At 35.5% G+C, this 144179-nt stretch overlaps 4 protein-coding genes across 4 annotated transcripts; 3 read left to right on the top strand and 1 right to left on the bottom strand.

Moving 5' to 3' along the window:
- The first annotated feature begins 7056 nt into the window (after positions 1–7056).
- LOC116168680 (protein O-mannosyl-transferase TMTC3-like) lies at positions 7057–75512 on the top strand. Its single transcript, XM_031484625.1, has 10 exons — positions 7057–7449; positions 7506–7738; positions 8171–8307; positions 65410–65491; positions 65733–65832; positions 66017–66132; positions 66182–66613; positions 70245–70997; positions 71099–71566; positions 71616–75512. The coding sequence occupies exons 2-10, from the start codon at positions 7553–7555 to the stop codon at positions 72150–72152; spliced, it is 2811 nt and encodes a 936-aa protein (XP_031340485.1). The 5' UTR covers positions 7057–7449; positions 7506–7552; the 3' UTR covers positions 72153–75512.
- Positions 75513–83052: 7540 nt separating this feature from the next.
- Positions 83053–84366, top strand: LOC116168835. The gene is made up of 2 exons (XM_031484822.1): positions 83053–83774; positions 83854–84366. The coding sequence occupies exons 1-2, from the start codon at positions 83372–83374 to the stop codon at positions 84270–84272; spliced, it is 822 nt and encodes a 273-aa protein (XP_031340682.1). The 5' UTR covers positions 83053–83371; the 3' UTR covers positions 84273–84366.
- A 57-nt stretch (positions 84367–84423) lies between these two features.
- On the bottom strand, positions 84424–85691 carry LOC116168001 (putative nuclease HARBI1). Its single transcript, XM_031483638.1, has 4 exons — positions 85272–85691; positions 84866–85152; positions 84582–84779; positions 84424–84530 (listed from the first exon to the last, which is right to left on the bottom strand). Exons 1-4 carry the CDS (start codon positions 85478–85480, stop codon positions 84424–84426), a joined length of 801 nt encoding a protein of 266 aa, XP_031339498.1. The 5' UTR covers positions 85481–85691.
- A 23902-nt stretch (positions 85692–109593) lies between these two features.
- On the top strand, positions 109594–110700 carry LOC116168002. Its single transcript, XM_031483639.1, has one exon. The coding sequence runs from the start codon at positions 109594–109596 to the stop codon at positions 110698–110700; it is 1107 nt and encodes a 368-aa protein (XP_031339499.1).
- The last annotated feature ends 33479 nt before the right edge of the window (positions 110701–144179 follow it).

Here is a 144179-nt window from a genome sequence, read left to right on the forward strand (position 1 = left end):
ACAAAATGAATAAAAAAAACAAAAGGTAAAGCCTGGTGCAAGAACGCCGCATTATTTGAAATGATTGTTAAAGAGCTACTTTAAATCTCAAACACGTGATGATGAGATGAGTTTCTGCGAATAAATGCAGGCAATCTAAAATATTTTAGATGCACTGCTAATTTCCTGGAACTGATGAAACAAAATACAGAGAATGCAAGCAACAATTCTATTATCCCGGATAGCATCAATAAAGGAACTTCAGGATTAATTGCAATATGAGACGACATTGTGAGTTCTTTCATTCTTTACTCCCTACATTGGCATATTCGCTCACAAGATAAATATAAAAATGTACTGCTCGGGGTAATAGAATAGATGAACCCCATTTCAATGCAGATTCCCGATTTTCCAGGAAATGTACTTCTAAAAATCCTTAATACTTAACGGTAATGCATTATATAACATAAGAGGGCGATGAAAAGGGCTGTTTGAGAATAAAGAGCAGCTTAAAGGTGGTGATTTAACTTAATGGTATTGTAGTTGCATGTGAGTGCACATCTAAGTGTTTAGCATACTTATCGATATGGCTACGTACGAAGTACGTAAAAAGGGAAGACCGATATTGTTAATCACTTCAAAATCGAAAAAAATAAGGAGGGGGCGATAAAGCTTTACGGTTAATGTACAATAAATGAGTTTAGTTTGAGCTGGAGACGGAAATGGCTTCTGACTATTGTATGCACTTACGAGTAACACAAAAGCGTACTAACTCGATATCGAATAGTCAATCTAATTTAATTCAATGTTCCAGTTAGGACAATCTCCTTTAAATAACTTCGCAAACATTTTCCGTTAATGAAAACACCTACACTCTAATAAAAGGACCTCGTGACATATCATTTCATTCGTTAGACGTACGTAACAAATTCCATTAGAAAATTTAATCTTCAAAATGGAATTCAGCAACCCTGAAATTGATCAAAATGTATTTGAAAATGTGACCCTATCCACATCCACTGTTGTTTTTTGTAAGAGCGACTACTATCATGTCCTTTATATCATATTGTAATTCTAACGGATTAATTATTTTTTTCCCTGGAATCGTTAGCTGATTAGGATATTCCATCATAATTTTGAGACGTTTACATGGCAGAAGCAGAAAAAACGTAAAAAGGAGTAATTTCATTTCATGTAGTATTGATTTTTTATGGTTGAGATAAGACATCTATTTGTTTAATAAAAAACTTGTTAACAATAAACTTGTGTAGTTGTAGAAGTAATCAAGCGAAAAGATAGACATATTATTTATAGGTAGTTATTAATGATATACCGATCAAAGCCCGCATTTTTCACAGAAACGTTAAATTCGCGTTAAATTTTATAAAATTTACTAAATTACGGTTATAATCCAAAGTATCCACTTTTGTGTGCAGTTGGAATTCTAAAGGATCTATTCTTCCTTCCAGTGCACCCAGCTTCATGAGGAAACGGTCACATTTTTTTACTGGCTAATTACACATTAATCGTCGCGTGGATGACAATGGTCATCTAGACATTTTTAATACCGCTACAACTCGTACAAAATTGGTTGAGCGTTTAAGTAAGGGTGGGGAAAAATAGGTTATTACGGTGTCGTTACTCGTTAGTAGTGTCTATAGCAATAAAAGTGATTTGGATGACTCTTGTCGTCCAGGCGACCATGTAACAATCTTTCATTGTTGAATTGAAATTGTAGTGGTAAGATTTAGATCATTTCTATAGTCCATTTACCGTGTGTTCATTTAGCCCCAACCCCAACAAAATTAAGCCCCTAAGTTAAGTCGAACTTAAAATCTATGGCAACGATTATTAAGCCAATCGTTGCTATGGTATTTAACTTATGCTTAACTAAAACAGTTCCGAGCCCAATGTGCGGAAAAAATGATTTGGAAAATCGGATTCAGACGATAAACGTTCGCGAAAAATTAAGTGATATGGATAAGAGTGGCAAAAATGAAGAAGATATGTTTGTTAGTGATCACAATTCTGGTACCACCTTCTGATACCTATCGAGTTATATATTTCATTTTCCATAAAATCTGTCCAATAGATATCCTCGCACGATTAACAGCTTGTTGAAACCAAACAGTTTCCAACTTTTGTTTTTTTGTATACCGCACATCGTTGTATTCGGCATAAACGCTACTCAGTACAGTATGTATTTTTTTGCGGGCCATGTAAACATATAAAGTTCTGTTCAAATAACATGAGATAAAAATAAAAGCAAAATCGGCATATTTCGGTTTTTCTTAGATCTCTTTGGAAGTAATCGGAATTTTCTGGTTTTTCTTTATAGCATGATAAAACAAACGTTTAATTGTGCAATTTTTCCCTAACTTGACCATCGTCGTATCTTCTATGATTTCGGAGATCCCCACGAAGACATTCTTATCTTGGACACGCGTATGAATTCAATAATTCCTCTTCTCGAAGTACAAATAATAAAGAATTTGGTATGGGAGATGATAAAACCGTAAATTGGGAAAAGATATGATAATGTGGATATTCGTAGAGAAATACAGCGAAGAACATCACTTCTGCTAGGGGTAAATCGAACCACAATAACGATGACTGACCCTCATACTTCGTTGTGTTACGGTAAAAATTCTAGATTCATTCGGTTCTGGGCAAGCAGAGCGACACTGTGTTGTTGGGAGTTCGCAAAATGAGTCCGGTAATTAATCCCAGAAAAGTTCTTGAATAGGTTTTCGATCGGAAAAATATATACCAAAGTATAATGACGTAGGTTCATGTACGAATAAATTAAAACCGTGCGGGGTTCGTCGACGCAGTTTTTTCTTAAATACACCCATCAAACGTCCATAAAAAATACATGCGTCGCAATCTTGTATGAAGCATATTATTATGGCTCTACTTCATAAAATACGAAGGTTATATGAGGGACGCAGAACATGTCTTTAAAGAATTAAACGTAACTTAGGTTTAAATTAACCGATTTCCACAAAATTGGTCTTATTATCGTAGACTAGAAACCAATGTCGAAAAAAAATTCAAAGGGCTGTAACTTTTGAACTAGTAGCCCAATATTGGAACTGTTTGAAATTATGGAATCTACAGGCCACGTTCTATAAGAAAAATTTTTTTCCGGGTCGATCTGAGAAAATTTTTTTTCGGGACTCAAAAAAAGGCAGTGTGTAACCTTCCTTTTTTACCAAAAATCGACTGCAACAAAATTTCTCGGGAAAACACTTTTTCTTATTAATTTTGGTGCTTAGAACCCAAAACAATCCGTACTTTTTACATCAGACTTCTGAATCAAAAGTTATGGGCTAGAAACCAATGTCCAAAAAAAATTCAAAGGGCTGTAACTTTTGAACCAGTAGCCCAATCTTGGAACTGATTGAAATTATGGATTCTACAGGCCACATTCTATAAGAAAAATTTTTTTCCGGGTCGATCCGAGACAATTTTTTCTTCGGGCCTCAAAAAAAGGCGTTCCTTTTTTACCAAAAATCGACTGCACCAAAATTTCTCGGGAAAACACTTTTTTTAATTAATTTTGGTGCGTAGAATCCAAAACAATCCGTACTTTTTCGATCAGACTTCCCAATCAAAAGTTATGGACTAGAAACCAATGTCCAAAAAAAATTCAAAGGGCTGTAACTTTTGAACTAGTAGCCCAATCTTGGAACCGTTTGAAATTATGGATTCTACAGGCCACATTTTATAAGAAAATTTTTTTCCAGGTCGATCTGACACAATTTTTTTTTCGAGCCTCAAAAAAAGGCAGTGTGTATGTAACCTTCCTTTTTTACCAAAAATCGACTGCAACAAGATTTCTCGGAAAAACACTTTTTCTTATTAATTTTGGTGCGTAGAATCCAAAACAATTCGTACTTTTTCGATCAGACTTCTCAATAAAAAGTTATACTCGTATAAAGAGTATAATGAGATTTTGCAAGACTACTTTTTAGTAAATGTGATAGTGGTAGAAAAACGCGGTTTGACATTAACACAAACCTTGCAGGATTTTTAGAAATTTTTAAATGGAACAATATCATTATTATTTAATATTATCAAATAAGATGAAGAAGGAGGAATATCAGTGAAAACCGCATTTTAGAGTCTGTTCTGGAAGGAGAGGTATGGCGAAAATACGCACATTCACAAATTTGGATTGCAATAATCATCCAAGTCGAAAACAACAGAAACACAATGCCACGCCTCAGCAGAGGATTCTTCTTTGTATCGAAAATAATGGCAGACAGTTTGCACAATTACGTTCTTACATTGAGTGGATAATTTTAATTATTATTTCAATTATCGCTTGTTATGTGTTCTTTTGTTTTCAAATCCAACTTGGATGAGTATAAATATTGCATATTTAAATTTGTAAATGTGCGTATTTTCGCCATATCAAAATGCGGTTTTCCCCAGAAAAAAATTCATATCAATACACCCAAATTATACCCTCCAGACCGAAAAACAAAGTGCCTAAGCTCGTTTCCAAGTTATATCGAGACTATATGTACCACAAAATGGCCATACTCCAGAAACAATGTTCAAAATTTGAAATTAGACGCACGATGATTATTAATACTACATTTCACTTTAACGTGGCGAACCAAACCTGCTCGTCCAAAAAAATGCGGAAAATGATGTTTCGGAGGAACCCAACAATAAAGGTCGTCACAAACGAAAGGACAGATAGTTTAAATGTTACAGCGACTCTCAAACAAAAATTACAGTCTCAGTCAACAAATAATAATTAATACGGCCTTGCAAAAATAAAACTGTTCGCTTTCTCTACCTTATAAATCAATGTACCTATTATTTAATTGACAACAGTATGACGAGTCAGTCGTCTTTGAATACTATTCGTTTAAGAATTTCGTTTGTACTTTTTTTAACAAGAGTTTGTCAATTTTATTTCACACACTGCAGTTTGCACATTCAACAATCTGGATATATTCTCTCGACGTCCTTGGTTCACTTATTTTCCGGGAGCAATTTGTAAAAGATGTGAATGCAAAGATGTCTGACCATCTACCTTAGGGTAAGTATATTGTTTCTCCGCAACTGGAGCGCTTTGCGGAGTATCTACAGTGTCTGGTTTATTTCACAGGGTCGATACCATCATTTCAGGAGCATTAGCTTGCTAAATGATCCAACGCTTTACATAAAAAACAACGGGGTAAGGGGTTCAATCGAAGACACGAAAATCCGGTAGTAACTGATGATTCAATGTCATTGTATCTTGAATAAAATTGAGGACGATAAAAGTAACCTATTTAAATCTTCCTTCTTTTTATATTAATCCCTTTGAATTCATTAACTATCACACTAAATGATAAGGAAGAGAAAGGACTCGAAAGTACAAGTGTCTTTTGTAGATCCTAATTAGGTACTTACTAAAATTGACAATTTGCCGATATTCCTCGCTGGTTCACAGCAACAATCTGGTCAACCACTTTTTTACATATCAAGTATAAGAAAGTAGGCTCACCTGTAATTGGAGTAGATACAAATATTAAATTTTGAAAACGATTTATTTATCCGAGTGCTAATAATATATCCCTTAAGTATCATTTTTCTTATAGCAGTAATAACTAGTGCTTAATCTAGCCCGGGAAATGCGATTTTAACCATAGAAGCAGAAGACTATGGCTTTGTTGCTCAGATCAAATTAATCCCTTATTCACAATGTTGCTGGACGTTTCAATATGTTCAAAGACATATGAACCACCCCCGAAAGGCAAACATGAGCACCTAAGCGTGTTTTGCACGGGACAAGATTCCCATACTGAGAATATAGTAAACCAAAAACAAGATAATGTGAACTACTAATGGGCCTTCGGTAAAAGGAGAAATGTATCAATCGTAGGTACTAGGTATAGTGCCATTAATTTCATTTTCAGTCTTAAACATTATTTCTGAAGATAGTCGATACCAGGCGAAATGTAACAAAAATTTGCCCGAACATATATTTCAATCAAATTTGTGCAGTAAGTCAATAACTGCTTTCGTAATTTTTTAAAAGCCCTGCATTAATATTTTCATTAGTATCGTAATGAAATTAGCAAAGTAACGCAATGCGAGGGAAATCAATAGGAGGCACGAGTGCCAGTATTTATATATTAAGCTCATACATCAAAAAGAAGATTTACCGTTCGTTTATTCAGTAAGGGTAGTCAATGTGGTCACCGGAGGGATTTCACCCTATTGCTGAACGCTGTGATGGGCTTTTTAACTCGAATCACAATTGTAGCTACCTGCAATATATCTCTGTTATTTTATTTTGATCTCGCCATCGCGGCATCATCAGTAATGAAAAAATAATCTCTATGCACGTCATAAAGTTAAATTATTTTCTACGGGTAAATCTGCCTCAAATAATGTGTTGTATGCTGAAGCGTTTTAACTAACAATTCGAGCTCTGTAATGCGATGTAGGTACGATAAAACTGTGTAAGGACTTGCTCTTGGCGTTATGTTATGGAAGGATTGATAAGACAGTTACACTACTTGGCGAAACTTGGAGTTTTAGATGTGCCACTCTTGAACCCGTTGATTGTCTCTGTAGTGGAAGCCGAGGGAGTTTAGTAAGTTATCCAAGATAAATAGACGCGTAATTATAAGGGAGGTAACACTTGCGCTTCTTGTGGATAACTATAACAAGCTCTATTATTTATAGCTACGATATAATTACTAACCGAAATTTATATCTTGATCATGCATGGTAAACCTTACGACACCCTCAGGGAGCGGATGTTCTCAACTAAGTCCCGTTATGAAACAATGTAAAGCACATTAACTCGGTTTCTATACAAATGCGACCAGGCCTGCAAATGAATCATTTAATTTGTACGTAAATTAATGAAAAAAATTTATTAAAATCGATGCAAATACATAGGAAAGATCATCTCATACAGTGCAAGTTTTATTTGATACCCACGCTGAGTGGAATCGGGAGTAGAAATATTAGTGTTATATTTCTGGGGATGAACGTGGGGGTGATAGACCTGCGCCGAAGCGTTCGGCCAGCAGAAGAACAAAACTACGGGTCACGTGATACACCGACGCAGTATGGCAGCAAACGGTAAACGAGAATTTCACGTTTTAGAGATCAGTCCTCGAGATAATGCGAAGTTGTGCACATCTACAAGTACTTTCAACATGTGTGCTCTGTTATACGAAAAGTAACACTGATCTGTACGGATTCGTTACGGTTCATTTATAAGTTACGTTACGGTGACTAGAACTAAATACGACGAAAGTCTAAACCGACCTGTTTATTTTCTCCTTGCCCATGTTCGCGCTCTGCTCGCCCTGCAGGCCTCAGAAAGGAGGGCAAGCCCGGTTAATACATCAATTTATTTGCTTTGTTTTTTTAAGGGCACTAGTGTTATTAACACTTTCGATGCTCTACGTGTAACGTGTGAAAATATAATTAAATCTCCGAAATGAGGTTTTTCATTTAAATGGGAGTGTCGGCAATTCAGTTACAAGATGCTCGTTTTATAGATACAACATGGTGCAAAAAACTTAATTTAGCTCTTTAACACTATAAAATGGCTCTTAAACATGCACTTGGGGCTGTTGTGGTTTTCACGTCCATCGTAGTGTACCACAACAGCTGTTACTGCGGATTTGTCTTTGACGACATCAGTGCAATTAAGGATAATAGAGATTTAAGACCGCACACGCCGTTAATAAATATTCTCTTTAACGACTTTTGGGGAACCCCAATGCACAAGGTAAGAACCCCCCTCCCGAATAATAGCATGAAAGCTTCACTCACGGCACCACCATGGACATTCAACTTAGATCAGGCCAAATTAAAAATCAAGGATCAAACGCAATCTCCACCCCCTCATCATTATTCACGCGGTCTTTGTCATGGAATACAATCTACTTAAAAGTTTAATATGACTATAGATTAATGGTAATTTTGGAATAGGGACACACTTAACGGCCTAACTTTAATTACTCCAACGTAATTGCATGCAATTTCACATGTTAATCAAGACGGGTGGGATTTCAAATCGAAAAGTTCACCGTACCATGTAATTTAAGTATAACAAGCATTTAATCGCGGTTGACGTTCGAATGTCGGATGCCTAAATCAATTTTGCAATGAGCCTAGTAAATGCAATTAACACTTATTCCGCAAACTTTTGTATTACCAGGAGCAAAGTCACAAGTCCTATCGACCCCTGACAGTCTTAACGTTTCGATGGAATTATATGTTTCAACAACTCGAGCCCATGGGATATCATCTTGTCAACATGCTGCTGCATTCGGTTGTGTGCTTGATGTATTTTAGGTGAGTAAAATTAGTTAGTTCCCCATTCCATAGTTACATACAGAGGATGTGAGCTTTATGGAAATTGAATTCACAGCTCGCTCTTTGGTTAAAGGATTTTAAGTGAGAGCCACAAAGCAGATGAATTTGTAAACTTGTAGGAATCTTTTTAAATTAACTGTTGTTTTTCTAAAATATGATGGAAAACGAACTTACGACGTGAAGCTACGAATCTTTCATATCACATTCTGCCATAGCCAGACATTATACTTCCGTAAATTACTTACGAAACTATCAAATTATCTCGTCTTGTTTCGTAACCAATGGATGAATTTGGGAAATTCATTATCAAACGAAGACCGAATTGGACATTGAAATCGCAGTCTCTACTCCCTTGGCTTGTGTCGAAGCGCGCGTTGGGAATCATACGTATCTAACCCAATCAGTGTGTTACAGTCCAAAAAAGATATAATTGCGAAGCATAAGCGGGAATACTGATATTAGTGGAATGCAGTTAGTTTAAATTGCTGTGCTGCAAGTTATCATTTCCTTGTCAGGTACCACTTTAATGTCAGTGCCTGTGTTTTCGCAAATAACTTAAAAAAAGCTTTCACACACATTAAAGACGAGTTATTGCGTGAAAAACCTGCCTTTGTAGTTCCATTTCGCATTTGCTTTCGAGATTTTTACATCTGAGACGAATACCAATTATTTAGTGGAATGCTTCCATTCGTATTGGTACACATTTACGATCTGATGTGTAAGCAGTATATAGTGACAATTTTCTTTCGTACCCATCTTGAAAGTTTAATAGGTTTACTTTTGCGATGTTCGCTAAATTTTGAAAAGTGTTTAAAGTTTCCCACTTCGTAAGTGAAGGTAGTCGTTAGTCCTGTTGTGAATTTTGAGTGCAATATGGAAGACTTGGTTTATTGTATTGTGTACTTTTATACTGTAATATTCATAATAATGCTTGCCGATTTATTTGTTTTGTTTCATACAGAGAATCATCCCCATTAGCAATTAAGGTCGATTCGACTTCAAATATGTAACGGCGCGAGCCTATAGAGCCTAGAGTAGACATTGCTGAACGCGTTACTGTAGCAATATGATGCGAAAATGTAAATTTGGAATCAAAGTAAACGCATAGGTCTTTAAAATATATATCGGGTGATCAAAAAGAACTGCAGACAGTTTAAATTGGGCGCTTTATAAGCTTTTAATATTTTTTACTTAAGGAATTGGCAAACATGTTTAGAAGGTAGTTTATTTATGCATTAGTGATTAAATTCATCCACCACTGCTTTTACATAAATGACATTTGGTATGTTACCAACGTTATAAATGTTTAGTTTTACGGAAAATTCAAATTGTCCGCACTACTTTTCGATCACCCGGTATACTAACACGAGTACTAACACATACTAATTACTAGTGAAACAAACAGGCATTTTCACGCCACTATTTTAGTCTATTTTTCATTGAATTTTATGGTGTCGAAAAAATAAGCGACACAACCGCACAGAAACAGCACAAGTGAGAGATGACCACAAGCATTAATATTCGAAACTATTTACTTATTTTGGTGAAATGCTACCAAATAGGCGATGTATCGTTTCGACCAATAGGTCGAAAAAACTTAATGGTATTCAAGTCATTTCAACCTGTTGGTCGAAATGTTATTAAGTTACTGTATTCTCTTATTACGTGTCTATGAAATTTTCTTCTATTCCTATTTAGTCATTTTGTCGACTTTCCTTGTCCCTTTAGTTAGGCTACAAATTGGCACAAATAATGCCCTCCTACCTACTGCTCCTATTAGGTGATAAAAGTTAGGTAGGTATATATTCCACTCTCTTAATTGGTATTCTTGACGTAGGTACTTCACCTATTAGATGACCATTTACCACAGTCCACAACGAGGTCCACAATCATAGTTTATTGCATCCTAATAAGGGTTTATTTCACCAATATATATCACCAGTACCTATAATAGGGAACATATTCACCTTCATCGATTCAACATAAACATTACGTAATTTCCACCTACTTTGGTCGAATTTCTTTTGCCCCAGGTTGCCGACACCTAAATTGCTGTCTGGATGAAACCCGAGGATAAACCTTACAAAAAAAGGTGTAAACAATAACAACTAAATATAACGAAACCAAAAAAATCTCTAGGCTATATTTAGTTTTTTTCAAAAATTTTACAATTAATCCCCCCCCCCTGCCGTTATACCGCTAGTACAAGCTGTAATCCACATGCCAAATAACTCCCAATAAGATCTACTGAGCCTAGGTACATACATCAAACCCGATATAGTCTAGTATTACAAGGGATGTGAAATAGTGTTAAAAGTAGTAAAACCTCTAGCACGAGATGTTTTCCTGCATCAGTAACAGAGAGTATTTCATCAGTGGTGCAGCTATGACCATCTCTAAACCCAGACGGAGTATATTAGGGGGCAATATATTATTAATCGTAAGATCCTTAATTTGACCATTGAGTTTCTTTGAGAAAGCCGGTAGAATGCTTATTGGTCGTAGATCACTAAAGGTGGTTGGATTATTTTTCTCTCGATTTTTCTTCGAAATAGGAGTGACAATGGCGGTCTTTCAGCTCGTTGGAAAGGTGTTATTTAAAATTATCTCGTTTATAAGCTACAAAAACTTCGATAGACTGTTCCTGATCATCGGGAAAATTCTGATACCAATTCTGATGTTAGAAAACAAAGGGTGGTTGTATTCGTTAGAAGCAAACAAGCTAAAAACAGTAAAAACTAGAAGGAGCCTATAACCCATTTCTTATTATTATGATGAGTAAATAAAGAGAAAGGGAGGAAAAGGGTATGTACCACTCAATTGCTAATGAAATATGACTGTATAGTATATCATACGAAGTCCGAACATATGTAGATAACAGATTTCATTTTAGTCCCAAAAACTTTTTTGGCTACAAAAAGTGGTAAATTTTTTACGTGAACGACAAGCGGTGGATATCCTTTCTTCTTCCTGATATGATTATTGGAACAAACATATTTAAGCTCTGTCCAACTGTGATAATCCCAAACTGCAACTTTGGTTTATAATTTAACTCTAGTCATTATGAAAACATATGGATTTGAAAGTCCTCAAATCCTCAAAGATTTTAAATTTGCACAGCTACGGGCTCTTTCCACATGTAAGGTATTGAGTTTCACAAAAGAATTTTAGTTCATTTTCAAAGCCATCTTAGTTTGCGATTCCAATAAAAATTCGGTATTCCATTGAATTTAAGTGCGCAATTCAATTTGAAAAGGCTGCAATTCCAAGTGAGATGGTCTGACAATAAAAGCATGTGAGGATGCCTATATCGTCGGCCGTTTGTTAAGACTAGATTTTCATCCATGGCATATACCGAGGCATATACATTGGTATAAAATCCAGGGTAAAATCCAAGGTAAAATCTTAACTCAGTAATTTGGCATACGTCCAACCATTCCTTAAAGTTTCATCGCAGTCGGATGAACAGTTTAGGCAGGCATAGGAGACATACAAGTAATCATACAAAAAAAATTTTTGAGCGGCAGAGAAAAGCACTGCGAGCTTTGTAGAAGAGTCGATGGTGTCCGTCTGTCTGTCTGTTCCTGAACACGATAACTGCCAAACGCTTTGACCGATTCGGTTCAAACTTTTCACAGTTGACCCTACATGCCACATGTAACAGGCCTAAAAGTGGGTCAACCTCAATGATCCAGTAGGGTCAAACCCTCAAACCGAGGGGCTTTGCCGTTTTATTATATATCCGCTTTAAAAGTTTGTTATTTATGCACTAACAGACCCGGCGAACTTCGTACTGCCTTCGGGAATTCTCGTTTTCTTGGATGGGACATACGTTCGGTAGCCGCCTCACCTCACACACCCTGTGAACTACATACCGCCTATCAGATAAGGTTTTCTTGGATGAGACATACGCTCGGTTTCGGTGGCTGCGCCGCTTCACCTCGCACACCCGATTTATTTATAGATATAAGAACTTTCGCGAGCAAATCGTTGGTCATTTCTCGAAGTTTCATCGCAATCGGATAGGCGATTTAGAGAGGCGTAAAAGAGAGACATACAAGCAAATAATTGTAGGGGCTAACTGTTGGCCAGAACTCATTATTAAGATGCGACAAATCTCCTGTAAACTCATTAGAAACGTCCTTCTGTAATCAGCTCGTACGATCATAAGGGGTGACGTAGCACTTAGCAACATTCAGTCTGACTGGTCGTCTTTCCCGGTCGAGGGTCATGTAAACAAACATCGCGACTGCTTAACTGTGATCATCACCAATTAATTTAGGTAACTAGCCAGAGAAGCTTCCGGCCCGAGCTGACCCTGAGTTCTCCTGGGTCTCCGAACCCACCGATTGGCGATTGGGGTTAAATGCGTCGTTGGACATGACATCCTCAGCTCATACCAATTTGAAAAAGGGACATACGTTGGGTTCCGCCTCACCTTCCGCTCCCCGTGAACTACATACCACCTATCAGTTAATGCTTCCTTCCATGGGACATACACTTAGTTTTAGCCCTACCTCTCACACCCGCCAAACTGCGTACCGATTTATAACTCTCCATTTGAGTAGGGATATGGCGTGGAACAGTTAATTGCGTAAATACACCTCTCCAGGGACACTATTTAACAACAGCATATTTATAGAACCACATCCAAAGAATGAAGATGGGGTACCCGCACTTCTATACTACAAATTAGTTTTCGGCGAACGAATGTTAATATTCCCGCACGTTATCATCCTGATATTAATCAATTTTAAATTTCTGTTAATTGAATATCTGTTTTTAATGAGGCTTAGAATAAAATTAATTTTGCCTTCCAAACGAATAGGTAGCTCGTTCTTTCCAAAGGACGGAGTTCATTTGTAAAATTACGAAATTAATTACAAAAACAGACCGGGATTAGTTCGTAGATCTAATTAGATTTTCAAATTAAAATTAATTGTTTATTGGTTCGTGCGGAGAATTATTATTAGTACCGATCGTTAAGTTTTTCGCGTGTGCCACTATTTTGATCGTGATGTGTGAGTGGCGCGGTTGTTGGCCGCGGTCAAGGTAAAGAGAACAAAAACTGTTGGTATTCGCCGTTGACATAATCGCGAGACACTTTATTTCTCTCAAATACTGGAACTTTATAAAAAACCGGAAAAATGGTTGCTTCCATTGTGTAACGCTTTAAAGTTATTTTTGTATAGTTAGGATGGTGGGCAATAATATCACTTTTGTCGTAGGATGGGTAAGGCTCTAATAAATGTGTTTTGCTTCTAGATGGAATGATTTATCACCAAAATTACCCGCTTCCAAACAATCATTTTAATGCTAGTACGGCAATGTGATACGCAACACTTTTACTTCTAGGATAAAGTATAGATACCTACACTTCATGGCAACGTTTTCGCCTTTATGCGTTAATTACTTACTTAGTATAGAGGTTTCAGAAGTATATCCAATAATTACGGCGTACAAACAAACTTTCGCATAGATAGCCGCTGTGATTTGCACTCGAAAAACTATTCTTATATTATTATATATGAATAATCTGCCTATAAATGGGGGAAAATTTGTTTCGGCGTTTGAACCTTCACACCTGTTCCAATGCTTCTGCAATAAACCTTCAAGAAAGAATTCTTTGGGTAGCTCTTCAAAATAGTCACTAACAGCAACTTTCAAGTCATCATCAGCAGCAAATGTTTGGCCTGGTAAACCAACAACCACATCATCAATACTTGCTGAAGATATGTAAAAATATGACCTCAACAAATGACCTTTAGCACTTCTGCTTGTAGGCGGTAGATCTTCCATGTCTACATTCTTTGCAGGATCTTGAGATATCTATAGTGCCCCTACCCTGCCTTTGCACTCAGGCTTTTTTCGTGATAGTGTGTGGCAAATGTCAGAAACAATCGATTCTTACACAGTTCTTTGTGATTCCCCCAAAGCAGAAACTGCTCCACCATAGGTTTTCTTCTCATCTGTCATATTTTCGTAGGGAATTCATGACGTCCACTATAAAACAGGTCTTCTCAAAACTCCTGAACAATTTGTCGTCGCTGGTGTTGCGATGAGATGCTTTTCTGAGGCTTTGCCGATAACCCTTGTTCATTATACAGTCAGCAGTTTTCAGATAGATCATACTGGAAGAGTTCTTGCATGTCATAGTACTATCTTGAGCTATTTCTGTCGTGTGGTGAGATAAAACGTTGGTTTTCTTTCTGGTAACTTTCCCGGCACTACCTGTACTGCTATAAAAGGGTGGCGGTATGACTTTGCGGATGGTAATTAATATAAAAAGTGCAAGTGTTATAAAATCGGTCAAATGTTAACATAGTTAGGAACCGTTCTGTGATCGGGCGGTCGCCACCTCATAGCCAGAAAATGAACCAGGTGGCGGATGTTCACTCAAGCTCAAAATACCTACCTACTAAACGTCGCCGTCCTAAAATTCTCCATACTCAAACTTTCCCACAGAAATGCTATAAGGTCCTGCACTAATAAAGCTTTCTGGAGCCGTAGGATACCCTAATCTTATCAATCGGTCTATATTGGCTTCGAGTTCTTGCAAAGTTTCGTCTGATTTTTGTGTTCAGCTGTCTTCATTGTCTACTTACTTGACCACGGTGATTTTCCATCGAATTCTGGTCGTATCAACACTTTCACAAGGTAGGGGGGCTTCTTTGGAAGAAGGTTTTTGATCGGCAAGTAGTATCTTGTGTTATCATAGATGACACATCACTTTTTTCACGTTGTTCAGTCAGTAACATAAATCGTGTTCGTAGTATACCGATTTGGTTGACGCCCTGTGTACCTAGTCTTTAATCATACCTCTCACTTCTTTATGATCTGCTTCTATTGTAGCTCGTATTGCTCATTGACCAGCTTCAATTTTAGCTTTTATTGATTGTTGACCGGCTTCGAATTTAGCTTCCATGGTCTGTTGACCGTCTTTCCTTTATTGCATTATTTGTAGCAGTTGGTCCATTTATCTGGTCACTACTGGCATAAACTTCTGCTAACCGTTCACTTGAAAAACAAACCGACACTTGACACCAGTGTAACGTAAATTATTTATTTACAATTATCATATCATATCATATCATTTTTATTTCTAAATAACAATTGTATACACAACAAATTTACACGTCAACAAACAAACATAGAAATGTATATATAATTTAAACACATATTGGTGAGGTACTTCATCTATCTATTGAAATATTCTTTTTCATTATAAAAAACTCCTAATGACAAAAACTCTTTAACTTTTCTTTTAAATTGTGGTTTTGTCAAGTTTTTGAAGGCACTAGGCAACAAGTTATAATATAAAGCGCTCTTATACTCAGGCGACTTCTTAAAAAAAGAATGTCGTGGTTTTACTTAGCCGGAGATTATCTTTGTGTCTAGTATCGTAAGTGTGCACATCTTTATTGAGCAAATAGGTATTCTTGTGCATATGTATGTGAGTCACACAGTGGAGTACATATATGGAAAACAAGGTGAGAATTCGATGGCTGCGGAAAACCCCTCGGCACGAATGGTTGTATTATTTTAATATTGAAAATTAATCGGAGTAGTTGAAAGGGGTGGAAAGTGGTGTTTTGTAAATTGTGGCAAAACTATTAATTTCAGTGATCTGCTAGCTAACGAGACCGACCAATATTTTTTTTAACAGTCCAGGCTATATAATATTCTTTGACAAAAAAATTAAGTTACCGGTTCAAACCGGTTTTTTCATTCAGGTGAAATGATTAGAAATTGGAGAAAAATAATTAAAATAGCTGAATTTTTCCGCGGGTGACATCCCGATGGCCGAAAATTTTGCTATCTGGAGCAGCTGTGTGCGATGAAAAGAAATAGATTTTTCATCACCTTGAAAAAGAGATGGTTTTTTTTTCAGAAATCGCGTGAGATCTGGGAAACGGTTCAACTTTACGGGCCCAAAAAATTATCTCCTTTTTTATCATAAAACAAGCTATGTTTCCTCCAAATTTCGAACCCCTACGACTTTTTTTCGCAAAAAGAAGAATAAAAACAAAAAAAACACTTTTTCGGCTTTTCTAGGAAAATTCGAGGTTATGTGAAAATAGGGCAGATACAAAAGTTGTTCATTTTTTTATTCTTTAAAAGTTTAAATTAAACATTTTCTCCTAATCATCGCACAAAATGCCAGCGGTTTCCTAGGCGGCCGATATACAATTAAATAAAATATCGTTCTAAGATTACAAAAGTACTCGAAGAAACGCTAAAATCAATGGATGAAGGAACCAATACAATACTTAAACCATCTGCTACAGGCATTTAAAATTCCCGGTGTAATTCAGTCTCCCGCCAAGGTTGAACTGCGTAGCGTCGTTTCCTAAAGTCAAAGCGCAGCTGAAATTCATTGAAGAATGGGTCGAATATATGGACAAAACTGTATAAGGGAGGAAAGCGATTAAAAACAAAATGAGACTACTGACTTTGGGAATTATATTGATTCAAGACAACGCCCATCCGCATCCTGCTGTTGGCAACCCAACTCCTTGAGCAGTTTCAATGGGATATTTTTGATCATCCACCATATAGACCCGATTTTGTCCCTAGTGACTTTTACCTCTTTCCAAAACTGAAGAAATGGCTAGGAACAAAATGATTTCAAACAAAAGAGGAGCCACCAAACTTATTTAATCTGGGCGGCGGGCCCCTTCTGCAAGGAAGTTTGATTTATAGGTACGACAAATGCCTCAATCGCCAAGGTAATTTTGTTGAGAAATAAGCATATTATATGTGTGCAATATGTTGGTAATAAAATACCATTTTTATATGCACTTGACTCTTACTTGTGGACAATCGGAGGTTAAATAAAAAATTACCCTCGCATATTATTTTCAGCATATCGTTGTAGATAAAGAACTAGGAATTCCCATTTCCGAAGTAAAATGCAGGGTACTTCGAGGGGTTCTCTAAATCATAGTATACAGGGAGTTTTCCTTAATTGTATACATATGGGCTATGTTTCCTACCACCCATTCTTGCCCATATGTATACATTTAAAAAAATTTACTGTGTGTTACCATTTACCATGTAAAAACTATTGCAGTCAATAATTATAAATAACTTATTTAAATCTTCCGGTTTTGTATAACGTACGCTCGTTATCCTGTAACAGCAACTGATTTGGTCCCGAGGGTCTACCTCATTGTTGTCCTAGGCGCCTAGGCGAGTGGAAGAAGACGAACCTTCGAAAAAGATTGGTTGGGTATAAGAAATTACAAAGTTTATTATTGTAAAATAATAAGCAGATAGTTACCTAGTTTTTTTTTATTTCGGTTGTATGAAACTCGGCAGAGAAACGTGGAAATTGACTGCTCAAATTACTCACTGAGATACCACGTAGCTCAAAGAAGGCTCTAAAATAATTTAAGTTTATTTACTAAATGACCGTGATTATCACAATGATACAGTTGTGTACGTGGCCGTATATTTTCAATTTGTATTGTTCTGTTTCACAATAAGTAATTAGGCAGTAATGGGAATTAATTAATTTGTATTGGCTAAAAATAACATTGGACGAAGTACAATGTCTTGCGAAACACCTTTGCAAACTTTGGGCTTACACCCTTGTAGCTTCACGGACCAAAATACAGCACTCATTTAGAATTTATTCATTGTGATGCCTTCCTGTTTTCCGCAAAATAATCCTCAACTAGTTATAAAAGTTTAATTACCAGATTTCGATTCTCCATGAGAGTACTTTTATGTGGAGCACTAATTACTTACTATTGCAAACTTCGTTATTGACCAATCCTTTGTCCCCGTGGGAATATCTCACATAATAAAATCCACTCAAAGTGTATCCGCGTTGACTCAAAGTTTAATTTGTACCTACTCACCGCTGCATTGTAATGAGATCACGTTATATATTAACTAGGGGTTTTTCCCCCTTGGCATTATTGGATTCCTTTAACAATTACTAATGCATTTTTTCGTTAATTGGGTTTTGGTTGCGTTAATAATTTGTTAGGGGGTGTTCTCTCTCTGTCCACTAGGCAAGGAAAGCAAGGAAATTTCTCAATAGGTGTCACCTAGGGTGTCACTTAAAATTTAACGCCGAAAACCTTTTTTTTTCCTGTGGTTATACGCGCACTTTCAAACTTCGTCGGGAATATGAAGTGCTCATTCAGATGTTTTGCATAAAATGTAAATTTCGTGTGAATTTGAGTAAGCCTTTCACATCTTGCTGTGCGTGTTGTATATTGATTTATATATGATTATTTTATATGATTGGTCAAATACGTCTAAATGACCTATTTCTTTGTTGCCAACAGGTGGATATAATTTCACGGGAAAATAAATTATTCATTTATTAACGTGAACATTACCTACATGCCGCATTGGAGGCGTCGGTACCTGCGTAATAAAGAATCCTTAATTTCCTTCAATAATAATCTATTACAATGATACACTGTAGGAATTATCTCTGATGGGGAATTAATGTCCCAGCTGCGTACAGCAGAATAATCTAAATCTTATGTCCAACAATTTTTGAGAAGCTTTTAATTTCAAAAATGCGAACGACTGAAGAGTGGGTTTTAATTTTTTCGTTGATTCTAAAAAGTGTAGATGAAAGCGTCTGCAGGAGATTAATTTTTTTCATGGCAGGTCTTATTTGTTATCGTTTTGGAATAAAAAGGTTACGCATTTGTCACTCTCTAAGTATACTTGACACACCATAATTGCTTTTGACCTCCGTAATGAGCGCATTTGTTAGTAGGACGTACGGTTTTATTAACTGCCTTAATTTCTTATGGAAATAAAGTGAAGTATGTTTTTGGAAAATAAATTTCTTATCCTTACAATTTAGCGACGATCAATGTTGTTATATGCTACAATAACACTAAATTGTTCGGCGTTATACAGCAAAATCATTAAAGAGGAGTAACTGTGACGTAAATTGTCCTTTAGCCGAATTAGGAACTCGAGTAAGAACTACAATAAAGTTTCATAACGCTGTAAATACCGCATCTTCGATTGTAAATGAAGTTTAATGAAAACTTAAAACAGCGCAATTTTCTGCTGTTCATTAAATTTAGTTTCTTCGAGCGATTCATTAAACAAATTAAAGTGGAGGCTCGCTTGTTGTGTCGGGGAATTAAGAAAGTGAAAAGTTTTAAGCACCGCGTTTTAAGAGTCCATTAACCAAACTTCATTTTTTATCGAAAAATCAATATTCTTATTCTCGTGTATGTCATGAATATAACAACCTTAATACCTTTAAGTCCAATCTGATTGGACGAAAAGTTTGATTACTAATAAGTACTTTGTAAATGGTTTATTAAAACATTACACCCGTGTTGTTTCATGTAGAAGTATACGTACTAATCAATGTTGTACATCAGGTAGATACTCGTAGCATTGATCAACTCCCTGGTTTTGATCGGAAAATGGCAATTTTGAATTAGAATTTCAGGTGTATTGATCTTCAACAATTTTTAAAGTAATATGAGATGCCAACCCTAAAAATTTAATGGAAAAGGGAATTTTGAAAGTTATCCTTGTGTAACAACGTGACGTATAACTTTCTCGTAGTCCTCCATGTGTAACAGATTTATGTTTCAAATAAAATTAATTCCCCCAATATATCAAGCATATTACATCCTTTTAACAGCTTTAAACATTTAATCCTTTGTATATTATTTATGTGTTAGTTCAGAGTGTAGACGTTTATAAATTTGTACAGTCTGCGAGTCTTTTTTTTCGGTTACAATAACATCCTAATGCAAAAAATTTTTTGGAAGAAAATTGCCTCGGAAATCGCGATGGTTTTTTTTTAATAGATATTACCGAGGATATTATACCTACTCCTTTTTCTTAAAATCAGTTGCTATCTAACTTCCAATTTGCCAAATTCAGCAAATTTATAAAATGACTGAAATATGAAATTTGGTCTTTACCAGCAACCGACCCCCTGAAGATCATCAATTGCGGCTTAAATTATATGACTAGCTTGTAATTACAAAAGAGGAGCGGTACTGAATTACTTTCTGTCCCTATTGATTTTTGTATAATTTAATTTTAGCGAGTAATTCGCTTTGAAAATTAATCAAACTTAATCAAATTACTTCTTACGAATGTATTTCTAACTTAGTGCTGAAGCTCAGTTTTATGAAACGTAAACTTTTACAACCACAACTAATTTCTTAGTCGAAATTGGATATAATTAATTTTAGTCCACTTGATATAGTATTATACGGTGGTGGATTGTACAAATTATTGCAAAGCAGTCACTTTCTTTGCAAGAGAGGGCATTTCAGCTTTCCGATCGTCAAATAAACTATTGGGTTATGTTCATTCTGTCTCTATTTTTGCAATAAAATAATAAAATAGGAATAACTTTTTGGCATTCCTGTCATTGATTTCGAGATCAGATTTTTACGATTATATCCTACTGCGGATTAAATATTTCTATAACTGACCGAGTGTAATTATATTCGAGGCTTATCTAAATCTGATATAGGTAGATACAGTGACACGCAAATGTAAAGTTGTATTACAAAATAGGTATTCCGATTGCATCTATTCTCATACCTAAATTTCATTGGAACACCATTTTTGGGAATTGAAACACAGCGTGTGAACCGTTATAGTATAACCTACTTTACAAAAAAAAAGGTAACAAGGATAAAACAAAGGTCAAATACGAAAAATTCCACTAGCTTACGCTTCTAATAAATAAATAGCGTTACCCTCGGCGTTACCGGAATATGCTGATTTGTGCTTTGCCTTGGGGAATAATGCAATCTAATAATAAATAATGAAATACGGGTCACAGGTCTACTAAAAGCATCGGTATCAATTTTCGTTAAATGTGGTTCTTGGTGAGATTTCCAATCCTCAGACGGACGGCTGGGTCGACGGACGGAATTACGCATTTTTCTTCAAAATGTGCTGAAATTGATTAACGAAATCATTTTCTGTTTTTACAACGGACACATGTTTCTGTTCTTAAAAGTAACACAAAGGAAAATAATTATCGAAAATAAATAAACTTTTCGAAAGTATGGTAATACTTTATTGAATAAGTAAGTAATTATTAGGAATGATTTATTTGTAAAAATTAAGAATTGATATCGATAATTGGTCAATTCGATATACGTTGTCATGCTTATCGGCTATATTTCATATGAGGAGCTTCTTTTCAAAATGCAACAAGTCCATTTAGATATGAACAATTTGAGTTCATTTTTCAAAAATAAAAAAATGTCTTGACGACATCTAAAAACACAAGTGTGGGTTCTGTAAGTTTTGTTAATATTTTGACCTGATACAATGGCAATTATGTACTCATAGTTACCCAACTAGTAACTAGAAGCTACACTACTTATTTTCTATTGTTTCATTGTTCAGGGTGAAAAAGTCATTTTTACACCTGCATTGCACCATTAATCTATTATACGAGTCGACAAGCCATAACAGTGTACATATTTGGGGTAGCGTCCCATCCCTAGATATAGTTGTTAGTTCATAATATTTGGGCAGTATATATATAAACCCCTATATGTACTTTACTGTGTAGTCACTTAACGAGCCCTTAGATTTGTAATGTTGGATGGATTGTAGTAGCTCCCAGCCAGGTATGTATGGGGCAGCGGTTGGTCCATTCTCATGAGAAAGGGATTGCCTCGCCCTTTATTAACTTCGACTAGTATTAGTAAGATAATATCGCTATTATAGGACGGACTGTACAAAATAATCACCTTTCAGATTCACGGAATGTTTTATGTATCAAATGGCCCGACACGACGTGCGTTTTAGATTAGGTTTAGGATTAAACAGAGAAACGGTAATTGAACACGTCCAATATAAAAACGTTATCAGCTAAATATATTTTGCAGCAATTGCCAGCAGTAAGAGTATTACTAGTTCGTCGTGTATCGCACATGAAAGATTCACTAAATTATATAGATCTTTAATTAACTGACGCCTTCATGGAGATCCCCAGGGAAACGGGTTTACAAGTGGGCGGGTTCAGGGTGTATATTTTGAATGCTAAGCAAGTGTAAGGTAAGGTTAGAATCATTTATCACTGTAACGTAATTATTAAAGTAATTGGTAAAAAAGAGGATATACAGACAGAAAATCACAATCCTCAAAATTCAGGGGCGCTTTCACTATGAATGTCGACATTGGCAATTCTAATAGGGAAATTCAGTTAGCAGCAAAACTAGACACTGGATACTAAAAGAAGAAATAGTTATTATGCTCGCCAGGAGATAATGCCGATCACAGTACGCCTGATTCGATTCCGGTCTACAATCGTATGTTTTTTATATGAAACCAACGTTTGTAGATCGGCCTCAGGTGTTCTGTGACCAGCATTATCTCCTGGCGAACATAATATTTACGTATGAGTATGGTAAATCAAGGGATTTTTCGAAACGAGTAACATAAACTGAGTAAACATACAAAATAATGTAAAACATTTTATTTCATACCACTCTTCTACTCTTCTTTCTATTAAAATTTGGAAATAACGTTTGATTAGCATGTTTATTATTATTTATATAAATAAATATTTATTTAAATTAAAAAAAAGACGATCACTTGATTTGTTTAATCTGACAGTAGTTGGACACATTAATATACAGGCTGTTCCACGCAAACCGTTACATAAAAGTTATCAGGATACTCTCATTGATAGGGGGAAAAATTGAAGTACGAGTACCCCAGTTGTCGAGTCAAGTAGTGTAATTCTAAGGACCAGTATTGTATTACATCTTTTCCGAAATTGTTTTTTTTTTAATTTCAATTTTCGTATAGAACTTTTTGTCAATATTAATGTGTCAGTTTTGACAGGAGTCTGGTAAATGAAAAGTAGTCAGGAAAACTGCCACTATCATAAAAACTAACATTTCCAAATATAAAGTGAAAAATGAAGGTTTTATGGCGATTTCGGGAAACATTAATTTTTTCTTCAAACGTCAATAAAACATGACATTTCCGAACTCATTTCTAAGATGAAAGTGTGAAATTTTAGATGTCTGTGCGCTGGCGTTGGCAAAATATAAAAAAGTACTTATTGTCATTGGCTTGGCAGCGTCAGACAAAGTACTTTTTTCCGAAATCACTCGGGAATACCTACTTTCTTGAAGCAAATTCAGAGCAGATTGAGTACTTTAGCCTGTTGCTAAGTAACGAAATTCCCTGGAAATTTTTTGCCAGCATACGCCATCGAACTAAGTCAAACAGTGTTGTCAAAGAAACGATTTCATAGGCAAGGTAACCAAAGATTGTTATGCATTTATAAAAATTTGTTAATTTATGATAATGTTGATTGCGATTTAAGGAAAAATAGTATGTGTACCTCGTAATAAAAGCACATTCACTGGACTCCAAAACTGGTTGGCCTCGGCCGCGTTCAACAGTTTTACTACTAGATAATGTACAATCTAAGTACTAATTCTTCCAACGCAATAGAACATGACATTTCTCACTCATTTCATGGTTTAAAAGTTTGACATTGTAGACGTCATGTGGGTTAGCATTAACAGCGTATAAAAAAGTCCTCGTTGCCATTGACAGCGTCAGAGAGAGATTTTTTTTTCTACGTACGTCAAATGTGACATTTCGCTGATCTATTCAAACAGCGAAGTATCGTTTCATTGCTATGGGCAGAGAAGCGGAAAACAGGCAGAGAAATTCTACTTCTCTGCCTCACTTTTTTGTGATTTATATACCTGTATTGACTAGCCGTTTACATACAAGAAATTCTAGCATACTAATTAAAAAAATTTAGTATTTACCACGAACGAATATTTCCTTTTCTGTTAATTTGGCTATGATTTAAAAACCTTGAAATTAGGAGAATTTTAAGATCCCACGTCAAGTTCTGTTTGCGTGCGATAATTAACTACGGTTTGCTAGCTCATAGAAAAATCTGGGCTACTTGTTGAAAAAATGCAAGGCGAGTAACTTCGACGCATTTCCCATGAATTGATCAGTATTTCCAGAAAAGCTTGTCTTTACTAGCAGCATCTGTGGTTAAAATTGCGAAGAAATATTTACATAAATAAAAAAGTTGATATTGCGCAGATCGCGCATGCGCACATTAATCGGCAAGATTTTTCTTGGTTGAGGTGTCAGAGCTATTAGCTACCGAATGCAAAAAGAACGAACGACATATCTTGAAAAATGTAAGAGTAGTTAAGACCCCGGAAGGACGGGCTGACGGAGAAAATGGCCATAATAGCGCCTTCCAACATTTGGAAAATGCGCTAAAAAGGTCCAAATTATAGATTCCTTTCCGAAAACATCGAAAAACCTACGCATTTTCAATGACCACGCCCATTTTGACAGATCGTTATCTGTGGAACAACTTTTTTTAATCCGCTGTTTGTTCTGCAAGAAATGCACCCAGAAATGCAACATTTATCAGTGATGTTTTTTTGAAATTGTACAAGACATCTTTGTATGACTGCAGATAATTTCTAAGTAGATCCCACTGCATGTTAATCCCGGTTGGCCATAGGTCATAAAACCGTCCGGTTCTGCCTATGCCTTTATACTGGATGAGAGCTTTGTCTGTACGCATTATTGCAAAATGAGTGGTTCGGAAGAGGAACAGTACAACTCAATATTCAAATGTGTTCATTTTATATTAAACTGGCATCACTTTAACCGCAAGGGTAGATAAAGTGAAAGAGATGATTCTGCATTCTAATGACACCTGTCATTTTTATTTCAATTGGGATGCGGAGCAGACGTTCAGAACATATAATAATACTGTTTCTATGGAAACGACCGCGACGCCAGAACCAAAGATTGCTATTTTTGACGTCTACAATTTAATTTAGAATTAATATCAGAAGTTTTACAATGATTTATATGGATTCTGCTATAAGACAAAAACTTGTATTATACACGACGATGAAGAGAAAGTTAATGCACTCAAAGGTTAATAATCCCTTTATCATCTTATATAATAAATAACTATTAATTTTCAAAATTAAATGTACAACTGCGGCGATGAATTCCCCGTGATAGAGTCAAATACTTCTACATACAGCGATTTTATTATAATGTTGACCCTTTTCGAAGGATCCGTAATTAGCAGATCCACAAATTGTGAAATGAACTTTGTATTCATACATAAATGAGAGAATCACCGTCGCGTCGTGTCGTATACACATTGTATTTTTGTAATTAGTTGTCGTTCTTCGTTTGATTGAGATTAGAGTCCAGCAGCTGCCTTTTTGTCTCTTTTCGTAACAAAATAGGTAAATGAAAGTAACTACGAATTCTCTAGCTGTACAGACTTCGGCATTTCTGGAAATTTAAATGCATACCTACCTTGTACTAAAAACAACTTTTGTACATTGAGTGTGAACCCTATCTTAGGGTGTTTTAGTTTTTTTTTTGAAATGTTGCTACTAGTATTTACAGATATTCTAACAGTGCAGTATCTTAGCGAGGTTTTGAGAGGATTACTTTTCACCCTGTTATTGACCGTGCTTGTATAAGCAGGTACCTACTCCGAATAGTTAGAATGTTTTATAAGTAAAATGTTCCATCGTATTTATCTGTCATGGCAAATCCACAAAAAGCATTTGTTATTTACGGTACCTATAAATAGTTATGACCGTTTGTTTTTTGCCCGTGCAGCTCTAATTTTGGGCTGCCCGGAAGCTATAATCAATGTGTATTGCAACGTATGTTTTATTCGTTTAGTCCGACATGCGGGGCGTGATTAATGCAATCCATGAATCTGCATTGTACGAAAAAATCCACTTAAATAATCTGCATCGTCGAAATTGGAACGCTGCCGAGCTTTCTTGTATTGATCCAAAAATTTCCCCTTTAAATTAAATCTATTACAGCGAAATTTTCAATTTCATACGCAAATTTTACATTACCTTTTTTCGTGTTTCAGTCTACTGCATGTCACAAGTACGCCAGTTCGCCTTTTACATGTTTATATAATAAAATATGTTAACTATCCGACCGTTTAATACATGTAAATCTTGACTTTATGGCTAAAGGTACGGAATTAAAAAAAATGTAATTTTGCGGCTTTATAACACGAATCCTAAAGTACTTTTCTTTCGTGTCTAACAGGTTGCGTGAATTCTTTTGTCCCCAGGGAGGCACGAAGGTTACAGTTAGACATTTTTCCTTTTGCAGGACCAACGCACAAATTTAATTAAAAAGTTCCTAGCGGAACAGGTAAATAAAATGTAAAGTTATACACTTTATTTAAACATTCTGGTTCATTTGAATGGCTCGCCCGCCCGAACTGTAAATTTACGATATTTTGTTTACCTCCGCCTTGAAGGCAATGTATTTATTAATGGTATGCAAATACTGAACTTTGCGAAACCGATAGAGTGGAGTTACTTGAAGAGGTACGTTAGTATTTCCGATTTTTTGTCTGTTTTTGGAGCGAAATAAGCTATAGGGGGAGGTTTACTACTTACCTACTGTTCTCCCTTGAGAGAATTTGTTGTGGGTTGTAGCGGATCTTCTTCTTTCGGAACTAATTTATTTTACAAAAATATACACAAGTACTTTAATTAAACATTTATAAAATGAAAATTCCAAAATACTCCCAAAACATTCAATGAACTCAAAAAACTTTTCTATCCTCACAAGTGGATATCACCCATCCTTTTTGTTTTGAAGTAAGAAACTAAAACTACAGAAAGATGCAATTACGTAATCCCAACTTTATTATTTTGAAACGTAAAAATCGATAAAGAGGTTCGCTCTTTGGTCATTTAACCATTGAATAAGTATGATTACTTATTTAACAAAATCTTAGAATTACTTACAGTTTTTTTCTTAATAATAAAAATAATCTGATCGTATAAGATTTGCGGTACTAGGCGCACTCAACTCACACACAAACGGTGACAGCCTTCTGCACTTTGCTTTATAACACTGAACTTGATGACAAACAAAACCAAATGGACGAATAAGAGACAAATTTTCAGTGGCTGTTCGGATGTCAAATGGCTTCGCTGTACTGCAACTGCTTGGTTTTTCAACTCGACAAAACTTTTTTCTGTAATTTTGTTTCTGCACAAAATTGTTATAAAAATGACGAACTGCGTTTTCGCGTCCAAACGCCAGTTTCGAAACACCTGCGTCTTCGTTATCAGCACCAGAACATGTGCGTTAATTAACTTTCGCCCGAAAAAACTCTGTAACTCAAACGACCAAATAAAGCCTTTTTTTACAACGCAAAATGGGATATGTCTACTTCTAGCACGTTATCTAAATTGAATAATTATGAAGCCATAAAACTTATACAAGAATTCAAACGAAAGCTACGCAATTATAAACAATTCTAAAAGAAACGCTAAAATACAAATTCAAATGAAATAAACCAATTTTTTTGTTTATTCGAAATCATCCACCAGATTTACTTAGTAAAATGAGGTAGTCTCATGTACAGGGTGTCGCGTCATTATTTTTGGTGTTTAGACCCAAGGATACTATATAATAGGGGTTTTCTCGATTACAGAATTTTTTCGCTGCTTGTAGTGACGTCTCTTGCGGAGCCAGACCGCACCGCATGCTTTGATTAGTGTTCCGTAGATCTGTGCGCCACTTTAAATCCAGTCATTGTATGCCAAAAAATGGCAAACAGAAAAAATAATTCGTGTACAGCCTATTTTTTGGGGAATGTGTGGTTAAACGTCCCCCGATGATTGTGTACGTGATTTTTTTACCTAGTAATATATTAGAAATGAATAATTAATTAATTTCAAAACACATGCGTGCAATATCAATTTGTGTCTGGCACTGAGTGTGTGTAGCGAACTTCTGTAAACTAATTTTCTTTTTCTAATGTTAATTTTGCAATAAATCCGAGTACATTAAAAAATTTCAGAATTTTCATTTTTCAGGAATGATTATGTGTTGTGCGCGGGTGCACCATCCTGTTGAAGCTAACAGTTTCCAATGGTTGTTTTTTGTGTGCCGTACATCGTTGATTTCGTAATAAAAAATGCTATACTCATACAGTATGTACTTTTTTACCGGCCATATAAATAGAGTTGTATTGAAAATGTCTCAAGGTGTCTTGTAGAGCTCACAAAGTGGCAATGAGAAAGTGTTTTTTTATTTTTATTGCATGATAATAATCACTCTTTTTTCTATAATTTGACCATACCGTTGTATCTTCTATGGTTTCGGAGATCCCGATGACAGACCTTATTTTTGACGGAGTGTAGACCCCGTAAGACCCATACCACAAGACGAGGAGACGAGGTACTTCATGTATTTAATTAGTAATGACTTTCGCTTCGACTACCGCTACTACAAATGATCAATCCATCCATCCATCCTTTCATGAACAGTGCGAGCTAGCGATATACCTGAGCACCGAAACCAAGCCTATGAGGTATCAATAATTCATTTTATTAGAGCAACTTTCTTTCAAATTTCGATTGCAAATTTGCATGAAATTAATCTATTGTTTATATCCACCACATTTATCTGCTCAGACACCACTTAATGCGAAAGTAAGATACCTATAGTGCATAAAAAATAATCCAATCTCCAAATAAATAGCTCACGTCCCATTATGGCAGCATGTTTCATCACGTTCCGATATTGTTACTTTTGGGAAACTGTAATCGAGGATTCCCTTTCATAACGCTGTACGCCAGAAATAACGAAATTAATTGGATGATGATTTTTCATTTGTAGCACTACTTTCGAAATTGATTATATTTTGTGTAATTGCATAGATTGGAGGAAAGTCAACAGCGTAATAGGTCAATTTCCCTTCCATTACGATAAAATTTCCATTTACATAGACATCCCGGCCTCAATTAAATTGCGGACCAATTAGAGTTTTTCACTCGCTGCATGCAGTCTACTTTCTAGGTAAATCATATCCGCACGTGGAAAAAGAAATCGTTACGTTTGGATATCAAGATAATTGAAAGAATTGGTTGCGCTGTTTCTCGAATTGGAATGTTTGCGTTTTGGCTGAGAAATGGACGAAATATATTTTGTGTGGATAAGCTTCCGTTGATTCTAGGCTGTAGTATCTGAGTATATTTGTTCTGCTTCTCTAGTCCTGATAAAAATGTTTGTTATACTTAGACAGCCGTGAAACGTCGATACTTATAGTGTCTTAAAACCAGTGGAAAACAAAAAAGTTCTCTCATCCGAATTTTAATAGACACAATCAACTATACATTGTCTATCCAGGATTTATACCCTGAAGGATTTTGTTAGCGCGCCGTTGTCGCTTTATTGATTATCATCATTCGAGGACAATAAACATGATTTGTCACAAATAATAAAAAGGCATTTCAGCGCGTCAGGCAGATATCTAGAAATTCAATTCGTCGATGTTGTCCAAAATACGCCACTGGTGTGGCATTCGGTTAGGTGATATTTGAAGGGTTTTAGAAAACGTGGACGGTAACCCCGGATACAGAGAATTAATCACAATATAGAATACGATTGACGTGATCAAATTTCTACATATTATAGTTTGTAACGAGGGATTACCTATCATGTATTTTTATCTCTACCCTGTGTGATTTCTGTAAGTTTTACATATACCTGTATACAATGGCAGAAAGGCGAGGTCGCCGTTTTATTGTACCTTCTTTTCATTTCATTTATCCGACGTAGAATTTTCCAAACCTTAATAGCCCAGTTCTATAGGGAGGTATCTGCATCATTTCAAGAAAAGGTTAAGCTTTGTTTCTAAATGTAATCGTATAAAATTCAAAATGCTGTTTGCAATACCTGCGAGTATAACATCCTTTAACAGCATGTATATCGAACCTACGGACAATGCAATTTAATCCTCTATCATTGATGTCGCTTATACTATTACCCTCTGTGGCGAGCCCGCAATTAAGTTACAATTTAAGTGTATGTAATGCGAATATAAAACCGTGCATGTTTCGATTAATCGCACCAAGATCGAGCTTTGGGAATGGCGGGTTTACATCTCTGTCTCATTTTCCGTTAAAACATGGAAACCGATTAGATTTAAATGGATCGCATTTTTCGCCTTGTCCACATTCATATAGTGAGTACATTCTTTAATCACTTTCATTTTGTCAAAAAGTGCTCGCTGTAGAATTCCTTCCTTTGAAATACACAAATTTAAACCCGACCCGCTGAAATTATAAAGCGCGAGCAAATATAGACAAATTGAACTTTTGGAGCATTGGTAAATGGCATCGTATTACTTTATTTAGTTTAGTTCACGGTACTTAAAATGAAATTAATGATCTTGACTAATGTGGTATATTGGGTTAATAACTGAACAGTTAGGAGAGTTAGGAACACATTATTACTTTTAATTATCAGTTCCCGTCGAGATTCCTTTTTAAGTTGATTCTTCATTAATACTGAGTAGAAGTTCAACATATTAAGTGTAACCATACCGCATAATTTGGCACGGGGTGTAATTTCGCATAATAGTCATTAATAATTAAATAAGGTAAAAACCACAGCCTTTGTAAAATCAGCACCCAGTCTTCTGGTGCATAAATGTCAAAAGCATCCGTACCTCCGCAGGAGGACGTTATTTTAGTTGAAATACAGTAAAAGTACAAAAGCGGCTAATGTAGCAGTTATACGGTATCCACCAGTAGTTAACTATGAATGGTAGAAGAAAATTTTCCAACGCCAGATTACATAATAACTTTGATAGCTGAATGTTCTAGAGCTACACACACCACTGTACCTAATTAATTTGACCGACACAATGCATCAAACTCTAATTCATTCTGCAAAGTTAGTATACTAATGTGAATACCAGAAATAAGAGTACAGATAAGCCGATAGACTGACTGAGAGATCGACGGCGAGACTTTGTTTGATTCGAATTTCGGGTGCTTTACAAAGTATATTTCCGTCAAAAAAGAGGAGGGTCATTACATCAATCAGTCAATTCACTTAGATGTTGTCTAAGGGAGGCGACGCCCACCTTCCAACTGCTAAAAAAATCATGTAATACGCCCACTAAACAGGTTTCAAGTTATAATTCCATCTTGCGATTAATATCTACACTAAATAATACCGAAAAAAAGTGTATTTCGTTCGCTGTTGTTTATAGGGACCCCATCAATCCTGGAAGTTTGAATGAATTCATTGAACACGCCCGCAAAATTGGTTTCAAGATCCAAATCCCTGATTATTGCGATTTCTATTAATATCTATCATTACCGAAAAAATTGGTATTCACTGACAAATTGTCTCAATTGGTTAAATTCGAGGTTAAGTACAACAAGTTAAAAAGTAATCGTAAACGATTTACATAAAGCGCATTTCCACTTGCATTCATTTCCCATTTGTAAGATGCAACTTCTGTTAAAATCGTAAAAATCCGGCCACAAATATGAAAGATAGCGTTGCACATGGGCAATCCATTTTTGACGTGCTACTTCAATTTCAGTTTATGAGAAGAATTTCATTTCAATGCTTTTCTAAATAAGAAAGTTGGAACTGCGCATGCGCAAACCTAAATTTTAAAACTAATGTTAGATTTTCCTTTGTTCCAAGCGCCTAAGTATCAAATTTCACTTAAATGTTCCATAGATAAAAAAGTTGGCACTCGCATGCGCAAAATAAAATTTTGAAACTGGCGCTAGATTTTCCTTTATTCCAAGTGCCTATGTATCACATTTCATTTAAATTCTTCCATAAATAAAAAAGTTGGCACTGCGCATGCGCAAAACCAAATTTTGAAATTGGCGTTTGATTTTCCTTTATCCCAAGTGCCTTATGTATCAAATTTCGTTTAAATTCTTCCATAAATAAAAAAGTTGGCACTGCGCATGCGCAAAACCAAATTTTGAAATTGGCGTTTGATTTTCCTTTATTCCAAGTGCCTATGTATCAAATTTCATTCAAATACTTTTATAAGTAAAAAAGTTTGCAATTCGGTTATAAATGGTCGAGATGCGAAAAGGGCACTGTGAATTTTGAATCGATTCGATTCAACTTTTGGCATTGCGTATTATATGGCTAAAGCTATGCCCATATTGAATTTCATGCAATTCAGTTCATAACTAACGGAGATGTAAAAGCGATCGAACATTTCTAAACAAAGTTATCGTTCACACGGACAGATAGATGGACAGACAGACAAAGGAACAGACGGAGAGACCAACCGGCAGGCGACAGATAGCAATGCAAAATTATAAACGATCTCTAGGATCGTTAATAAACGGCAAAAGTGTAAAATTATGGAACATGTAAAAAACGGTTTTTTGTTTTTTTTACAATAACTTTTTTTGTAAGCGGTACAGAAAAAATTCCTTCCTTGGTACAAGACTCGACACCATAACGAACCAAATAGCGAAAAAAGTAGAACAATAGCTCTTAAGATAAAAAAACTAGTAGCGTCGCAAAGTTAGCGGACGGACGGACGGACGGACGGACAAAGTGGCCACAATAGCGCATTTTTTTTTTATTTTTGTGGAAATGCGCTAAAAAGATTCATTTAACATCTGTACAAGATGGTTCGAGTTCTAATTCATATTGGAAAGTGAGTATACAAACAAAATTGGTATTGACTTAGCTATTGTTTAAAGGGCGAAACTATGTGAAGCTTCAATGAACAGCCCCACAAAACAGGTACCAATTACCTTTATACCATTGCATATTAACATGTACTGATTGGCATTCACTGATCGATCGTCTAATCTAAAGGATTCATCTTTCCTTGAGATACAAGAAAATTCATTTAGTAGTTGAAAATATATATATGAATCTGAATCAAAATTTAAACTCAAAAGTACTTTACTAAAAGAGACTAACTCATTAGCCAGAAAATAATTATGGAAATATACTTCCTGGTATACTTCCGTAGGACCACCGAACCTAAAATTGTTTAAAAAGAACAAACAAAATATGTTACCTAATTACAATTCGATTGTATCGAAAGCGTCTGTGAGCAAAAATCTTACGGAGTACGACGAAAACAAAATATTACATTTGAATCCTGGCCACTGCCGTCTGAATTCAGAAGGCCGCACTCTGCCAATAGTCTGCAATCAGATAAAAACACAAAACAAAACACAGGAAGTGCGATAGCACAGCATATAAAGCGCGAGTTTAGTAAATCGGGCCTCTCTATCTATCTATTCACAGCGGAGCCCGACCAGGCAGCATTAGGCACATCAAAGGATCATTGTTCCTACACCTTTTCTTTCGCAACTAGGTTCAGAGCCCGCTCCTCTCAATAAAGGATAGGACCCTGTTTAGCCTAAGTTGCTTCACCCTTTGTTTTTCTGGCATATCTGGTAGAAATCGGAATTTTCTGAATTTCATTACAGATGATAATGACTCTTTAATTGGGCAACTGTTCTCTGTTTAGACCATCTTCGTATATTCTATGGTTCTAGATCACCATGATTAGACTTCTTTATCTTGGACACAGTGTATATTATAAGTAATGAAATTGGTATAACCGCGAGAGAATTTACGAAAGCTGAAATATGGTACAGAAGGTTTACTATTTAAAAAGCTATTATATTTCTATTTGGACGGTTTCTCTGTAAAAGATCAGAAATTTATAGTATAGACACGAAAATAGGCTCATTAACAGTTCACTGGCAATTCAACAAACGTGTAAGAATATATTTTCATGGCGACAATATTCCCCTAGTAAAGTTATGAGAAGCTTTAGGGACTTCTTAAGGAGTATACAATCGATGGTATATGTGTAAGACTTGCAAAGATTTTTTCATTAGTCAAAAGACCGACCCTCAAAACCATCGCGTTCAGACTCAGTAATTATTGCTGATCAGCTAATGTATTCTGAAAAGAGCTAAATCCAATTGTATGAAAAACTCCAAAGACAAAGGGAAAGTTGAACACCCAGAAGCTTAAGCAAATTTCCGTATTTACGTTTGAAATGAAATTATATTTTAAATTACTTAGTTTTGAATGATCCCAATTTCCTGCTTTCCGCACATACCAGAACCGCGAATAAAAGCATGTTCCTTTATCGGCGTGATCGAATTATATAATTCCTTCACTGAGAACAATTATCGCACATTCGATATCACACTGAATTGACTTTTATTTTCTAAAGTTACAAATCCGACAATCCCCACATAAATGTTTAAGACAAAGCGCTGGATTTGAGGCAAAAGGAAATGAAAGCGGAAAAATAACGTTTCTAATTGCAAAGCAAACACGAAAAAAGCTGATTCCAAATCAAATTAGCCAAACCAATTACTTCTGCTTCCCCTGTGATGGATTTTTGGCTACAACAAATGGTTTAAAATATTAGGTTTATGAATTGGAAATTACAATGCCGCATTACAAGTGCAAGTTAAAAATTAAAGCCACCTCGAACAACGCTAACAAATTAATTATAGTCCAGGAATGCTGTTTCGTTAATTAGTGTAGGTACAAGACCAAGCAATACGGCATATATTGTTGGCGACTGAATAATCTGTCTCAGTTACCTACCTAAAAGTTAGCGGAATTCAATTAAATCAAGAATTGTTGGTGATTAATTACGAAAGGTTTTAGTTCCGGCAGCATTCCGATTTTGCAGCAATTAAACGACGGTGGCAAATTCAACCTTTTCTAATACTACAAAAATGCGAATATTGAATTCGTTTGTAATTCATTATCGGAATCAATCTAAGAAATGTGTCTAACACGGGATGGAATTAAATTTCGCTCAGAAAAGTTAAAGGAAGTTACCACAGCGTGCAGCGCGCAATTTTCGTACGTGAACAATGACAAGTTTGCCAGGCCAATTTGTTCCGGAGTCCTCGTAATTTAGGTTTCTAGCAAACACTCGGAGGGAAACAATTCTTAGGGGCACAATTCGATCACACCTTTACATTAGGTTTCAAAGTGGCAAAGTTTTCTTAACAATTCGAAATCTAAAACTTAAGCTTCTAGTTTCATTTCCGCGAGAGCTTACGTCATACGTCCAACTTTAACTTTGATTTTTGGGCACGGCGGCGTCAGAAAAATGAGGTCGTCCTGCTAGGTTTTCTCTAAAACATTCTCGAATGCAGAGAAGTTCCAACTGTATGCATTAAATATCAAGTATGTAAACTCTGAAAGCCTATATATACACTTATTCCCATACAATTTTAGACCCTCGTTTGGTTCTAACATTCAATAATTCAACTATTCTACTGCTTTATTAATTCCATACTAGATTCAAAGACTGTTACAACTTCAGATGGTAATATGCAAACACTTTTAGGCAATCCTAAAGGCCCCGTAGATGTGAAGGAAAAATCGGAGACATACAAAATGTCTTGTAAAGATTGTAGTTAAGTATACATTGGGCAAAGAAAAAGAACATTAAAAATTTCTTTCAAAGAGCACATGGCTCACTTCAAAAATAATCGTTGGAATAAATCTAGCGTTTCCGCATATATGCTTCAAAACAGTCATATTGCTCACGATATTTGCCTAGTCAAGCAAGTAAGTTCCTTAGTTCCTAATGAATAGTAATTCAGGAGGTGCTTGAAGCCAATCAGAACTCGTAAACTTCCACTTCCATTTGTAACTCGCACCTTTTAAATTTGCGATGGTATCATGTTGCCTTGTGAATAGTAATATTGGTAATAACGCACTAGGTAGCCTGGCTGCGGCAGCCAGCCGAAACACGACGGTCGCTGAATCGTCAGTAGTCGCGTTGGAGGACGCGTACAATCGATTAATATACACGTGGACGAAGCTGTCCCTGATTACTTTTAGTCTCGTAAGAAACGTAGAACGAAACAAAGAACAATATTAAAAGTTGTTTTTCAAATATTTCATTTCCTTTTCATCTCTTTACCGTCAACAATATTTTTTCATAAAATCGTACGACACAGACATGCAAAAAAAGATTATACATAGGATGGTCTAAAGTAATGGCCTGCAACCTTAAAACAAATGAAATTTGGTTGGTTTCCATAGACGTAATGTGTTGGACCGTTTCCTCAATAAAATTCTGATGTAGGTTAAAAGTATTGGTTCCTTCGATCGAAACTGTACTCTTACACCAAACAAATTCAAATACAGTGCCTGTTCGAAAAGTAGTGCCACCGATTTCGCTAAAAAAATGATTGGGCAATTCTTCTCCAACATTAAATCAAAACACTCCTCCCGGATTGATACAGCGCCTCCAGCGAGACTTTCAGCCTCGAAGGCATCATGGAATGCCTCTTTCTGAATCTCCTTTAGAGCCTTGGTGCAAACACGAACTTATAAATTAAGATGGACCGCTGATCAAACAGTTGCATAGAGGTAGAAATGGCCCTAAAGCCCCATTCACATAGGTGGTAGTGCGGTACCGTTGCCTTGTTGTGCGGTGCGAGTCGGTGCTGTCAAGTTGACATTTGCTTTCACAATCACCGCAAAATTGGCCCGCCTACACAAGTATGACCAATCAACGACAACAGCAACAAATATGTTGCACTTCTATTGGTGCTTGCTAACGGTAGGGCAGAAAGTTTGAAGTTTACATACTTTCGGCACGCGGCTGCAATTCGTCTGCACTGCACATGTCATTGTGAATTGTCATATGGATATGCGTATTTCAAACTTTTATACAAAGGCACCGCACCGCAACAGCACTGCACTACCACCTATGTGAATGGGGCTTTACATGGGCGCCGCCATGATGTGCACGTTTTAGTTATTTTCTAGGGAATTTTTCCTAATGCTCAAGTTTTGAGACTATTGCTGCCTTGGAAAATGACATGTGTCACAGTAATTTATTTAGAAAACGTGAGGTTAATGCTTGTTTATTAGTTGATTTGAATTTCGCGCCAAGTGCACATCATGGCTGCCCCCATATAGGTGTCATTTGTCGATTGAGCATTACCAGTCCATCTTAATTTATAAGTTCGTGGGTGCAAACCTCTTTGACCTCCTCAATTGTTCCGAAACGATCACCTTTCAAAGGATTTTTCAAGCGAGGGAACAGAAAAAAAGTCCGGGAGAGCCAGGTCTGCACTGTAGGGTGGTTTGGGAACGTCTCTGTACTTTTGAATCAGCCGGAAAATCGCCGTGGCTGGCCCGATATTATGGTGGAGTTTCCAATTGGTTGCGATGTCAGGCCGGACGCGATGAACCCTTCGTTTGGTCTTTTGAGCACTTTCAAGTAGAATTTGGGATTTGGCAGAAACACTTTCCCTAATTTCTGAGAACACAATGAGCATCGTCTTGACCAACAGTACTATTGGTAACAGGATATAATCGAATGTTATTTAAATACTCCTACAGTACCAGTGAATCTAGCAGCTTGTGCTGCCCATTTTTTTGAATAAAAAAAATGTTCTATTGTTTGCGTTTTGTCCGTCCGTCTGTCCGTCCGGACCCGCTCCTGACTACTTTTAGAGGAATTGTCTTTAGAGTCCTGGAATTTTTTGCAATAAGTACCCTATACCTTAAAAGTGTGCCATACGCCATCAAATTTCTCTGAGATGCGGTTTTTGAAAGTAAAACGTGCATAACTTTTACATACGACAACCAATTGGTTGTATTGTTGTTATAGAGAACATAATATCAGAGATTATGAAAATAAGTTGAGAAAATCGAATTAATTGTTTGTAATGACAAATTAAATAGCATTGACGATGGTATAGCTATACATAAAGATTCATTGAACAATAATTGATTTCAAAGTTTAAGTGAACAAATTGAAATATTGTTTTACTAAGAAACTTGAGAATTGTTATTAGTGGGAAAGAAAATTTGCTATTGCTATTTCTGTACAAAACTCTTGAGAGAAGTCAATGCGTTTCAAGCTGATGAAGATCGTGGCATGCTGATTGCTGCGCTTATCTCGAAATGTAAAAAGTATAGTGGTCGTTGAATACTCAAATGAAGCCAAATCTGAAAGTAACGTCACTATCAGAAGTGTGACTATATCGGAATTAATTAAAGCGCATTAAGCGATTGAAAGCTCATTATGTAACACTATCAGTTCGTATACACATAAATAATTGATCAGGGTCATGTTTCTGTTTAGAGTGTACGGTTCAATTAAAGCTTGTAGGAAATGGAATATAGGATAGAAGGCAGCAAAGCTAATGCCATTCGTCATGGTTAGTACATATCTCGCGCAAAAGCATAGATGTAGAAAAAGGGTTATAAATAAAGGGCCGAAGGTCTTGTAAAATGGTGGAATATTATAAATTCATGAACCTGAGTCCGTATTCGCGAACTAAATTTATCACAGATCAGCAGCAAATTCGAATTAAATATTGAATTATTGTGACAACCTTCTGTTTTTGTGAGCAGTTTACTTTTGCTCAACAAGACGTATGCCAATCAATAATCTTCCTTTGTAACCACGCGAAATATATTCATCTTACGCTGAAAACATAACTTTATTTCACCCTGAATAGATCGAAAAACTCATGCATGAAAGATTGATGATCGGATTAGTTTTAGTTTGCAGATTATCAATAAAAAGTGTTCGGATGGAATTAAAGGACTGTCAAAACGTGCTTTATGGACGAAATAACACGGCCGTTGAACTTTCAATGATCTTGGAAAAAGGAACTTGTGTACTTTCGAGCTTTCAGTTCAATTGTGTTATGTCCTTTTCAATAGACAATTTTCCGTGAAATACAATACGTCAATGTTCCTAGTACAAAACCGTTTTATGAAACAAAGCATTAAACGGAATATGTAGTGAACTTCTCTTTCGCGATTAACGTTACTGAACCGATTGCAATCCTCTAAATGAAATCATTCGCTTGCGATTTCACCGTCTACCAATCAAGAAAATTCAGTGCAGTACAAAACAAATATGATTATGTGCGGATTATTTTGCATACCGCGGAGCTCAGTCTTTTACGTCGTAAAAATTTGCGAGGGATATTACGTCATTCGGGTACACGAAAGTGTTTCAGTTTACTGAATTATGTATGCAAAGAGCAAACTTTCTCAAGAGGATCCGCAAGCTACCGAGATTAATTTCTAAAGAGCCTGCTTGTATTACAAAATCGTACGAAACTTTTCTTATGTTTATAAACTGTTCAAATTGACAATGGCGTACTTTTAGTGTTATTTTAGACGGATTTTATGGGAATGCATAATTTTAGTTACAAATCTTGTAGGTGGCATACACCTAGACGGTAAACATTGAGGGGAATTCCTACAAAATATTAATCTGGCATTTGCATTAATTACGTGGCTAACATATCAAACAAATTACCTTTAAAAGATAATTGTCAATAATGGTTCTTTTGTTTCATAATAAAGATTATCAAATGTAATTCATTTTGTTCACAGTATCCCCGAACGGGTCTTTAACTTGAGTTCACAGAAGCTCAATCGCGACTCTAAAAAATCACTGTTATTTTGACGCGATCTCTACGATGGCTCAAGACCAATTCATATTTTCGCTCTATTAATCACTTTGACATGAGCTCTTCGGCGGCTCAAAGCGCATTGAAAAATTTTTGCGTTCTTCGACGGATCCGTCTATCCGGACCCACTTCTGTCGTTTTGAACCACGTCTAGGGGAATGGTCCTAGAGTCCTGGAATTTTTTGCAGTAGGTAGACTATACCTTGAAGGTCTGCCAGACGGCAATCAATTTCGCTGGCTTAAAGGGGGGGCCCCCCATGACCAGCCAACATTTTGATGGAATAAGTTTTTTACGTACGTGGTGTATAATTCAAAAATGACCCACACATCCTTAAATTTCATCAAAACATTATTTGGATTTTTTATCGTCATCAAAACCCAAAAAATAGTTGAAATTTGTTGACCAGTATAATGTAAGTGGGCATCAAAATTAGTGACTATAGTATTAAATCAATGATTTCAGTTTTTTTTTAATTTTACACTACTTTTGGACAGACGTTGATAGTTACCTACTGGTGTGCCTTATCCGTTGAGACAAGGCCTTGGCATGGTGTAACCATTGGATGACGCTTCACTCACTATGAAATAACGGTACCGCGAATCAGTAACATATTATTGAACGTTTAATTGGACAATGAATGTACATTTCAAATAAGTCACTTCTACAAAACGTCATCCTGTTACACATAATTTATAAATAATGACGAAAAACGTCGCCGCGCCCCTCATTTATATTAATACCCACCAGAGAAACTAAGGGTAAACTAAATATTGTTGATACTGATGACTTTAATGAGAACTAATTCTGTAAAGCGGGTACACAATTTGATAGCTGCTCGTTTAACTAATCAAACGTAGTTATCGCCCCACTCGAGTTTCATTCTATTAAAGAATCTAATTAATTCGTTCGGGTGACATTTATTATTCAGTTGGATTAATGGACTTCAACAAAATGAGTTCCTAAGGAAAGCAGCAATTTTCCAAGTTTACCCAGCCATGCTAGATATTTCCACTATTCTGTTCCGTAGAGCTGAAATTTATGCAAAAGTGGTGTTACAAATTCGCGTATTGAAATCTACGGAATAACTAAAATTGCGGTTATGTTCCAACCGTGTGACAAGCATCGTAACCAATGTTAAGAAGCGCCTTCTGAGGTTTCCGCAAAATCGTTTGTCATTACGAAAACCCAAAGCCTTCTAACCCACATCACATCTAATAATCGTTTATGAAATTTGAACAAACGAGGAGATTAATAAAAAATGATATGATTATGAATTTATGGCACGAATTTTGTATAATACAAAATAGTTCGGGTGCGCCATATATAAAAAAATACCCTTTATACATTTCTAAATGTTTCCGTCTTCTTCTATTTAATGGGAGTTAATATAAAAAACACTTTGCCACAAAGTTTTAGGATAAGCTGTTTGGAAGTTCTAAAAGTAGTTTCTGTATTTGAGCAACTTTCACAAAAAAGTGATTAGCAAAATTTTATCTGGGTTGTTAAGTCCTCAACGGAAACTTTTAGTAAAAAATTTTTAAAAGAGGTTTTCTTTATACTTAAATCAGTTACTAAAATATTAAAGGATTACATTCCTTTAGAAAAATGCAACGACTAAGATTTCGTCTCGCGATTTGTTTTAAGGGTTTCTGTATTAAGGGAGTTAAGCAAATTCCTGTGTTGTTTGTTTCGCCACCAAACTTTGCGCTGGTGGATTTATTTTAATGCATTTCGAAATTAACTTTTATGAAAAAGTTATAAGTCGTCTAAAAATGTGCGATATTCCACTTTTTCCCGGGGCTTAATATTGTAACACGATAATTTACAAATGCAATAAATTCAGATTTTGCGCAGATCTTTGCTGAACCAATCCGATTTTTTTTATAGATTTATACGAATGTTTCTATTATGCAAAATCGTTTTGATTTATACAACTTCATTTAAAATTCTGAGTATATTCCGCATTCATATTAACCACACTTGCGGGATTTACTTAGTTTGCTGAGTATGCCTTAGGCTATTGCCTTAAATTGAATGCATTACAATGTAATCAACCCGTTTCAAACTTAATTATTAAAAATTCACGCTATGGTAAATCGTTAACGATTTTTATCCTAAATGAAAATTTCATACGCGGCCATTCTTTTACTTTTGTCATACAATGGAAGTGTATATAACGGTCGGCCCAAATTGAAGTTTAAGAATTGATTAGGCCGAGAAGTGAAATTAAGGGTTTGATTTTGGTTTATATCAATCTATCACAAAAATTTAACGCCCGCAATTTCCAATACATCAATTTTTTAGGGAATGGTAGTTCCATATACGTAGTTAACAATGATTTCGTCTGCTACTGTATCGACCAGGGTGGTAAATATTATTCTGCAGGTCGTTTCTAGGTAAGATCTTTGTGACCAAAATTGATCTAAATTACCAGAACCAGATACAAAAACAGCACTAAATCACAATACAAGTGTTAATAAATCGTAGGCGTTTCGACAGCAAAGCTATCATCGTCAGCGAAAATCTTAAAAAAAAGTATAAATCAAATTGCACTAACTATAAGTGAAAGTGAAGGTTTGTAAGTTCTAATTGGCCCATTGGGTTTCCCGTATCAATTATCTACTTCATATGCTTTTTAAAACAAATTTTCAGTGTCGTCTCGTTACCCAATACCTATATTCTTGATTAAAATCTAATTAAAGATAATCCTGGGTAATACTTTCGCGCGGCTAACAAAGGTAAAGAGGTGTTCAATGATGTTCGTTGGTTGATGATATTTTGTATTATGTGACAGTTTCCGGTATACCTTTACTATTCCCTGGAATTAATGGTGGTTCTGGCATCATGTGATAATGTTTTTACGTTCCCTAGTATCCTGATAGATTCGCTACAATAGTGGCATAAAATGCTGCATCCATTTGTTGTAGAAACGTCAAAGGTACTCGAGCTTTTACTAATAGATCAAGCGGTGCCAGCCCCAATTGTTAGAATCCAATGATTTTAGTCTATTTTTATGGTCAAAAAGTTGCCATGGTATCGTTTTCCAAACGAATATACTAAAGGTGAGGTAATCGTAACGAGATGAATTGCTACCCCGTCTTGTTTGTTCAATTCAGCCAACAAATATTTATTTATAGAGGCGAAAACGTATTCTGGTCGAAATCACTGGTCTTCTCTGTTAAATGTTCAGTGTTCTGCAATAATTTCCACGAAATTCTGTGATAATCCGTGGTATTAACTGGTATTCTTTGAACATTTCTGATACTCATCGGTAACTCTATGCCTGTTTTCTAGTAGTTAACACAACCGGTATTATTTTGCCCATTTTATGCTCTTTGGATGACTCGTATTTTGAGTAATACTTTTCCAACATTCGTTCCGCTAAGAAAGGTTTTATGGATAAATTTCGTGCCATTTTGCAAATGTAAACTTAGGATTCTCTAGCATTTTGAAATTCGCTCAAATTTATGATGAAAACAGCGTGCTTGGATTCTGCTTCTACAGTTACAGCGTTTTCCAATCTTAAAACAAGTGAAATGTACATAAGGATGTAGTTTTCTATGATTTCCAAACCGATTTTTACCATTACCGTTATTGTAAGTTTGAAAGAGCATTTCCTATAGAAAATATATGCTTTGAGACGAACATTTTTAATACTTCATTCATGAAGATTGAGTGCTCAGAAATTACTTAGCCCTCCGGTTGGATAGCTTCTGAAATTTCTCCTAAGTGTACAAACAGGCGCTTTCCGTATACGGTTTTTAACTTTTCGGTTTTCTTCTACTAATAGCTAGACTGTTGTAAAGTAGATCAGTTTAATTTATTATTAGCATACTAAACACTTCAACATTGATTTACTAAGTATACATAATTCCGGATATTGACTATGCTTTCCTGAATATGTTGCCGTAGCTTTCTTTTTTTCCCTTTTTTGTTTTAGTTTCGAAACATTCGACACTAACTAAACAATATCCATCATTCGATAACTACTTATTATAAAAGTTTTACTTTGGGGTAGTGATATAATCGATTTTGTTGCACGAATGTTTATTTCCGAAATTATACCAACAGAAATTGATTCGTAAATTTTATATAAAAATTATGTAGGTAGATGGAAAACAAGTTATTTTTTATATACCTAAAGCATTTCGTTAAATTTTATATTTTCCAGTAGTTAATAGAAATAATTCGTTTCGTAACATCAGTCGATTTTGTTGCCGCATCGGACATACTAAACCGAAATTGAAACAAATTGTGCAACGTTAAAGTACAATGCTATTAGTGCATTAAGTTGTCTAAATGTAGTTTTAACAGACAGTTCTACATCTAAATGAGAAATGTTGGGACGTTCTTTGAAATACGTGCATTAAGTTGTCCCCCAAATTACAAGAACCGAATCACTATTACGATCTTTTTTGTACTAGGTTTTTAGCCGATTTGTAATGCTTATGTATCAACAATTCCAATGGAGTTCAGTTTTAAATGGTAACTTGCTCGTTGTGTTCTGATTTCCGCGAGCACGAGCAGTATAGAGATGCGAAGTTTAATTTTGATCAGCAACGTTGTAAAATTAAATTCCATTGGAGATATTGGTGTATGACAAAAAATGTATGCTGTGTTTAACGATATGACAGCTGTCAATAGTCCGCTTTTTAACTTCCTGTATAGATACTATTCGAATCCGTCCTTTTTTACAAATTAAAATCAATCATGGCGTGTTTTCGTTGTGTTTTTGTTGGTACGTGAAATAAGATGATTTTTTTGACAGTTTACATCATATCATGCGAAGTATCAGCCGCTTTACGTTCATGCTAGAAAGGGAAAGATATAGCCAGCCAGAATTATTATTTGAACGCTCGTCATTAAAAATTAATGTGTTATTCTGGTCTTGAATTTAGGGACACATGTTGGTGCAAGACGGCTTACCCATTCTACTTATTTTGCAGATTAGTAGGTGGGTACATTCAGCCAGAGTTGGTAAAAGAGAATAAATTAATTGTCGTTTATAAGGGATACTTGTGCACGTTTACAATGTTGTGTTCTTTATAACCCTTTCCTGTAAATCAACGGTAAAATATTTTGACAATTTGAGGGTAAACCTCAGAAACAATTTCCTCGTTAAATAAACGAAAATAATGTTCGTATGTTCGTACGTTATAAAAGCAATAACTAACAAACCTCAATTTTATCCTACATTAAATTTCATGCAAAAGGGTGAAATTACTAAATATATATATATTTATATCTTTAGACGTGTATTGCGACTTCAATGAATGAAAACCGTAAAGCATGTCGGGAAATAATACAGTAGAATGTAGGTGCCTAAACAATAGAAGTGTACCTTTGATGAACAACGATCTATTTAGGTAGACATTGCTGTCGACAATTCTAGTTAACGAAAAGTCAAGTCGCATCCGTTTAATTAGGTACGACCGGAAAAATGTTCATTCTTATGACCGTATGCGAGATCCCTCATGTATTGTGATTCTTGAGTAATATTTAAATAACCAGCACAAACGCTCCCGGTTTTTATCTTCGTGGTGTAGCGACTCAGTTACCTGATTGGGTGGAGAAATTTCCAGTCCAGTGAAATAAGGTTAAATTATGGTACAACAGGGGCAAAATATTTCATTTCATTGTACTAACTTTAATCTCTTAATCAGCAATGTTTATTTAGGTCTCTGGTTTCAGGTTTGGCATCCAAATTTCGTCTTTCTGTAAGGCTTTTCTCAGAACTCTAAAGCTTTTGTTAATAGCATACATGTGTTAAAGTATTGCGTAAATATCGTGATTGATTAGTATTGGCGCACTCGAAGTTACAATCATCCAGAAACAAAGTCGCCATACCTTTTTGTGTTGTTGAACGACATTTTCACATTACACCATATTATGCTTATGAAGCGCAGATTACCAAAAGCAAAATCGCTATTTCTTCACTAATTTGGTAGAGAAAACAACCAAACGAAACTGAAAAGCTATTTTCGGGTACCTAGTTAATAATGTTCGAACCCGAATTTTAGCGCTGTTGCCACAACACGTCAAACTTGAAATAGAATGATCCCTTCTCCTGCTTGACTGAATTTCTAATATTTGACAATTTCCAAAATAGTGGAACTGCAGGTCCAAGTTCTCTGTATTGGCCTGTTAAATGTTCAGATGACAATTAATTTTGTATAATATAATAATAAATAATTTTGAATGAATTCGGGCTCAAATGCACAAAATCCCCCTAAACTGCTCAAGAACGATTAAAAGAAATTTTAACATTAACCTCGTTGGTGAACGATAATTCTCTTTCCGAAACAGTATTTGTTAATACCTTAATCAATGTCCCTTCTAGTTGACTTAAATTTTACAAAGGATGGTTAATGTTAAATGAACTTTCCTGAAGTTCAATCGGAATTATGAGGCACCCCGTCCGTTTTTCAAAATTTTCCAATTCTTGATCTTGGGTCTTTCCGGTGCTTTTCTGGTTAAATTCTTGGGATTATTTACACTTGTAATAGTCTTCACATTGGTTTCCATTTACTCTTCTAGATTAGATGTTAGATGTCCAATTTGCTTCAGATTCTTCAGTTGGGATGAATCAAAATTTATTTCATCGAATCCTTCCCATCCTATACCCTCAAATCCTTGGAATTCTTTAATTTTTTCTTCATTTTTCTTTTTCTAGTTTCTTTAAGGCCGTATGACACTGTACTAAATTTAGTACTAAATTTTTATGACAAAAATTTTTACAAAATTTTGTGTAGTGACATACGCATTTTGTAAGAAAACTTGCAACAAAATTTGTGGGCAAAAATTATTTAGAACGTGTTCTAAACACTGCATAAATTATATACAAAAACTGCGCAGAAAGTTGCCACGCATCATATCTGTTTATTTGTAATGACATTACGGCCGTTGTTTGAAAAGCAATAACACTTTTGCTATTAAAATGATAGAAGTAGATAGGTAGTAACTACACCAAATTCCATAATAACTCGTTTATAGCTTTGTTAATAAACAAAGTTTATAGGTTATGTTGCAAAGAAACCTATTAGTGAAAACCACTGACATTGAACCAAACTAAAACCACAGAATATAGTGCTGGAAAATAAAGACATTTCCCTACATACTAATCCAAACAGCACAGGCGCAAGTACAATTTTCCTTGCAAAATTTAGTAATAGTGTCAGACAGAAGTAAATTTTTTTATTCAAAATTTTGTATCAAATTTTGATTCAAATTATGTTTATAAATCTGGTACTAAATTTAGTACAGTGTCATACGGCCTTTAAATCCTTCGAACTGAAGATGCTCCTGATCGAGGGGTAAACCGCTAGCAAAAATTTGTACACCAAATACCTTTTCCTGAAAAAATTCCCTTTAATTCTCTTTAATTCCTTTTAATTCCTTAATTCCTCCTAATTTTTTTATTTCCCATTAATACCTTTATTATAGCCATGAACTCTTCAAAACGTTTTTATTTCCTATTAATACCTTAATAATGCTCTCAATTCTCCACAATTTTTTTATTTCCTATTAATACCTACCTACATTATTGCTCTGAATTCCCCACAATTCTTACAACAGCTCTATTCTCTATAATTGGGCTACAAAGCCGGAGGACGGGTGTTCGCACTTGGTCTGAGGTAAGAATTTTTCATTTCTATCAGAGATAGGAATTTTTTTAGATCAGTTTTGAGCATTCTGCCGGCTACTCTGAATTAGGTTTTCCTGCAGTTTCCCTAATTCGTAAGGTAAATATACAGGAGTAGTATAGAACAACTTGAAAGTATTATACGAGTCACCATGTAACTGTGCGCAAGCCTGTTGAGGGCCCGGAACAAGAGAGCGGCAATAAATAAACAAAGTAGATAGAAAATAGACTAATATCTACCTTTATAACTTTACTAAAATTATTTATTGAACTTATTGATTTCTTCTTATTCTTATTGAAGCAAGTGGTGAAGTTTAAAAAATATGAATTCCATAAAAAAATATTAATTTATTCAGTACATAATGTTATTACCAAAACAAACAAAAAATACTTAATCCAAGACAGAGTAATAAAAAAATGTAAATACAAACAAGCATCTTTAATAAAATCTTATACCAAATATTATACCGGCACGTCACAGTTTACAGCTAGTATGCACCGAGGTATGCACTATACGAGTCACTGACGTAAAACGATGCGTCATTTAAATTCTGAAGTATATTAGCGCATGCGCAAACCTATTTATTTCTCCCTTTTCCTTTTAATTCCCTACTAATACCTCATAATACCTTTAATTTCCTGGGTAATTCTCAAAATACCTATTAATTCCTTTTAATACCTTCGAAGTACCATAATTCCCTCTTAATTCCCCTCAACTTGTACACTATTTCCTCCAGCGGTTTACCCCTCGCTCCTGATTATTCAGATTCTTCGAACTTGTTCACATTTTTAATATTCAGATTTTTCCTCCAATACATACATAATGGCAAAATGGTTTTTTTAAATCCTTAAGATTCTTTAAATTTTTTCGATTTTGGGGATTCTTGTGAACTTTCCGGTGTTGAAGTTTTTGCGATTTTCCGGTTTACGTTTAAAGTTTTCAATTATACTGAGGATTGATCGGCTTCTTGGAGATTTTCAAAATCTTGCCATTTCTTTTCCTTGGGCCACTCGGACCCATCAGATCTATGTGGTCCTAAAGTTGATAATTTGGGAGAACACTGCTCTGGAATCTAGACTAAAAACCTTAAACAACGTTTTTGACGAACTTTAGACGGGCTCCGGCTTAAGAACCTTTTTTTTAATTTAACGGAACACCTCGTGTTATTATTTAGACGCAACATCAGTTGACCTCGTAACAAGCAAATCGATTAGACTTCATCAACGTGAATGCTTCGTATGTTGAAATTAGGATCATCAAGCTTTGATGTTGTGAAACGTGATTGAACTCGAAAAGAAAGAAACCACTGCGTAAATATAATTTCCAGGATAATTTCTAATCATTTTAATCCATAAAACAAGAACGAAAATAATTATTCTTTCATGGGCCATTACACTTAATGGAGGGGAGAGTATTCATGCGGTATTGTGAGCTGCCATAAACTATAAAATAACCTTTGTCCTATTGTTACGGTTAAGAAATAGAAGCAATAAGTAGATGTGTTAATAAAATTATAATAATAATAATAATAACCATTTATTTACATTCTTGTTGTAACAGAAACCTATAACCTATGTATAAATGTAAATGTAAAAAAATGTCCAAAATGAAAATAACTATAAAATATCATTTGTAGCGTCCTTAGGTGTAACGACTAAGTTAAAAACTTGTTGTCACTACACCCCAAGGTGTACGTAGAAAACGCTTTTTGAACCGATCACAAGTTGAGAGTGATAAAAAACAAAGAGTTAGGGTAGAGTATCCGTTAAAATAAATAAATCTGTCATTCAAGATGGGAGAAATTATTGTGGAGAAGTTCTTTAATAAATTTGATAAACGCATGATATGAAATTGTTAAAGGGAAAGACAAATTTGTGTAGATTAATAGGTAATTATATAGCTTTTGGGTATAATACAAGAAGTAAGATTGACCAGTCTGTAAAAAAACACGATTTCAATTTTGGAAGTTTTAGCCAGCCATATTAAAAGCACGAAGGCAACATCGGACTTTGCCACTTTCGTTTTAATAATTAGAATTAAAAAAATCACTAACCTGGAGTAATTTATTACAGGAAAATACTCTTGGTTGATCCATATCTCTAAATGGGGTGATGAACCATACAGGAAAATAAACAACTCCATTCCTCAAAACCTTCCCCATGGATATTGGTTGGTTTCAATAGCTTTCGAGTCAACGGTTTAACTTTAAATATCTTAGTTTGCTACCTGAAGATGATTAACAATCGAAACATGTAACATTTCACAATGATATCTGTTCGTCAATACTTAAATATCCATGGGGAAGGTTTTGAAGAATTGAGTTGTTTATTTTCCTCTATCATTTATTATAGCCGATTTTGTCTAATGGTGTGCAGGAATCCTGTCAAAGTGGTACTTTAATTCCCACAGTGCAACGTTTGATCCAATTTTATCGCTTGGCCGTCGGACTACACATTATGTATTATTAGTATACCCTTCAATTCCTTTCAGTGCTAATCACAGCAATTTATGACAATACAAGTATTCATTTTGCGTCTACTGCCAAAAAACACAGATTTACAAGTATTTTTCCGCCATGTAAATAAAATGCGGAAAAGTTAGAATTGAAAGTGAAAAAATAATATGTAAGTTTGTAACAACAACAACCAACAACCCTTATAACTGATAACAGAAACACAATCTCCAGCATGACTTTAATCAGTTGGTGGCTGATGGGATGTGACGGTCGAGTCAACTGGAAAAAGTCACGTCGCTTTTTCAAAATTTGCATTTTCAAGGAATACAATGCATTTGTTATACAAATTTATGCAATAAAGGAGTTAACGTAACGCCGATAATACTACCATTGTACCATTTGTTTCCGAGAAAACGAAATATTGAACAATATATACGTTGCTAACCTAATTTTAATTACCGCCCGACTACTACTTTGTAATCAGTGTCATTGTTGGGCTTCGTTGGGAACCCTGCAAAGTTTATTTCAACTGAAACATTGCCGTTATTACATTTGCCGTAAGATAATATTATTGTTTGGCTTTGATAAACGTTCAAAGTAATTTAACATTCGCGTGCGTTACGCAAGAATACTTTCCGAATTGTCCCATCTTCACCTACGCTCTAAAAATTTATACACTCCGAAGAGATTTAATCAATTTATTTCAGACCGATGGTTACAGGCTTTCCTTTATTTATTTTGTACACCAAATTACAAGTTTTAATTGACGTTAACGTTCACCTTTGTATTTAGTTTTCAACCTTTGAAAGCAATTTCGCACATGGATGTAAGTGTTTTTGTATTCGGTGCTTTTCTCGATTAAATTTGGCGAGGGTTTCCTCGGAATTGCGGCTTATGATTTAAGTCTTTTCAAAACTGGAACTAAATCGTTTTGGGCAGCCCTTCATTATCGACGATAAAACGTGATAGATTTGAAGAAATTTTATTGGGCGTTTAACATATTTAAAAAAAAGTCATTTATTACTTCGGGAATTGACGCCCCGCGCTTTCGATTTTCTTCGTTAGACTACCAATTAACTTTCGGGAGAGGAAGATTCCATTTCGAAAGTGTCCTTTAATAATAAAATGGGTGGCGTTGCGGATTTAATACATTTAGTCACTTTTAACTACATTTCCATTAAAAAGGTGCTAAATGATTAACTTCGTTGAAATAAAAATATTTTGCTGTCCGATTGCACCTTAGTTAACATCAAAGTAAGCATGCAGAGCATATTCGAGCAGCTCTTTCAGTGCCTAATTAATTACCTCTTTACCTTTCGGAGCTTTAGACTGAACCGAATTAATGACACTAATGAAATTTTCGGTATGCTTGAACGCTTTTCATTAATTTTTTTATCTGATTTTAAAGTTTAGTGTTTACATGTCAAAGCTCAATGGACACTGAAGATGTAATTACTTTCCAAAATTAAGGTAAAATTATAACAAGTTTCAGTGAATAAATGATTACGCGCGTTGGCACATTTGTACAAACTACTGAAAGTTTGACAAAAATAAGGCAACAGCAGCGAAAATAGCGGCCGTAATACTGCTACAAGCTTGGTAGAAGTTCGTTAGGAATTCTTGGGAAGTAGCAAATTATGTAAAAAGAAAAACCAAATTAACTTGGGTCTGTTTTCCTTTTTCTTTCTTGCACTAGCAGCTTTGTGACGTTAAATTGTTTTGTTACACTGGGAAAATAGTGCTGAGCTAAAATGCAGGGAAAGGTATAAACTATTAAGCTACTTTCGATACTTTCAAAGGGCGATTTCTATACAAAATCAATTCTGTAAAACATTTATTTTTAAAGTTGCATGATTTACCGCATACCTAATACTTAACTGCAGATCAATATTTAATGGATATCATTTATTCTTTAATTTGCGTTGCAAATATAAACAAGTTAAAAAGTAATCGTAAACGATTTACATAAAGCGCATTTCCACTTGCATTCATTTCCCATTTGTAAGATGCAACTTCTGTTAAAATCATAAAATCCGGCCACAAATATGAAAGATAGCGTTGCACATGGGCAATCCATTGTTGACGTGCTACTTCAATTTCAGTTTATGAGAAGAATTTCATTTCAATTCTTTTCTAAATAAGAAAGTTGGAACTGCGCATGCGCAAACCTAAATTTTAAAACTAATTTACTATAACTAACTAATAAACTAAGATTTTCCTTTGTTCCAAGCGCCTAAGTATCAAATTTCACTTAAATAGTTCCATAGATAAAAAAGTTGGCACTGCGCATTCGCAAAATAAAATATTGAAACTAGCGCTAGATTTTCCTTTATTGTGCCTATGTATCACATTTCATTTAAATTCTTCCATAAATAAAAAAGTTGGCACTGCGCATGCGCAAAGCCAAATTTTGAAACTGGCGTTTGATTTTCATTTATCGCAAGTGCCTATGTATCAAATTTCGTTTAAATTCTTCCATAAATAAAAAAGTTGGCACTGCGCATGCGCAAAACCAAATTTTGAAATTGGCGTTTGATTTTCATTTATTCGAAGTGCTTATGTATCAAATTTCGTTTAAATTCTTCCATAAATAAAAAAGTTGGCACTGCGCATGCGCAAAACCAAATTTTGAAATTGGCGTTTGATTTTCCTTTATCCCAAGTGCCCATGTATCAAATTTCGTTTAAATTCTTCCATAAATAAAAAAGTTGGCACTGCGCATGCGCAAAACCAAATTTTGAAATTGGCGTTTGATTTTCCTTTATCCCAAGTGCCTATGTATCAAATTTTGTTTAAATTCTTCCATAAATAAAAAAGTTGGCACTGCGCATGCGCAAAACCAAATTTTGAAATTGGCGTTTGATTTTCCTTTATTCCAAATGCCTATGTATCAAATTTCATTCAAATACTTTTATAAGTAAAAAAGTTTGCAATTCGGTTTATAAATGGTCGAGATGCGAAAAGGGCACTGTGAATGTTGAATCGATTCAATTCAACTTTTGGCATTGCGTATTATATGGCTAAATCTATGCCCATATTGAATTTCATGCAATTCAGTTCATAACTAACGGAGATGTAAAAGCGATCGAACATTTCTAAACAAAAGTTATCGTTCACACGGACAGATAGATGGACAGACAGACAAAGGAACAGACGGAGAGACCAACCGGCAGGCGACAGATAGCAATGCAAAATTATAAACGATCTCTAGGATCGTTAATAAACGGCATAAGTGTAAAATTATGGAACATGTAAAGAACGGTTTTTTGTTTTTTTTACAATAACTTTTTTTGTAAGCGGCACAGAAAAAATTCCTTCCTTGGTACAAGACTCGACACCATAACGAACCAAATAGCGAAAAAAGTAGAACAATAGCTCTTAAGATAAAGGACTAGTAGCGTCGCAAAACGAGCGGACGGACGGATGGACGGACGGACGGACGGACGGACAAAGTGGCCACAATAGCGCATTTTTTTTTATTTTTGTGGAAATGCGCTAAAAACTCTATTTACATTTATAACACCATTTGGAATTGCCAAGTAAATGTATAGGCATTATCGATACGTGGGAAATTTCGTAATACCCTTATTTGGATCTACGACACTTTTACATTTTGAGATGTATTTTAATAAAAGTTCGGTCTATTTACATTTTTTTAAATTTTATTGCATATTTACAATCTGTTCCAGATAAACAATAGGTAAACGTTGTAATAAATAGTACACTAAACTAACTACGACATGCCGAGGGTAATCCACTGAACACTCGCTGTATTTACATAAAAGAAATTAGACAAATATAGCAAACAGCTTGGCATTGATTATTATATGGATAAAGCTATGCTCATTATGAATTTGAAACAATTCGTCTCATAACTAACGGAGATGTCAAAAGGGCCTTCGTAATTTTTTGTCCTATATTGCCAATTTAGAACTCCGATCTAGAAATTTGATAAAGAATCCACCTGCAAAATTTCATCGTTTCCGAGATATTGTGCTAACGGACAGACGAAGAGACTCGCAAAATTATGAACTCGCTAGGAGCTCGTTAATAATCCCAGTAAACGTAATGAGGTCCCAACCGCAAATGACACCTCATTTTTTGCGAACTAAATTTGTATTGTTGGTTCTAGTTGCACTCGAAATAGTTCTCTAGATTTTTAGTTTTAAAAAAATTTTGCCAAAGTATTACCCCTGCGACTCGGGTTTTAGCCGCATCAACCCTTAGTTCTACATACATTTCAGAAATGTATTTCATTTAGACATTGAGTAAAGAGTTATAGCACAAGGTGGCAACTTTGAATTGCGCCCCTCATTTCCAAAAACTCTTGACGAATTCAGTTAGTACTTATAGTTCTGTATGGTCTTCCAGACAAGACCAAATATCCTGCCAAGTTCTCACATCGCCTAAATGTTTGAATACTTTGAATAGGAAAATTAGAATTCTACGTGCAAGAACTAAGTTTATAGCTCTATAATACTATTATATTATTTTGGGTGAAACAAAATTTAAAAGCACGTGGGGCGCACAGTAGATTTTGCTATGGTTACAATAGTGTGGTCACAAGTCCAGCAAGATAAATTTATCACCTTGGTTTCCAGGTTAATTTCCACTAATCCAGTGTATTTGGACAAGCATGGCGGATTTCCCAACTACTAATGGAAAATAACTCCACCGTATAACCACACCGTCTATACTCACTGTGTAGTAGTGAATGCTCCTATCACACTAGGCGACTAAGCAGCGATGTTGGAGGCATCTCGCGGCTGTTGCAATACCTTTAAGCAGTGTCCGTCTACCGATTTCCCTACATTTCTACCGAAATGGCCGTTATATTTTGTTACTTTAACTTTGAGTAAATGTAACAAAATTACCTCGAAATAAGCACACGGTAATCTCAGGCAAAGTAGAAGTGGGTCGGGGTGAATAACGGGGTTTTAGTTCACTAGCAAAAGGGAAATGTAGTAATGGTAAACCGGATGGGCGCAACTTAGCCTTTAGTAAATTTCAAAAGAGAAAAGGGAATACTCACTTAAATGGGGAAACAAGGCAGAGTAAGAGTTCCTTGTTCTGGTCTTGGTAAGCTAAAGAAATATAATAATTAACTGAGATAGAACATAAATAAGAATTGATGTCACAAACGAGAGTGAGTGAGTCAACTATCTAAATCATTTGGCGCAAAAGGAGGATCAATAGTCAAGGCCTTTTGAGCTAAAGCTGAATTTATAGTTCCGTACCCGCAACACCGTACCGTAACATTTAGAATTAAACCCTACTTGTTGGGTGTGAACATTTATAATTCGCTTTAACGTTGCGTTAGAACGGTTACGGTACGTATTTCTTATCGTTACCTCTTACCGCTTACCGTTACGGAACTCTGAATCGGCCTTAATACCTTATCTCTTACGGAATCATGTTTTGTTTATTAAGATGAGAAGGTATTCCATTTGTGTTGAAGGTGTATTAACACTAGAAGCGGTGTGATTATGATGACACTATTCATATTCGTTTACCTACGTCTATGAAAAGCAAAATAACCTTGATCGGTACTACAATCTCAAACGTCAGTTTGACAACATATGACGCAAACGGTCTTCCCTTACCTCTTACGGATTTACGTTACCGGTTATTTCTTATTTCGTACCTCATACCGTTACGGAACTCTGAATGGGCCTTAAGAAATGCACAAATCTTATTTCTTACGGTAAATCGTGCTAACGCGCTTGTCTTCGGTAGTATTCGGATAATTCAAACAGTTGAGTTTATCCTGACGTTCGTTTCGTTTATTTACAATAATTATTGACACTTTGTTGGTTATTATTATTTTGAAATGCACGTTACTCTTACTGACAGATGACATACAATGGCAGAATTCGTTTCGCACTAATACGCAAGCTCATCTCTTACCACTACGGTAACTATAAATCGTGTAATTTCCGTTAACGTAAGATTTTACGGTTCCGTTCTTACGGCTACGGAACTATAAATCCGCCTTAAGACGGGCGCTCATTTCTGCCTTACCTGTGACAGATAACAACACAAATAAACAAATAAAGGGGATTGTGAACGGCGCGCCATATAAATATTGCGGTATAACAATGTCTAACGTCTGACACTAATCAGGTAAATCGTATACTAAAACCGTAATTAATACTCAATAAGAATGAATAATTCAAATGACTTTACGGTCGCGACCGCAGAAACACAACCCTAGAAATTAAATCAATTGCCTTTAGGTTATAATCCTCAAATCCTAAATACTTTTGGAGCGACGATTCTTAATACCGGGTGTTCATCTACACTCTAAAGAGTGATCACTATAATTGGTAAGTGCCAGGCGGAGAACCGGTGCTTGATTACAATACACACTAGGTTCGTTGTAGTTACTGATCTAAAATTGGCTCTTTGATGATGAAAAAGTTCCCTTTAACGGGTGCTGAGTAAGGCCCGACTTAAATATTTACTATGAACCACGTATTAGATAAAATCTCTTAGACCAGACCAAAACTGAACGTTTGGCAACAACTACCGCTGACTGCGGTACAAAAGCCACCAGCGCCAAAAAAGCTTGGTTTCACGTCCATCTTTGCTATTTAAAACAATTTCCCTTTCTTTTTAATTTTCCGAACCACTTCTGAATAAAATGACCGGAGATAACACTTCTACAAAAGAATAAACTTAATCTGTCAACATGTAATGTCTTTTCAATTAAATACACAAAATAGAAACGATTCTTTAAACAAAATTAACAACATACAAACGCACATCGAAATTGTGCTCATTGTGGATTAGCGACTAACATTTAACGTCAAAGGAAATTGAAATTCGCACATACAGGGTGACCTAACATTAGGTACTGTAGTAATGCGGACACTACACAAAACGTCCGCATGACGTAGTTTTGGTCAAAATCGGTGCTAAAAGTCATAAATGGTAGGTATAAAATCCCTCTTACGTATTCAAAATCAACCCATCAGCTTAAGCATCAGACCAACCAGTCTAAATGTCCCTACTTCCTATACAGTTATTGTTTAATCCTCAACGAAAAAATTAAGTTGATTTATACGATTTCAAAAGATGTATAAACTTGCCAGTAAGACGGAAGATTTTGAACAGATCGCAATTTATTTTTGTTATTTTCCTTTCTGCGAGCCGTGCAGTAGGTAATAAGGAAGATAAATGATGTACAATTGCTTAATATCACACGCTCTGGCATAATTAAAGAGTTTCCTTTTTACCAGCATCGATCAATGAAATATGCAGGAGGATAAATGTTTTCCTAACTTGAAAACCAACAAACTCAGACGTTAATGTTTGGAAAATATCCTCGATTTTGTACTACAGGCAATACTGAATGGCCCGTAATTAAATTTCCATTAACATTTCCTTTTGTAATAAATTTACGGTTGTTTCCAACGACTATTAGAAAAATAAACGATGTCCTCAGCTTGTAGCAATTTATCACCTCATTAGGTTGCTCGCAACGAAAATGCATAACCTACATGAAAAATCACAAAACGGTTGCTTTCGATTCTTTTCTTATATACTCACCTCGCCCCAGAAACGACAAATGTTTGAGTATCGTCACAAATGTGGGATTTAAGCTAATTTGAAACTTGGCGTTCAAAGGTTGTAAAAAAGGAAATAAAACACTGTGTCAAGTATAACATTTTTAACTTTTTAGAATAAAAATTTTAATTTTATGTATCCAGTTGAGGATTATTTCACGCCAGTTTCGTCAAATTACCTAATTTCATTTCGAGCGGTTTATGTTCCCATCAACCTCGTTCCAAGCAAACAAGTTCTAAAGTATTAAGTTTTTCGACCCCCGGTTTAGTGTTCTCCCCTAAGCTCAACTAGTTATTTGGGGTGCGAAGAAAAACTCATTATTTGAAGCTTGTATAATGGGGGTTGTGTTTTAGTTTTTCCGTACGGTCATCCAAATGGATGAGGTGTACATAATGAAACTGTGGGGCGCGCGATCAAACATAGGAGCCTTGGTGGTTTGCGGGTTAAAACATTCGGAAGAGTTACGAACATATTTATTTTATTTACACCAACGGAAACACATACCACTCCCACAAGGTACATTTAAAGCTACGGAGAAAGAATTTGCGTTTGCAATAAAAGTCAATAGATGTGTTTCGAAGTTTAAAGAAACTTTATGCGCGTGTAATACACTTCTGGCGATTGGCCGCAACGCCATTATCTGATTTTATGTAATTCTGTTTATATAAAAACTTAATAACGACTGGGAATTCTCCTTTCTCAAGGAATCGCATCGTCTGCCAATCCACGAAATGTTGCCGGACGCTTATTGATCTTTTTATATGACCTCTCCCGCAAATTTACAAGTGAACTGAGAAAAACAGTCTCGATGGATTTGTTTGTTTCAGAATAGTGAGATGTTCACTGCACGTCCGACGAAGCAATAACTTACAACTTTTTGCAATAGTAGCGTGAAGTTAGGATACGATGTTGTATTTATTGTTGCAGTTATTTCTTGTTGAGAATTTTGCCCTAAAATTGTATTATTGCGGTACCTTCATTGATGATGCTTGTTTTAAGGCGTGGTAATGGCGTTTAGTGGCAGTGTGTCCCTAAGATTTCCAACGATAAGTTTGGAAAATTAATCGATCGTTACCTATATACATACTATTTTTTACCCAAAATCGCCCTGAAACCTTCATTTTCATGCCTACTTTCTGTCACGAAATTTTAGTTTCCATGACAGAGGAAAAACAGGCTGCGTTTCCTGCCGCTTGTCACTTTACTGGCCGCACCTGTCACATCACCGGTCGCGCCGTCACTTTACCGGCCGCATTTTTGACATTACTAAACGTCTATAATGACTCCTGTCATCACTGACAGATTGACATTAATCAAAAGTTCTATATGACAATTGAAATTTTATATTAAAATGCGATTTCGGGTAAAATTTAATATAGAACTCGTCAGTAAAATGCCATTACCTGACTCGGAAATTAAAATTATTTTATTTCCTCGCCAGCAATGTGTCATTTTCCTGACTTTTATATAAATAACTATTGCTGTGGTGCTTCCCAGGTGTATTTGACAGTGTACTTAAGTAATTATTAATTAATTGGAACACCATTTATAGTTGTACCATGCACTCTCATAGTCTCATTCACTACTGAAGCTACACCATCTTTAGTAAGTGCATCCAGATATTTTACTTCTATTTGACCTGATCTCAGCCTTCACGTCGCGTCGATCAGATCGTGGAATCAGTATCCAAACGTTAAAGCTTCCTCGTAACTAGCAACGGTAGTAGCTAAGTAAAGCTTACTCTGGCAAGTACCTTCTTCGAGAGGGTGATTGATTTGATTTTCCAAATAACGTCGGTTATGATATGTCTCCAGATGTTTTCGATTGGAACATCACACAGTCCCTTTGTGGCAGGTTTTTCAATATACCTGGAACCCAACAAATATCTATACAAATTCTATAGTACTTGGCGTTTAAAAAAATTAGAAACCAGCAAAAAATATCGTATTAAATTTCCATCGCCTTTCGCTCTGACATAAAAATGGAGACAGGCAGATAATTTGTACGGATGTAAAAGTCATCACATTATTTCTACCGTTACACAATTTTGATTTCCACGAAAACTACTTGAATTTTCATAAGTCATATTTATCCGAACCCAATATTTTATATATAATAATTACGTCTCACTACCAATAGAAGCAAGATCGGGAGTACCTCAGGGTCTATATTTTTTATTTCTGTTATTTACAAATAGACATTATATATTTTCAGTCAATATTTTTATATAGAACATTTGTTTAGGTTGTTCGTGAGCACGAAAAGATTTATTTTTCTTTGTCTTATTATTGGAAATTTTGTTATTTTGGACAAATAAATACATTATTATTATCATTATGATTAAGGACCTCTCCTGTAAGTTCTGCTTTTTATTAATGATTTATCGGGTATGTGTAACTGTAACAAACTTTTATTTGCGGATAATTTCAAACTTTATTCTAGTAAATAAGAATCTCATTTGTCTTTCCCATATGCTGTATTGTAACATATACAAGTAAGATTCGAACATTTAAATTTAATTACACTGTTGATTCATTGCAACTGACAAAATATTTATCTATCAAAGATCTGAAGGTTTATTTCACCCATAGTTTAGATTTTTCCCAACATATTGACGTCGTTTCGAAGTCTGCTATATACAGATTAGGTTTAATTATACGCAGTTGTAGAACTTTTCACAATATAACAGCTGTCAAACCCTTATTGTATAGCTTGATACGAACAAAGCTTGAATGTTGCTCGATAATATTTTTTAGCAGGTTTACAGCTACCAAATGCACAAGATTTAGAAGTAACGTAAATTTTTTAAATGTTTACCTTTCTAAGTTGAGGGAGGTTGTGTATAACATCCTAGATCCTAGATTGCTATCTGTATCAATAAGGACTTTTTTTTATCTATAGCAATATTAACAAACAGTTTTTACAGTCTCGAGACTCAAAGAGACTTCAAGACATGGGCTGTTTTCACTGATTTTAAACGATTAGTGCAATTTCATAAAATGGCACAATATTCTACTTGTTTTTAAATGTTCCACTTGAAATTTATGTACTGTATATGAAAAATCGACAACACATAATGCACATATTGCTAAACGAATTGAGCCATTTTCTTTAAATTACAGTGTTGTCAACAGTTTTGCCTTGCATTGATCAGTAGTTCCCAAAAAGTCACAGAACGGATATAATGCGCATTAGCAGTCTAATTGTCAAGATTTTTCTTGGTTCAGGTGGCCGATGTTATCTTTCCTAGAAGCATTGTTGTGTTAAAATTAAAAAAAATATCTCTATTAATAAGAAATTTGATAGTTGCGCAGTTTGCGCATGCGCACATCTGATGATTTACAATACGCGATATGCATATCTTTACTAAACACATCTATGGTTAAAATTTCAAAAAAATATCTTTATAACTAGGAAAATTGACATTGCGCAGTTTAATCGTCAAGATTTTCCCTGCCTCAGGTGCCAGAGCTATACGCTATACCGAATGCAAAAAGAACAAACTGAATATCTTAAAAACTGTGGGAGTAGTTAAGGCATTGGACAGACGTTGGAAAATGTGCTAAAAACTAATAGCGGTATTTTCGAAATTGAATACTGCAAAGGAAGAGAACAAAATAACAACCGCAATCTTCTTTTGGAAAATCTACAATATATTTACAATCACCATTATTATTATTCCGCTAAAGTGTGTCAACAATTTCGATAAGTGGAGAGAAATTACCCTTCATTAGGGTTGATGTACCAAAACTAGAGTCCATTTAGATAACTCGATTTTCCCGTCTCTCTCGAAAATTACAGGTACATGTATAAACACGGAGCTTACATAATTATCACGCGAAGGATATATGTATACTTAATTATAATATATTGTGGAAAATGTTAGACTCGAATCTTTTAGTGTCGATGAATACATTCGTGAATGGGCATCTTGATGTATTTCTAATTAAAACGGGTCAATTAACGAGTACTTAGGTCATATAAAAAAATAATGCAAAATGAAAAAATGAAAGCTATCAGATCTTTCTTATTTTAACTTCACCAATAAAAAATTGGGAGCTTATTGAAATGATTCCAAATTTCGATTTTGAGATTTTTACATTTCAAGGTTCCAGAAGTTAAAAAAAACGTTTTAAAAAATGTCTGTATGTTCGTATTTGTGTACGATATGTGTGCACGTGTGGCAGGATTCTTTGGTTGAAATTTGTAACAGATGTTTCCTTAAATGGTCTCGACAGCTGAAGCTGCTGGAAGCTATGGAAACATGGAAATTTTAGGATGTTTCTCTTATAGGAGCGTATATAAAATTCTAATCGTGCGATTTGAGTCTTCACTTTTCCAACTTTGGCAAATCACAGCACACTTAAAAGGAAATAGACTTTTCTACGTATTTTCAATAAAAATCCTTTGAGACTCTTTAGGATTGAAACTTTTCAATTTTTATCTCTAAATCTCGTACACCTCCGGCATTTGCTACAAAACAAATGACTCAAAATTAAGAATTTAGGGAGACTTATGGTGGGTTTATGCAACGATATTTTAATTTAATTTAAACTTACTTAATTTTGATTTCAATTTAATTTATTTTTTAATCTATGGGTTTATGCAAGTTATTTAATTCCATAAATATCTAGTAACTTTTTAGTAACATTACAGTTTGCAACGTTGATAAATTCCAGAATTTCACACGTTCGACGTTACTAGTACTAGTCATAAAAATGATTCATAGAAGAGAACTATCCCAACTTAGACAAGGAAGGTATCCCAATGTGAAAACGGCGAAAGAAAAAACAACAAAAATATGGCAAATTTTTTAGCGGGAATACTACACGATCCTATTAGTGTCGTATTTATTCGCACTTCCGAAGATAAGCGCGCTTCGCTTGAATTTTCACGTAATAATTTATCTTTATCTTTAAAAGATAAAAGTTGATCTCTTAAATTAAATTAAATTCTTAAGTTAAATTAAATGCTTGCATAAACATCTTGGTAAAATCCTTATGTTGCAACTCATAAATTAAATTAAGTTAAATTAAATTAAATTAAATAGCCTTGCATAAACCCACCATTAGTAGCCTAGATCAACTTCCGAGAATTCCAAAGAATGATTTCCACAAAATTTGTGTAATACCTAAGATAAATCTTGGGCATACATAGCAAAATATGAACATGAGAACTCTATCTGGGTCGTACAATGGATGTAAATAAACACTCAATTAATTGAATGGTAATGACAAAAAACATATTCCGAAACACATACGCAATAAACGGTAATAAATCATCAAGAAAAAACCTGAAATAAAAAGGGACGCAAGTCCGTTACATTTAGCCCACGCGTACTTACAGTATTTTCTTTCGAATCCATTTAATGTGGTTAAAACAACGGTTTTGCGATATTCAGGCGCATGTAGCACTAACACAAAAGCACTCGTTGGCAGCATCAGGAAACTTCTTTTCTTTTCCATTACACTGAACTCAATCACTGGAACTGGTTTCTTATTGCTATTCGACTGGAAACACTCAGACTCTTACTTCCGCCAATCTCAAATGCAATACCAGAAAGGAGACCTTGTGGTATAACAAAATTACGCACAAAAGAAATCGTGTACATATGCATCAATTGTTATCAAAACCAAACACACGTGCGTCTTGAAATCGTCCGATAACAACACCCTTATCGCAGATAGCCCTTAAATGCATTCGACAAGATGTTCCTTAATTTTAGTAACGCAATTTTCACACCTTTATTTGTGAGGAAGCCCTTCAGATTTAAATTAAATTAAAACATCCGCATATACAGAGTGGCCCGTTATTATCTCCAGTATTAAAGCAAATAACCTGCAAAAGATTTGAAGCGCTTTGCAGGACATTTAGCAGTTCCGTTCATTAAACCATCGGCGAGTCTTTGAGAGCTTTTAGGCGTCTTCCCCTCAAGTGTATAGGACATTTACGTGGGGATTTTAGAACCTCTAATAGACAATTAAGTTTCATAGTCATAGAGTGGTTGATAGCGGGTCTATTAGGAGCCTTTAACACTTTTAAGGAGGTACTATAAAGTTTTTTTGAGCCTATTAGGACTCTCAGTAAATCCCAAAGTTTCATTGCCCGGCTTTTAGTGCTTGTAGGGGACTTTAACCATTTTCGGTACTTACAAAACATAGCTACGACGATGCAAAAATAAAAAGATCCAAGTTCAAAGTACGTTTTCTATTTATCTAAACGGCCATTTGAGGAAGGACAAACTGGAATTCGTACATTTATACCTTCGATACGTTCAAACAAATTAAACTGTTTTCAATTAATTACTCCTTTCCCCGACATCCGAAAAATATGGGACCGATGTCAACCTTCACGTTTTTAGCGCATTTTTGAAAAAAATACGCTATTATATTCGGTATGGCTAGCTGACCGGCTGTCCGGGTGAGATTTCAGCAACTACAATAGCTAGAGACTAAATTTTCACTAAAAGCTTTCTGATGTACTGTAGATGTGCAGGCTCTAGTCTATTTTGAGTTAGATTACTTGTGAGATCGATAATTTGAGAAAATAATTTCGATATGGTTTTCGGAGGTGCCATAATTTTACCGTTAGATTGCGCTACCAGTATAAAAACTTAATTATTTACTTTATGATTTGATTTACAAAATAAAGACGTACCCTCAATTGAAATTAAATAAAATTAATGATTCAACGCAGCCAAAATTACTCGTGAGATCGATAATTTTAAACTTCGCTAATAAAATATATAAATATTATAAAATAACCTGTATTACCAAAAATGCGCTCTATCATGCATACGCTGATTTACAACTTGTTTAAAAACGCTTCTTTTGAGACAAGGCCCAGCTCAATCAAACAGGTATACATTAGAAAACTAAAATCGATTAATCGATAATTAACAGACCCAAAATTTAATAAAATAGATTCTCTCTCTTCGTTCCTGGCAAGAGAGCTTTCGGCGGCTGTAACAACGATTTGAACAGGAACGGTTGCAAAAATGGATAACTTCGCTATTTACTCCACTTACGTGCGTTATACCTAGGCGGTAAGACACACAATTAAACAAAATGAACACACAAAGCTCACTCGTCGTCTCCTAGAGCAAATAAGTAACTTCAGAAGCTACGCTTCTAGATACCGGTTATTCAGCAAAGCTGGTTGAGTTTTTCTGCTATGCGGTATAGTTACTGAAAAAATTAAGGAATAATCGCAATTCTCGTTCTAATGGAAAGGAAAACGTTTGTTTGCCTATACGTAGTCCGAGACCTAGTCTAAACTTGTAACTGGTAAAGTGCGAGTATCGGACCTTCCTATGTGCTGCTATTTACGTTGCAAAAAGCAGTGTAGTAAGCGCCTTGTCATGTATGGCTTTTTAATCTACACCAACCCTCTACCAACGAAAGTATCTGATTACTAACACATATTTAATACGGACTTTCCTGTCCGATCTGTAAAGCTCAACCCAATCGACAAGAGTGCTTTTTCGTGAATGCTTATTGGCAGGAGAACGTACCTATATAACGCGCACAAAATGACAAGTATTTATCCCCCTCCCTAGGGTACCGATAAACCATAATGACTCCCTTCGAGATGTGTACCGCGTTGGTAACCTGTTGAATAGATACCTCCGTATAATGCTTCCAACATTGATACCTACTAGACTAAAGCTGAAAGGTATAATTAAAGAGAAACAAAAGAGAAATGCAACACGAAAACTACTTTGAAAGTATAACCCAGTTGCATCTCCATTAATTACTGCCGGACATCAAAGCTGGACGCACTTGAATCGGGGTTAATCTTTGTACAAAGCGCATTGTACATAGTTTTTTTTGTAGTTATACTCTTTCTTCGTAATTAGCAGACTTAGGTATGTATTTCTTCGTTTTGAATTCGTATTTTCAATTCGTTGTCCGTAAAAAGCTTCAGTTATTCAACACATCAAAGTTTCCAAGCAGAGTTCAGATTTTATTAGCCTAGAGTAGAATATCATTCTTTCAATCAATAAAGACATCTGCTTTTTAGCCTCACGTTTTATAATATTCATGTGAATGTAGACTGCTTGATATAAATGAGCACATGATAAATCTAATAAGTGTTTGCTACTTTCAGGATGTGTTCCATGTTCGTTCCGGAGTTATCAAGCTTTGCGGCAGCGATGCTATTTGCAGTGCACCCTATACATACGGAAGCGGTGAGTTATTTAATTACGTTATACGTTTTTATTCTTGGCAATTTTCTAGAATAAACCCTCACCTAATTCATTTTGTAATGCTCCCAGTTAGCGAGAAACTCTTACAATATCCCTTAAACTTGAAAATTATAGCGACTTTTATTAAGGGGAGCTTATTAATGATATTTCACCTTATTAGCAATTTAAACTTGATTAAGCTAAATTAGTGCAGGAGAATTAAAAATGTGCGGAATTTTCGTAGGTAACCGGTGTTGTTGGCAGAGCCGAAACTCTTTCGTCGATTTTCTTCTTAGCTGCGTTCACCCTTTACTGCAAGTCGGGAAAAAGTAAAAAGGCTACAGGTAATATGAGTAGTATTTTCTTTTGACAAATTGCATGCCTCAACTTTTCCGGCTCGGCTCGTTCCAAAAGCTTTGCCAATTCTCAAATTGGACTCTAATAGCTTTACATCAAAAATCATTAGGTACCTTCTTTATGTTTCTCTAGGAAAAATTGTAGCAATCTTACAGGCCATTTCCTTTTCAGATTGGAAATGTTTGTCGATATCCATGCTGTGCGTAGCGACTGCAATGTTGTGCAAAGAACAAGGGATCACAATTACGGGCGTGTGCGCAGTTTACGAGATATTTGTGCAACAGAAGGTATGCCTAAGCGATGTGTGACTGTTTTTAATAAGCTTTTCGTTGTCAGGTGCGACTGCCTGAAATAAAACACATGGTAAAAACTGCAATTACCGGAAAAACAGCCTACCACCTTCCGTGGTCGAATGAAGCTACAAAAAGGATTTTTGTTCTTGCCGTTACAACAATTTGTTTACTTCTAGTGAGACTACAAATAATGGGATCCCAACTGCCAGTCTTCACGCGTTTCGACAATCCAGCATCAGTCACTCATACTCCGATTAGGCAACTTACTTATCACTACCTAATAAGCTTAAATTTATGGTTACTTCTCTTTCCCTGTGATTTATGTTGTGATTGGACGATGGGGACTGTTCCTTTAGTTGAGTCCATCACCGACCCTAGAAATTTAGCGACGATTACCGCCTACGCATTTCTGCTAACATTTTTATTCATTGCCTTCAATAGCGACAACCGGCAGCAAAGTGCAGTTATTTTAATGGTAAGATCAATGTTTTTCATTTACCCTGCGCATAGTGTGTCACAAGAACTAGAATTTAGTTCGTATATGAATTGTACGATAGCTAATTCTACTCTCATCCTGGAGGTTTGCGTACGTGCACGAATTTCTAGCGCAAATATTTCCATAATTTTTATTCTTTTATTTGCAATGTAAATGTCTATGCACCGCGTGGATGGGAGTGCGTCGGTATTCAAGGGAGATATTTGCGAATAAGGAATGCCATATATGATTTCTAAAGGGAACTATTATTCTTAAAATAAAATGGTTTATATTTCCTACTTGATTATATTAAGTGGAGTAGGAAATTATTTCAATTTTCGGAAAATCTAAGCGTGGTTTGAAAAAGAGAGCTTGAGAAAATGTTAGTTAATTTTGAAGATATCAAAATTGTACAGGATATGTGTATGGTTTCGAATTTTCAAATTGAAAATGATATTTGTGTATACTACAAACCGACGTGTACTGTACATTGCAAGACAACAAAATTTACGTGTACTTCCGTAATGGAGGAATTTCAGAAACGAGAATTATATAAATTATAACTTAAGAAGAAGAAGAATAAGAAGCCGCATTAAAAACGCTATGTTAAAATAAAACTTATGAATTTAAGGACTATTCACTATGTAGTCAATTGCATTCCGTGGTAAAGTTATTTGATTGTTGTTTGTTATAAAAATGAATGGTTTATAATAACTGGATAATATTATTTGTTTTTTACTATGTGCGATGTGTCTTCCGTTGCTATAATGACTTGCAATTTTCGACTTTTCCTACATGTGATATGTTTCTCTTTACCAGAAGCATCTATGGTTCAAATTTTAAAGAAATACCTCCATAATAATAACAAAGTTGGCATTGCGTACTCTGCGCATGCGCGCATTTGGTTTTTACTATATGTGATACCTTTGCCTTTGCTAAAGGTATTTTTCTTGGCTCAGGTGCCAGAGCTGTACGCTGTCAAATTCAAAAAGAACGAACTAAATATATTGAAAACTGCAGGAGTGGTTAAGGCCTGGGGAGACGGGCGGACGGACGGATAGAGAAAGTGCTTGCAATAGCGCACATATAACTGCGTTGGAAAATGCGCTAAAAAGAACGGACAGACGGCGGTAGTCTGCGGCTTAGAGAAGGAAATCATAGTCTGAGGTCTGCGGTCGCTTTGGAGCGGTAGAGTAGTACGGTATCTGCAATAATACGCACACCAAATCAATAAGCGTTGCAACGTCTAAAAAAAAACTACGATTAACCAAAAGCCAAAAAGGCCACGAATCACGTCTGCCGCTGCGATTTAAAACTTTCTCCCCTCTTTTAGTTTTCGCCCCTTCTCTGCTTAAATTTGCACGTGTGATTTCCTTCGGTGATAACACGTGCTTATCTCAAATTTAATTAGCCTAAACAGCGATAACGTAATCTTATCACACTGACCGGAGATAACATTTTTACAAATAAATAAGCTTAATCTTTTAACACGTTCTTTACAATTAAATCAAACTTCAAATTCATAAGTTCTTCTGAGATTCATCAGATTTACACTTTGTGAGATGAATCTGTTTCATCGAATATTAATGGCTCATTGGTTGATATTTATTAACGAGAGACCCAGCTCGTTCATGATTTTGGACTTCCTGCCCGTCTGTCCGTCCATCTGTGTACATGGTAACTCGCGCATGGTTTCGAATTTTGCACTTCTGTTCGCAGTAATAGGCAGACAGTGGTCAAGGGACTAACGGATTAAATTTTGGTCATTTGGACTTTCTGCCCGTCCGTCTACGCATATGATAACTCGCGAACGATTTCGAATTTTCCAAATTCTGTTTTCCATAATAGGTAGACAATAGTCAAGGGTCTAATTGATTAAATGTTGGTCATTTGGACGTGTTGTCCGTTCGTCTGTGTTTGTTCCTCGTTGTCTATATTGGTTTGAAACAGTTTATACCAATTTTAAGCTTTTAGTTCAAATTGGTACCCATTCTAGATTCAGATTTTATTGCTCGATCACTGAGTGTTACAATATTATACAAATTATCAATTATTCTTTACATACTTTTAAATGCTCACAAGTCCGCAATCTATTTATGAATGGTAACTTAAGAAAATATTAAATAAGGTCTTTATAATTAAATTACCTACTAACTTTCTTTAATTACAACTGCTTGTATGGTTAAATGCAACTAGAATTGCAGTTACGCGGCTGCAGCTTTTGTTCAAAAACAGTCCACCAAATTTCCAATTAGAAAGATACTATACAGCTACAAGAAGGGTTGGCTTTTCCCTCCGAAGCGAAATCGACATGAAACAGAAGTATAGGTATAGTAATAATGTACAAAGCATAGAAGCTAGGCATTTTCAGGTAAAAGAAGATTGGATTGTCAAATTGCTATGCTCTGTGTTAATACTGGTTCGAAATAAATTGAGAAACAATGATGATGATTATCATACATCCATCATGGGGATATCCGAAACCATAGAAGATATGACATAACGATTAAAAAGGTATTATCATGCCTTAAAGAAAACGCAGAAAATTTCGATTTCTTTTAAAGATATGCCAGAAAAACCGAAATTTCGTTTTTATTTTTTGCAATGTTATTTTGAACAGATCCAAAAAATAGAAAAACATTTTCTCATTGCCACTTTTTGAGCTCTACAAGACACTGTTGAGAGATTTTCATTTTTAGAGAAATCATCATCAACTTAAATTTTTATATGACCCGTAAAAAAAGTACATACTGTATTGAGTAGCATTTGTTATTACAAATTCGACGATTTATGGCACAAAAAAAAGTTGGAAACTTTGTTGGTTTCAACAGGATGGTGCACACTGCCCACATCTAAGTACACATATCTATTTCCTATGTATCTGTAAGAGATGTGTAAAGCTAACCGAATTAGAGAGTTTGCATTGACTAACAATAAACAGCTACTAGGTTTTGTAAAACGTGGTAGCACATCTTTTAATGTGTATGTTACATGTATCGATTCTACACTCTGTACAATTAAATTCTAAAAATATTTAGCATCATTAATCACAGTTAATAGGTGGAATGAATTGAAAATATTGTAATTAGCGTAAAGGTACAATGAACAACTCGAACAACTCTTCCTCTAAACCTGTACCCTGCATGTGTGCAGATATAGAAATAAGTGGGTTACCGTTACAAAAGTACTTAATGTAACTCAAATCTTCTCATTATTCTTCTAGATCTGTTTTTCTACCGGATCAATTTGTGAATTGTCGTAAACGAAGTATATAAGACATGTAAAATGTAATTAAATCCATGTTATACCTGTATCACACTACTGATAAATTGTAACAAGAAAATATACAAAAATGTCTTATATAAGTAGTGATTGATTATGATTAAAAATTCAGTTAAAAAGGCTCATTAGAATTAAACTATATTACCCCGCTTGCAAAGTGTATTCCAGTTAACTTGTGGCACACTATAATTATGATATCGCGTGTGATATTTGACGTAAAACTATTACCTTTAATTACTGGATCGTATAGTCTAGTCGCGGAACCAGACACCAAAATGTAATAGTTTACACGACTCAAAACCTGAGCTAATATATATTCACAGAACGTACATTACTGATTTCTTTTCAGGGACTGGCATTCTTAATTCTACCCTTTTTGCCGGCTTCAAATTTATTCTTCCCCGTAGGATTTGTAGTAGCCGAAAGAGTGTTGTATATGCCTTCGATGGGTTTCTGCATGTTAATAGCGTATGGCTGGAACATTCTCGCCGATAAAAAGGGGAAGAAATTAACAACCCTTGGCCTCGCGGCATTAATTTTGGCGCACGGCTCTAAAACGTACGTCAGGAATTGGGATTGGGAAACGGAGTACTCGATATTTATGTCGGGCCTTCGTGTAAATCAACGCAATGCAAAGTTATTTAATAACGTGGGGCACGCTCTCGAAGGGCAGGGAAAGTACACGGAAGCTTTGAGATATTTTCATACGGCTGTAAGCGTGCAGGAAGACGACGTAGGTGCGCATATTAATGTCGGGCGGACGTATAATCACCTGAAAATGTTTAAAGAAGCCGAGGATGCCTACCTGAAAGCTAAATCATTGCTACCGAAAGCGAAACCTGGCGAATCCTATCAGGCACGAATTGCTCCCAACCATCTGAATGTGTTTTTAAATTTGGCCAATTTGATTTCTAAGAACTCCACTCGCTTAGAAGAGGCCGATATGCTTTATCGACAGGCCATTAGTATGCGAGCGGATTATACACAAGCCTATATAAATAGAGGGGATATTTTAATTAAACTGAATCGAACTAAGGAAGCCCAAGAAGTGTACGAAAGGGCTTTATTGTACGACAGCAACAACCCGGATATTTACTACAACGTAAGTATTGAACGTGTATCCCTGTCACTTTGCTTAACGAACTTTAATTGCGATTTAATAACGCCGCTTGAAACGGTTTTTATATTAAGTGCTTGTTTTAGCTCGGTGTCGTTTTTCTCGAGCAAGGCAAGGCATCTCAGGCGTTGGCATATCTTGATAAAGCTTTGGATATCGACCCCGAACATGAACAGGCATTATTAAATTCAGCTATACTCCTTCAAGAGCTTGGACGACCTGAATTAAGGAAAATTGCTCGAGAACGCTTACTTAAATTGCTCCATAAAGAATCTACCAACGAAAGAGTACATTTTAATTTAGGAATGCTTGCAATGGACGACAAAAATATAGAAGAAGCGGAACATTGGTTTAGACGGGCTGTTCATTTAAAAGTTGATTTTCGAAGTGCTTTATTTAATCTCGCTCTACTTCTGGCTGACGATCACAGACCTTTGGAAGCCGCTCCGTTTCTCAATCAACTTGTTAAATATCATCCCGATCACATCAAAGGCCTTATCCTACTCGGTGACATTTATATAAATAACATAAAGGATTTGGACGCCGCTGAAAATGTGAGTAGAATTTCCTTCTATTTATCAAAGTTCACCTTTCACCTTTTAGTGCTACAAAAGGATTTTAGAGCTCGATCCTGTAAATATTCAAGGTTTACACAACCTGTGCGTTGTGTACGTGGAGAGGGGGAAGTTGTTGCAGGCCCAAACTTGCTTGGAGCAGGCCCACAAGCTCGCACCGGGGGAGGACTACGTCCTGCGACATTTACAAATCGTGAAGAACCGAATCGCCAAACATAAAATAAATATAAACGATAAACAGGGCGACGAGGAAGTGAATTTTAACGACAATAGGGTTATATCCAATGGGTCCAGCAAAAGCGTGGACGGAACTGAGAAGACGACGCAGCCCGTAGTGTCGAAGGCTTCTGATAAACAGAGGTATAGTAGTCATGTGGTTAATACGGAGCCTGTGTTCGTGAAAAACGTCGAATCGTACGTGAACGAGGAGGACTTTGAGGATGAGACTGCGGACATTGTTAGACATACGAAAGAGGTAGTTAGCGAAAAAGTGATTAAAGACAGACATAAATCAAACTATGACGTAGGAACGGACGGGGATGATCCCTCGTCAGGTATGTCTTAGCGTTATAAGGATTTAGACCTTTAAGACTAAAGTTTTCTGTACATTTTATAATTGACACTCTACTCTTTAACGTATTGAATCGCCTTTTAAGTGCTTATTGTGCATGTGCACAAACGATTCACTAACTTCAATCTCTATTTGTGTATTAGCGCAACAGCAAGAAAGTGCAATCACTTTTTAAATGAATTTTGAATTTATCATGGCACTAATTTCTTCAGTAGCTCTCAAAATTGTAATTTCGCCATTTATTTATTGACATTTTGTCTGACATCTGAACAGGTTTACCAGTTTTAGTTAAAAACATATTCTTTCTTAAAACGCTTACGCCTTCCCTGGCATCCTTGCCAAACTTTTTTATAGAAATCTGTATAAATGGCAATCGTTTTTGTTAAAGAAAATAAACTGATAAGGTAAGTACGTGAATGACATTGTGGATTAGTTACTAGGAGGACAAGGTGCCGCGGTTTCATTGATAACTACACAAATATCCCTTGGCGTATTCTTTTTATAAGAAACTATATTTTTGTAAAATGGCACCCTTGAGCTAACTGGCGATTACAACTTATACGCTCGATTTACGCTGAGTACTGAACGGAACACCCATTCGCGTTTTAAACCACTCAAATGGTGACACTTGAATTTTTTCACTTTTCCGTAAGATACTCTCTAGGCACCGTACTTTTTTCCCTTTGGATTTTCAGAAAAACTTTCTAACTGGGACTACGAGGTCGCCCTGAATTTATGTAAACTGTTTTTCTAAGCTCGGTTAACCGAACCAGAATAGTAATGGCGACGGTATTTTATTAATTTTCATTGGTTTATCAGCTTGCAGAGCTGTATACTGAATTTTGGATTCTGCAATGTGTGCGTATTTTTAACCAAGCTGTGTTTAATTTGCAAAGTTGCAGATGCAACTTAACACGACCGATTTCGAGCGTGTAATTCAAAACCAAAGCCGGACAATGAGGCGACAAACACACTTTAGAACAAATAATTTACAAACGTCGGAGAATCTTGCTGCCATTACAATCGGCAAAATAAAAACTTGAACTGAACACGAGTAATATTTGTTTGGTCGAATGTTCTTGCAACCTTGACCAATTCAACGGGAAAATTTGTAAACAATTTAACGCAGATAAATGCTCTGGTTACGTAATAAAATGGAGAGAAAAAAAAACAATGGGAAAGTATTTCTTAGAAACCTACCTCCCAAACAGATGAAGTTGGCAGATCTAAACTTATTTGAAGCCTTTTAAAGTAACACAACGTGTAGCACCCAATAATACAGTATACAATGGGTAAATCGTGAAATGATTTTGCTTTAAAAATGTGGAACGAAATGACGAACTGCAGCAGAAGAGCTGCAGAGTAACTTGATCTCGCAGGACCAAATTACGTGCACGACAGAATTGACGTATGCCGATTCCGTATGAGCTAAAATAATGCTCCACCAGAAACACTTTCTCCTCCATGCTCAACATTAATTTTAACATTTAGCCCGAGCTAATTATAGTTCTTCACAGGTCTACAGGGGTGCTAACGTGCGTAGGAGGGCGCGCGCATAGAGAAAGCTGTTTATTTTGAGAAAATCTGTATTTTGAAAATCATATATTTTGCTCGTACAAAAACGGGCTACACGTGAATGCACTGAAGGTGGTTTGAACTGTATAAATTGCAGTGGAAAGGAATCACCATCTGAAGAGCAAGTTGTCCCCCACAACATCCCAGATGAAAATATATGTATGCTTAAATGGTTATTAACATATGTTAAAGAATATTTGAAATTTCGGGAATATGTACCTAATAGAATGAAAAACGATTAAAAGTGATATAATTGCTTCTTGGCAATTTTCATGTAACTTAAAGCATCAGGAATTACAAAAACAAAACAAAATGACACCGTTCTATATAATATTTTCCCAAAAGCGTCGTATTTAAATGGAAAATAATGGAGGTAACTCAAAGAACTATAAAAACCAAGAAGGAACTGTTTGTTTCTGTATAATTCATGACAAATAACGTGGGAATGGAATTATGTCACAAAATACTACTACTGGTACCATTTGAAGGTAGCTTAAAATACCTTTGGACCCGTTAATTTTACGATATTGAGGACAGCTTTTACGATAAGGACGATTCCTAATTCCTTTATTACTTATCGTAAAAAAATATAGTCAGTCACGATCGTTGAAAGGTATTTCTTTAATTATATTTAGGGCTGTAGTTTGTTGAGATCTGATCGCTTAGTTTCCAAGATATTCCGCCACAAGATCTCATGTCTTTCTTTGGTTATACTGCAAAACTGTGTAAACGTATATAGATTATGATGCCTACTATGTAATTTAGAACTTAACAACATGCCAGTCTAGCGCCAGTAGACAAACAAGTTAGTGAGCGGAATTTTACAGTAAGATGTTTCCCTTTTACTACCCCAGCGTTTTCCATAAAGTTGCCTCTAGTTAACGGAAAATTAGCGATATGTACATAAAAACACAATATTTTAATGGGAATAATCATTAAAATCATACCGAGAGTTCTCCGTAGTTTGACTTCACTTCTAGCAAAATTTGAAATCTTTAACTTAAAAAAGGCAATCGTTACTCAAAAGTTTTTTAATTGCACAAACAGATAATTCCCGATGCAAAACTCATACTTCGAACTCGAATAGATCATCGGGGGATGCATTTAAACCAAAAGTTATGCCTCACAATACTAGGAAATGCATAGAAGTAGGTAAGTATAATGAAAAGAAAGTAATGTGCGATGTACCTTGCCAAATGAAAATCGTCAATTTAAATTTAAAAAAATCATCTCTTTCACCTTTGCCTATATTCTGTACCCTTAAACCTTACAAACGCATGTACAATAAGCAACTAAAAGCGACGTAAAATTAAAATATTTCTATCTAAAGACTTTTTATACGAGCCATTAGATAATTATAGTAAGTATTTATTCTGTGATATTCAGGATTTTGTGGAATATTATTCTTATTATTTTTTGCTAAAAAAAAAGTAAGCGTAATGAGAATAAATTGTATAAGTATGTTGTAATTTGTGTTTAGCTGTGTTTAAATTAACCCAAAATGTGATGTAATTATAGATAATGTGATTGTTTTGTACTGTTTTATGTTTAAGTGGCTTAAGAATATGTTTGTCTTCGACACTTGCTTTGTTAAGTTTAATGGTGGAAATGATGCTCACTTATTTCCAGAAATGTCTGCGAAAGATTTCAATCTGTTACTTAATTTGCAAGGGCACACACTTCCATCAGCGTTTACAGCTTTTTAAAGGTCCTATTAATTTTAAGTGTGGCATATCTGTACTATGTTAATTTAGGCTTATTTGTGAGACTTACATTTTATATAATCATGAGTAAGTGTCTCGATGTTACGGCTTTTTAGCCAATAGTTTACACACATCCACGTGGCCAAATCTTAACATTATACTGTAGATTCCTAGCAACCTTTTAAACATATTCACTTTTATTATGTTGTATCGTTAGGTGCCGTGGTGTGTATCTTTTTTAGTATGATGTAAAGGTGCCTTTAACGACGTTAAATAAGGCAAATGAGTTTTTGTAACATAGTACATAAATATTTTTCTATGTTGTCAAACTGTTCATATTGTATAATGTAAATCTATACTATTACAAATCTAATCTGAGAGATATATTTATGACCCGTAGTTACGCAAACTAAATTTTACAGAAAATTTTTTAAATTTGAAAAACCTTAAAGATGTTATATGGAAAACATTTTGTATTTTGTGTACCTAGTTGTTGCTTTAGAGCAACGAAAGTATAACGCAAGTCTATAAAATCGTATTTCAATTTTTTTTCCAAACATTGTTTATTATAAGAATAAAATTCTAAATTATAACATTAACGCCTTTATGACATTTTTAATGTTTCCTTTATACCATCTATTATACTTTGATATGAGAGTAATTCTTGCTGTTATAACTTTGCCTACTGAATGGAAATTGATTGGACAATCTGAAATAAAAACTCAAATGTGTTTTATTATTCCACTGTTAAAATACGATTTAAAAGACAGATATGGCAAAATTGTCGATATTAGATGATATAAAAATATTACAGTTGTTGTAATAAACTGTGTATTTGTAATAAAACTAAAAAAATACGTTATTTCATTTCGCTTTATAAAGCGTTCCTCATTATTCGCTTCTTCCCCGAATTTTGTGACGTTATAATCGAGACTTTGACAGTTTTTATTTTTGAAGTAATCAAAAACTTTCTGCGCTAAAAGTTTGCTTTGATTACAAAGAAAAAAAAGATTAACGTCTTTTGTCTTCCTTCTCTTCAAGTTCTTGTTTTCATTAAAATGTAAATGTCTAGAGTCAACAGAGATTAAGCTCAGCTTTTGTTAGTTGTAAATAATTGTTTTTAAATCTGTTGTAAATTTTGATACTGGACAAATATTTGTATGTAAATAACTTGGCGTTATCCAACGTAGCAGCAGCAGTCGACTAGCTTAATATCCCTATGCCTTAATTAAATTGTTTATAATAGGGTAATGGTATTCACTTTAAATTGCGCTATACTACTGTGAGACAATTAATTGAGAGAGATTGCTAACTTGTTTAAATTAGAGTTCTGCTCCGAATTTTTAAAAACGTTAAATATCTAAGTACATAGCTGTTGGCCCTGCATGATATTATTAAAAAAACTTAATATATGCATTAATAAAATTCCTTCTAACATTATATTATAAAAAGAAACAAATTGTGTATAAAGGAATACGGTAAGCACAATATTTACTTTGCAAGAATCTTATCGTCGATCAATTGCATGACATTCATGTCGTGTGGGACCGCCGTATTTCCGGATATACTTGACCCGTTCTTTTTCTGATAACCTTATTGCAATAACAACATTGAAGAAAACGTCATTTTCCAAATAAAAGGCCTATTTATAAATAAAAAACGTATTTTCTGGCGTCTCCTATGCCTGCAAGGAATTATTAAGCAAATTTACATAAGCGAAACAACTTAATATAAAATCCGACAAATATTAAGAGAACTTTATCAAATGGGCGCGCACATAATATCAAAAGGGAATTACAATAAAAACTGCCAAAGTTTGAAAATATAAATTTTACATGACGTGACGTGTACTATTTTTGTCGCAACTGCATTCAATCTTTTCTAAAATGATTTGCAGAACCCATGCATTAGTTGCTTCCTACCATTTTTTTTACTAAGCTCCAGAAAAGGTAGAAAATTTTAATGGAGCAGAATTACAAGTAAGTATAGCCTTAAGCTTTTTTGCTAACAGGGCGAAAATAATGCTTATGACATGTTTCAACCTACATCTCTGTATCTGATTGAAAATAAATATTATTATTAATACATTTGCCTTGCCTTTCATAAGAAAACCGCAGTTATTATGTCACATGGAAAGATAAGATGCATTAAATTAACTTTTTTCGGCGAGTTCACAAAGATATTTGTGCATAATGACGATGACATCTAGTGGTTATCAAAAATGCCTCAAATTAAGTTCTTGGGGATCAAACGAATGCGTTTGGTAAATGTTTACAACGGAATGGGTGTATACGAGTATAAATAAGGATTTGTATTTATTTATTTATTTATTTATTTACATTTATTTAATTCCTTCAACGAATAACATTTGTATGGACCAAGTCAATATACCTAACATTCAGGCAAACAAACAATTAGATATTGGAGGATATAAAAAAATTATTGAATGCTGTAGAAACACCCATTGACTATAGATACTTGTACAAATTGTTTTGAAATTTAACCCATGTAGTAAGGCAGCTTCTTTTTTCCGAGGTAGATTGTTATAAACTTTAATTCCCAAAACAAGTGGAGAATTTTGTTTTATTTTAATTTTAGATCTCGATAATTGTCCTAAACTGAACATTGTTGCGTAAATTATAAAAGTGCACAACTCTATTCGTTTTTAATTGGGTCCGACTATTAAAAATAAGTTCTCTAAAGATATCCCTTTACGTATGAAACTTTCATACATTCGTAATTGTTCTCAAAATTTGTGTCTGAGATACAAATACGTTTTTTTACTTTATGGATGTTCCCCATAGACATATACCATACCATAGAGTAATATAAATTATTTACTCTATGATCATACTATAGAGTAAATAATTTAAATCTATGACCATAGGTACCTAATTACAGACACAACTAGTGCATGGTATATGTTTATTCACTGTGGTAACATCATAACCGTCCGTAAGTTGCTGAACATAAAGTTTAGTTAGGACAGTTTATCAGTGACCTTAGTACAGTGCAGTTTCATGGATTAATACATTTAAATAGTTTGAGGTAGCTACACTTTTGATATTATGAAATTTAATGTAACTTGTTTTGTTTCCATTTAGAGTTTATGAACTCGTGTTGAACCAGTTATGGAGTTTATGTAAACTTACTTCGGATATTTCTTGAAGAATGAAAAGAATTATTGTGTTTCTGAGATCTGAGATTAATAATGAGATGTCATCTGCGTACAGTGCACAACCAATTTGTTCATTTAGATGTTAAATCCTTAACATAGAGCCCACTCTCACAGTTGTAGAATTTGATATGTGTCTGTTTCCTGTCTAGCAAAAAATGGACTAACCAAAGAATGCGCAATGTACTTACTAAAAAAAGTAATTTTCTACTTTATCAAAGTTTTACTGTTATATTTTTAGGTGCCTTAGCATAAGAATTTGAAAGACCAGACCGAATTAGAGATGTAACTAGCTTTGGATATATTTTTTTAGTAGCCTTTTGGTATCTTTGAATAGCTTAAAATGATTGTTTTCCCTTTTGGAATATAATTCTGAAAGCTAACTGCTTTTTACAATAATTAGGTCATCTAATTTCTGCGATGTGATTTTTACTTCTCTGTTGACCCAATTAGATGCATGGGAAAATTCAATTCAGATTTGATAATTGAGGATGTTGTAGAACTAAAGGAACGCTTCATCGATATTAGAGTACCTACTGATGAAGTGCGGACCAGCCTATCATTTCTAGAGATTGCAGGGAGAGAGATCGTGTCTATTAGCCTGATTTGCCATTGTCGCGGTAAGAAGAGGTCATACAATGCCAAAGATTCAAATCGGAGCAATTTTATAAGTGCCAAAAGAAAGGACATTTAGCAATTGCGTGCAAAAGTAGGTGGATAATGAATAAGAAGAAGTCATCTCTAAACCAAGGTTTGTAGAAACATCGTAAAGTATCCGCGCCCGATGGGTGCCTAACCACACGGGAAAGTAAAGAAGTTAATGAACAAGAATAGGTTTGTCTCAAATCGTGTCTCATAGTATTTAAGGGAACAACAATCATAATTAAATTGATCACGCCGGCTGCGAAGGAACGCGTCCCCAGTTACGCCGAAAATAGTACGCACATCGTTGATCACCTGCATCTCTGGCTATCAGCACCAGAATACGTGCGTTAATTAAATTACTACTGATAACATTCCTTATCGCATCAGAACAATCGGATATAATCTTTTATAACGCATGCAAACTTAATCAGACCTCCCTACACTTTAATTTAGCACATACAATTTTATATTTTACCATCACAAACCATGGCAAAATGTATGGTACCAACATACACCCGGTGTGGCGTTATTGATCAAGTTTCGTTTGGGACCTCCGACCTCATTGTCCATACTGGTTCCGACAGCTTCGACTCGAACTAGATGGATAGCTACTTGGGATCAATTGTGGCTATGGCACGAGCGAAGGCGCATTTTGTGGCGCCAGACATTTTATTAATAAAGAAATATTTTCACCGCCACCAAAGTCATTTTAATATTCTGTGTCGAAATTTGACCTCTTTAAAAACTTTGTTTTGTTTCATCGTAACCCCTACACATATTGAAACGTTACAGACATCCCAATTCTTAAAAAAAAAATAATTCCACTACATTTACACCAGGCATGTTCAAATTTATTAAATAAATCCTCAATCTGACTTGCCCTGGTCGCACGATAATTAATAATAAATTACGTTAATGTTACCCCGAAAACAAGTTCAAGTACGCTTCTTGGTGACGTTACGCCGGAAAACATTCAATAGCCAGACTTTATCTTGTCTATTGATGGTTCTGATGATGATCTTCAGTGCAGTTAATTGGAAAAGTTAGTTAGTTTACATTGGTCGCAGACTCCGAAGAGGAATATTAAAATTTGAAGAGAGTTCTGAGACATTAAGAAGGCCCCGCCACCCCACCCAATATTTCATTGTGTAGAAAAGAATGGCATTAGCAGAATTAGTGACATCAGCACTATTAAAATCCCAGCGTCTGGTATTCTTGTGATATTAGCCTATGCAGCGGCCAGAGTGTTGTTAAACAAAAGCAAGGAGGCAACGACGGTAGTAAAAGAAAAATACAACGGTTTCCAGTTTTGTTGCAATAAAAGGCATCTTGATATAACCTTCCCTATGCAGAGCCTAAATTCAAAGCGAAGGTTCTTCTATGTCATGAGTTCGGAGGAGGTACCTAGCTGAAATTGGAGTTAAAATAATTTTCTAAGCGATTTTCTGGAGAAAACTGAAGGTTTTAGAACATACCTTATTTTGCGAATTACGCCATCATTGAGCTTATGTGACTGACAGCTACCCGACTAGATTAAGGCGATATACTATAAAGTAGATATATAAATTAATAATTAGCTCTAAAATGGGAAAGCGAATTTATCATGGCGCCCCTAGTTACGTAATTATTGATCCATCTCCAAGCCAAATACTTTGGCACGAAGCAGAGCCATCTGCCCACGTATACTTGAATGTTCTAGAACCTCCATGAAAGTTTTTCGGTATTCCTGTATGGAATCTGAAAAACATCTACGCGGGACTATGTCCAACTGCTGAACTGCCGCCGAGTGTCCATAGACGGAGTTACAAGTATATTATAACGTTCGCATATTGGAAAGCATCTCTCACGGCGAAGAAACCCTTGAAATTTCCCAGTGATCAAGTAATTTGATTTAAGAGAATGCAATGTCAGGTAGAGGATGATTTAGTGGTATAAAAATTTGAAATCTAATTAAGTTAGGTAAAAAGTTCGCTGATGACGCAAACCCAACGCAGAAGCCTTAATTAAAACGTTATTTTTTAGTTTCGTATTTTTGGTGCATTTCACAGCCCTATAATTAATGAGGGACATTTTTTAGTTTAAATAATTGTGTCGTCAAGAGCGCAATTCCTTGTGGGCGTGGAAGTGCGATAGGTACAAATTCCGTTCCCTTTAATTGAATACGTTAGACGAGTAGGTAGTCATCAATAAGAATTGTAGGTGCGATTTCGTAAAAGCTAACTTATACATCAAATAGATAGATAGATACTGTGTAATGTAATTGAAATCAGAAGACAAATTTATCACTATTTTTGTGTGACATTTTACACCTTCTGTACCTGTTTGTTTGTACATCTCCTGCATTCTTCCTAAAGGTTCGACAATGTTACATACTTCCAATTAGATACAGTAAAGCCCGGATTATCCGATCTTCCGTGTTAACCGAACCTCATAAATCTAAAACAAAATTCCGTATTATCCGAGGTGGCAATGGAAGCGTCCGCTTATCCGTGACAAACGAGTTGCGCATTTTCGATTTACATATGCATGTAGAACTGTGGCTAATGCTTCCGCTTTATCCGAGTTTTCGGTTATCCGACGTCTCCCCCACGTTAGCACGAATAATCGAGGTTCTACTTTAAATTATCGAATACATCCATTAAGGGCCTAATTAAGCAAACCTAAATTTACCTCCATTTTCGGGATGAAAATACGTTACCACAGCAAAGCTGGTAGACAATTTATTATTTATATACCAGTTACAAGAGAAAGTGGAAATTTCGTGTATTGTAGTGCCACTTAGGACAATTTAGTTCTGCTTTATTTTGGTTTCGTTATTTTCTTTATTCAACTTGAATCGGCTATCTGAAGACAAGTTTAAGATGTAGCATAAACCTTCATCTACACGCGAGAATTTGCTTCTTCTTTAACGTTTTTAGTGAGTGCTACTCTACTCTTCATCAAATGTTATTTCGCTCAGGATACGTGTGATGCTAATATTTAATTTGAGTTACCAAAATCAACACAACCTTAAAATTTTATTAATTAAGATTTTAATTACTGAATTCTCTACTAGGCACGTAATACTCGTTAAATGTCTAATTGTAAGGTATAAACGTAAGCAAACCTATAAGGCCTAGCCATACTATCTTGGAAAAATTATATTTTATTTTGAATTAAAACTTGAAATGTGGACGATAGACGACAAATATTTAGGATTACTTTTCTGATTATCTACAGATCATCACCTTAAAATTAAACATAACGAACCCATGAATTTGGATCACTTCTTCACTAAAAGACGTACCACTATCTTAAAATTATAAAAAAGCTTCTAATATTCAAATAGTTAATTTCCCCAGGTTCGCAAAGATACGAAATATGCCTAACTTGAACGTTTTAAAATGTCCTCAATTTAATCAAATTATTTTGCGTAAAAAGGTAACCTGCTGAATGGAAAAAGGGCTCTTATAATTGATAAAATGGAAAGTAACAAAAATAAAAGCTTACCTTGTAATTAACAGAGCGGTAGCCATTACTGTGCATGAAAAGGCAAAAACGGTGCGATAAACTTCATGTAAAAGCAAAGATTACACGGTCTGAATGCAAAATAAATTTACGGAACACCTCAAAAGTTAACGTACTTAAGACATGTAAAAATGGAAAAAAATGCAAAACGCAAAAAATTCCCTCTAAACAACGGTTTTACCATTTATAAAATTCGCCATGGAGAAACTGTAATTCCCGCTCCGTCCGGGTATAGGTACCTTTGATAGTCCAAACAAATTAAAACTGTTTTTAAGTAATTAATGCCCGGTTTCTCCAACAAAATATAAGCTGTACCTTAGGCAAGGCGGTCTTAATTGTAAGGCGTCCTTAAAATTAAATTACGTTGCACCAAAATTTTAAGTTCGCATCTTAGCTAAGCATCAGAATTTGTCTGAAACGATCTGGCAACACAGAATTTTATCAAATGAATGCCAATTTTACTAATGAATCGCGTTACCGAAGGTAGGTACCTAATAATTGCAAACTGTCAAACTTGATAGTTACTCCACAGAATAAGGCCTTATTCTGTGAGTTACTCGTCATTGCCCCACCGAACCGTGCACCGAACTTGTTAGACATCGGCCAACATGCATTCTAATAAAAAAAGAGTGAATTACACTCAAGAAGAAAAAAAACTATTAATTCATTTGGTTGATTCAAATAAAAATATCATCGAAAATAAAGATACAAACGCCGTTTCAAACCATCAAAAAGATGACGTTTGGAAAATTATTGAGCAAAATTTTAATAAAAAGTGTTTCAACGTCTTTCGTGACGCCAATTCTTTACGGAAGCAGTGGAGCAATATGAAGCAGGACTCAAGAAAAAAGGCGGCACTAGAAAGGCAGGAGCTTTACAAAACTGGTGGAGGAGTTGCTCCTGCACTTTCTTCGAAAAATTGTGAAGCAAATGAACAATTGGTTTTGGATATAATAAATAAGAAGACAGTCCTTGGTCTAAGAAATGAATTTGATTCTGATGTAATGAAAGGTAAAATTTACACTCGAATTTCCATTAATTATATTTTTAGTGAGGCACACATAGATACAAGTATTTTTATATTTTGTAGAACCTATATTAGATCATCCAGCAGAGGATATTCTTGGAATGCCGATTTTGATATCTTCCAAGCCCAATCAAGAAGAAATTAACATAGAAATACCGTGTACATCCAGTACACCTTCGATTACACCTTTAGAACAAACACATGATGAAACTGAACTGTGCAATCAAAACGTTCTGCTTACTTACGAAGAGCCCACGCCCACACTTTTACGAGGCACTCGTTGGTCTGCTCGAAGGAGACCTAAAATTAACGCAGACCTGGGACCTACAGAAAGAGCTAAAATTGAAGTACTACAAATTCAAAAAGAAATTCTTTTGCAAGAAAAGGAGCACAAGAAAATGTTACATGCCATGGAAGTTGAGCACAAGAAAAAAATTTACTTAATGGAAGAGGAAATTGGGAAGTGCTCTTGTTCCAAGTAAATGTTGCCATAAAATAAATCTAGTATTTTTTCGAAGAATGAATTCATTTAAATAAGTATAAGTACGTATTTTCAATTTTAATAAAAAATGTTTATTGTAGTAGGTATGTTAATATAATATATATAATATAATATATATAATATAATATATGTTAATATCTACTTTGAACGTGACTTCTGTTGTAGTTTCTTTCACCATCGTTCTGAACATTCAGAAAAGGTGTAAATAGATATGAAAGATTCATATAACCGCTATCTCCTAAAAAGTAAGTAGCGATTGTAAATTAATATTGAAAAAAGTGCTATTTACCCAACAAGATACTATTTCCAAAGTCTCCATTATTGAATCTATGCATTAATCGTGAATTTCTAAAAATGGTGGTATCGTGCGTCGAACCTGGCCAACGTGCGACGATATCTTGGAATAACAGGTCAGCACTTGTAACGGCTTGCACATTTACAGAGAAATATCCCTTTCTGTTTCGATATATTTCAGCATCAGCTCCACCTTTAAATTAAATTCTTATTTGTAGAAATGAGCGAATGTAAAGTATAATACTAAAAATAATGTGAAAAAAATAGTGTAGTAAGTACCTTGTGATTGAATTTTTATATGACATCCATCTATTGCCCCAATGACTCTAGGGAAACCAGCAATGTCGTAAAATTTATTCTGAGCACTTGCAATTTCAACTTCATTTCGAGGCATGTATATAAATTCCCTTGCAATTGATGCTATGAGCCTTGAAACTTTTGAAACAATTTTACATACTGTTGACTTGTCTGCATGCACAAAGTCTCCAACAGCAACAAAATGCCCTGCACTGGCATAAGCTCTTAACGTTAGCAAAAGTTGATTCATGGGACTGATGGAATTATTCCTGAATTTCAAAAAACATTATTGTACACCTTGAATTCGCACTATACAATAGTCACAAAAAGCATTATATGTAGGTAAGTATACAAACGTGAAACAAACCTATGAATGATGTGTACTTACCTGTTATGGAAGTACTCTAGTCTATGTTCTATTTTCTCCAATAAATATAAAGCAGTCCCTTTTTCGAGTCGAAATCGTCGAAAAAATTCAACATTAGAATAAATATTAAATAAATTTCTCCTAATGTGAATTTGCCGTGGTATTCGAATATTTTCTACTATGTCTACCATATCAACCACATCGACATCATCGACATCGATCAATTCCATTTTGAAAAGTGACGTTTGAAAGACAAAATGCCACTCATTTTCAACTTCACTAACAATAATGCCGACTTAAGTCGCAGATTTTCACGACTTAAATGTAAGGCTGCCTTTGTGAATATAAGATGCAGATTTGCGTTGGTGCAACGTTTTAAGATAGACTTAAGATTTAAGGCGATCTTAAGATTCAAGTAGAGCTTAAGATACATTGGAGAAACTGGGCATAAGTCCTTCCTAGGCATCTTAAAAATACCAGCGATCCGTGTCAAAAGCCAGGTTAATTAAGAGCGCTTCTTTTGAAAATAGGCCCCATTCAATCGGACGGTTTTGCTGTAACTCATTTTAATGACAATCGTTAATTATGGTTACCTAATTCAGGGGATCCCAAATCCAATATTCGTTAATCCAATTAACACCTTTTTAATTGGAATTTAAGGGCAATCGTCAAGGCCAGGACTTCTTGTCAATAACTTAATTGTGCATCATTATCATTTGATAATTTTTGAATACGCGACTTCACTGTTTCGTTTTAAAGTGGTATTTCATGAATTTTCTTTCGAGCTTTAAAAGTTTTTGAGCAGCCTTAAACATATAAGGCTTTATTAGAGATTCACCAATTTGTGTGTGCTTTTTTGGATTTCGGAATCAATTTTGAATTTTAAAACGATTTTAAATAACGTTCCAACTTTATTTAATACTTTTCCGATTGATTCGTGGACCACTTCAAAAGCTTCCAGGGACCACCGGTTAAAAATCACTGCTCTAAACCCAATACGCCTCATTCAAATCATGAAATACTCGAGCTTACTTACAGTTAATGCGTCTCCTAGGAACCCATAAAATAAAAAAGAGCTACTGAAATTGAAATTCAACAAAGACGAACTTTACACGGTTTAAAATTTTATTACAATTCCACCAAAATGACCATCTAGTTTTGGGAGTCAAATTAACTAGCTAAAGTTTGATATTCTGTGAACGTCCAAATGACCTAATTTCTCAAATTCTCCAGAATTCTAGTTATTTCTATAAAAAACAATCGAAAAAAAAAAATTAAATCTAAATTTAAAAACTCCTTACATCCTATGCGATGACAGATAGCCCTCTTCTATCGTTCCTAAACCACGTTCATTATTGCCATAAAATTCTTTGAATTTTATTATTGAATTATTATTACCTATATTACCATTTAGGCAAAATGCTTTCTCTGTGGTTTCTAATATTCATCTGTAAAAGAAATTCTCAATCTCTGAAAGAACCATTAACTACCAGAGTCTATAATAGAGCTTTGGTGTCTGCAGTTGTGCAGAAATTTAAAATAATTTAGGTACATTTTCATATATTATCCCATTTCATCCCACCAGCTTCGCATTTAAATTTATACTCAGAAAATTTTGTTTTCTACTCTGCATGTAGAATTTTGCAATATATAGTTAAATGCAGGCTATTACACCATCCTTGTAGTTAAGCCGTTAATAGGATGTCTGCTTATAGTATAAACTGTATAAGCGGGAGCATATAGCGCTGAAATTAAATTAATTCATGGTAAAGCAATTTTACACTAATGCATTACTCTGAGAAAATCATTAAAACTGCCATTATGATTACGGTAGCTCATCTGTAAATCTCCTTTGCCCATAGTTATAAATGGATTACGGTTTAAATTTAAAAAAATTAAAACTATAGAAATTTTATTACAAAGCTGTAGAACGCATACCTTGAAGCTCGTAATATGTGCTATATGTGTAATATAATTTTAGTACAGTTACTCTGGAAGCATAATTTGTGCCTTTACATTTCTAATAACTTTTCCGGAAGTACATATTAAAAAGCCTAACGAGATTATTTTGTTTGCGTTAAGTCTTTCATTCAAGTTGGTCTCAATCTAAAATCGTAGTAACAATGTGTCTAAATACATTCGTCTGCGTTAAAGAATTGAAAGAATTTTCTATAAGTTTGGAAGCAGGCCAAATAATATCTTGGGGTATTTGACCCCCTCGGTATAATCGCGCGTTCATTTGTAAAAGTCTAAATGCAATTTTCTCAAAGTGCACTTCAACCCTTATGGAAAATTTAGGTACCTACACGTGCGCGTTTATTAACATTTTCGCTGTGGTTCAAGTGCGCTGGAGGAAAGTTGCGATTAAAGAGCTGTTCTCACTGAGCATGACAAATCATTTTATTGACCGTTTTCGTAACTACGTGACATAATCTTGTCGCTCCCTGCTTGGTATTAAAAGTTATCTGAATTCCTTTTGTTTCTGTCAAATTGAAATTTTACATGGTGTAGGAAAATTATAAAATTCTTTATTGTTCGTACACTATGGAAAACAATGCAAATATTGGATCGACTAGATTAGTGGGCAGTTTTGGATCGATCGACAGATTGTGCATGTGCACTTGTGCAATGAGGCCCACTTAAGACTTCTCGCACGGACGGAGGAACGAATTCAATTTTAAAAAGGACCTGTTGGGCCATAAATAAATAGACTAAAGTTTAAGAAAACAAAACGTGCTTGCATATAATTACGTATACCGATTTATCTTATAACTTACTAGTGTTTCACATTATCTAATCTTATAGGTACTATAACTTTGGCCTAATCTAACCTTGTACTATAACTTTTACTAGGGATGAGAGGTCCCAGACGAACTGCAATTACCCTAAGTTAACCTATGTCAATTATTTGTAAATTATGGGATACCAAAGGGTCGAACTCACTATTAATCCATGCCCATGCCCGAATGACATATACGTTGTCTACAATAGATAAGAAAATAGTATTAATAACCTGCACTATTCTTAGAGAGAACTTCATGTTAGTGACTTTTAATTGCTGTGACTGATTGATTTTGCACTTTCATTAATGATACCATAGATTGAGAAGTGCAGTTAGATCTATACTCTTGGAGAAATTTGCCAGAGAGCTAACTATTCATGTATCTATTTATTGACTTTTTTCTCTAAAATGCTAAATCTAATAGGAACAGGGCTTTAAATTTGGCTCACACATCCTACACTGAGAAAAAATTCACAGATTTCGCAATCCATGCACCATCGAAAACATTAAACATTGGAAATGATAACCTTATAACGCCATTTGTAAAACACGAATAACTCTTATTCAAACGTCACCCTTATGAATCATAAGCGTCGTACGAGCATTCGTAATACCATGACAGGAAATGTGCAGGAATTTTACATTGGAATTAACAAAACAATTGAGCACTATTAAGTAGGTACCGTATGGACTTTTCCGCGATGTGACACCGTTATCTTTTCCACTTGCATTAAAAATTCAGAACTGTAATATACCTACCTGTATACGATATACCTGTGAAACCATAAACATTTCTATTGTTAAAAAACAATATTCCAAAAACAAAATCAAGATAATGTGCAGTAAACCACAACCATATAATGCAAAGCTATAGCCATACCCAGGAGCTCGTATGCTATATTTGTTTAATCTATTTCATAATCATTCATTTTCCAAAATTGACGTTTGTAAACAAAAATTTTTTTGTCTTAACAACAATAAAGATTATTATGATTATTATTAGAGAAGGAAAATTTCTCGTTTTCAAGCGACTCGCTACTGTGTAAAAATTTAGTGTTTCCTGAGTACCCCAAGTAGCACCGTATTGTATACTCTTTGGAAACATCGTGATTACCGGGTTTTTTGTACAATTTCGGATTCAACTAACAGAAAAAAGGCCAACTGTGCGCTGTTAAACAAGCCTTAAGGTGATCCGCTTTCAAACTGTTTGGTTAAGAATATCAGATTATTACGTGCGATGTCTTTTCCCACAAACAACTGGGCGGGGTAGGGTAAGTGCACGGTGCATAGGGAGACCCATGAGGAGACCTATCAGGAAAGCGAAGTAAATTAACTTCCGTCCCGTCGACGTTTGTTGTTATTTTATGTTATCTAATGCAGGTACTAATCTTTACATTTCTTTATAATGTATTTGTGTTTTGCATGCAGTAATTTGTATTTTGGGAGTTTCATTCTTATTTTTGACACCGTTAACCATTTGTTTGAAATTTTTGTTTGTTTCGATTACATGGTCTTAGACCAAGTTGAATTTATAAATTTTGATCATTCTTTTAAACATGTGGAAATTATCGAATTGTTTGAAGTTTGGTGAATGTGTGGACCTGTTTGTAAACTAACAGTTTTCGAATTGAAGAGATGGTCACGGGGTTGGTAAATAACTGTAACCACATTAGCATTACAACATTTCATACTGGTACTCGACTCAAACTTCGGCTATAGGCTGCGAATTCCCTCACGAGGGTCTATAATTACTACCTGCCTTCGGAGGGAAGTCCTGCTAAACTTGTTTTTAACGTTGACTGCGACCAACTTGGATTTGTTAATCAAAAGTCAAGATTGTTGAATATTTGCACTTGGTATCAACTTTACTACTAATATTTTACTACGCCGTGTTTTGTTTTGCTGTAATGTTATAATAAATTAACTAATGCTCCTTGCACTATTTGAACCAGGTAATAATGAATATTAATATTTAGGCAGGGCTTCTTGGTTTTGAAATCTCGACTGTATTCCACGCAAAAGTGCAATTAAGCCACCTGACATGCCAGAGATATATTTATTTGTCTGTATTTGGTTTTATGTGTCTTTATAAAGGTCCACCTTACTGTACCTTTTGCTAATCAATTCTTTTAGTCGAACCCAAATCAAACCCCACGCCGTTATTAACCTGTACCTTGATTCACATTAGAGCCAAAGATAATTTCACAATAATGATATCGTTCCATTTGAAATTTTCAAGAAAACTTGCAAAGTTTATGTTAATGTCAACCGTACCTTCTGCGTTTACTAAAAAGACTCTATTCATGTAATAGTTGTTTACATAAAAATCAGGAAAATGACACATTACTGGCGAAAAAATATTGAAGTATAAGGCCCCAGTACTTTAATATCCGAGTCAGGTAATGACATTTTACTGATGAGTTCTGTATTAAATTTTTGTCCGAAATCGTATTTTAATATAAAATTTCAATTTTCATATAGAAATTTTGATTAATGCCAATCTGTCAATAATGACAGGAGTCATTATAGACATTTAGCCATGTGACCGGTGCGGCAGGAAAAGTGACAAGTGCGGCCGGTAACAAGTGACAGGCGGCATGAAAAGTAGACTGGTCAGCCTCTGTCATGGTAACTAACATTTTCCTGACATAAAGTAGGCATGAAAATGAAGGTTTCATGACCATTTTGGGTAAAAGACCAATTATGTGAAAATGGGTTCACCCAAACCGAAGTTATAAATTCCCCTTCCCCAACCTCTCATATTTTATGAGCTAGAGCACTATGTGGTGCAAAATTCATACAAGATTGCGATGTATGTATTTTTGATGCATGGTTGTTAGGTATATTTTAGGAAAAAAATCATTTTTCTACATAACTATAAATCATACGCCGATTAGCGGCAAACCAGCGCTTTCTCTTGGCCTCTTATTCTAACAAAAATTTTTTCCAAGCTGTACAATTAACCGTTCCATTGATATGGCCTGTGACCAAATTATCTATGTATCTTCATGAATTCAAAAAATTGCGAACTTTTACAAAAAGATTGCTATCAACTTTACATCGCAACTATCTGATCTCAACTGAACACAACCTACATGATAACCCTAAGCAATTTTGGTCATATATTCGATCCAAAAAGGGCACGTCACGAATTCCCAATGAATTAGAATACCAAGATCGTACATATAATACCTAATTATCTTACCTAATATCTTACCTAATATTGCCCTAGTTTATGGAACTATTCTGTTTGGACAATAAACTATTATTATTATTAATACCCTTTACAACTATATATCGTTGGAATAAAATGATTACGTCACTATTTCATAAACCACAGTAAGGCAAACTAACACGGAAGGCACAACGAAAGCTACAACGCGATGGAACCACTGCGCTATAATGAAATTATAATTATAGTTCAGTGGATAGAACAATTATTGTTGATAGATAGTAGATACCTTTATTGTTTATGCACCACAAGTACTTGAGGAGCTTTCGTGGATGGTTCAATGTGGTCTGTGGAATGGTTTGGTTCCGCCTCCTGGACTTGGACATGGTTCGGAACGCACCAACCGATCGCACTTCTGGGCCTGGCTCTGCACGGACCGGTCACAGAATTCCCGGGTCGTTCTTTGAATATGAAGCGAAAATCTTCGTCTGCAGCATGAAGATGGGTGGATGTAGGCGACGGCTCGCTTTGGAGTTTCTTCTTTCTTTGTCATCCACTCAATGGATCGATTGGCACAAGATCAAGGTTTCACGATATGCTCCGCAAGAACGACAGGCGTAGGGTCAACACCGTGTACGATCGCCTAATCAATGCACTCTTCTCACTATTTTCGCTCACTTTTCTACGTACCGCATTTTATCTGTCGACCTCCCACCTGCTTTAACTTACAACGAAGAATGCTTTAAATACTTAATTCGCGCTAGTGTAAGATTGGAAATGAGTAGACTCTCCCCACTTTCATTTTAATTACAATGATGCGCTTTATTTACCTCATCCCGAATGTATATACGTAAAGCAGTATTTATTATCTTATTTGCTGAAATAAAATTGCATTTTTAACCGTGATTGTTACTTTACAATGCTAATTTCCTTTTATTTATTTATTTATTTCCTCAACGTAAAGTTCCGGTTCCAAAATTTCGGCATCTGAAGTTCAAGAATATGAATTTTCAGAGAAAGGGAATGTCTGCCTTTCTCCGGGACAGAACCACTGTAGTCCTCAGTGTTATCGCTATCGCTCGCTGAAATCGAAAAAAGACTACCGCAACTTTGCAACGGTATATGTCAGTACAGTGGAAGAGCGAGAAATGGCAGAAAAGAAAGGGAAAACACTATCTGAACGTTTTAATGTAATGGCCTTTGAGATATTAATGTTGGCCATTTGAACTTCCTCTAAAGTATTGCAAAATAAGTAGAGTTTAGATGCGATAGTCATCCAGGAAAAAAGTAGTAAGATAAAATTGATCCGTTGAAATGCAGAATGTTCCACTGTGCGTATTTGAGGTCTCTACCTACTTGACCGTTTCGTACCTAACCTCCAGTTTCGTTTTGTGAGTACAATTTTGAACAGTGGTTAGCTAAAACAAAAGTTAGGAACTAAGGTATAATTTTAACCACAGTGACCCTATGGGCCATACAGTGTTGTTATTTTCTATTGCTATTTAGGAGTCCGTCATGCTTTAATCAAATACGCTGGATTGGTAGAAATTCACCTGGAAACGTGTCTCCATCACGTTGCTAAAAACAATTATGGAAATAATATTGTCACTATAGCAAAATCTACCAAAAAATTAACAATTACTAGGGACCTCTAATTTCTCTGTTGATTTAAATTGCACACTTGGTTGTATATTCTTTGATTTTACTTTCTTAAATTTACTGGAACAAGCCGAACATTTGGAATACAAGTAACTGTAATGGGCTTAGAGATGAGACGTCTCGTCCTGTTTTTCAGTAAATTTTCATTAAGTTGCTCGATGGGATGTCGGAAAATGTAAAACCTCAACAGACTACGTATGAGAAAAACTAAACGTAGTTGGAAAGCGGAGGACGCTTTTTCACTTACCTTTGTCGGTTAATGTGTTGTGATTGCAACCCCTGTAATTTAGCCCTTAAACAAACGCAGATCAACAAAAAAAGGGAGCGAACATAGGACGATCGCGTTCTCGCTCACTATAAAATCGACCGTGTACAATCCAATTTAGATTTTAGATAGGTACGCAAGGAATTAATTTAGATTCTTACAACGTTTGCCGACTAAACTTAGGGATCTACCTAGATTCTAACGCATATACCTAGATGATATGTTGTTATGCCGATGCTATTATCGTGTAGGTATGCGCGGTGTAACATGAAACTCAATTAATGCGCGCAAATATTGATATTTTGTTATAGATTTTATTTTACTTTTTACTCGATAGGATTATGTTCCGCTAGTGTTGCCTGTAATCTCATGAGAAATAGCTTTATTTCGTTGGTTTTATTTTTGCTTCGGCGTATAACTTTTGATGATTATTACAACTACATTGTGGCAAAACGGATTCACATTTCATATCGTACTTCAGACCGTATTGTGCTTTCGGAATTTAATATTAACGTGCATTTGGCACTCCTCGATTCTTTTCATTAAGTGCTACATGCTGCAAAAACAAAACAATATCGTCCAGAGGAATTCCTGAGCTGCATTTATGTAACTTTGTAGAAACGTATTGGTGGTTGGTATCAGTACATACATCCCCAACTCGAATTTCACTTTTAAGATTTTAGTGATTTGCTATTTCAATCATTGGTTTACGCACTGTCACCAATCATCCATGACCACCCTATTTAAACAATAACAAAAAATATATATTCTTGCAAACGCTGACGACTCTTCTTTTCGTTCGTAACCGGAATATCAAATTTCTTGAAATAAGTACGACTTTATAGTCTTGGTTGTCTTACAAAGAGATTGTCATCTACCTTAAAAACCTTAATTGTAACTATCTAAACATAAAAATGGCTTGATTGCGGATCTACCAATTAGCGAATAAGTAAGAAATTTTACGCGACCGCGAACTTACATTTTGAGATTCAAGAAGATTAATCTTTTACGCTGACTGCGAGAAATTACTTAGAAAACTGCTTATTAAAAGAAATAAGATTCGGGGATTTGAGGTTGGTTGAAATTACCTTCATTTTAGAACGAAGTTTGAGTATCGACGTCAAGGCAATTCCCAGGAACATACACTGTTCAAATTTAATGGAAAATATTACGAATTTAAACTTCTCCACCCGAAAATTAAGAACCTGTTATTTAAATACATTTCCTGTGTTCCAGATTATACTCTTGTATTTCTCAAAAATTCTGTTTAAATTTAACCTTTTTTTCAAACGATTATAATTAAATTCCCTTATAAATCCGAACCAAAAAAGAATGTAAAGCTTGTTGCGTCATTGGCGTGTAATTATATAAATTGGTAAACATTTCCGCAGAACACAAATTTCATATCGCCAGATTAAGACTTGAGTAAATAAACGAAATGTATAATGAGAACAGGGAGTCTTCATTTTACGATTATTGCTTAAAATACGTTAACCATCCAGTTTAAATTTTTGATTCCCTGAAGTATTCACAAGAACTTCAGAAATAAAATGTACTGATGCTACAATAAATTTCAGGGTGTCAGTAAATTTGATTCGCTTCGCTCATCAACATAACAAAAATTACTCAGTATGTTTAGGCGAGAAATGGTCAATTAGAAGTTCTTTTGACTATCCTGATATCTACTAACTTATATGGCGCCGACATGTTCGATACAACGTGAAATCCCCCCTTGCATAGTTACGGAAAGGAATTAATGCCACTCACAAGAAATATACAGATTTAGTCAAATAAATATAAAATAAAGAATAAAAGAATCCAATTTGATTCGATTTACAAGTTAAGAAAAGATAATGAAACACTTGAAGTGAATTCGCCTTGTTAGGGAGTATATGAATCCAACCAAAATAACGATGTTAAAGTCAACTCAGAAAAAATAAATTGAGGGCGATTTTTTGCCAAACAGATTTTCTGCGCGTGATCGTCAAATATTTCAACAAAGTGAAAACTTCTATTTATTTGCAAGCCACCCCAATACCCATTTTGACAAAATGTAGGTCAAATAAACTTTTCAAAACTAAAGAATCTCAGCACAGTTCGCACTTCAAACGATCATTAGAAGTTTCAGTGTAAAATAAAAACTATTCGTTAAGTGGATATTGTTTTATTACAGCCGTTAAATCCTTTCCGCCTTTTATTTCTCAAAATTAGTCGTTCCTTTTGCATAGTATAATCTACAATTTGCATATTAAACATGGGGCTAACGATCTAGCTTATTATTTGCATTTATATGCTCAGTTCGCGCGAAATGTCTTACTGTAAGGGAGAGGGTAAATTTTTAGTGCCCACTTAATCTTTGTAACTGTAGCGTCATGCTTTGTGCTCATTTATCACGTAATTACGGGATTGAATAGCTGCACTGATGCAACTTGAGTTTTCTTAATACTGGACAACAATAAGACCGTTTCGCAGTTAGTAATTGTAGCGGAAGGCGGGTATAAAATAAATGGGAATATCCCTTTACAAAATGAAACGGATGTTACTAAGACTAACATCAAACAATTTTCAATGTTTAACCAATTAGCTAGTAATTTCATTCAAACGGTTATACTAAGGGCCCGCATTTCAATTTATAGGGTGCGTTTTATAACATTATAAGAATAAACTCGGTTCATGTAGCTGACCGCTGACTACGCCACCACCAACTTAAAGTGCCACAATTGTCAACTGGAATACTGTACCCGTCATTTATCTCTGACACTAAGTTTTCGCAACCTAAAACGACACAGCATGAAATTATGTTAGAAATTCAGAAAATGCGCCCTAAAGGTTCTCAAATATAGTCGAGTTTTAGCGCCGGTCAAACGGAAACCCAGTTAATTTTTAATCAAAAGTGTACAACTATGTTCGCCAGTGTCTAAAGCATTAATCTCAATGACTGTAACCAATTGGCGCCGAATATAATTAACACTGATGTATTGATTGTTGCCATGATCCGATAGCTAATGAAAGATGAATATTTCTTTACATTGTAATACGGAGATATGATCTGGTCCTTTATTGGACTGGGGATGATTCAATCAATGAAACTGGATTGGAAATGGATGTCGGTTGGCAATTCAGCTCTAAAAAGGAAGCAGTATTTACGTGTTTTGGATATTTCGCACTGTGCATAAAGGAGAGTATGAGTTTGAGCTGGTAGGGTGATAATGAAAAGGAGAAGAACAACTACGTAAGCGTTGTGGTTAGTTTGAAGAGCACCGGTAACTGATGAAGGTAAACAGGTGGGATAAATGTAAAACAAAAGTGTTACACGTGATTTTATAACTATAGTTAGGAAACCAGTTCCTTATGGGAGCGACTCAAGCAGATAAAGAGAACTGTGGCAGGCGACATATAGGTAACTTTAAAAGACACATTTGTATAACCAAAATCTATCCTGATTATCTTGCATAGTTTTCACAAGTACAAATGTGTTCCATAGAACTTGAATTGCCAATATTAATATTATCACAAGGACTTAGAAGGATCAAAGTTTCTACTCCATTAACCTGCAAGGCTTGCCCTCTAGTGCACCAACAAAGGAATAATTCCGTTTGGAATTCATCTGAATTTAACGACGCTTAATCTGAAACTAATGAACCACTTATGTACAAGACAAACTATTACCTACAATACACCTCACGCTCATTTGACCTTAGTGGTTGTAAAGGAATTACGTTTGCTTTACTTTGGAGTATTTAATTCTTACGTGAGTGTATAGTGGATGCTGAAAAGCCCTACAGGTATAGGATAGAGTGGTCATTATCGCAAGGTACAATGAACGATAGTAACTATAACCATAAACTTTCAAGAATTGAGACGGGGAATGTAAATTTAATTGCGGAAGTACAAGTGGATGGCTAACTTTATGCAACACTATTCAGTAGATATAGAGATGCGGTTCGATTGCACCGTATTGTAATCCTTTCCAAAGTCTCCGCAATGCGGCGCTTACACAGCTCGCAGTGTGCACACATATGACGCCCGAAGTCGACGAAATTCTGCTATGTGGTGTTCGCATCACGACGGTTTGAAACACAAACAAGCCTTTAAGGCTTGACAGACATCGACCAGGATTAGAAAGTTTCGTTGGTAGCGATTTACTGCCACTAGAACCACAGACCTTGTGTTCGTAATTTGTAAAAATAACGTTATCGAGCGTTCTTGGCGATTTATTCATTTTAACAATGGGAATGCCTATCTTTTTTTTGTGATTTTAAACTCTGTGTTGCGTTTGTCAGATTTGGACACGTTTATAAATGAAGCACATTACTTATGATTTGTTTTCCCATTTCCTCGTTTGCGTTCGCTGCCATTTGATGTTTTCCTTTTAAAACTGCATTACTATTTTAAAGTGCCAATATCTTGGAAGGAGCAATTTATGAGTTTGCATCCCAAACGTAAGCACCTACCTTGAATATAAACGATGCCCACGTTCCACATGTAATGTGTTTATAAAGTGTTGGTTACTACATTAATGTCACATCGGAATAAATCAATTTTATCAATATGAAGCGAATGCCACTTCTGTTTTCAAATACTTTCTAGCGTTCCCGAATTTATGTTGCCTACGTGGCAAAAAGAGAAATAAATTTTCCAAACAAATCTTTCTGGTTACACAACCCTTATCTTGTAGTTTTTTATATACTCGCTTTATAAGGATATTTGCTGGATTACTCTGTGAAATATATGAATGAACATCTTTTCTGACTTGTTTACTCAAGGTTGTTTTTTAGTAGAAGTATAGGTGAGCAAAGTCACTACTGGATTTTTTAATACGAACTAAATTGTGTACATCATGGTTTTGTTCGGCAACTCAGACATTAAAGCGAGAATTAGGTACTTACAAATTTCTTACTAATTGGTGGAAGAGTGAGTGATGAGACAGCTAACACCCACGTTTTTGTTAATGATTAATACGAGCATAAAAGTTTGTAATCCGTATTCGTCCTGAATTACATCAGGTGATGTAATCAATTTATTTACTTTGAATTAATATTAGTTTCATAGTATGTAATTCGATATTATTTTAGAAATATGCAATTCAAACGTGTTTTCTTAGTTTGTATATTATAACGTGGAGAGTTTTTTTTATTTCACATAGTTTCTTTTTTGTCGATTTAGGATTTAGACATACAGAACTTATCCTACGTATGTATAACCTATAGTGTTAAATTTTGAACCACACAAGTTTGGGGACACATTACCGGTCTCAGCAAGAGGTTCAGATCGGATTTTAATCAGTTAGCAAGATACCTATCACAACCTCTAAAATTCAATTGCGCGCTCATAGTTAGCGCATGATCATGGAAAACACTGAAAATACCTCCCCAACCAGAGAAGCTTCTGAAATAGGCGCCACGTCGTTGCTCATGAAAACGAATCATCAGCATCTACCTCGACAAGAGTAAATAATGAATTATCATCCCTATGCTAGAGGAAGCAACAAGCGTCTCAAAGTGCAAAACGATACCTCTTACGATGTCTCACATACATGCGCAAACTCGTGTTAGGATTCCCCCGATCACAGTGGACAGTCTTCCAGATTTCATGAACCGCGCCCATAACCTCCACAAAGATTCTCAAGAAATAAATAAATATCAAGGCCGTTGCTTTCGAACCCTAGAAAAACAACTAAAATATCTGTATGGAGACAATTAGGAAAATGATCAATTATTATATACGGTAACTGGTTGCCTCTTAAGGCGCCAGGCGCGGCTACTAAAACGGTGCTAGAAATTAAAGTAGGTACTATTTACTACCTTCTATTTCCAACTCCTAAAAGGAATAAATAGATCAGGAACAACACCTCTTGTCACGAAGCGCTTCTGGATACCGGATGTTCATTGAACCTGGTAGACTCAAAAATGTACGGTGCGTTCATTAATACTGGTATGAACACCGAGTGCTTCGTTACACATGAAGGGAAGACATAGACACCTGGATCATGGTTTTGCCCTTTATTTCTTCGCTCTTGCAAAGCCATTTTTAGCGCATTTCCACAAATAAAAAAAAAATGCGCTATTGTGGCCACTTTGTCCGTCCGTCCGCCCGTCCGTCCGTCCGTCCGCTCGTTTTGAGACTTTACTAGTTTTTTATCTTAAGAGCTATTGTTCTACTTTTTTCGCTATTTGGCTCGTTATGGTGTCGAGTCTTGCACCAAGGAAGGAATTTTTTCTGTACCGCTTACAAAAAAAGTTATTGTAAAAAAAACAAACAACCGTTTTTTACATGTTCCATAATTTTACACTTTTGCCGTTTATTAACGATCCTAGAGATCGTTTATAATTTTGCATTGCTGTCTGTCGTCTGCCTGTTGGTCTGTCCGTCTGTTCTTTGTCTGTCTGTCCCTCTATCTGTCCGTGTGAACGATAACTTTGTTTAGAAATGTCCGATCGCTTTTACATCTCCGTTAGTTATGAACTGAATTGCATGAAATTCAATATGGACATAGCTTTAGCCATATAATACGCAATGCCACAAGTTGAGTCGAATCGATTCAAAATTCACAGTGCCCTTTTCGCATCTCCACCATTTATAAACCGAATTGCAAACTTTTTTAATTATAAAAGTATTTAAATGAAATTTGATACATGGCCACTTGGAATAAAAGCAAATTTAACGCCAATTTCAAAATTTGGTTTTGCGTATGCGCAGTGCCAACTTCCTTATTTATGGAGGGATTTAAATGAAATTTGATACATAGCCACTTGGAATAAAAGTAAATTTAACGCCAATTTCAAAATGTGGTTTTGCGCATGCGCAGTGCCAACTTTCTTATTTATGGAGGGATTTAAATGAAATTCGATACCTACATAGCCACTTGGAACAAAGGAAAATCTAATGTTAGCTTTAAAATTTAGGTTTGCGCATGCGCAGTTCCAACTTTCTTATTTAGAAAACCATTGAAATGAAACTCTTCTTATAAACTGAAATTGAAGTAGCACGTCAAAAATGGATTGCACATGTGCAACGCTATCTTTCATATTTGTGGCCGGATTTTTACAATTTTAACAGAAGTTGCATCTTACAAATAGGAAATGAATGCAAGTGGAAATGCGCTTTATGTAAATCGTTTACGATTACTTTTTAACTTGTTTAGAAATCGTATCCCCTTTATCGGGTTCTACCACCGAATCCATAGTTATCCCACTTCTTATTTTTACCTTTCGTGTCAACTTTACGGGAGAGCCTAATCTTTTCTTTTTATGAACTGCTGATTCACCTCTTTTCTGTTTATAGTTCTGTTCTTCTGTACGTTCAGTTATTTACAAAAGAATGAGACTAGCAAGGTGCAGGTGCAGGTGCTTTATAATATTACGGATACGATAGCTTCTTCCTTCTACCCACGATATATTGTTTAAGTTCCTTCACCATACAAAAATTGTTTCTCGCTGCTTTCTCCTATTTGAATGTTTAAAAAAATTACTGAATATTCATCTCCTATATTCATGTTTTACCGCTTCCAGAAATTTTTATGATATGCCTCCTCATCTTCTCCTTCTAGATAAGTAACTTGTTTTCAATTGGTCCTTAAGTTTCTTCTTTCCGGCCTCTGGCAATTTCATCCTTTCCCTCATACAGGGCTCACTCCTCGACGATGACGTGTTTGCTCTTCCCTTGGTCCGATTTCTTATATAGGTATCCACGATTTCATAATATGCTTGTCTGCTTCGTTTATTATACTCGTTTCCTCTTCCTAAGGTTTAATTTATTTTCCTTGGGAGCGTGAGTGTTCGGATTAGTCGCCGAATTCTAGGCCTTCGGGTCTTAGAAGACTGTTTTCCAAAGACGCTGTGGTAAAGCATTCACTGCGGATCCAGATGGGCTATCTCACTCACACTATGCCAACATGATTTCAACGTTTGCATTGTATGACGTCTGGTGTAGATAGAAGAATGGTAGGGATACACTAAATAATAACCATTGCCCAATTCACCAAAGTCGATTATTAATTGCGATACCATAAGCTTTCCTTTTGAGCAAATCGGGTAATGAAAGACGTAAGAAATAGCCATAACCTTGGCACAAATTTCGACTGCGGCCGAGAGTCAGGTCTCTTCCATTTTGCTATAATTTAGAGTTTATTTTGGTGGAATTAGGTAAGGCCAGTTTTCTTTCGCGCTTTTCAGGGACTTAAATTCTGTGTGTCACAGTAAGTCTAAAGTCAAGCTAGCAAGGGGTGACGATTGCTTCCTCACGGAATCACCTACGTTACCATTACCAATGCCGGTTATACAAACCGAGTGGTTGTTCAGTAAGCAGCAAAAGTATAACAAACCCCTTTAATGGATCCAATTAACGAATACCGTAAAAACGACAGTTAGGATATCTGATCTCGACTAAACTGCGAAATACCATCGCATAAGAGAATTAAACCGTCCGATTCGAGTTTCACTGCACAAAATTAACAGTTTCGTACGAAATCTACGAGATTGTGTGCCATATTGCAAAATAACGAAACTCCAGCGTAATTGCATTACGAAAGTATATGAAAGTAATGCATGAGGGAGCTTTGATAGGAAGCCGCTTAAAATTGTATCTCATTTCCTGTAATTACGGTAGTTTGCCAGGAACGTGTTCGAATCCATAAATTTAGTGTTTTTAGTGGAACCTTTACATAATTAGTAATTTCAACAGAGGTTCTAGTAAAAACTTTCTAGTTGAAACCCTCTACTTTTTACATCCATTTATGGTTGTAATGATAAATCAACTACTTCTTCACAAAGTCCTGGCAGCAGGGTGTAAAGGAGCGTATAAGCGAATGTTAGCCTAAAAAGGAACGAAGGAAATCGAGTTATTGAAATCAAATTGTAAGTAAACAAACGCAAAGACGTATTTTCATGCTGTAAAGCTGTATATAGTAAGTTTAAGTACGCCTGTGAGGGTAACTCTGAGTCGGTTTGATCGGATTTCGAGGGTCTGCGTTATCTATAACCAATACGGGTGTAATTCAAACTATACGTTCTTAACTTGGTGATAAGTTACGCGAACCGCATTAGTTGCACAGATCCTTTAATTGATGGATCCTCGTTCTATTCAGATATCGTTAGCTGAAGCGGCGGCTAATTACGGATTATACAGTGTTGACAACGTAACGGCTGCATTTGTCAGTGAACTTCCTCGAGTACCACGCCACTAAAGTATCGCTTAGTTGACTTTACATCCCTAAGCTGGATCGATTTTCCGGAAATATATTGCGTTAGGTAAGGAGGGTTTTCGCTATCTTGTGATTATTCCACCATAACTTATTCACGTTTCTAATACTAACCTCTAGTACTTGTAGATTAATTTATGGGCTGGCAACGTCAACCAGCATTACACTTAATGAATTTACATTTATTGCTGGCAATGTTTCTCCCTTTGCTCTCAATGTTGCACATCTAGAAGGAGAAAATATAGATAGCCAAATACTAAAGCAACGTTATTTATAGGTTGCTACAAATCCTTTAGAAAAATAGAGTTTCATGAATGTTTCACGTCCTGTTAAAAATCCTGTTTTTATTACAATACCACTACAGCAAACCAAACTGCTTTATAAAGAGACATGACACACAAACAAAAGAAGGGAATCCTACCCTTGCTTGGAATTTATCGCGAGCTAGCTTTCTTTGACTCCATTACGCATTTACCTTCTCGCTGGAAGTTAATGGTATATGACTCGAAGTTTGTATGTATCTAATGGATATCATTCACGGACACCAGAAAAAATGACGGCTACAACTTTGAAAAGTCCATAATCTAAACCGTGGGATTAGTGTAACCCCATTGAGTTGCCGAGCTATTCACGTAGATACGTGGTGTTACAAAAGTACATAACTGTGACATTCTTTGTTTTACTTCAATGTTCAAAGACGGTTGCTACATATCTTCACACATTGTTTCGATTAATTTGATCAGGCAACGGAAATTTGACTTTATGGTAACTAGAAAGATGTGTCTGGGATTTCAGGATGAAGTGGTTTCATGGATTTAACCCCACACCTTCAATGGGGGCTTTACATTTTTACTGCATTATACACATTGACTGAAGGCACGACCTTGAGCAAATTCTGCATGCAAAACAACAACATATTTGCATGCCCTACCTCCTACCGAAGCGGCAGCACGGCAACATTCCTTAGGAGTTCACTTTGAATTACACCAATGGCTTGAAAATTAAAAAAAATTCTTGAGGAATGGGCTTGGAAGAGAACAAACGCTACATAAACGTTTATGTATTTTAGCCTTTGACGCTAAGGTCTGATGATGGAATTGATTTCCGAGAGAAAAAATTTTTATATTTATAATTATAATCTACGCAACCTGCCTTTTAATACGACGCTTATAATCCAATGGAGCAATACATCAATAAAATTTCTTTTAAAATTCTTTGTGACGCGCCCTCGTATAATGATCTCTCATTGTGTTGAAATTTCCAGATGATGAATTTCATGTCAACCACACTCAAAACTGGGCATGAAAATCTCGAAAATGAACTCGAGTTATTATTGATTATGCACAGGAATAAAAATCTAAATTCCACTGCACTGAAACCGCTATTTTTCGATTATCATTAAAGTTTGAACGGAAACAAAATATCCCCTTAAATGCGATATATTCATCTTTAAACATTATTGTGCAAACTACGCCATGCGGATGTTTTATTAGGCATTGGTACTTGCAGCAATAATTTAATGTGGTCGTTAATTTTCAGAGTAAACGCAAATTCGATCATATTTGTTACATTTGAGGACAATGTTGTATCAGAATTATTGAATTATTTAATGATGTGACTGTTGCATTGCTCTGATTAGTTTGTTTATTTTATTGTAAAGTTATTTTATGCTAGTGAAACAAAGAACATCTGGAAATTATTTACGTGGTCCATCTCATGTTTTTCTCCGGTCGCGGTAAGAGTTATATACATATAGATATAGGGCAAGTTGTGTACAGGTAAGTTAAATATTGTAAAACGAAATTTTAAGTTGTCACAAAGAAGTAGTTCGAGTCAAGAAGGCGTTCTGCTGTTACGCATACGGAGTTCCTGCGAAAGTGAAGTTGCCCACCACTGAACAGCCACGTTTACAATTTTAAAGTACAAGAAAGGCAGTTCGTGAAAATCAAGATTCGAGTGAAGGTAAAGAAGTAGAGTTTGTGAAGCAGCGAGTTTGTGTTGATTGTTATTTATTCTTGATAAATGAAAATTTTTTAAACTATATTCGATGAGTTCAAACATCACAAAATTAAAATTGTTTCCTCATTACTCTGCCAGCATAAAAACGACTACGTGTTCTTCTTTTAAAATCACATATCCGGATTGACTACCAGTACAAGTTAGGGCCATAGAACTCCTCAAAATAACCGGAGACAGTCCCATTTATGCTTAAGTCTTGTAATTTAAGAGAAAAACCACGTCCACTAATAAATTCAATATGGTTGTTCCCCGGTGTCACTCTAAATTCCGCACCGTCGCCTGAACTGATCAACAGCTGCGTTGCTTATCTTACAAGTGTCATTGTGTATCCAAAGCCAATTAAATGTTAGGCAAATTTGACCGAATTTATGCCGAAATCGCCTGAGAGAGAAACGAAAACCCCATGTCGTTTATAGGTACAACAATATTGATTATAAATAAACGCACTGATGACTGATGTAAAACTGCAAAGCGATCACCCGCTACAATTTGGAACTCACTTATTTTGTCATGTGTTAGGAAAGCAATGTAATTTATTGTTTCTGTCCCGTGAAAAGTATAGTTTAATCCTAGGGTGATACCAGTTATATAAATAAGGTCATAGAAATTCAAATGGATTCTTTTCATAGTGCCGGAGAGAATTTTATTCAACATACCGCTACGCTATACTAAAAATATACAAAACAGTAAATTCCGGATAGAAGAGGAAATTTTATGTAACGATGAAGGCACACAACACATAGTCATTGGTGCAATGTGCGCGAATCTAAAATACCAATAATTTTTGTGTAACTTAATACAAGATTCGTGGCTCACCGATTAAAAACTGCTTCGGATATTATTCTGGGTAGAAAAGAATCAGATGCAATGTTCTGATGTTTATGGGGGTTTCCGTGGGTTTTTTTGGGATCCTCTAAAATCGGTCCGAGGTTTAATATCTTAAAATTAACTTAAGTTATCCTACAGCGTGGTGCCCATTAGATGGTGCCGACTTGGAATGTGTCAATTCTTTCGCCTTTTTTTAAACAGTCTGTATAGGTACCTCTTTTTACTACGCCACAACAGGTAGCTTATGGTTTTAGTATGGGAGCTATTTGGTACCTAGCTATTGCTCGTTAAGTTTTTGCAGGAAATTATCGAGGAAATGAGTTTTATTCGTGCAAGAAACGGATATTTTGGAAACAAATTTACCCCAAAGATATCTAATGAATCGCATTTTCCAATACGCTTGTTTGCGTGAATGTGTACAAAATGATTCTGCGTCACACGTAAATTGAATACAAAAGCGTAACCTGACATGATTTATGGCAGCCCTTTTAAAATCAATATTAAAGTATAATTTTGTGGAACGAAGTTTGTTTGCTGTTATTTACATGCCGTGTAGGATGTTACTTTAATAACCTAAGTGATTATTGTGGTCATGCTAAATTATTTCGGTAAAGTTAATTTTGCGGGTCAGTGCGTGTCTGTATTCAATTAAGTCTTCGAGTATCGCCAAAACGCTTGTCCTACACAGGATTTCCGGATGAGACAGACATGTATAGGGCACGACGTCTTAGTTCAAATGGACCGTGCCATTTCATCTGGTCATGCTTAGTAGTTTTTATTCACAATTCCGCTTTACGATGTCGTAAATGCATGATTTACGGAATACATTAAACTATTTGAGAAATTTCTCACTGTTTTATTAATATATTTGGTCAAATTATCATAATTTTAGTCAAACATCTTCTGTTATTGAAATGAAGCCCTCGTTCCGTCTATGTATATCGTCTTAATTCCAAACGGCAGACCTAAACCGCCCCCAAACTTAAGGTGTTTGTAGTTACTAATCAAATCTAGTCTACATTCAAACCCTCATGGTTAATGAAACTTGATGCGGACTAGTTTAACAATTGTTCCCTGAACGTTTCGCTCGAGTGAAAAATGTATGTTTTCTTTGTGCACGAAGATCAAACAAATCACTTCCTCATTTTAATTACGGAAATTACACAACTCGGTTGTTTAAGTTTTGTAATTAATTTTCCTTTTGGAATATGGAATTGTGTTTTTTTGACTTTCAAAGCCGCACAACGTTTATTTACAAAGCGAATTTTGCTCCAAAAGTTAATTTAATACAGATTCAACGCGTACAATGTCAGTGTACTGATACTGTGCCATATCGTGCTCTGGATAAATTATCTTATTGCTACGTTAACTTTATTGTGTGTTGTTCCATAGTGTAAAGAATAGAATTAAGTACGCTATGATTTTTCGTACGCATCAAGTACTGTATACGTATAACCACAGATGTAAATTTACATCCGTGATATAACGTGCAACTACTAAAATTGAATCATTAAATTAAACAAAAAACCTTCCCCATACTAATTTTAATTATAAAAGGACGTAATGCGACTAGTTTCGACCAACGGTGATCTTCTGCTGGCTACGCTATCAATTACAGATTTTTAATGTTTAAAGTATTAAAGTACATACCTTATGGAGATAACAGAAGTTACACATTATATATACAAAGTATTTTTTAAAAACGCATGAAAAATGTGAGGTTAAGTTGTAACACCTGAGTTACTTTCTACTTAGGGGAAAATAATTAAAGCTGACAAGTTTAAAAATGTTCTTGACAGGCTTTCATTTAATTAGTCGTGAATAGATTTTATAAAACGTAATTATTAGGTAAAGGTACGGTGTGGGTGGGCGCCGCCATCGAAACGACACTCAGGTTAAAAACTGAAGGAAAAAGTAACTACCGGGAAATTTGAGTATTAAAAAATGACAAATTATGCATTTAAAATTTTACAAAGAAGTAAAAGCAAAGCTTTCAAACAAACAAAACAAAAAAAAAGTTCTGCATTTACATATAACGTTCTCCCTACTTCTTGTTTGAAAATCCTTTTCTTTTCAATATTCACCCGCGAAATAATATAATAATATCACTATAATCGAGTGAACTTAAGGAGATGGTGGGAGGTTGATAATAAAACGTGTTAACTCGTCTGTACACAGTCGCATACTAACAGGAATCAGAAAGTATTTCCAAATGCAATTAGGAAAGTGATTTTCAAACGCGTTGGACATATTACCTTAAGCGGTTCTTATCCTTACTAAAGTAAAATGGGTTTTTATCCTATCTTCGTGTGGTTTGTATGTCGGATAAAGTAAAATAGGCTCTTATCTTGCCTTAGCTGATGTGTCTGTAAGCACCTTTGATTCTTATTTCGATAGTTGCTCAATTAATTAGCGTGACTGCAATTCTTTATTAATTTTATTTCTAGATATCTTCGTACGACAAGCCATATGCATGCCTCGCAATAAGGAAGAGAGTTCCAAAAAGGGCCGAGTTTCCGGAACTACTGAAGAAGATGTGGCAAATTACTACAGATATGCAGCATTTCTAGGGTTTCAATCCGGTAATGCTTGATAGCCAGATATTTAATTAATTAGTTGATGATTTTTCTGCGTACCATTATTTTCAGAACTAACACCTACAAGATTGCAAATTATTACAATTCCAACGTGCGAATGTGCATAAATAATGTGAACTAAACTGTTTATTATTAAACATTTAAAATTGCAGAATAAGGACTTTTTCTAGAAAAGCTCCACCGATAACAAATTTTTTAAAAATTATTTAGGCATTTGCTACGACTATATTTAAATTATATATTAGAATTATACCTAATATTGACTCCCGTAATGTCATTTTTTATAAAGTGAGTGCAATTAAATTAAACTGTTTGAAATGCACTTACTGTTGAATACACTTTATTGAATTGCAGGATACACCGTAATGTACATTGTTAAGTCCTCTAATTGCGTTTTGTTGTTGAGCAGTAAAGTTATTATTATTATATAATTACGACAAAATAACCCAGATGCAACGCTCTACTTTTGCAAATGCAGCCAAATTGCCGTGATGATTTTGTCGTCAATGCGTCAATCGTCAAATTAACGTGCATAGGGAAGTTGTAATACAGTAAATCAAAATGTCTAAAATGTTTAGGTACTAATGCAACAAAATCACTGACTTCACGGGAATTGTGGACAAAACTTGAGGATACGTTTCAGTCAATAGGCCCTGCACGAAAAGCTTCGCTGTTAAAAAATCTGAAAATGACGAACGTCACCTCTTGCGTGAATTCTTTGATTCTGTTGACAAGCTAGCAGAAACGTTACGATTGATGATAATTCACTCGCTATTCATGATATTGTATATAGCTTGTCACAAAGCTATAAAAACACCCGAGTTGGCATCGAAAGTCGAGACAATTTGAGGATTAATCGAGGGGATGCGAGTTCGACGACGCCCATGCAATGTACGCCCGGAGAAAGCAGCACTTTCACTTCTAAGGTCCTATTGGGTCTTGATTCTAAAGAGTGGAAACATATAAAATCTCTTATTAAGGAAGAAAGATGGCAAGTGGTGGACAGACCTGATTCTCAGATTCGTTCTGCGAAACACATTTCAAGCTGATGGAGCAGACGCAAGGCTCGCGTAGTAGCGCGAGGATTTGAAATACGACTAGACTCAGAGTTCATTTATTCATAACCTAAGTTGACTTTTTTATTAACCGTGAGGACGCTAACAGAGAATTAAAAACTTTAAAAAATAGTCGGGATTAGAAATGTTAATATGTATACTGTGTCTATGTTCGGGATGAGTAAATGAAGCGGGTCATTGTAATTAAAATAAGAGCAATTTTATTGGGATTGAAAGCCATGACCAGAACGCATCTAGAACTCCTGGTGCACAACCATTAAAAGTATTTATCAACAATTGTTCTACCGCGTTGGAGTATTGCCACTCTCCGTTGTATTACACTTTGTTGTTACTAGCCTGTTTATATGTATATCGTAGTGTGTTGATTTAATTACAAACTATTGAACGGTATTTAATACACAAGCGCTATTTAATTTTATAAGGATCGACCCATACCTGTCTCAAGATCTGTTCGTTTCCTGGGTCTCATCTTTGATGATCAACTAAGATGGAGAGAACATATAGAGGGCGTAGTAGATAAATGTAGATTGGTCCTTAACATATTTAAGGTGCTTGCGGGTACCAAATGGGGGGCTGATCCAGACACCTTACTACAAATGCACCACTCCCTGTTACTATCCAAGATGGAATATGGCTGTGTAGCCTACTCTTCAGCGCGTAAGTCAACCTTAGCCAGACTGAACCATCTCCACCATGCGGGAATAAGATACTCTATTGGAGCTTTTCGCACCAGTCCCATACATATAATGCTTTCCGAGGCAGGTTTCCTCCCACTGTCTCACAGACGCGACAAAATCCTAAGTGGATATGTAGCGGGAATCCGGGCGCAACCGGATCATCCCAACTATAAACTTTTGTTTTCCGGAATACGCGGTTTTCTGGAGAGGCCCACAATTACTAGACCTGCCGGTGTTCGAGCCCACGAACTATTCGCTGCGATGGCAGTTAATATGCCGCCCGTGTTACCATTTGGACAAGGCGAAGTTCCGCCTTGGATGATCCCGAAAATGAAAATCTTCTTAAAACTGGCGGAATACGTTAAAGAAGATACCCCAGTAACAATATACAGAAGCAACTTTCTTGCCTTTCTGGAGGAGCATCGGAACTCAACCATCATCTACACTGATGGATCACGCACAGAATCAGGAGTAGGATGCGCTGTATACGTGGAATACAGGTCGCACGAGTGGACACTTCCGCCTATGACAACTGTATACGGAGCAGAACTGTATGCATTGTGGCAGGCTCTGCTGTATTGTCTAATAAATAGAGGGCACGTGTTTCTGATTGTTTGCGATAGCCTCAGTGTTATGGCCGGGATACGGGACATTTTTTCCCGTGACCCTCTTATTCAGAGAATACAAGCAATGTACACAAATGTTACGAAGTCCGGTAAGGTAGTGGAATTTGCGTGGATACCCAGTCATGTAGGAATACACGGAAATGAACTGGTTGATGCGGCAGCAAAACGTGCAACAAGAGGAACCCGAGTAGATGTCAAGGACCTAAGACCCACGGATCTTAAAGCAGCCCTGAGGCTGGCCGTGGGAAGGACGGCGAAATGGATTCCGCCACTTACGCTAACGCGAACCGAACGCGTGAAAATACAAAGGCTGCGGATAGGACATACTGGACTCACCCATGCTTATATACTTCGCGGAGAACCTCCTCCCATGTGTCAATGTGGTGAACGGATAATGGTCGTCCATATCGTATGTACGTGTCCAAATTTTGTCCAAACAAGAACAGCGCTGCAAATATCACCAGACCTACAGCAGAACTTGCGGGAGCCTACGAGAATAAGAGGAGTGCTAGATTTTCTGAAAGGAAATAACTTATTCAACATGATTTAAGTAGCATATTATACATGCCTAGAGAAGTGATGATTGGCGATGGCGGTATAAGTAATAAAAAAAAAAGGCCAATGACCAAGATGTCGACGCCTTGGAAAGAAAAAAAAAATTTTTTTATATACGTATGGGAAGACAATTTCACCACCTAGTTGCATCAAGTTGGCTAGTAGAATTTAGACTTGCACCTGAAAATTCTTAATATATTAACGTATTGCAGTTCGATTAGTTTTTATTATACGGGGTGTGTTTCACATACCCCTAGAATAAAGAGTAGTTATTTACATAAAAGTCTGGAAAATTACACATTATATAGTAGTGTCATTTTACTGGTGAGTTTTGTATTAAATATTACACGAAATCGTCCTTTTTGGTATAAAATTTCAATTTTCATATAGAACTTTGATTAATATCAATGTCAGTGATGACAGGAGTCATTAAACATTTCAAATGTGACATGCAAAGCGGCAGGATAAGTAGTCTGATCTTTACCGGATTCCTTTTCCTGCCACTTTGAGAAGTGTCACTCGTGGAAACTAAAATTTCATGCACGAAACTTATAATTTCGTGACAATTTCAGGAAAACGTATATTTCTCGTTATATGATCCAAGAATGCTACATCGTTACTGCACTTTCTTTAAATCAATTGACAATATGTCCACAATTTCGGATTAGGACTGACACCCATCATAGTATAAGATCTACACATAACCCCCCCAATATAGAAAAGATCTTTCTCTTACTTATTAACGAGCGACAAAAAGCGAGGACTTTCTCTCCGTCCATCCGTCCATCCGCCTGTGGACAGGATAACTCACAAACCGTTTCGAATTTTCCAATTCTGTTTTTAGCAGTAGGTATACAATAGTCAAGGGACAAATTGATTAAATTTGGTCAATATTAGTCAACCGGAAGTGACATTGTCGCTCATTGTCTATACTGGTGCAGTTTATTTATTTAATCAACGAATGGAGAAAGAGTGAGACCGAGATATTGTCACACAGAAGTCTTTACTATATAAGTACTCAATTTGGAGTTCAGTCAATGACTAAACATTTACTACTACCTTGAAATCATAAAAGAATAAATCAGCGCCTTCTAGTATAAAACGAAAAGGGATCACTACGTATTCTATTGGGTCAATTGGATGACCCCTAATACAGTAAACAACCCGAAAGTATATAATGAGGTTTGAAACCTTTTCTGCTGTAATGCGTGCATTAAGCGAAGTGAAAGTTTGAAGTTTTTGTTTTCTTTTTTATGTTTTCCTTTTATACGTATTATGACCAATAGCATGGAAAATACTTTTTATTTTCCATTAACAGCAACCTCTGCCGTTTTCGCGTTTGCTAGATACGATCCAATATTACGGCCGTAATGTTGACCCCTCGACTTCTATTGCAAGGGACACCGACATTACAGATACCGATGTAGCTATATTTTCGCGTCTTTCCCGCCGTCTGGCAGGTCGATTTTCTCCTCAACTCTAATTGCAAAAACTCATTACATACATTAATGGCGTTCCTAATAAGTTTGTGAACGCATAGAAGCGTAATGCGCTCGACCTCCCGATTCTCCCTTGTAACACTCGAAGCGTAAGATCCGGTGGGCGGTAATCATGTCGAGCATTCCTTAGGCGCCGAGCAAGTCGTTTCCTCATCAACACCAATGGCCTACGTAATTCCATAAGGTGCGACCCCTTCGCCCTTTTCTGTCCCCATCTGTACGTCAGCCTCGCATTGTTCAATTGTGTTTAGGTTCTTATCGTATGATGAGACACTGCGATGTGTAAGCGGAAGTAAGCAGAAAACCAAGAGGAAACATTTTATAGACGTGACGACTCCGATGAACGCACGAAAACCTCCTGTTGCCCTGAATCGACTGAAACTAGCTAACGACTTTACGGCATCCAACACAAAAATAATTCTTCGCTATAACAACATTCGCTTTAAAATCGACCGAAGTCATTAAAAATCAGTCCCCAACCATTTGCTTCAAGCCGCGAATCCTGCCTTCGTTCCGAATTGTACATAATTTGCTTTACATGGTATGATAGGTATTCATGTTGGAACTTCGTTATGGAAATTCGAATGAAATATGTATGCGTTCTAGATTTGCAATGGTTACGGGAACAAGCCAAATTTATCGCATTCGTTTACGAGTAGTTTGAAGCTTGTCGTTTGTGAAACAGTGTAGACTGAGCTGCAGCGCAATAATTTTCGAATCTTTCCGATTCTCGCGATAACAAAGCTTATAGCAACGGGGTCGACATGTATTTATGCGGCTGTTTGTCGATGGAGACATGGCCGTGCTGCCGGTAATTGGTTCCCATGCTGTTTCAAAGTTGTTGTTCCCCAAAGGCCGGGGTCCGGTTTCTTATTTCCATCTCCTCAGACACGTAGATAAAACTTTTTTATACTTTTGCTCTTTTACCTGTCTCTCCTTGTTCTTTCGCAATAGCGAATTGCGGCGTGATATATTATTGGCGCTGCCCTTTCTTTTGGATGCTCGAGATTTATTTGCATTGGAATGCCCCCATAAAATTAACTGAAACTATCAAGTTCCGCCGTGGTTTGAAACATTTTTGTTTAGTTACATGAAATGGAAAATCTCGAATTTCGTTAATCGAATTATACCTGAAACGCACATTAGGATAATTGATCGCGATTGGTGTCGAGGGGATGGAAAAGGGACTTGTCAATAGCAGTGCGTGTTAATTTTCAATTCCTCGTAATCACCGCACCAATCCAAATTGTAAACACATTAGGTACCCATTTTATCGTCAATTTTGTTCTTTTTTTCTCAGGCACCCATTTGTAATTAAAAGCAATTTTTTCCAGATTAGTAAAATTTATTAATAAACGTCCTATATGATTTGCTTTATTACTAAATTAGTTCACAATGTTTGCTTTTCAAATGTCACCTCCCCCCCCCCCCCCATAATTAATTCCAAGGCAGGAGTGACGTATGGAACAACATGTCCGCATCTATCCTATTTTTTATACAGGTGACAATTTGAAAACTTACCACCCCTCATATCTTAGTAAATAAACGAGATATTTAAAAAAATCAAAATCCGTTTCGGTAATTCGGAGGGGGAATCACAATGACATAGTTGGCGACGCACCCCCTCCAACCCCCTGCGCCCCAGCCACCCCAACTTTTAAATCTTAAATAGTGACCCCCCATGTGTGATACGTCGTTGGAAAGCTCTGAAAAAATGCTTTCCAACCATACCAAATAGCATTACATTTAGGTTAGTAATTATCGTGCAAATCAAAAAATAAACATGGAAAATCGTATTTAACTTGAACTTCCAAAGCCGACTCGACAGCAACTCATTTTTGATCGCCAGTTATAATCTATTCTCAAACTCTTGTCGAACCTTTTCAAATGTTGGTTTTGCAATATTTCGACATTCTTGAATTATTCTCTGTCTTAGTTCGTCTATGTTCGCCGGTTGCGTTTTAAATACGACAGATTTCAAATGTATCATATTAGTTTATTTTTTGATTTGCACGATAATTACTAACCTAAATGTAATGCTATTTGGTATGGTTGGAAAGCATTTTTTCAGAGCTTTCCAACGACGTATCACACATGGGGGGTCACTATTTAAGATTTAAAAGTTGGGGTGGCTGGGGCGCAGGGGGTTGGAGGGGGTGCGTCGCCAACTATGTCATTGTGATTCCCCCTCCAAATTACCGAAACGGATTTTGATTTTTTTAAATATCTCGTTTATTTACTAAGATATGGGGGGTGGTAAGTTTTCAAATTGTCACACTGTATATGTCAAATTAGAATAGGAGAGAGGATTAAATATAATATATATAAATATAAATAAAGATGGTTGTCAAAAAGCTTTTTGTCGGTTCCAAGGTAGTACGCATACGCTTGCAATAATAAATCAGTGGCATCTTAGCACCTAAAGGGTCTCATAGCAGATTCCAATGGAGATCTTCACACAACATTTTAATTTCTCAACGGTAATTACATAAGTGGTGATAAATAATTTAGACAATTTTAGATTGATGCCTCTGGAATTTTCCACTTCAGATATCATCTTTCGCAAAATAAGAACCTGTCATTTCAACGACAAAAGCAAAAGTGATATTTCCTCAATCCCAAAGGTACCCACTACTCCTAACACACTTCAAACTGAGCCACCGCGTCGCTTGGTGGGAAATACACGCTATAAATGTACTTCTTCTTCACCTGGACCCGAGTCCACAATTCTGTACGCAGACGTCTGGACCACAAGTCTTCTCGTTTATGGAATGGGTTGAAGCTCTTATCCCTTAGCGCAGCTTACAATAACAAATGTGCCCTTAGCATCTAGGTACAGCTATGGTGGTTATGGGCAGAGTATGTGTGAATTGTTTCTTAATTTCAATGGACTCGATTTCGGTGTTTGTCTGTTACTGGTAAGCGGAAATTTAACTTTCAAGAACGTGATTTGTGTACACTACCAAAGAGTATTCGTTGTATACTCTTTGACACTACTCAGTTTAAACGTCTCTCGCCACGAACTCGACGCACAGCTTCTCTCTAGGCTTTTCTTTAACGCTTAATGATGAATTCGTTGGGTCAGTACCTTTACTTTCATGTCTTTATTTATTTAGGTTTACAACCCTACACTCAAGAATTCTCCGGTTAATAACTCGACGGGAAACAACTTTATTTTTCCCCAACTGCTCTTATTGTTCAAAAATTATAATTTGGAAACTAAACAACTAATTCAAATTTTTCACACCGTAAATCTAAATTCCATTTCAATTAAAGTTACTTGGGACCTCTACTCGCTCATTGGGAGATCTAATCGGTTAAATTTTTCAAAGTGAATGACTTCCCCTTTAATTACTTAGTCAATTTTTCGCACTCACAATTATCTTCAAAATGGCACTGTCTAAATTTTTTATTGGTTAGCGTCTTTTGTGCTACCAATCACAAATGCTTTTAAAAGTCGTTTGGCAGACTGGAAGGCAACATAAGCTATTAAGGGACAAAAGCCCATACAAAATAAATACATATTTCGTTTACCGTAACCAACTAGATAAATTCTGTACATTATCAAGACCAAAATTTATCTAGGAAGACATTTCCGAAACTTGACATTTTCTACAGCCTGAAAAATTCTACTTTGCCTATTTCTGCGGAAAAAATCTAAATACAAATCTAATACGCTCGTTACATGTCTCAGAGAGGTTGGCCCACCTACGGGCAGCATGAATTTTCCTACTTTACAGCATAATATGCTTAATTATTCCCTAACCCTGTCATATATTGTTTTGATTTTCCCCACATATTCCTACAGTGCCTGCTAAAACTGCAACAGCTGCCTGATCATCTTCCAGATATATGGTTCATTCCAATAAGCTGCCAAATTTAATTAAATGTCATCACAAAATGAATTGAAGCAAAACTCCAAAAAAATGATGTACCAAAATGGTAGCGTTTTTTTTAAATTATTGTACATTTTTTGTTTATGATACATACTCATATATTCTTCTTTACTAATAGTTTTTAGTTTTAATTAAAAATTTAGTTTCATATTGTTAAAAGATAATAATCTCATACCTACCCTATTGTATTACACTGCATTAATTTTCCATTTGACCATGGGAAAATTCTAGGGATCCTGGGAAAATTCCGAATGGCTCACCTCGTAATTTTGGCAGTTGACTAGGGCGAGAACATAATATTTAGGGAATTGGTCCGAGCTGCGAGATCATATTTTGACAGTTGTGCAATTTGTTCACAGTTCAAATTACAAACTATGATGGGTTCAAATTGAAATCCAAGGTCAACTACCAAAGCACCCCGGTCAGCCGCCGAAAGTTTGAGTCCTCCAGTGTAACTACCAAAATAACCCCGGGCCAACTGCCAAAGCACACGAACCAATTGTCAAAGCACGCCGGGCGAACTGCCAAAATATAGCACCCCCGATCAACTGTCCACGCACCCCCGGCCACTACCGAAATATAATCTCGCATCCAGGACAAACTGACGAAATATAGCAACTCCGGGTCAATTGGCGGTGGCTCCAGGGGCGGGTTTGGAGTTATTAAATTTGACCATTCGTTTTAAAACACTCTGTCGAAGACCGATCAAAATTAAAACCATTATTAAGTAACATTAAGTCAGAACTATCGATTTTAGAAGACTATTTAAATTCAAGTCAACATATGGGTACAGGACTCAAAGAAAAGCAGTGGAAAGTGGAAAATTTTGAAAAATCATGAATAATTTGTAAAACTTTGATACTCGGTATAGGGAAGTTTGGTATCAAACGATGTAGATTTTCATATAGATTTCTAAAATTCAATAAAATATAGGATGTTCCATTTAAAATAAGAAAGTTATTATCGACATCCGGTAAAACCGGAAGCAAAACGCTCATAATAATATTTTCTTCCGATAAATCATAAAAGACTATGTTGGTATGCAAATTTTCAGATTTAAAGTATCAATGAAAGCCTGACTACTTTTAGGTAACTGTTTGCGTGAAACAACCTGTATATATAGTTAATATCTGATCATATTGAATTTAATCCCCTATAAAAACCTCTTGCGACATTTCAACTTAGCAACTGATTAAAGCTTTAATTCGGACTATCTAATCTTATACCACATGAAGGGAAAAGTTCTTCTTTTAACATTAACAGTCGATTTTTTCACATGGTAATGGAATACCTACTTTACGCAGCATGAAAAATTATGAGTATGTAGATTTACGCATTACGTCGACAATTTTGCCACTGTGGCAGACTTTTGAAATATGTCTGCCGTAACGACAGGAATAATACATAAATGTCCGTCCCTTACAATAGCGCAGCGTTAGGGATTAATGGGAGTTACCTTCATGAATATCCTAGGATTACACATTAAATATTTGCACACGCAACTCGTCTGGATATATGGATAAACAGATATTAAAATTACTTTTAGGAACGAAACGGCGGCAATAGTAACAGTCATACATAAATTAAAACGTTCCAGCTACAGTCTTTCGCTTCACCTACCCAGAATTTGCTTTTCAAGTCATTTCAAAACAAAATCTGGTGACATATTTTGCTAACGTTACTTTTATTTAAACAACTTTTAGTGAGTGGCATTCCATTATAAATATATTTTTTTGATGTAAGTTTATGTATAACCGACTATCCTCTGTATTTTTCAATTCTGTAGGGTGGGTGAAAGGAACGGAAACACAAATATAGCAGTCGTGTGGTTCATTACAAAACACCAAAATTGCTTTAATTAGAATAAAATATTTGTTCATTATTTGGGAAAGCTGATGGAAACCTCAAACATTAATTTGCGAATTTCGGAGTGCTATTCGATAACCGTCTCATTTGTTGAGAACCTTAGTTGTCCTTTCGACTACAAATTAGGGCTATATTACTGGAAACTAGCATGGCAATGTACAGCACGAACATAACAGATTCGCATCTTTCCTTAAATCTTCTAAATCCGCGATAATGATTTTTAAAGCTTCCTTCATTACGACGTAATCGCCGTTCTAAAAAGAAAACCGTTAAGCTGTCTAAAAGAAATGCCTTATTTGATATATGTACTTTTTTACAATCTCGTGCTCGTATTCTTTAAGTGCGAAACATATAATTTGAAGAACCATTCCATAAAAACGACTGGTTTTACACCATTTAAATGACACATGCATAAAATACGCATCCTGAATCTGATAATATGCCCTCCGTAAAATATTGTGTAATTTGGAGTAGGAGCTGTTAGATTCAAATTGTACATCGAAATCTACCCTAATACTCCTATGCTCTAATGGAGTATTGAATCATGTCACAAGTGACAGTAAAAAACCCGCTTATCTTAGTATTATCGTTAAAAGCTGGCCGAACGGGAAGCTTTACTACAGTAAAGAACTGCCTGTCATATACAATGAATCTTTTGTTAAAAGATGTGGAAATCCGAAAAATAATTCTCTTTTTCTATTAGGAATAAAATGATTAAGCAGTTACGATCAGTGAGCAAAAGTACATTTTGGCAGAAAATCGCACAGGGACTGGTCTGGTAAATAAGAATATATAATGAACAATTTGTTTTTATTTGTCGATCTCTGCCATTGGACTTTTCACTACTGTTTAACACATTTACGACATTTCCTTGGGGATAAGGCGTCCATTTCTTGCTTTGCCACTGACGGTAAAACATTTAAGTAATAGTCCTTCAATAAAGGTAATGTTCATTGCGGTTCTATGAAACGTTACGTGTAACTTGTAAATCAAAAGCAGCTTATAACGGTTTATTTTCTCTTTACTTTAAAAACAAGTAAAAACGTTCAAATAATAAACTTTAATGTTGACGACGAGGGTTATAAAATATTTTCCACTTTTCGCAGAAGTGCAGCAGCAGAAATGTCAAACACTTCAAGAATTTAGTACTACCAAAGCTGTTCGAGAAAGCCATTGACACCTCGGCGAAAGCGTAGTAAGTTGACAAAATAAAGCACGTTCACTCACAAACTAAATTATCTAAATTCCAAATTTTAAGGTCGCACTTAATGGATATTCTTCAAAACAGTTTGCGTACTCACATCTTTTGCTGGGTAAAATTATTTTGCTTAAAATGAGGACTTTATACCTACAATTTATTAGAATTAAATTGCTTGTGAGAGTTTTAGTATAATGGAATTTTTTTTGTTTACTTTCTGTAAAGCAAATTTATACAACACTGCACGTTAAAATACACGTAAATATTTACGCAAATATAGTTATATGAATTATAGTTAGAAAGCATGCATTATTCCATGCAAGATGAATTAACCATCAGTATGTAAAACGCCGGATTTTAATTTTATGGAAAACACATTATTCTTTGAACATTTCTATTACAACAAATAAAGTTCCTGACAGTTTGAGCCCTAATCCAATTTTCCAGGTCTAATAATTCCCAAGATACAGGGTTCCAAATGCTCTATTTTTTCCAAAAATGTGAAAATTGCAAAAAGGTAAATTTTCGACCAAAATAACAGGTATAATGAGGAGAAATCAATGGGACATGAAGTTATAGCAAATTTAATCACCCTCACTTAGGACCATAAACCAAAAGAACCCTAAATCGAATTTTAAGGGGTAGTTACAATCAAATCAATTTTACAATCGCAACGTTTTTGAATGAGTAATAATTGCTTTTTTTTTGTTACAGGCTAACGGTAGCCCCAGGTGGCCTTTGCTAGTCCCAGCAAGAGAAACCATTACTATGAATGTCGATTTTCAATGTAGAAAACTGACCGTCGTAATTTAAGCATACAACTTTTTCTGAGTTTAACTATCTCGGACACCATGTGGAGATGAGGTACCTGGTTGTCGCTACGCCACCAAAAAATAAGAGACCAAATGCGGAAACCTTTAGCATTTCGCGAAATAAACATATGCTCTTCGTTATTTGAATAGAAAACTTTCTTTATCTCCCTTATAGAAAGATTTAATAATGTATTTTAAAGACGATAATTTCCAGGAAATTCGAAAAGCGAATTTAAAAATCAAAAATTTATTGAAAGCTTGTTCTGGCAAAGTTTCAACTCGTGCAAAAGCAAGCAAATCCCTTTACTTTGATGCACATTTTTATTAATTTTCCGAACTTATAACATCCTTCCCTGAATGACTAAATTAAAACAAACTTTTAGCTTTTAGTTATTCACGCGGTAATTGCGAAACTTCGATTGTGGCGTTCTTCAAGATGGAAGTGTCCGTTAATTTTAGGGTCTCCACATTAAATTTGCGGTCGTTGTCGGTTTTAATTACCAGTCGCCAAGCATGTCAAAGAGTATCTATCTAACTTTCAGATAGGGAAGCTGAGGGTGGGAGGTTTAGGGTTGAGGGACTAGACCGTAATGCTGCATTGCCTTGCCTTATTTGGTGCGTATCTGTATCAAAATTGCCCAACTTGTCAATATATATTTTTCTGAAACATATGATGAATTGAATTCATTTTTCACTACAGAATTACAACGTGAAACTGTTTGATTGAGTAATCAATCAAGAAGGAATGCATAAATATTGCCATATTTTCAAATGCGACAGCCTATTTAAACTGTAATAGGATTTGATGATAAATTTGTAGCAGACAAATTAAAGGAAACTAAGGAAATTTATGTCTAGACGTTAAATAGAGGAAATTTAAAGTTTAAACTCTTTCCGCAAACACGAAAGGAGCCTTGCGTTTTTAGGAGTCGAGTTAATATTAAATCCTGGACAGTGTGTATAGTTTTCGCAATAAACCGTGTAGGGGATTTATAAGCGGAATTGGTTGCACTGGTTTATTTCTATGCGCAACCTTATTTACAGTGCCGGGGGGTTACAGATATTGAGCTTCAACTATTTATTACATTCAAGTGTGTTTATTAATTAAAGATTTTCCCGCAGGACGTCATTTCATATACATTTACAATTACAAAAGAAAAGGAAATTGCCATGTAATGAGATACCGAACGATGGAAATTTCGGATTTGCAGTACAGTTTAATTAACGCGCAACTTTAATAGGTGAACGTAAATGTAAAATACACGATGTCATTTGGCTATGTCACCGTCAAATTTGTTTTAAAGTCGTTGCATAACAAATTCGTATGACCTACGTACTTCAGATTAGGCCAACACTTACCGATTGATTACTTCACACACAAATATATAGAAGACAGTGCAAAGTAAGTAAATAATAATAGTCGCTTTATAAGATTGCAGCGCCACCATAGTATGTATATGTTACCTTTCGAATTAAAACTATATTCGTGTTGATTTTGTGATTTTTGTCATTATCAATTAATTGTGTATATATTCGAATCCTTTGCGAAACCCGGATATAATTTTCATGTTAGTTCTCGTATCCAAGAATTATGTCAGGTGTTAATAAAGGGTTCTGTAGTTAAATCTTTGGAATTTTCGCAAGTTATTAATTTAAATCAATAGATGCCGGAAGTTACGAGGAGAGATTATAAAAGTTCTAAGTTTCAATTTTGATTTGTTTGAGCTATCTAGCATTATGTGTTTCACGACCAACGTGGGACCACACCAATATAACGAAAATGAAACTTAAACGGTCCGGCGAAGGTACCATAAAAACGGTTTTTTTTACAACACGCCCTCAACCTTTTGAGGATATTGAGAGATATCTATATAATAAAACAAATAGTAAATATGTTGCCTGTTGGACTCACGTGGAGTACTTACGCCTTGTAAGCTGTACTGTGGTTTTGCTTTTCGAGAACTCAAGCCCACTGGCAAGAGGTCAAAAGATGTAGTAATTTACATATTTATTTTATAGCAGATGCTAAATTGACATTTAATAGGCTTTAACAGTAAAAGTAGATGAAGTGATTACTTTGACGGCAAGGGTAGATAAAGTGAAACAAATTCTGTCATTCTTTAAGCAATGAGACGCAGAGCACGAAATAAAATGAAATTCAGAACACAAAACAATATTGTCTTCATAGAAACCACGGGAGAACAATAAGCTTTCTATGTGCGATGAATTTCATCATTATGGAATCGCTATGGTTGATTCAATAAAAGGTGACTAAATTGGTGGTAACGTTGTATTTTTGTTTATTTTCTTATGGGCTATCGATTTCGGCAATATTTATGCCATCATCAGGTCATGAGTCATAAAATGTGTGGGTCGAAAATGAACATGGAAGTATAACGGTGGAAAAAGGAAGTGTCGGTTAGAGTAGGACGAAACGAAAAAGCATTTTTTATTTAACTTGGAAGCACTGGAGTTCACGACTGGCTTGATAAATAAGATTTAAAAAATTGCGTGGCTGCACGGACGGTAGAAACTTTAAACTTTTACTAAGCAGACAACTGCTTTGTGTACTCGAATTAACCTTTTCTGAATACGATCCATTTTATCCATTTTAAAAACTTTCCACAAACGTTTACTTTACTTGACTATAACTTAAATCTTTTAAAATCGCTTAACTTGCACACTTTATTTCGAAACCGACGAACTTTAACAAAATAACTAGGGCAGATAGCCCGAGATTTAGAACAAATTTACATTACCGCCGCGAAAACTAACAGCTAGCGGCAACCGCGTTTTTTCGGCCAACCCAGTATTTAAGGAAACGCCACTTCCACTACAACAAAATCTCCTTCACGAATTTTTCAAATTAACCGCCAATCACAATAGATTTGCACATCGTAAATCACTGCATATTCTAACAGCGATAACACGTGCGTTAATTAAATTTGGCCCGATAAAACTCCGTATCGCCAACCACCAGATGTAACCTGTTTTAAATAGCGCAAGTTCGGCCAAATGCGTCTTACTTAAAGCATCTTATCTTAATTGAATAAATTGCAAATGCGGTAAAATTTAAACCAGAAAATACTGCGCAAATACAAACAATTCTAAAAGGAAAAATAGAAAATAAGACAACAAATTCAACGAATTTTGTGTTTATTCATAGATAATCATCAATATATTCATTGACTGGATTATCAAATCAATTTTTATGTCTTGAATCGAGTGTGTTTATTATTAAGCAATTCTGCTTTATCGTCAATCCTAGGTGTTGTATTAGAGATCATATTTTAATCACAATGTTTAAGTCGCGTTCAAATGAACTGAAATCAAAGTACTTAAATCCACGATAACTGTTGAAGATAATTTGTTAAAATGATTGATACGTGAATTCGGATCAAGTAACTAAAAAGTAATTTTCGAATGTCAGATATAATAAAAGTCATTGTTCATATATATAAATATATTTTTCAATAAACTTATAATTTAATAACGATAATAACTGTGTAATAAGTGCTAATCATTTCCTGAATCCTACAATAATCCAAGAATAACAATTCTACAAAACTGGCTTGGGCCTATGCGAAAAATTAGCTCATATTAGGTAAATGAAGCAACGATTTGTTTTTGAGTGCAAGTAAAAACTACATACAAAATCCCACTTGCCAATTTTTTTATAATTATCACAGAATTGCGAACACTTCATAATTTAGAGAACACAATTATTTATTAATGTCATATTATGGAATACCAAAAAGACAAAAATATTACGGAGTAGTCTAACACATCAAAGCTAATTGAATTATTAATTTACAAACGCTTTACGAATAAATTAATTTTGCCCGGTAGCAAGAGTAGTGAAATATAATTTCGGGTTAACCAATGGCATTAGCTGTACGCGATATTGTACTATAACCAAAAGTGTGGGGTGGTTGGGTTTCCATTTTAATAATTACCTTACTTATTTGCTCCTTTAATTGCATTAGTTTGGCAGATTTCAGATATTAGCGTGCCGTCCTCTCGTACTCTATGCTCATAATCTCATTATTGCGATACATTATTTATTGGGCCCAGTTTAAACGCCGATTTAGGATAGGTCTACAAAATTACAAACTGTAATAATTCTTGTAACCGGTAAGTTATGCTACATTCCGTACCTCAAAGACGCATATGTAAAGAATTTAAATTGCCTTGATTTAAATCATAGCAGAAATAAGAATGTTAATCTTTCTATTTTCATGGATAACTAGATCGAAATAAAAATAAATGTAAAATCTTGATTATTTGAAGTATTTTAGCTATGACGCAATATGGCCTTTTGTAGAAAATTTAATAAGCTCTCATGCGATGTAATAATATACAGGACGTTCCGTATTATAAAAAAGTCGTTTTTTAATTATCTGAAAAATGTGACGTTTTTTTTTAAATTGTAGATATGGATTGAGCAGAAAAAATACACAATTTTGATAATTTATCGTATATATGTAGCAACATTTGCTCAAGAGTTGTTTCGCAATTCTTTTGTAGAACGTTGCGCAAATATTTAGAATTTAGTGTTCGGAAAATCTAGTTTTTTCACGTGAGTTTTCACTAAATGTATCGTAACCAAAGTACATCAAATGTTTCTGCCCGCTGTACTATCATGTATTCGTAGCCATGTCGGTGTTAGATTTACCACAGTTATGCAGTTTTGGTGTTTTTAACGCTTTGAAACATTTGAATGCATCTTTTGAATACCGATTTGCTTAAATGAATATACATATGTGCGTATTGTGCAATACGAAACAATTGCGTTTAACTATTTACATATCAGCTGTGCAACAAGATTACTCCAAATGTACAAGCCCAAACGTATATGAATTGAACGGAAACAAATATGCAACTCAATTTTACTTTTCTGAATTAGAATTTAATTCTAATTAAATTCGGTCTGCGTTTGTCACATGGGGAGAGCGCATGCGCACTCTCTTACATTCAATGACTGCGCCACAAGCAGCGGTTACGCTACGTTTTTCTCTTCGCACATTTTTCATTGTAATTGTTAACGTAACTTGGCCAGTAATTTATCGTAATTCCTACCGATACATGGTCGACTTCAACGCGATAGTTGCATTGATGTTTTCCGCTGGTAGCTATACTTCTGAATGGTACACCGAGTGCATGTTTACCTACTAATCGATCAGCCTCGACATGATTTTGCTAATTGGATTTATTTTTGATAAAATAGTGAGAAATACACCTGATAATAAACTAATTCGTATATCTTCAGATGAGGAAAAAAATCTTCTTTTGATTGGTTTCATTATAATTTATAAACCCTCTTGAGTTGACATGGGGAGCAACGATCTGCAAAAAATGTGTTTCCCATGTCAATTTCCTATGTTTGGTTTTAAAATATTCACCCGGTATACAAAATAACGTCAACATCGTTACCTTACACGTTTTGTAGTCCGTAAAAAGAACTGCAATTCATTTTGAAACCGTTATTTTCACAAAACGACAACAAAAGAATGTGTTAAGGATTTTTTTTAGTTATTGGATGTGGGGAGAGATTTTATATCAAACTATGACGCCACTGCGCTAATATGCGCATATTAACAAGCGCGAAATCTATACTATCATCCTTTAGAAGAACGTTAAAAGCAAGGAATACAAATATTACCATACGCCTAGTACCTAAATACAACAAATTTGTCCAAAATAATAACGCACCTTTATCCCTACAATATAATAATATATAGTAACATACTATTAAGTTATAGCTAGAATCACGCCTCGTGGAGCTTTTGATTTTACGACAAACCAGTTTTGCTATTCAAACCGGTAATTTATTATTAGTTTAATAATGTAATGATCCCCTACCATAGGGGGACAACAGCTTTGAGCTTTAGTAATCGGCAGCGTTTCTAAACCGGGACATAAAATAAATTATAAAGGCGCTCTCAACAACTCGTTTGCAAAGTGAAAGCAACGTAACAACCTATGCGTGATTTTTACAATGAAAATAGGACACGGTTGACAAAGCTTTGTCCAACTATAATGCACCTTTTCCATAAATCCATCGCTCTAATTACACATTCATTAACTGTTTTTTACACGAAATGACCAGCTTTAAAGTTAGAATCTGTATTCGAGCCCATTTGAAATTCTGTGTGTGTACCCGTTCCATTATTCCCTATCTCCATATTCTATTGAATTTTGTCGCACGTGAAATTACACTAAATATACGTATATTCCTTTTCGAGCCACGTATTCGTGGGAAAATCATAAAATTGGTTTTATCGAGCACTGTTCTTCGCCGCGCTTCCGAAGTGCAAGATTTAAAATGAGAAAACAAAAACGCGCGACTACGATTCTGGTAAGAAAACCTTCAGTTCAGTCGTTAGGCCTGATATGATTACAAAGAGAAAAAAAGCGGAAAATGTAATTTCTAAATCTAATTTCAAGCCCTGAGCCTATATTGGAGCCATGGGCGACGACAAGTTAATAAATCACATAAATATACCAGATTTAAAAATAAGAAAATCGTTTCGCGTATAAAACCCATCGAGATCGGAGACTAGAATTTAATTTGGAATATCCGCTTTAGCAGGAGACAGGGGGCGCACAAAGGTGATGGTAATAAGGGATGTTTAATGGCCGAAACGATCTACGGTGGTATGAGATTCTGTCGGGATCGCAATGGCCTTGGTTAATGACAACCGGATCTCTATATAACTTCTCTCCATTCTGTTCCGGTTATTAGCGACGTTTTACTTCACAGATTCAATTTATTGTCACGGCTGCAAACGGCCGACTGCGAAAGCTTTTGTTAAGTTGAACTCGCACCCAATCTAACGCCCTGGAAAATGCATAAAGCGGAACAATTTCTGGAAACGCTAGTAAGCGAATTGTACTCGGGGGTGCAATCCCGACAACGATGCGTCTTTCCAACAGGTCAGAGAGTTGTAGGCTCCGTTAAGGACTCGTAAGGCGGGTTTATACTATTTTAATGGTCTATACCTTAACGGGTCAGATACGAATCGTGGGATAAACACTAATTATAGCCGAGAAAATCGATTCTCTCATTCGGTCGACGGTATCATTGCCAAAATTCCAGTCGCTTGCTAACAAATGGTGCTGATTTAGAGCTCGGTCACTGAATCTTTTAGGAATAATATGTGGCTCTACCATGTGATACATTTATTTCCACAAACAACGTAATATTCAAAGATTTATGGCTTCTATATTCCTTTTAAACGCATGTGTGTTCGTCTAGAAAATAAGGGATCTTATTGACTCTGTTTTGCTCTTATGCGCGTATAATGTTCCCGTTGAAGATACTTCGGTGCATACGCAATTAACCCTTTCCACATATTAAACGCTACGAGTATAAAAATCTTTTCAAAATAATAAAATAAGAAGTTTAATAAATTTGGAATTGAGTTTGGCATTGAACTGTGATATTTGCACTCAATTCACGTATGAACTGATCCAAGCAGATAATATTTTGAAACTGACCGTCGTATTGGGAGTAAGAAATATACTTTGTCACGTATCTAACTTCAAGTTAAGATTAGATTTAACTTCAGTGCGCGTTTATTGCCTTTTTACGTTAACGATAAAAATGTGCAAATGGGCTTATTATATGCGGTGGATTACAGTGATCCACCATTTAGTCCTAATTATGACCGCGTATGATGCACAATACGGTCTTTCCCTTTGGTACGTATACGCGTAAAAAACTATGGAAAAGATATGCTATTTGTATAATATTTCGGCCTGAACTAAAAGTCTGTCATAAGGCTCTGTCGTTTGCCTAAGAAACGCATACCTAGGCCTGGAAGAACGTTTTTTACCACCCGCACGTTAGTAAGGGAGGTAAATTGCATTGGGGGGAAAAATGATCGCTCACTTTTTTTACGGAAATATACGTTTTCAGAACCAGACAACCCGAATAAAAAGAATCTCGATGATGTCGATCGGTCTCTCGGTTTGTCGGTCTGTCTGTACTCTCATTTCCGGCCAAACGGCTGAACCGATTGAAGCCAAATTTTCTAGGCATATTATTAGACATAGGATCGCGCATGTGCAGGTGCGCGAGTGGTATCTGTGCTAAACACAGCAAATTTTTACGTTTTAAAAAAATTGAGCGGGGTTTTCATCAATTTTTAATCATTTGTTGCAGTCGGGTTGTAGTTCGTAATTCAAAACTATCCAAAACGCTTTTTTCGTATGTCCCTTGATTTAAGGATATAGTTTTTGCGCTGCCACGAAGCTTCATTTGGATTCTAAGGTAACACGATGATTTTAACAAGGTTTCTCTAACAATAGGTACATTCACTTTTTTGTTAGATTGTTCGATAAAAAATCCGTCGCTAATATACAGGGTGTCCAAAAAGTATGGAAAATCGTATATTATATCTGTTAATATCCATTGTGTTGAAAAATGTTTCAAACAAAGTTATTTGGTATTTAATATCTCATCACATACAATTTTTAATTTCAATTTTTTTTTAATTACCAAGTTATTTGATAGAGTGTTTTATTCACTGTTCAACAATATCAAATGCCCTTGCATCACTAAAATTTTGAAAAAACCTCGAAAAACTCTCTCTCTCTAGTCACCATGACCGTTTGTGCATCTATTTATTGAAACAATGACGTGTTCAGCCCAGTTTTACCTTGAGAAATGCGCATGTGCAACATTCAAGGTCATACGATTTGGTTCTGTCGACGGAAACAAGTCTGTTCATTATAATATCTGTCCTATATAAACAGCTCCGTTCAGTAGATATACGTCTGTTTAAGAGAATCGGGTTGGTTTAACCGACCTGTTTTTCGATAACAGACCGGTTTCCGTCAACCAACAGAACGTATCGAACGACCTTGCACTTGGCGCATGCGCAGATCTCTAGGTCAAAGTGAACTAAAACCGGTGTAACTTATTTACTGGGACAAATAATTGCAACAGGATTATTTTACGTTAAATTGATATGAACACCACAAAAGAGATAACTCGGTACAATAGGGAGAATTCACATTTTTAAGTTTTGCTACAAATGGGTTCTACTCATTTCATTAATTAATTTTAATTTTAATTTTATTCCTCTCTTGTTTTGGGCCCTCAACAGGCATGCGAAAAAAAATTATTAACTAATTTAAGAGGAAGTTTCTAATTGCTAACCGCTAGAGGCTAGAAAACGTACCCTGGAGCGAGACTACTCACTCTGACGTCAGTAGCGCGCTATTCTCTGAGCGCGCTATGTAAAGTTGCTTATAATAAATGAATGGAAGTCGTTTAAAATTAAAATATTGCCATTCAATAAGTGGAAGTAAATGAATAAACAATGGTGCAAGAGATACATGATCGCACCGCTAACGAAAAGATGAAACTTCAATTCTTTTCGCGTTAGTTACAGGACGTTACGGTTTAATGTTACTCCCCAATTTTATATTTTAAGTAATAATACCGATACTATGTAGATAAATGTTAACTATATGCTGTGGAATAAATTTATATACCTACCTATCGTTTGTTAATTCAAAAATTAATATTTTTGTAAATGAAGGGATCGTCTGCTATCCCGCCTGATTACTTAACTTACGAAAATCTTGCATTACGCTTTACGAACTATTTTTAGAAAGGTCATGTATCTAAACCTAATTTTAAATTATAGACACAACGAAGTGCGATCCATACTTAATTACTTTAAATTTATGCAGTTTTGGTCACGTACAAACGCAAGAGTCGGTGTTGGGCCAGTACGACGTACATACATCGCCAATGAATATTGCCTGCAATAAACCTTAGATGACTTAAAAATTGCCCAGACAAAATACAACAGCAACGGCACCCGATAAAATATTTGTAACGCGGTTTCAAAAGATAGGTAGGTACCCACAACAAGAAAGAAAAACCGGTGTTCAGCTGCATGTTAATTATTATCAGAGGTATAAAAGAAAACTGTGTGTTCTATTGCCGTGAAGATCATGTTAGTGTAAGTTGTTAGATGACTGAGCACTAAGTAGTAATCGCACACTATTGGTACATCAATGTGTGCTAAATTATGCGCGTCGCCTCTCTGTAATCCCGGTTTCATGTTTATATAACATCAGAATATGTTAGAAACATCACTGGGTGCTCACAAAACATATAAACAAAACCGCTATTCCGGATATTAACGTTCCAGGCGCTATACATCTTATTAGATCATTTGGAGGTGGGGCTTGAAGCGCGCTTGTGACGTCAGCCAAATAGAAAACGTTTCTGGACCGCGTCACCAAATTCAAACTTCTTTCCCTAATTTTGAGAAAACGCTGGCTTGTTTTGAAAAAATTCTTTCATTTCCATGCTCAGTGATCATTAGCACCATATTATATGAAAATTTATAGCACTTGCATTTTTTGCATTCTCCCTATTGATGTTCAAATTATGCACCGTTCACGGCCTCGCAGTGATAAACAGCTTCAGGTGTGATTGCTCTCATCTCTACTTTGAAATTCATCAATGCATCAATGCATTTGAAACACCTTCGGGGTGTGATGGTTCTCATCTCAGTACGAATGCGACTTTTCTAATAAATAAATAAATTTCACTTTCAAGTTCGCCCCAATCAAGCTGCTTATTCTACTTCTACATTCTACACTTGCGGCATCTGTTAGAAGAAAGATCGTAATATTGACTTAAAGCTTCTCAATGTGAGAGTCAGGAGCCGCGATCAATTTCCAAAAATTTATTACACAACTTGATTAACACCTGAAACAACTTTTGGACACGAATTGAAAAATTTGACTTGAAAACTCAATCCTGGTCGTGCAATGGGCTCAAATAAATACACAATTAATTGATTGACAATGACAAAGATTTATTCCGAAACATGAAAAAAAGAAAGCAGAAACCATGAAAGAAAAAAAAGCTTGCATATGTTGTTTCGGCATAATAATCCCACGCAGGCTATCGATAATTAAAAATAAATAATGTTACAGTTACCTACATTTGATTTATTGATTCAACGCAGCAAGAAAAACGACCAGGGCAGTAAAACAAACCTCTCAAAGGAGGGCGAAACGACCACTTAAAATTAATACAAACAAATATCGACATCTTTTATTTGCATTTTAATTTTATACAATGTGGTCATGGCACTTGCAACTTTTTATTCTGGAATTGTCTCAAAAACGAGTTGGGAGCAAATTTTTATACGACCAATCAAAAATTCCTTTGTAAATGTGCCGATCAAAAGTATGTTGATAAAATTGTATGAAAAACAGAAATTACATACGTGACTTTGCTATGTAAAAGATGGAACTTTGAACCGCCTTGATGTGGATTAGAAAATTTCCCAAACTCTTATTTTCAACAGGTATTGAAAGCGGCCGTGGGTTAGATATTGATAAGCGGACTCCATTCCCGCCAAACAGATGTACGTAATTAAGTGATGGCAACGATTTTGCCCTGTTTGTTAATTCTTGATTGAATATCCAACGGTAAATTTAAACCTTAAAAAATTAAACAGAGAATTTGAAAACTGATTGAAAAAACACATACCTTTGATTGAAAGGGTTGTAATATACGTCCGTAGTTCTTTATTGACTTGCTAAGTTTCCTTCCGCTTAAATCCCAAGGGTTTGGATATACAAAATGTAATTATGCGAAATAATTACACCAGATCCTTCAGTTAACCAACAACTTCGGCGGGACACCAATAGTAAGGCGTTTATTTATGTTTGATTATAATTATTCTTGCGAAGAAAATTTAAACTGCCAGCTTTTACAATTATTTTCGTAATAATAATGTACGTTGACTGGAATTTATAAGAGCGGACATAATCGTTAATGATCGTACAAAACCGTAACGTTTGAAATAAATATGTAACAAAAATCTTATAGCTATTTATTGAATAAGGATAGTTAGATAGACATAGTTAACGAGGATTTTTTTTATTATGACTATTTCAATATCCGAATTAAATACCAATTGATGTGCAGATATTTCCCTTAGTAAGTTATAAATGTAGTTACAACAAAGCAAACCTGCAGTTTTTCAATTTGTACGTAATATTTTCTGCAAGAGATGAATAGCACGAGATTTGTCCCAGAAGATATTTTAGAAGAAGCAGAATAAAGGGTTTTATATGAAAAAGAGTATCGTGAGTATAAAACTGTTTTATTAAAATAAATGCGTTTCTTAACTCTACCCTCGACTCTACCCCTAAATTTTTTAATTACTTCAAAATGTTTATCAGATCCAGGCGATTTTAAAACCTCGACCGGGAAGGTGGGGTCAAGCTCATCTGTTTGTAATTTTTCGCTTGTCACTTAAATTATTGTTAATAACCCTGTATCGAAAAGTAAAGCTTCTCTTACTAATCAAGAAGCATTTTATTTAATTAATTCCAAAACATGATTGTGCTAGACAAAAATTAAGCTTTTGGCAGATGTTCAACCGAGTGTTCAACGGTTAGTGCTTGTTTTTTAACAGAAAGCTTCGTTATGAAAATCAATTATTAACATCGGTATTTTATGTAAACCAAATTTAATTTTACAAAAACCTATTAATATGAAATAACTGAGTTGTATTTGTGGCTGCAGTGTGATGTAATTAAAATAAATCATTCCCGTAAATTTGACATAATAAGAAGTTGATAAACTAATTTAATAAAGTTATTAACGCTTGAAACACTTTAAAAGAAGCTGGAACTTGTGCGTAGGTATCTGAGCTGATTTCAAAGGCGAGGGGTGGTAACGGTAATGTGAGTGGAGGGTTAAATCGATTGGCAATTAAATGGTCAACCTTTGTTTTATTTTTATATACTCTTAACTTATGACAAGCTAACGGGCGAATAATCGGCACTGGTTAGGGCAGGCGTTTACGAAAGGACGAGAATGAGTTACTTATTTGTAACTGGACTTGTATTGATCTGTCGCATTATAGTTGCATAAGCAATTAAAAAGTAAGGCAGTATACCAACAAACAGCTAGTCCACTTATTTGAAACAACTGAGTTGTAACTTGTAACTAACGACCAAGTCGTTATTCTAGCAATTTCGTCAAACATTACTTTTATCATTCCATCAGGCTGAGAAACTGGAAGGCAGGGCAGTAGCAGTTAGCAAGATCTCATAAGCTAATTGTAATATAATTCGCATTTTTATTTTCGATCGAGTCACTCACAACTAGAAAAGGAATGGCTTCCAAATATCTGAATCTAACAAAAACAGTGTGGGTCAATAATTATTTGTTATGTAAAATCAACAGGAGAATTGCGAAAATTGCTTGCGGATGGTACCATTCCCATTAAATTGATAACAAACAAATGAAATTAATGAGCCTAATTTATATAACGTATTATACCAACCATCGATCCTGGCTTATTTACATTGGAACTAATAGGTACCTAATTAACAGTTAGGTATAATTAAAGCTGCACCTCCACATGCGTGGTTCCCATGGGACTCGTCAAATGTTTTAATTGTTAATACTAACTGCCAATATTTGTTACCTACTGTTATGGAAGTGACCATAAAATATATTTGATCTATGTATGATTGCCAGTTACATTGAATGTGTGCTGAAACCTAACGAGACTTCAATGCGGAATATTGCACGTAAATTTCAGATTCTGCATACCAAGTACAAACTATTGAAAGTTCCAGAACGGCTGACAGCAGCTGCGGCATGAGATGGAAAAATCTCTAGCACTAAATTATGTGTACGGCATTTCATGAGAAAACCGCCATTTTTGACAAAAGCTAACTTTCCCTACCACACTAAATATTAATATGTCCCTTAATAATTTTTACTTACTTTCAAATTTCTCCCTTCCCAGTCCTAAAACGCTACCACGTATTACAATTTTATAAAAAAGTCCAACGATAAATTTGAAATCTCAATTCCCTACTGGTTATTTATGGAATGTTGAGGGACTCGGTGGCAAGCGGTAGCCTTTTTAATGCAGCAATCAATCTATTATTCAAAGACTGAGATTTTCCCTTTCGCGCAATGGAATTTTAAGGACAGAAAAGACTAACTGTTTCTGCACGATTTAATTTTAACCAAGTTTTTACATTTATTTGAATATCAAAAAGCGAATATTGAATCCCTCTTTTAATGTTAACACTAATGTAAAATGAAATTTTAAAACGACGTCGTCGTCAAATATTGAAAAATAATAAGATCGATCCATTTACATTGAGATGGAGTTTTAATTTCAATTGGATCAAATGTCTACAAAATACCTTAGTTGAAATCGGAGTGAGTTCTCTTGTTTTGTAGGGCGCATCAGATGGAAATTTTCGAATGATATGTGAAGTTTGGCAATCGCAGATGATGGAGAAGTGGGAGTCCGTCGGGAACCAACGAGGTAATATGGATAATACCTGAGCACCAGAACCCAAATTAATTGAATTGGTTAGGTCGTTTAGGTCGCATGCCATTTTCCGAATGAGATGAATACTAGGCAGGAGTAGGCACTCAATATTCTCCCTCCCTTCTTTTAAGAAGAACCACAAGAACCTTCTGAATCCCAAATAATCCCTCCCAATAGTACCTAGGTACATTTAAGAAAATGGGAATCCCTTCCGAAAGAACAAGAAAGTTCGCTTCCTAACATTAAAATCATCCACCGACAGGCCTTAGGGAAATTCTTATTAAGTGTCCACCACAAAGAAACCCCACAGTTTTAGATGTTAAGGCATCGGCACTAAAATCCTCTAAAGAAAAAACCTTTCTTTCTGAATAATGAAACGGCACAAAACTCTAATTTTAGCATCTGGCATAAAAAGTGTACTAAGGAAACCCTTTGAAGATTCCAACTCTAATCTGCGCCATCATAAACTACCACGGTTATTACAGCGACGGAAGCTCCTATACTTGCTACCACTCTCGTGTGTATCATTCACTCTCATTCAAGCAAAATTTATTCTGCGGAATAGAAACGAAAGAAAAAAGAGAAGAAAAAATGTGGGCTAAAAGGGGAAATGAGAATGGTAATTTCCCCAAAACCTTTCCTGAAGGAAATAAAAGAGATAATGTGAAGGTGCAGAACGAGAAGAAGAAAAAACAGAGGAAATGGATTAATGGAGTGAACTGTCGTTGAGCAGCACCGGTTATTACAACAGCGCTACACGTTGAGATTTTGGGACGAGTCTTGCCAGCAATCTTGTTCAGAAGCTTGTTCTGGTATGGCACATTTTGTATATTTATATATGTCTCCATCTTGAATTCGAAATGTATTTCTCGGGATGTTGATCGATTTTTTGGCGTTAACCGTAGATTATCCATTGAGTTGGTAAGTGTGACCCTCCTGATACAAACAAAAAATGACATTAAATACAATAAACACTATGCGCGGCTTATCAGAAACGCAGCAACCAGCGTCAACAACGTCGTAGAAGAGGAACTGTAGGACGAAACGTCTACAAGTCATGGCGGGTGACTTGAGTACGCCTTTTTCATAAAACTTGTAATAAAACAATCAAATCATAGCCAATAGCGCTGAAAATTTACCCAGTTATGCGAAATGAGTTCCTCTATCTATTCCAGCTATGAAAAATGCCCTTAGTCATACAGTGGCAAAAAAATAGGGTGTCTCATGTCACCCGCTATATTTTTGACTTGAGACACACTATTTTTTTCAGTGGAAAATGCATTTCTACGTAAGGTGACTCTAAAATGATTTATTTTCAAAAAAAATTAGTTACCGAGCGAAACCGGGTTTTTCAGGCAGGTGAAATGAATAGAAATTGGGAAAAAATAATTAAAACAGCTGAATTTTTCCACGGGTGAAATCACGGGGGTTGAAAGGGGTGGAAAGTGGTGTTTTGCACATTGTGGTAAAACTATTGATTTTAGACGAAAATGTTAAAAGTAAAAGTTATAGAGATTAAAAAAATGAGCAACTTTTGTATCTGCACTATTTTCACATAACCTCCAATTTTCCTAGAAAAACCGGAAAAACTGTTTTTTTCGTTTTTTATTCTTATTTTTGCGAAAAAATGTCGTAGGGGTTTGAAATTTGGAGGTAACATAGCCTGTTTTATGATAAAACAGAAGATAATTGTTTGGGCCCATAAAGTTGAACCGTTTCCAAGATCTCACGATTTCTGAAAAAAAACCACCTCTTTTTCAAGGGGATGAAAAATCTATTTTTTTCATCGTACAGAGGTGCGCGGGGTAGCAGAATAAATTAATCTGGCTCTCAACTCGTCGACTGTATCACTGGACTTCAATCCCCTGTTGTTTAATTCTGCGATTAATACATACTTCTTCAGGGCGGTGGCCGACTAGTTTTTGATTCTGTATGTTTTCTATTTGCGGTTCATCTCCTGCATCTGGGTAAGAACCGGATTGTTGTACTGGTAGTAACTGATATTTTTCAGATTCTGAAAAAACTAAAAGTAATAAAATTATTCTGGAAAACAAAATTAAATTTAAACTGGAAAACAGGAAAATTATACAAACAAATCCTTGTGGAGGCTAGTTTAGTTCTAATTAATTTATACTTGCATGTGCCTGTAATTTCAATTTTGCTCGGGCGCCATAGAGGTAAGGTCCACTTGTTAATAGCCTATTAAAATGACATTTCATCGTGTTAGTTTTAATTGAGTAATGCGCTTTCTAACTGACACATATAATACACTTAAAATACACAGAAACATGAATGGCGATCATCCCTCATCGGAAGAGATGTCGAAATATAATTCTTAATATTTCTAAACTTAACATCCGACTATGTGTCTCAGTGGTAGAGCGTTGGAGTACAAAGCCGGAAGGTCGGGTGTTGGAACCTGGGCTGAGGTAAGAATTTTCCATCTGTGGCAGAGATTAAGACCTTCTGCCGGGGCATCTCTAAAAAGTATTATGCAGGTCACACTGTAATTGGGCAAAACCTGTTGAGGCCCCAGAACAAGAGAGGGACAATATAAAAATAAATAAACGCGTGCCAGAGTAAACGCACGTGCATTGTATGTATCACAACTGATTACGGACAATTCAATCGTCTAACTGTAACTATTCAAATTCTAAATTCGCTTATTTACCCCATCAGGCTGGAATTCCAAGCGCTAGTCCCGTTCAATTGTGTACGAACAAATGGGTTAGAGTACAAAGATCGGTTGCCTTTAAAGCTCCTTCTACGGAAAACCACAACAAATATTATTCAAACCTGTCTGTGCATACGTCAAAGAATCAAAAGACTAATTGCTTGGGTAAATTTTCTTCCTTTATTAAGCAAAGCATAGTAGTAAATCAAGGGTTTGCTTCATACAAGGACCCTTTTGCAGATTATGAAAAATATATCATCCTCTTCCATCCGTTTTTAATACGAGTTTCACCGGTGTTAACTTTGATAGGTCTATAAACCCCAACTTATACGATTCACGTAAACGCAGATTTTGTCCAAAGTTCCTTTCGTCATTCTAAATCATTTGTTACAATGAAGTTAGTTTTCCACCGCCAGTTTTATCCCGACGAACTATACCGTTCACATCCCCAATAATCTAATCGACAAATTTACGTATCATTCCTAAACAAGCCATCGTTGTGCTTGTGGCTGGCAAGCACTTACGGTAGACCAGCACGTAGATACGCGGAATAAAACGTGGCCGCAGCGAGCTGCGATAATTTAGTACCCTCAAGACACACGGCTGCCTTGGTTTATCCATTCATCATCCCTGGCAGGAATTCCCTGCACTGCAATCCCAACCCGTTCTGTTATAAAATAAATACATTTTGTAAACACCTGCAGCATTTGAACCGTTTTTGCCACCTACCGTGTCGATTAAGCGAATTGCCGGCAACGTAACGCCTTGTAGGTATAATAAAATTGTGCTCAAAATACTGACCGTTCCTATATCATACAACTTGGATTATTCGAGTGAATAATGGATTATTATGTTTTATGGAAGGAATAAAAATGTTTATGTCTTGTCGTTTTTTACTTGTTTATGCCGGCAGTTAGATTTAATTTGCCACATGAATGTCAATGAGGTAAATTTATGGAATTGTTAACATGTGTGGGTTGCTTTATATGAGCCTTATTCTAATCCTTCCGTATAGCTTATGTGTGTTAAATTCAAGCAATAAATAAACCTGTCTCCTATACACTACACGTATGGTGAAAGATTATACATCCACCCGTTCTCCTGGAGTTCACTTCTAAAGATAATAGTAGAGCATTTTTATTGATCCCTTTAAATTGTAATCGTGGATGTTGCGTTCGGAACGGGTAAATGTACAATTCCTCTTAGCAGCCCTGTTTCAGGATTATCATACTTCGCTTTTAATTGACGACTATTACTGATCCATTCTTGATCTGTGTCTTCATCATTTACATGACGTGTAAGTCTAAAACCTTCTGTGCAAATATCTAATGTTGATTCAATGGATTCTATAAACGGTGCACTAATACAATAAGTAAAATAAGTTTGGTGAACCAGCACTCTCTTCCCATAAGGCTCATATTACACTTGGAGATTTATGTCAGAGGACGATAATGATTCTGTCCGAGACTCAATCTTAGGGTGACCATATATTTTAAGCATGAATGCTGTACAGCAAATAATAAAACAGTTTTTTTATTATACCTGAATCACAATCTCCGTTTAAAACACTCAAATGCGTGCGAAAAAAGACCTTTAAAACACACGTGCTTTAAAGTTGCTAAGTAACGATACTTCAAGTATGACTTTTGAAACTGTCATCTGGGGCTGAAATAAAAGATCCTCTTAGGTCGCTTTCTGTAAATGCAGAACATTTCTTTGGCTTGTACCTATCCTTTGGTTGAAGGTTTCACAAACGCGCGTAATTTAGGGTATGCTTCCAAATCTGTTCCACTTTTTAATCGCATAGCATTGTTTTAAAGTTTTGAATGAATGCACCAAAATATAGAAGATTTAAATACCTTTGACATTTCCTTCATATATGCCAGCATTATCGATGCATTTAAGACTTTATTCGTAAGTAACTTCCTATTCATCCATGGAAACAACTTTTCATATGCTTGATAATAGGCTTTACTGGATTGAGATTTTACACCTACCAACGTTTGTTTAGATTTTACACCAAGCGATTTAATGGACGGTGTATTATCTGTTTCAACGGAAATCGTTTTATTCACAAAGAAGACAATTTTTATAAGCAAACGTCAAGTGACATTTCCATGGCAATCGTGAAATTACGAACACCCAGCCCACTTAATTAGACATGTATTCGAGTATTACGTCAATACGATTTCATTGAATTTCCTATTTTTAAATTATACTGCAGGTATAATAAAAAATACTATAAGATACACGTGTATAATTGGTCTTTAAAACACTTGCAACGTTAAAGGCACTCCGCTTTGCGTCGTGCCCTTAAACTCGTTGCGCGTGCTTTAAAGACTTGATTATACACTTGTATCTTAATATACTATTTTATGATGCCATTTATTTTTAAAGATATTTCTCAGTTGAATGAACTTTTTTCAATAACGCTTGATTATCTTTAATTTTTGACAAAAAGTCCTCGCCAGACTGTCCTAAGTTACACCAGTAGAGGAGTACACAAGACTAGTCTAGACTCTAGACTCTAGTTGGTCTCAACCTCAACAAAAACACGTTTTTCGAAAAATCACTGGCGCAGCATTATAACGCATCACATGCTCTAGGACCTAGGTGGGTGAGGTACGGTGAGAACTTACCGAGTGACGACTGCCGAGTCGCGCGAATCGATTGCTTTCCACACTGTGCGGAAGCCCGGAATGGCAAAGCCGAGTTGCAAATTTAATAAACGGAGCAATATGCATACTCCTTATTTTACATTGAACGATATAATGCTGTACATTTGGCTGTACATCACTCGACGCTGTACAGATTGTCAAAATTCCGTACAATACAGCAAAATTCCGTACATATGGTCACCCTACAGAAATCGACACATTGTAGCAACGCATTTAGATGATAGTAGCAATCAATAATAATAATACAAAAACGCAAAATCTATTGTAACTCATTCAATTAGTTAAGGTGCTTTAATGTAGGCATATCCGGTCGTTTTTGCGATAAGAATTTTTGTTATCGGACGAGATTTGTCACGATTTAAGGATCGCGATAAGGTAAAAGAAACATCTAGCTAGCTTTTCTGGACGGGAGCACTTAAATTTAAATTCACCAATATCGAAATGCATTTCAAAGATGTAGGTTGGCAAACTGTTACGATGCAAACTGAGCGCCCAGAATGGGTTCATTGTCCCGGATGACCTTCAGAATGAAATTATACACCACATACAAATGGTAACACGTGACAATAACACAACCAAACAGATTAGGGATGATTACTAAAGGAATGAGGAGGTTAACGTTAGGGATGTAGGGATTGACGACATAATTTTAGAATCCGATGACCTGAAAGATCTGGCCTTAGAAATGCCAGTGTGAAGTGTGAAATGAAGTGAAGTGAAGTGAATGAAGTGTGAAATTCGGTTTTCTTGAACACGATCTCAAAAGAAACCTTCCTAATATTAAATTGATATCATGACGTATTGCCCCAGGTCGAAGAAAACAAGGTGATATTTAAATATTCAAAAGATGAATGTCATGCCATCTATTCCTCACAGCCTAAAAATACTATGGGAATAGCTAAAATGCAGAAGGGCTCTTTTATAAAGCGTTCTTTCGAAGGTGGGTTCATCATGTCTAATTATGATTGGCGGTGTTTTTGAATGATATCGAGGAAGGCGATTATTTAATTGTGGAACTGGTGTTTCGTTAAATACTGGAATCAATGAAAAAATGCTTGCTGGTTTGCGACGATTAGAAAGAGTTTCTTTACGATATATTTTTTATTTGTGCTGTCCGCCCGATTTGATTAGTTGAAGGCGTAGTTTGTTCATTATTACAAAAATGTTGTGCAGAAGCAAGTTATTGTCAATTAATTGTGTGTTTATTCGAATCCTTTGTGGCCCCCGGATAGAGCTTTCATGTCAGATTTTTCTTCTTTAATTTAAAGATTCTTGTTCAAAAAAAGTATATGAAAAGCGGTATAATGATTTACTGCGCCCAATCAGTACATTAACATTTGAAAAAAAAAGTGGCTCAAAAGGGAATGATTAGTCTTGATCCTTGCGGGGAACTGAAACCTTTTTATCCTGAAGACCAATGCAAAATTAAACAAATTGCATGAAAATTGGATTCGATTCCTTTAGATTTTCAAGAGTTTTATAATACTGTGGAAGATGAGGATGGTTAAATAGTTCACCTCCTACATATTTAAATTGATGAAGTGGATGATTGGGAATTATTATTGAACTTTTTTATCAATAAATTTCAGTTCGTTGTCAATACTATTATTTACGAACGTGCAAAACTGGCACTGCAGTAAAAGTACATCAACACGTGAATTTGAGAACTACTCTGTTCTTTGGGTATGTTAATTTGAAAATAATAACGGTGGCTTCCAAAACACTCAATGAATGTCCTCAGGTTGTGCGTTTCTCCCGATGAAGTTATCCCAAATGTTTTTTGGCGGGCTTTATAAATAAGCCGTAAGCGTTATAAACAACTCTCCCTATCGATTTACCCATATTCAACAAAACCTCTTTGTATTGTAAAGTAATTATTACCAGTTTATCTAAACTAAAATTTGCTTACTTAGCCCTGTTAACGTTGTACGAAATTGATAATGCACCCTTTATGGAAATACCGTTTCAACAATATGATACATTAATTTCGGTAATACACATAAATTTAATTCTGCGAAAGCCGCACAACTTTACGATTTGCGACGCTTCAGTAAAACATAAAATAGTGTTATTTCATATAACCACAAAATATATGGCACCTCGCTACGCATCTTTTGCCTGTTAATGTACGCATAAATAATAAATGTAAAACAAATTTCAGCGGCCGTACACCTGCAACAACGCCATTCTATTTAAACCCTGCCACGCTTTGTTTAAAAAAAGAAAGCAATTTAGCAATTAACCGAAGCGGAAAACGTCTCGAAAGTGGCGTGTTGAAAAGACATAAGACCAATTCTACTGCAAATGAAAATGCTGCGTGTTTAGATCCTATCGAAAATATCAATTTCAGACAAACGTCCGTTGAATATGATAGTTTGACGAAAGGTAATTTTTAAATGGCCGTTTCGTTACCTTTTTTGTATGCTACTTTAATAACACATTTCACTAGTCCGATATGTTTTTTACTGTTTTACAATAATATAAAATATGGCGCAAGAACCAAAATGTACCTACCTATCTTTTCCTTGCCGGAGGGATTTCTAAATCCTGTTGAAAGTCACTCGACAAATGAGCTTCACACCTTCTGCGTATGACCTTCATTAATCCACGTTTCATCAAGGTAATATGTCATTCGGCCTTCTTACCGGTATTGTTGTATATCTCTCAGGTATTTACGTCTCTATCTAATTACATCGTCATGTTCAAGTAGGACACTTTTGCGGTTACATTTCAGGTACCTTCAAGTAACATTTGTATTACATATCAGTACGTAATATTCTGCTTAAAATTAACCTGCTTCATTCTCGATTGTGGTAAATCGGGCCGGTTTTGTATTTCACGTAAGATTTCAGCCTTGGAAGCTTGAAAAATATCCAGGTTAGTATAATACGCTCGGTGATGGCGCCCAGATGTCGTCGACCCTAATTCATGTAGCTCCGTCCCTGAGGTTGTTAATTACATGGCATCGATAGTTATATGTGCACTCCTCGTCTTTTACACGCGTTCTTCTACGGGCTGCATTTACTGCCCGCAAGCCAGCCAGCGAAAGTGAGATTAAAAGCTACCTTTTTACAAATAAATTTGCAGAAATGCGCTAAAAACAGAGTAAGCATTGTAGATACAAGTGCCGGGTTTTATTATTATTATTATTATTAGTATCACTTATTCTTAGTCAATGTGTTAATTTTTGCGTTTATTTCTGAAAACCACATTTCTTGTTTTTAAAGCGACATCTTGTGGTTTGAATCTAACTCATGATTTCAATTTCAGGATTACAGTAATTTTGTTTGGTAAGCTTCGTTTTCCTTATGTATTGTGTATCTAAATACACGTTTACTGTATACAGATTTTTAACCTCAGATGAAATATGCTCCATTTTCCCTGAAATTTCAGTTAAAGTAAACGCCAGAATAATTCAAAAAGGCTTCCACTTACATCACATCGTGCTTACGCATAAATCAACTACCGTAAGCATCGTATTCGGTTTTTGATTTGAATTTTAAGCTTCTCATATTTCTAATTCTCTTCACGTTGTCAATTGACCGGATTATTTCGCGTACCGCACGTTATACTTCAATTAATTCAAAATCGTCAGGAAAACAAACAATCGGAAAACAAACCAATACATATCGTTAATCAATTGAACGTAATAAATCATTGAACTATTTCTTCCTGTTACGCACAAAAATTATTTATGAATTCTCGAACAGACAAGTGATTTATTAAATTTTTCTGACTCGACATTATCAGTTTTGTATGAGGTCGCTTTGTGCTCCTTAATCATGTGAAATGAGAAATATTATGTCAAATACTTAACCTTTATAGGAAAAAAAACTATTTTTTATATAGATTACGCGATGGGCAAACTAAATGGCCTAAAAAGAGGATTAAAGGAAAAAATCAGACAACCTTACAAAGCCTCGAAACCCTATTATCCTGTGATAAATGTTAGCACACTTGCATGTGAAGAGATCAAGAGGAAGATGTCATTAGAGCAACAAATAAATCATTCTATACATAAAAAAAACCGTCACTTAAAGATAATGTTGCACCTCATTCGTTCGGAAATAATGTTGTACTCAATGTAATGAGAGTCAAGTAATCTTACAATCACGTTTGTGTTTAATTTACATTGGTGATTGCTCTTTGTAAACTTCAAAAGTTTAGCTTATTAGATTTGAATGTTATTGGTGAGACTTCTGAAAGTCAAACAAAGGCGCAATTAAAGCATACAAAACGGGGGCAACCGAGAGTACAATGAAATATTTCCAAAACAAAGAAACGGGCGGATGTTCATTCTTGCTCTGAAATAAATGATAGTCAACAAATCCCGTAGATCAAAAGAAAGCAATACGAAAAAAGGGCGAAGCTCGTCCTTTAAAAGGAAAATGAAGAAACTTTTGCGTATTCGCGATAAAGTGATTTGTATTGATGGCGCTGCCTTTTCTCGCCTATACTTTTAATGCAATATTAAAATGAAATTGAGATATTCCCGCAGTT

Source organism: Photinus pyralis, unplaced genomic scaffold (genome assembly GCF_008802855.1).
Source record: "Photinus pyralis isolate 1611_PpyrPB1 unplaced genomic scaffold, Ppyr1.3 Ppyr1.4_LG4, whole genome shotgun sequence".
Classification (NCBI taxonomy): Eukaryota; Metazoa; Arthropoda; class Insecta; order Coleoptera; family Lampyridae; genus Photinus; species Photinus pyralis.

Coding starts and splice junctions, on each gene's coding strand:
- LOC116168680 (XM_031484625.1), top strand. CDS start 7,553: ATGGCTCTTAAACATGCACTTGGGGCTGTTGTGGTTTTCACGTCCATC. Junction 65,492..65,732: donor ACCCTATACATACGGAAGCG/GTGAGTTATTTA, acceptor GAATTTTCGTAG/GTAACCGGTGTTGTTGGCAG. Junction 70,998..71,098: donor ACCCGGATATTTACTACAAC/GTAAGTATTGAA, acceptor TGCTTGTTTTAG/CTCGGTGTCGTTTTTCTCGA.
- LOC116168835 (XM_031484822.1), top strand. CDS start 83,372: ATGCATTCTAATAAAAAAAGAGTGAATTACACTCAAGAAGAAAAAAAA. Junction 83,775..83,853: donor TGATTCTGATGTAATGAAAG/GTAAAATTTACA, acceptor TATATTTTGTAG/AACCTATATTAGATCATCCA.
- LOC116168001 (XM_031483638.1), bottom strand. CDS start 85,480: ATGGAATTGATCGATGTCGATGATGTCGATGTGGTTGATATGGTAGAC. Junction 85,153..85,271: donor CTAGAGTACTTCCATAACAG/GTAAGTACACAT, acceptor TTTGAAATTCAG/GAATAATTCCATCAGTCCCA. Junction 84,780..84,865: donor TATAAAAATTCAATCACAAG/GTACTTACTACA, acceptor TTTAATTTAAAG/GTGGAGCTGATGCTGAAATA.
- LOC116168002 (XM_031483639.1), top strand. CDS start 109,594: ATGCTTTCCGAGGCAGGTTTCCTCCCACTGTCTCACAGACGCGACAAA.